The sequence below is a fragment of the Mercenaria mercenaria genome, chromosome 3 (assembly GCF_021730395.1).
Source record: "Mercenaria mercenaria strain notata chromosome 3, MADL_Memer_1, whole genome shotgun sequence".
In the NCBI taxonomy this organism is placed as follows: Eukaryota; Metazoa; Mollusca; class Bivalvia; order Venerida; family Veneridae; genus Mercenaria; species Mercenaria mercenaria.
Genome location: NC_069363.1, coordinates 84645093 through 84789271, shown reverse-complemented (window position 1 = coordinate 84789271; position 144179 = coordinate 84645093). Strand labels below are relative to the sequence as shown.

Sequence of the window (144179 nt, the reverse complement as noted above, 5' to 3'; positions counted from 1 at the left end):
TATGGACAATCGGTTGTGGAATATCTAAATAGTAATACATGATAAAAACATTTTATCATTTACCTGGCGGCGCCCACGCCACCGACGTGACAAAAGCATCGCCAGGCAAATCAAACTCAACAGCATCAAGACTTTCCATTGACATAACAACAATCCTTCCATATAGGGAAATAAAAGTTTTCTATCTGTAAGGTTAAGAGGGACTGATTGTCTGATAAGCAAGGACAAAGTAAAATAAAATTATCATAAAACTTTAAGTACCGGTATCTTTTACTCGGTCTACATGTACTTATGTTAGGGTTATCTGTTATTGCTGACACAATACCTTTGTCTTTACATTATTTTAAAAAAAGAATTGGACGAATTTTCCTCTACAAAATCAAAAGCGTACATAACCAGTGATATGTCAAAGACCCTTTCGATAAAGGTTACGCATCTGATGATAATGTGATTAAAGGTGTTAAAACAATGTTCGCTAATCTTACAAGTACACGCAGAGAGCACATTGTAACCTTTATCTGCAAGGTCAACCCGCATACTTTCCAGGCATTTATACTGTTACGGCATTTGCCAAAATGTAGTTTTATTAGACTAGCTCCTAGACTATGACATATTTTTTTTAATTTCTTTTTTTAAATTGTGAATGTAGCCAGTCTATACTTGTAATCTGTATCCAGTGACATATTACAAGCAGAATTCGGACAATTAAACAGCATTGTAGTGAACACTCGTCCTATGTCAATGATCTTGTGTCTGAATTCACAAGAATCACGTCAGACATTGTTTAGAAACATACCCCTCTAAAAGAAAGAACAATTCTCTGTAGACCGACAGTTCCTTGGTATTCGGGATACCTAAAACAGCTGAAACAGTACAAACGATCAATAGAGAAAATCTTTATGAATGACAAATCTGACCTGTCAAAGAAAGTATAAAGTGGTGTAAGAAACATATATAGTGCTGAACTTTCTAGGGCCAAGGATGAGTGCTACCAGAACAAGATTGGAGAAGCCGAGAAGGAAACATCAAAAAGCTATATGCTGTTACATCAGATTTACTGGGAAGGTAGAAGGACAATCCGCTCCCATTATACACAAGTGCAGTATCTTTGCCAAATGACTTCCTACGACACTTTGCCGATAAAATAATCAAGTTGAGAAATGATCTTGACTATATACCAATTGAAACACCTAGCAATGGTAATTCTTCCTACTCGAATCCACCTGTGATTATGAATACATTTACTGCGTTCAAACCACTTTCCGAGAATGATAATTTGAAACTTGTATATGCATCAAAATCTACAACATGTGAACTTGATGTGAATCCAACTAAAAATTTAAGGTGCATTTTTCACAACTTAATTGCTCCCGTTGTGACAGAAATTGTAAATCAATCACTGCTATCTGGTGTGTTCCCTGAGGAGTGGAAAAGTGCTGTGATAAAACCTTTGTTGAAGAAGAAAGGTCTCCCACTTGAACTGCAAAACTATCGCCCAGTGTCAAATTTAACATTCCTCTCCAAAATACTTGAAAAAGCTGCACTAAACCAAATCAATAAGAATATTGAAGCTAACAATCTCCTCCCAGCTTACCAAAGTGCCTATAGAAAATATCACAGGGTTGAAACAGTAATGGTCAAAATGTATAATGATCTTTTGGAAACCATAGATAAAATCAAATAACAATCGTGGTCATGATCAACTTGAGTGCAGCGTTCGATACCATCAATATCCCGATACTGATTCAAATCTGGTATACATGGCACTCCCTTGAAATGGATAGAATCTTATCTCACGAACAAAACAATGAAAGTCTTAGTCGAGCAGTCAGCATCTGACATGGAGCCACTGAGGTTTGGTGTCCCGCAGGGTTCTTGTGCCGGACCGGTGATCTTTACCTGTATATATCGGTTCTCAACCGAGTGGTGCAGAAATATCCAGCCGATCTCTGTGGATACGCGGATGACCACAAGATTGCGTTAAAAATTCAAGCGGAAAATTCTGAAAATGAGACAACTGTTCTTCAACAATTTGACAGTTGTCTCAATGAAATCATAAAATGGATGACAACCTTCAAACTGAAAATGAATCAGTCTAAAACTATAAACATATAATTATGTATGGAACCAGACAACAGTTAGCGAAATTGGTGGGTGTGACGTAAAATGCGTCGATCATGTCAGAGACCTGGGTGTAACCATGACCAATACACTCAACTTTGACCATCACATCCATAAAAAGTGTCAGATAGCTCATGTGCAGTTACGAAACCTTATACCCCCTTCGCATCTACGATTTTTTCTTACGATTTGCCAACTCGTAGGCAGTCGCACGCAATCGTAAATAGCTCGTCGGTAGTCGTAAATAGCTCGGCACTACTCGCAGACGATCGCAAGCAATCGTGAACGTTGAGGTAATATTTTTGACATGTCAAAAATTTCTAACGATCGTCCGCGATTTGAATTATCGGTGAATAGCTCGTAAAGAGCTCGTAACAAGTCGTAAGTATCGTAAACAACACGTAAACCACTCGCAAGCGCTCGTAAATGTATCGTAAAGACTTTGTTTTACGATTAAATACGATGTGTTTACGAGTTCTTACGAGTTCTTAAGATTTCTTTCACGATGCGGTATGAGGGGTTTACGATTTGTTACGGGCACTTTACGAGTACTTTACGAGTACGTACGTATGCTTTACGATTTATGAGAGGTATAAAAGCTGCCAAATCGAACAGTGCCTTTCAGTTGCTGTCAATACGTCAAAGGAGTGAGAACTCAATCATATCTGCAACAATGCCACCTAAAAAGAAGTTAGTCAGCAAGAAGAGGAGAGCACGCTCGCCTTCGTGCAAATTTAAATTGCAAAAACATGATATTCGTAAATACTCGTATCTAACACGCAACTACTCGTACTAACTCGTAAACAAATCGTAATGTACTCGTAAAGCCTTTGGTGAATCATGATATTCCGTAATTCACTCGCAACAGCTCGTAAATAACTCGTAACTAGCTCATAAAACGATCGTATTGATCCGTAATTACTCGGAACAAATCGGTAATTTTAGCCGTAAATGCATCGTAATACTGTGAAATCATTTAATTTCGTGGGCATGAAATTTCGTGGTTTTGGTCAAAACAGCAATTTCGTAGGGACGAAAATTCGTGGATTTCAACTTCTGAACATAAAATGAGTGGGAATTTTATGTGTTCGTTGGGATTAAATTTCGTGGATTGACTCAACCACGAAATCCACGAAAATTAGTCCCCCACGAACATTAATGATTTCACAGTAACTCGGAATAAATCGCAATTTGATCGTAAACAGCTCTTAAATAGCTCGTAAATGTGGGGAATCGGTGAACTTTTACGATTTTGTGCAATCCGTCACAAATCGTAAGAAAAATCGTAGATGTGAAGGGGGTATTAGAGCTATACAAAAACATCTCACACAAAAGTCAACTGAATCATTAGTGCATGGATTGGTTCATTCTCACATTGACTTCTGCAACAGTTTATTTACCGAAATTCCAGCCTACCAAATCAACAAACTACATCGAGTCCAAAATCATGCCGCTAGAGTAGTCATGAATGCTTCCTATGAACAACCAAGTGCTGGACTTCTGAAAGAATTACACTGGCTTCCAGTTAAGGCTAGAGTCATGTTCAAAGTCCTAGTAATAGTCATCCGTGTCAACAATGGTACAGCTCCAGTATATCTGAGGGAAATGTTTGTACCTACTCGACAACGGTACAGACTACGCTCACAAAGTGACACTAACTTTAACATCCCTAGACGGCGAACAAAATTAGCAGACAGATCTATGGCCGTCGTTGGTCCCAAATGGTGGAACGATCTACCTAGCTATCTGAAAGACATTCAGTCTGAAGCCAGCTTTAGATCAAAACTGAAAACACATTTGTTTAGTCAGTTTCATGAACAATAAGTGTACTTTTGTTAAAATACAAAATATCAATAGTGGTATAAAATAGTATTTATATATGTCTAAATCTAAGTTCTAGAATCCTGTTCATATTTTAAATGTATATGTTTTAAATGTGTGTTATGTAATTGTAAAGCGCAATAGAATATTTTATCATTTTTGCGCTATATAAATGCCATGTATTTGTATTTACCCGCTAGTCTAATATTACAGCTTGTTCTCTACAAAAATCTCTAAAATAGACTTGCACTTGTCGATCACTATCACGTAAAATAAGAGAAAAAATACAAAAGTTGAAATAACAAAAGTTGAAATTTTGAGACAAATTCTTTATTATCAGTCTAGTGGCTAGTCTATAGTTTTATCTATCAACTGAAAAATGATTGCATTGTGCATGCTGTAATATATAAAATACGAATCTTTCACACTAAGGGAACCGATTGATATATCTGTGTTGGTTATAACTTGGGAATGGGGCGGGGGTGTAATGAGTATAATGAGAATAATGTATGAATCAAATTTAGTTTTGAACACGTCTTATGCCAGAATAGCTTGAATTCATGTTTTTTTACCAGTAACAGCATCTGCAGAACCCCCCTGGGTATGTTTGTGCCTCGCCCTAACCAAAGAACCATAACCCCTCATGATTTGCAGATGCTATATACAAAAAACATGCATTATCCCTACATACATGTACATGCACATGAAGGCAAATAACGAAGAAGGGATAGAGAAACCACATGAGGGAGGAAATTTACCAAAGTCTCCACAATAACCACTTTAGAAAATTTCATATTTTCTTATAAATTGACATTTGTGAAAGAAGATCAATAGTCTCGTGTTGTATAGTACTTGATGAAAATTAATTCTTCTCATTCAAATTTTCAGGGCACTACAACCTCAAGTGCATGGTTTCTTTGCAGCCACGGGGCAGGTCACTCTACGATATAGCCCGGGAGCAGCTGGAGTACCTGGTGGAAGCTGGATTTACTAGACTAGCAATTGCAAGCCTCCTGCTAGCCTGTGTTCAAACCCTGTGTTTTGTTAACAGGAGATAACTCCTGAGGTTATTCACATTTTGTATAATTATGTCCCTTGTCTTCTCAAAACACACTAGATAATCAGAGCCAAGACTGGTGAAGTCAGAATATATAACATAATTATTCTTTCTAAAAAAAACCATACTTTATAGATTGAAATGATATAAAGTTGTTTATATTTGCCTTTTAGCTACTAATTTTTACATGTGTCCATAATAGCAGTGCATAGGGGTCTTATCACGTTATTGTTGTTACTTATCCTTTTCGGACCTTTTCCCCCTTTCATTATCTTTAGCCTCGTTTTGAGCGGAAAACATCGGAAAAAATACAGAGAAGTTTTTCTTATTTTATTTTGTTTTTTCAGCTACATATTCTTCCGATAATCGATAATTTTAGCAGTTTTTTCTTAATCATATATCTAACTTTGATTTGACTGAGTAATTTACGTACGAACTACGGATAAACTTAAAATTCGGATAGAACAAAGAAGGAACAAAGAAACACGTTTTTGACCTACTTTATAGCGTGGGTTGTAGCCACATTCCATTGTTCTTTCTACTGCCAATACTTTACGATTGTCACTTTAAATATTAACTATGCCATTTCCCATTAACATTCTTATACTAGGTCATTCATTCACTCGAAGGCTACAGAGATGGTGTGTTGAAAATCAACAGATAAATATGAATCTAGATTCCAACAGGTTGCAGATATTCTGGCATGGAATAAGTGGAGGGAATGTCATTGACACTTGTCATCAGAAGTCCATCTGGCCCGAAACGTATTTGGCATCTGCTTTAAATATTCAAATAACACTTTTAGATATTGGCAGCAACGACCTGTGTGATCCAGCTGTGGAACCATCCAAATTGGTACAGAGCATGACTGAATTGGCGTACAAGCTACTTGAGTATGGGTGTAGAATTATTGTTTTTTCAGAAATACTGCCAAGAAAAAATGCTGAAAATTTCAACTGCAAGGTGTCTCAGACTAATGCCCTGCTCCAGGAAGTATGTTCTGGAGATCCCTCTTTAATTTTTTGGTCACATTCCGGGAACAACTACAATAGACGTTTTCTTGCAGAATATGTGGCTCAAGATGGCATCCACGTAGACAGTGTTCGTGGTATGCCACGATATTACAGCTCAGTTAGGGGTGCACTCTTGTTTGCTGAAAACCACCTGTAAGAGTGTTGTATTATTCAATACCTTGTATATTCATGTACATTATGTCAATATATGTTATTTTTATATGTTTGATTATTCATGTTTACTGTACATTTCAGATATTTTGTATCAAACTACAAACTCGAACTACAAATCTGGTAATCTACATTGGGGAAACAGGAAGAATACAGTTGTTTAGTCCTGGTTCTTTAGAAATACAAAGAAATATTTTGGAAAGATAAGAAAAAGGTTGTATGATGTTTGACTATATACACTTATTGCCTTTGTGCAGTTAATTTACTACTTACGCATTTGTGCGGCTTGCGCCTTTGTGTGCTTTTTATACAGTTACGCCTTTGTGCGGCTTGCGCAATTATGCGCTTTTTATACAGTTACGCCTTTGTGCGGCTTGCGCAATTATGCGTTTTTTATACACTTACGCCTTTGTGCGGCTTGCACAATTATGTGCTTTTAAAAACACTTACGCCTTTGTGCGGCTTGCACCTTTGTGCACCTTATACACATATATATATGTCTTTGTGCGTTCCTTTGTGCGGCTTGCGCCTTTGTACATTTTTACACTTGAAGTTATACCTGTATTAAAACGACATCCTTTTAGTAGAAGTTGTGCGGATACCAGTTTAACGCATTTTCGCACTTGAACTTGTACTGTTTTGCTTCACCAAAGCCTATATCAAAGCAATAGCTAAACCCTTGAGGTTTTTACTCCATTGGGTTGCTTTTATGGACATGTTTTTTGAAGAGTTCAATAACTCCTTATGATGCGCCTCATATGGCGTCAGTTTACTTGAAATTTCATAATTTAATTTCTATATGACACTTTTATTTAACTTTATTTCCTAACAGTTGTTGATATTGGGTGTATCAATAATATCTGTTCTATATATCTTCAAAATTATATTCAATTTGAATTCCTTGGCATAGCACCTTGCTATATATTCATTGTAAACATTACAGGATGCCTAAAATAAGGCCCTCAGAGGCAAAAGGTGGAAAACGCCGGAAACCAAAAGACGCAGATAGCCGTATGGCTAGACTTATAGCAACTGCCCTTGCAAAAGACAAAAACACAATGCAGGAACTAAAAGATCTTATAAACAAGCAGGAGACTGATGACGAGGATGTGCAAACACAAAGAGAAGATGGTACATATGTAGATCAAGACGACAATACAAATGTAAATCTGTCAGGTGAGGATACTGCCTCTAGCTCGGGTGAGTCATCGGAGGGGTCTGACTCGGAGTTGGAGGATGACTTCACAGGTCCTTGCGCTCCGGGTGGCCACTCCGGGGAGTCCGTAGACCTAGGAACTTTCTCGGCAGTACACTCCCCTGTGGATAAAAAATTAAAGGAAAAAATTTTTAACATGCAATATATTGATCTATCCCACTTATATTACAAAAATTCCATTTCTGAAACAACTACCATTAAGAAAACAAAATCAGAAATGGTTACATCTGTGCAGAAATCCGCACCTAAACAAATCTCAAATATTCTAACGTGGTGTAGGGCCTTTCAGATTTACGCAGATGTATACTGCACTAAGTACCAAGATGAAAGCTCCCAACTGTTCCAGTATATGACCTTGATTCAAAATCTGGCCAACCACACTAGACATTGGCAGCTATATGATGAAAAATTTCGTCAGCTGCGTGCTGTGTCTCCAGTCCCATGGGGTAAAATACATACAGAAACATACTTGTATTGCTGTATAGCCCAGACCTCTTCCTTTCGTTCCTACAACAACAACAACAACCAAAACAACAACTTGTATGGCTCCGCCTTCAAGCTTCCACCACATATCATGTTCCGCAAAGGTTACTGCTGGGACTACCAGCGTCTCAGTTCCTGCCCTAAACAAAAGTGTAATGTCCTCCATCAATGTGCCAACTGTGAAGGACCAACCCATGGTGCCTCCAAATGTAACAGACCAGCTAGCCAGCGTAAGCCAACAGAATCTTCGAAACATCCCTCCAAAAACTGACTTTCTGCTACCTACCCCAATATCTGCTAAGCGTTTGGCTTGGTATCTTTCAGGTTACGACAGAGGTAAAACCTCTAAACTGGTAACAGGTTTCACTGCTGGTTTCCCATTGGGCACTGTAGGTTCCATCCCACCAAGAACTGCATCAAATCACCGTTCTACTTTAGAACACATTTCCTTTGTTCAAGATAAGCTAAGCAAAGAAATTACTGATAAACGTATCAAAGGGCCATACCTGTCCCCTCCCTTACCAAATTTTGTCTGTAGTCCTCTTGGTGTTGTACCAAAAAAGACACCGAACAGTTACCGTCTCATTCATGACCTATCCTTCTCAAGAAGCTTACCTTCCGTAAACTCTATGATACCGAAGGAAAATTCTACAGTAACATTAGAAACCTTTGATCACGTTTCTGCATTGGTCCTGCAATCTGGGAGAAATTCCCTGGTCTCTAAGGTTGATATTGAAGAAGCTTTTCGTATTGTCCCTATCACACCTTTAGATTACAATAAGCTTGGATTTACCTTCCAAGGCCGTTACTACTTTGACACAGTTTTACCTATGGGAGCTTCCTCTTCGGTAGCTATATTTGAATCCTTAGCACAAAGTATTCAATGGATCTTACAGAACAAATGCAATGTTTCCAAAGTCTCGCATATCATAGATGACTTCATTTTTGTAGGGGCTCCGGACTCGTCAGAATGCAAAATAGCCCTTGATGCCTTTATAAGCTTAGCAAGTGATATTGGTATTCCTATCAAACACGATAAGACTGTGATGCCGACTACTCAAATAGTAGTACATGGTATACACATTGATACCTCCACTCTTATGGCAAGTCTCCCTGACGAAAAAGTTACTACACTGCAACAGATCCTTTTCAGTTGTAAAAAGAAACGAAAAGTTACCTTAAAGCAGTTGCAGTCTGTTATAGGCCATCTTAATTTTGCGTGCAAGGTAATCAAGCCTGGTCGATGTTTCCTTCGTAGACTACATGACCTCACTGTTGGCAAAACCAAGGGTTACCACTACATTAAGCTAACTAAAGACAGTCGTGCAGACCTAGATCTCTGGTATACATTCCTGCAAAAATACAATGGCTGCACACTTTTAACAAATGACAGATTTGTCTCTTCGGTCACTTTGAAACTTCACTCAGATGCCGCAAGTACAAAAGGTTTTGCTTGCACTCATTTAACATCATGGACCTTTGGAGCCTTCCCCAATGAAGTTAAAGGGCACCACATAAACATTTTAGAACTGTACCCAATAGCTCTAGCTGTTTTCCTTTTTGGTCACCAATGGGAGAATAAGAATGTATGTTTTGTGTGTGATAACCTGGCAGTGGTATATTGCCTCAATAAACAGACTTCTAAGGATTCTACTATGATGAAACTGATCCGCATCATAGTTCTAAAGGCTTTAGAATGCAACTTCTGTTTTCAGTCATCCCACATACCTACTTCCAAGAACACTATTTGTGACAAACTTTCCCGCTTTCAGGTAGACGAAGCTTTAAGCCTTGCACCTTTCCTGGACAAGGACCCAACAGCAATACCTCTAGAAATGTCACCATTGATGTTACTAAAGTGAGGGAACAGTTAATAGCCTCTTCCTTAGCCGCCACTACTAGAAAAACTTATGAACGGTTTTGGGAACGCTTCTCGAATTTTGTGAAAAACAATCACAGTTCTTCAAGCTGCTTTCCAGCAACGTCAGACGTTGTATCTTTGTCTATAGCTCACTTACACTCCTTACAGTTTGCCCCTTCGACTATTAGCAGTCATCTTTCTGCGATAACCTACTTTCACCTAGTTTCTGGTTTTGATGACCCTTGTAACACATTCATTATACGCCGCATGATACTTGGCTGTCGTAAATCACGTTACCAGAAAGATTCACGTCTTCCCCTTCTCAAGAAACAGGTAGACCTGTTATTAAACGCAACAAAGCATATTTTTAGGACAAACAGATTTCTACGGGTCCTATACCGGGCCATAATTCTTGTCACTTTCCATGGATTTTTCAGGATGGGAGAACTCCTCCCTTCTAAACTGAGCAACTGTGGGAATGTCGTACAGTTTGGCCATGTTGCAATGGTATCGCCATCAATTAAATTACAACTTCACTGCCATAAAATGAGAAAGTCTGACAAACCTGTTAACATAATTATCCCTCCACAAAAACGTTCTTGCCCAGTAGCTTCCTTGAAATCATACCTGTCCCTGAGAGGTTACTCAGATGGTCCTCTCTTTATCTCCTCAACAAATGAACCAATTACGCTGGCACGTTTTCGCAGTGTTTTCAACGAATTGCTAACATTCTCCAAGTTATCAACTAAACTGTACAAACTCCATAGCTTCAGAATAGGGGGTTGTACCCAGGCAATCGTATCTGGTATCCCTGAGGCCGAAGTTATGAAAATGGGCCGTTGGAAATCTCATGCTTTCAGACGTTATATCAGAATACCAAATTTAAAAATGGCATCTAAGTGTCCTTCTAGGAAGTCAGAATGATATGCATAATAAAAGACATTGGAATATGTTTTCTAGTTCTGCAAATTTTTAAAACAGAATAAGCAAGCCCTGACGTTTTAGATATCCGTTGCTCACAGGAACTTTACCATATATACATAGGAACTGTAAACTGTTTTGATATGTGGCTAATACTTAACATAAAGTAAAACAGTGTAGACATTGGGGTGTGTCTACAATCTATCTTACAAAGTGTAAATATTAGTTTTGGAAATTTAACACTGTTGCCTGTTTAGTTTTGTAAATACTGTTAAACATAAACATTGTAGACATTGGGGTGTGTCTACGTTTTATCTTGCTTAGTGTAAACATTGAACTGTGTAAGCTATAAACGTTGTTTACAACTCATTTTATGTATGTAATATTGAACATAAACCTTGTAGACATTGGGGTGTGTCTACGTTTTATCTTGCTTAGTGTAAACACTGAACTGTGTAAGCTGTAAACGTTGTTTACAACTCATTTTATGTATGTAATATTGAACATAAACAGTGTAGACATTGGGGTGTGTCTACATTCTGACAAGCATAATATAAACCGTGAGATGTTTTTACATTATAACCATCCAACTCAGTGTAAACATTGGGGTGTGTCTACACTTTTACACTTACATGTACATTTATGTGTGTACTATTCTGTCTACCATTTACTCTCTGTTCAGTAGACATTGGGTGTGTGTCTACATTTTTGTTATTTTTATTCATTTTTGTTAGTACTTTTATGATTTCTATTTTACTACACATCAGTTGTCGTAAGATCTTTTAAAAAAGATAATGTGTCAACCATTACATTTATTAGTGCAATATACAGCAGATATGCTCAGCTAATTATCATGCTTTTTTCTGGTCATTTAACTATTTTACATACACTTACTGTCGAAATACTTCGGTCCTTGTATGTTCTTAGATGTGTTTATGTTCCTAATCAACCTTTTTTCCTTTACCTTGTAATCTTAAGCTGACACTGTTATAATATTATTAGCATACTTTTAAACAGGCGTATAATATCATTGTTTACATCACCACTTTTTGGTCGGCATGGGCATGTGGTTGTCGATTTACAAATTTTACGTATAAGGTAGTTCTGCTTTGTAAATATAACAGTTTGTACATACCCACAAAGTTTTTACTAGACTATGTTCATATACCTTATTTTGTTACGCCTTATAAGTTTGCGCTCCACTGCCTCTTTGGTTGGACTGGTTTAGGACTTTGCTTTGTCCTACTTTATGTCACAATTTTATAGCCATATAACTAATTCTGTACTACGTTTTGATAACTAAATAATATTACTTTCTAATAAAACGTCTGACATTGGTTAGATGTCAGACATTTTCAATCCACGTTTATCTTGTGTCTTTATTGTGACATAAATGAACTGCATCGGCAGGGGAGCGTAAATATAAAACCATACTTTATAGATTGAAATGATATAAAGTTGTTTATATTTGCCTTTTAGCTACTAATTTTTACATGTGTCCATAATAGCAGTGCATAGGGGTCTTATCACGTTATTGTTGTTACTTATCCTTTTCGGACCTTTTCCCCCTTTCATTATCTTTAGCCTCGTTTTGAGCGGAAAACATCGGAAAAAATACAGAGAAGTTTTTCTTATTTTATTTTGTTTTTCCACATACCACCCCACCACCCACCTTGCTCTGCTATTACGTTTTGTTTTGAAAATGTCGCTAAACAAGTTTTCTAGTCACAATGTCTTATTATAGTTATGCTTTCTTTTGTTGATCTGTTATATCTAGTCAATGCATTGGACTTTGCTTTGTCCTACTTTATGTCACAATTTTATAGCCATATAACTAATTCTGTACTACGTTTTGATAACTAAATAATATTACTTTCTAATAAAACGTCTGACATTGGTTAGATGTCAGACATTTTCAATCCACGTTTATCTTGTGTCTTTATTGTGACATAAATGAACTGCATCGGCAGGGGAGCGTAAATATAAAAAAGATTATCTAGTCGGTAGCCAGACAAGCCTCCTGCATGTCTCTGATTCAGTAGTGAAACGTAGACTGAGGTTTGTTACCGTTTTTCTCTGCTTAGATATACAATAAAACATGTCTGAAACACTCGGTGGTACATTTATATTTTTATTTATTAAGTGATATAATATGATTTATCTATTAAAAATCTGTGAAGCATTATTCATTTCTGGCTAAGAATCCAGACTGCTTCATTCTACAAATCCATCTATAACGGTTGGCAGTTTTATTTATGTTAAAAATCGCACATATAATTCAGTTTACATCAAACCAATAAAACTCATACTGACATTTCCTCTAAAACTTTGGATGACCGCGTAATTATTATTACACATTCATTACAGATGGTCGGAAAAAAAACAACCCTGACTAAATTTATAGCCCGGCTGTTCTTATGGTTAAGGCATGTCAGATGCTGAAAATTCATCAAATAAAGGTTTTTTAGTTGAATTTTCTTTCTCTTTTCTTGGCAGTACATTGAATTTATGTAAAACAAAACAAAACTATTAATATATGCCAATTCACCTTTTTATATGTCCTTAACAAAATCAAATTACGAAGAAACATATTTCTCAATATTTTGTTAGCCCAATTTACCTTAAATATCAGAAACTGCCTACCATGGTATACTGGTTCACTCAGGCGGACTGGTCTCAATACTTCGACGAAGCTTTTTTTAACAATTACTAAAATAGATGAATAATTATATTGATTTGATAATTTTAGTATTATTTGGTAAATTGTTATTATTGTCGTGCATAGTGAATCTCAATGAAGTTGCAAAATACCATCTATTTGTTTTTGTTGGGTTTAACGTCGCACCGACACAATTATATGTCATATAGCGACTTTCCAGCTTTGATGGTGGAGGAAGACCCCAGGTGCCTCTCCGTACATTATTTTATCACGGGCGGGTACCTGGGTAGAACCACTGACCTTCCGTAAGCCAGCTGGATAGCTTCCTCACATGAAGAATTCAACGCTCCGAGTGAGGCTCGAACCTACATCAATGAGGGGCAAGTGATATGAAGTCAGATGCCTTAACCACTCGGCCACGGAGGCCCCCATGTACCATCTATGATGCTTATCAGCTGTGTCAGTGAATTTCTGGAGCCATAGTCCCCAATTACAATGACAAGCACAATTGTTTTAGGCAAAGCATTAGATGCAATTATTACTTATTTTGTTTACATGTATATACAACATTCTGTTGTGTATTCTATACAATATTTATATAAGATATTTGAAAAATATATTGATATACGCAACAGACTTTCATACAATTTCATTATATGTATATCTTTTATAAGAATGAATGAATTCACATAACACAGTGTTAAATATTAAAACTCATACAATAGAATACAAAACTATACTTCGACGCTGTTTGATTTTGAACTGGCACCCCAAAAATAAAAATACTTACCTGTACTGACGATACATTTTTCCGTGGATAGAATTAATCATTATCCCACATAAGTTATATTGAATTAAACTCTTTTGTTAACATTAGCGTTCCATTATAAAGGTAAGAAACCTAATAAGGGCTATTGGTAACATTTTTATTTAGGTTGTATGGCATCAGTTTGAGAGACACGTATTCTGTTATACCCAATGTTAATTCGTAATTTAAATAGACCTTCCATATTTTCATGATTTATGACGTAGACGATGTTTTAACCGGACAAAATGATGAAATATGGTGTTGTGAAAATATCGAAGTGATATCTCATACGTGAGCACACGTTCAAGACAAGACAAGAAGAGCAGAAATAAGGGGTTTGGCTGGCTTACGGAAAGTCGATGGTTCTACCAAGATGCCAGCCCGTGATGAAATAATGCCCAGGGGGATGTCTGGGTATTTTTCTCTACCATTGAAAGCCGGAAAGCCGCCACATGACTTATAAATGTGTTGATGTGACGTTAAACCCAACAAAAGAGTAACTAACAACTCCATATGACTCGAATGTTGGGGACTCTGTCACGTGTTCAGGAGAATACAGCAATCATGAGTATTGAAGTCGTGACCTCTTGATGCAAATTTTTGTGCTCTACTTTCTAAGCTAAGCAAGTGCACTTACATTAAAGAAATAAACCAATGTGGCCTTTACAAGAACTACAAAAAGAGAAGTAAATTTTCAACACTTTTTTTCGTCAATGTTCCTCTGTATTAACACCATTTTCTCTACTTATTTGTCGTTTGAAAAAAGAAAAATTATGAAAAGAATGAAAAGAATGTTTCAGCGTACTTATCGAGGTAATTGCTTGGAAGAAAAAAAATGATTGTGTATACATGTATTGTGTGTAAGTCGCTTGCAAAGCATGAGCGCAGGTTGGTATTTCACGATTTCTCGCTTTCACTATTTCACGATTTTACTTCACAATTTCACGACTTCCCAATTTCACGATTTTTCGATTTTACTTCACAATTTCACGATTTCTCTATTTTACTTGACAATTTCACGTTTTCTCGATTTTATTTCACGACTTCACAATTTCTCTATTTTCCGTGAAATCGTGAAATTGTGAATTAAAATTGTGAAATCAAGAAATCGTGAAATTGCGGATTAAAATCGTGAAATCGTAAAATTGCGAAGTAAAATCGAGAAATCGTGAAACTGTGAAGTGAAATCGTGAAATTCAGAAGTAAAATCGTGAAATTGTGAAATTGCGAAGTAAAATCGATAAATCGAGAAATTGTGAAATCATGAAGTAAAACCGAGAAATCGTGAAACTGTGAAGAAAATCGAGAAAGAAATCGCGTAATCGTGAATTTGAAATGTCACTACCGGTCTTTCGAAAGTCAGGTTAGTACTTGGTTACCAACCTACTGCGCTTGTGCGCTCTAACTATATCATAGCACAGGAGCCATGCGGTAAGAGGCTTATATCATCGACCAAAAATATTTTAGACCAGAACTTATAGTCTGTACAAAAGAGTAACAATTTACTACATGGTTTTTCAGTGACATACAAGAAATGTTTCTGGTTTATAATATGAGAAATATCAAATATCCTGTTAATCATAGCATCGGAAATGACAAAGCAAATAGAAAGGTTGAATAACACAATTCCAGTGTTTGGCGACTGCAACAAAGCACGTAATCAGCTAAACAAATAAAATGCAAACTGAAAACCAGGAAAGTCTAGAATTCAATTTAAAAGGGACCATCACGTTGAATTAATACGTCTGTTTTGTTTATTTTTCTAAGCCTATTATAATTACTCACTCTTCACAGTTCATGCTTTTTTTTCTAAATACAAAATATGCCAATATTTCTAATAGTCCACAGATCACGTTTTTCAGTCCGTCGTTTCTTATTACTTTAATATAAGATAAAAAATATGGAGATTCGAGAAGGCTGCACCGTGTCACTCCTGTAGTAAGATAGGGCTTTATAGGGTCTATACGACATGCAACATTTTCATTTTTGTCGTGTTTAGCGGCCTGACGGTTTCCACGTTTTCTATTTTGATAACATAGTGCTTTGTAATGGTGGCTGATTTGTGCCCTTTCGTAAATTCGTTCTGTCGCAGCGTCACAACATCAAACGTCGTCCCACAGAAATACGTTATTGCGCCCCGCCAAACGTCGCCCCACCGAACGTCTCCTCAAGAAACGATACCCCGCCGAACGTCTCCCCGGCGTTTGTCGCACAAATGAATGTCGCCCCAATGAACGACGCCCTTTCGAACGTCGCATCGCCGAAGGAAAAGTCGCCTCGACCAATGTCGCCCCGCTGAACGTTGCCCCGCCAAAGGTCGCTTCGCAAAAACGTCGTTATGACGCACCGCCGAACGTCACCCCGCCAAACGTCGCCCCGCCGAACATCGCCCCTCGAAACGTCTTCTTTTCGCCAGAATGATATAATAATATTAACAAAATTGAAGATTAAAGGTTAGTAAGATTTTATTTAGGAATGAGGTGATATTCTATTTCTTTCCAGAAAAAATGTACAGTGAATATTAATATTATTTTTGCTCCCTCTTACCACACTCCCCAGCCCCACCGTCATCCACCCCAACCCCCGACCTTCAGTCCGCGAGGCCGTCGGTGATACGATGTGTAGATTTAAAATAACGAGAAATCTGTTCATACATGCAAAATAGATGATTGCATTGCTTGATGAGATGTTTGCCTGAGCAAAAATGGGTACTTATGGTCACCAAGCAGGGACAAGTGCCATAGAAACTCAAACTCCAGGTTCAAGGTGATGATAGTTCCTCTATCGTGCATAAACCAGACAAGTCCCGTGAAAAGTGGTTCGATTCAAACTTAAAGGAATTCCGAACATGTAAAGAGCCAACTTTAAAATGGATAGAAACGCATAGATTAGAATGGAATACACGGCAAGGTCAAGACATGGCTGTTCCAACAAGAGCTGTTTCTAAGACTGCTCTGGCTCCTTCATGCTATACGAAATAATTACTAAAACAATGGCAGGGTTAGAGAGGGCCTTCAACAGGCACTTGCGCTGATTGCTTGGGATCTCTTCAAAATGGCCGCCCTCTCCAACACTGACACATTGCCGGGCTTACATTTACAGTGCACACTTAGCTGGCTTTCTACGACAGGTAAATCACTGCAATACTGACGGACTGTCCACTTCTGTGCACAACTGCCAAGTCGACGTACACCCACCGGACTGTCCACCTCTATAAAACTGTCACAACTACCAAATTTCTTGGGTTTCCACAACTGCCAAATAATGCGACTATCCAACACCGTTAAATTACTTTGTTGTCCAAAAATGCCAAATTGACGAGAACCTTTGCACTGCCAAACGCCGTGCGTGTTGTCCAACGCCTTTGACAAAGAAACAGGAAACCTTGAAAGCTCAAACAAACACATAAAACAGGAGCTTTTAAGTCTGAAGTTATTGTGATTGGATATCAGTATTGTTTATATTTCCGCTACTGCAACTAGAAAAAAAGCACATCAAAGGAGATTACTGACCTAATTAAAACAGTCGATATTCCTGTGTCTTGTCTCACGCGACTTTATTCCTTTTAGCATGCAGCAGACGACAATTATTCGTCACCAAGGTGATCAATAAAGCAGGTGAAATATAAATTTGAATATGAGACACAAATGATTTAATTCTGTGTTTGTTTGGGATGAGGTTTTGTTGTTGATGCTATTGCTTTCGTTGCGGCGTTTTGTTTTGGTAAATGTCTCATGGATGTTGCAACTTTCATTATCAGTGGTGATGAAATAGAATCCTCAAAGTTATTGTACCGTGTCAAGATTACGTAGGACCAAAGACCTTCTGCATGCCAGGTGGGAAAAACGCATATTGAGCGATGTCTTGAAACTATAACGGAAGATTATAAACGGCTTTTTCGCTTAATCGTCAATTCAGAAAAATTTAATAGGAAAAAAGTATTTGACAGTATTATCCCCAGAGGTATAGATTTCAATCAAGATCGAGGACACATGTTCGCCTTGGGGACGTGAAGTCCCATTAACGGCGTAAGAGTCTGCTACCTCGTCAGGACGAACCTGTTTAAGTCAATGAAGTGCAGATATGATATAAATGCTTTTAAAACAATGACAGATTTCAAGTGATCGGATATTGATAATAGGCCGATCCCAACCTATGTTTGCATTTATCAATTTTTCATTTGAAACACAACAGCGACAATTCCCAGCAGTAGTAATTGGTTGTACTATCTAATCTAGTTATAGAGACTGAGTGCAATTTCTTAGGCTGAATATATGTCTGTCGACCTTAATCATATTCATTTATTTTACTGCAATGGAAAAGTAATCCAAGTTCAAAATCACCATTTTCAAAGGAACTGCTTGATACATTTGAAATCATGTCCTGAAATGTCACATTACTAGGTTTAATCTAGTTTTCATCTGTTGTTTATTTTTATTTCTTAACCAATGGAATTTTAAAGGGACAACTTTTGGGAAATATTTTAAGTATCAGGTCGCTACAAAATTGTATTTGACAGGTGGATTGTTGGTAAATATGTTGTTCGTTTACCAAATATTTTACTGTAATTTAGTGCTTAACTGCTAAGCATATTTCACCTTTTTGAATTATGTTGGATTCAACGTTTTTTAATCGTTTCTTGATAGATTTCACTTCAGAAACACCACCCATCCGCCCATCAATCCCACATACAGTTTATTGTGCTTATTGATAATGCCTCTTTGTATCTCGACATCCCACTCCCACGTCATCCCCACCACCCTACCACATTCCCCAACTTTGAATTACTGTTAGTTTCTTGTGTTTGTTGATATTGTTATACTCCATACTTTGATAATTTTTATTTTAACATTTAAAATGTTTCTCAGCATTATCTCTTATTTAACCAACACCATCAACCAAACACTCCACACTAAAAAGTAACCCCATTTTCAGAGTCATTGAGAATGTGCTTTTCTTTGTCACCGTTTCTGATACTCGTGGAAAGCAAACCACTTATATTTATAGCACTGGTAACCGTAAAATGTAAATATAAGAATTGAATGCTATTTTTGTACGTTTATACAGGTTTAAACCACAGTGTGACTTCTTGCAAATTATCCTTTAATCGCTAGCGCGATTCATTGATTTGCAGGAAGTCCCAATGTGGTTTATACCTGTATAAACACAGAAAAAAGCATTTAACGCTAATCAAAAAACTTTCATTTATTTTAGCTGTATTACATATCTTTTGCTTAAATATGATAGTGTTAACGCATAATTATTGTTTCTTGAGGCATTTGCAGAATCCCTTGAGATACTAGTGTCCTCGCTCTTACGGCCTCAGTCCCAACTTATCCCTCGGGATTCTGCAAATTTTATAGCACAAATAAACATGTGTTATATCTATGTGATAACATTTCATTATAACATTGGACATTTAACTAGAGTAATTTTTACATTACCTCCTTTATATATGAACATATCTTAAAAAATTCTTTGATAAAACAAAACCTAGCTGTGTGTAAAATAGACGTTTTTTTTTGTCCAAATGAATGTTTCTTAGTAATAAAATGATTAGTTAATGCATTAACCCATTTGCCGTCTTAACCCTTAGCCTGCTGGCGGCAGTTGATTCTGCCTTTGCGACCAGTGCAGACCAAGATCAGCCTGCACATCCGTGCAGTCTGATCATGGTCTGCACTGTTCGCTATTCAGTCAGTAAATTTTCAGTGAAAACCCCTTTGAGTAATAAGTGGTACTGTCCAAATTGAAAGATGGACCGGTCCATTATAGAAATATAGCAGGTTAAGGATTAAACATGGCACTTGAAGCATTTACTCTTCCGGCAACAACCTGAAATTTATGCACGTTTTTGAAAGACTTGGGCTAGGAAATGACTTCTTTCGTTCACTTTGATGAAATACAGCCGGATATTGCATATTTTATAATGAAATGGACGAATTTAATGAACAATTAATTGACAATAAACAGAGCATAAATAATTACAGACTGACAAATGTGCACAGAAAACGATCTTTCCTTTCGTATGGCAAATTATTTACAGCGTATGACTTTGATCTAATAACATAGACGCAATTTTATTTACTAATAACTCAAATCTCATGAGAGCATTGGTGATTATTGGTTATTAAATTATTTATTAACCTTTCAGGCAATAGACCTTGACCCATTAATTACCATAATCATCGTCCTACATTGGTGGAACAGCCTCCCAAATATTATTAATAGGATGACTTTTGAAACTTTGGCAACAGAAGATTTGTTACATGAATCGGACAAAATTGAATTAAACCGTTTGCGGAGGGGTCTATGATGAATACTTATTGTTATTGGGGACAATGAAAAAATTCGTGGATGGGACCTCATTACCAAAGTTGAGATTGGCTGATGAAGGTGCCCAACCTTGCCCGCACACTCTTATCTGAAGCCCCGTGGAACTATTCCTATGTTTTGATCTCGCAAGCTGTTTCAACTACATCATGAATATAACATTAATTGTGAAGATTTTGGACGAAGCGATGTAAACCACATTTTATTAGAAGCATTTAATAATATCAAAATTCATAGTATATTTTAACTACGATGAATGGATTAATTGACCTTGCAAATTAATTCCACCCGATAGCACCATGACAAATATGAGGTGCAAAGATTAAAGAGCCTATGAAGAAACAAAAAAAAAACATGTTTAAGTTATTTTTCAGTAAAGTCATTTTAAACGGTTTCTGAATATTCAAATATAGATGATGTTTAGTTAGTGGTACCAATAATCTGTCGCATATATGACATAGAAAATACTCGCCATACACGACGACGTCATACTGCTTTCATGACGTTCTAAACGCCACGTCTCTAAATGCAATCGGTGACTTACTAAAAAGCATTGTAAGTCTTAAAATAGTGAAGATAATTTCTTCAAATTTTCAGATTTGTAAGGTAAAATAATATTCTTTATGAAAATTTTGTTATATTAATTTTTATTTTTTGTCACTAACACAGGTTTTGTCTGATTGAAATGGCGCCTATAATTTAGTATTCAGTTAGAAAACTTTCCTTTGTCGTTAGTAGTACTACAAATGCTTGAATAATAGGGATATACTTCAGACTCAATAATAATCTCTACTGTTAAACATTAGCTAAATGTGATACTTAATTCTATTTAGTAAAATCTATGAATTTGTTATAAATTTGCACTAACACATTGTTGGACAGTTATATCGTAAAATGATGTCGTCAGACACGGCTGCAATCGTCATCTCACTTAATCTGGACTACATTAAGTTACTCAATGCCGAAGATAAGTTAGTAGCTAAGACAAGTTCCGTTCCCCGAAAAAAGAGTAGATGTGTGTCCATAAGACACAGGTGCAACCCCCACCCCCCCCCCCGCCCACCCGATCCCCACATTTTGACATACATGTGGCACACACTTCTACTTTTTGACGAAGTAAAGGGCCATTATTCTGGTCTTGCAAACTGAAGAAAAAACTCAGGTGCACAAACACACATGCTGGATAATATTTCTACGTGGTTTCATGACTAGATGATTTTTGAGACATATGCAACACAAGCACTTTACATGTATTTTTTACTAAGTCAAGGACCATAACTCTAATCTGGCTTAGTGCAATCCCAAATAGAACACCAGGTACGCAACATCACATGCTATGTAACAATTCTCTAATGTTTTATGACTCTAAGTCAAATACTTTCTGACTCACAAACTTGTATCGTATATATTTTGACATTCAAGGGCCATCACCCTGGTCTGGCTGATAAAGATCCGGAACAAAATCCCAGGTGCACAACTTCTCATGCTGAATAATATTCATACGATGTTTCATGACCCTAGACCTTATACTTTTTGAGATATATGCGACACAACTTTTATGCCTTTTTATGCATATTTATTTACTAAGTCAAGGGCCATAACTCTGGTCTGACAGAGTGATATCTCTAACAAAACCCCAGATGCACAACTTCACATGCTGAATAATATTCGTGTAATGTTTCATTATACTGGCCCGTTTAAATACTTTTTGAGATACATGCGACACAAAATTATGCCCTTTTTTATAAGTAATTTACTAAGTCAAGGGCCATAACTCTGGTCTGACTGTGTGAGACCCAAATTAAACCCAAGGTGCACAGCTTCCCATGCTAAATAACAATCCTGTGAGGTTTGATGACTGGGTCAAATACCTTTTGAGATATGAATGCCACAAATTCGGACGGACGGACGGACGTTCCTACATACGAGTATTTATGTGGCTACTCTTGTTCTCTCTATTGTCCTTTTAGCCACGAAAAAAAAATAGCCACATAAAAGCTTACGTAATGCATGCCATCAAACAAAAAGTACAGTTACCTATTGTTTCTATAGCCACCTACGTAAAGAAGGACGGACGGACAGACAGACGGGCGGACAAGGGCAACTCTAAGTGCCTCCCCCACCCCAACCTAAAAAAGAAATGGGAGTGGGCACAAAAAATATTTTAAGTTGAATTTCGAATATCTCGTTCAATCCATTGGAATTGGAAATACTTCATTTCAACATTAGTTTTTTTGTTGCTTTTTTCTCCATAAATTAGCTGACAAAAGCATCTAAAGCAGTGCAGCAAGGGTAAATCATACACATACAAATATATCGTAATGTCTTTGTTGTGCAAAAAGTTATCATATTGCATGTAAACCAGTTTTCGTGTGCAAGTACAAGGGAAGTAAACTAATAGGTATCTTTTCTTCTAAGTACTTGCTAGGGGCAAGAGTTGTCTTTCCTTCTTGTTAACACGTATAAAATAAATCTCAGAACTTCAGTTATTGTTCATAAAATTCACATTTGTAATATATTTTGTTGTTAGGTTTTTTTTTGTGTACGACTTAAAAGATCAGTTTCTAGGCTTTTTTTAATGCGTGTCTGTCAATGAACATTTCAGGCTCTATTATTCTTATGTGCACAGTTTCCGAATAAACAGAATTCATAAGTTGTTATGTTATTAGTTATACTAGCGTATCAGTAGTTTCATGATCAGGGGCACGTGGCTAGATCCACAAGAGTTTACTCTCAACATTTCTTTGGCTATGGCGATGATTTCCATTTGGTTGAGGGTACCACAGAAATACTGGTAAAAGTTCTTTTAGCTCGTGCCACTACAATCAGTCAAGCATTGAGAGGATCTTATGTGATGCTTTAACCAGGTAGTCCTCAGGTTTTTTTTTTATTTACCTGAACCAGTCAAGAAATCCATTTTAACAATCGAGAGTGACCTTCTAGGATATTCGGACCAAGCTGTGATGATCAAAAGTGTTCAGAGAGAAGTCATTTAAAGCTTTTTTCTATTTAAGCTATTATAGCGCCCCTAAAACCTGTCAGGCTGAACCACATGTACAAATCTGAGAGAGAACCTTTCTTGGATGTAAAACTTTGATGTTCAGACATTTCTGCCGAGCGTTACAAAATCTCATGGCGACTATCCAATATTTTCATGAAAAGCATTTTATTAATATATTTATCTCATCCCTGTTTAGTAAACAAATTTTACTTTTTCTATCATAATGGCAAACACTTTAGAGCCAATAAAGTTGTACAAACTTCTCAGGACTGATGAATTACAAGCAAACATGCAGAATGTTTTTGAAATATTTTATTTATTGTTTCATTCCTACCTTGTTAAAATGTCAACAAAGTGTATTAGTACAAACACCTGCAAAACATACATCACTGACAAATGTTAAAATGCTTTGTAAGCTATATACTCCTACTCATTTGCTCAGAAAAGTCAAATATTATGCTCTTCACCATTTATTCAAATAAGTATGCTCATATCAATCATTTACTCAGGAAAAATAAGATATACACTCTTAACCATTTACTCGAGGTAAGAATGCCTAAACAATTATCGGAAAATATATATCATGCTTACTATTGCTTAGTAATTGAATATGCTAAGTATATTTTATCAACAGAAGTAGCTCTTTAATCATATAGGAAAGAAAATATTCAGATATATTATGCTTACTTACAGTAAGTAGCCTAAAAATTTACTTGGAAGTAGGTATTTCTCAGGTACTATTTACTTTAAAGTTAAAATGCTCAAAACAAGAAAGATCTATGCTCTTTACTCAAGTATTCAGGAAAAGAAAAATATCCAGATATATGCTCTGACTAATTTCCTTAGTAAAAGTAAGATATATGCTCGTATATATTTATTCAAGAAAAGAATGACACATGCTCAAAATAATTTACTCTATATAAAGATAAACATTGCTCTTGCGTCTTTTATTGTTTGTGTATGGTAAAATTGTTTTTCCAAATCAAAATGGTGGATAGTATACTAGTACTGATTCCAAAACGAACATTTTAGTCACAAACTTGTTTATCGGGTGGCTATGTAAATACAACTGTATAAATGAACCTTTTTTTTGAAACTTTTACATGAGCAATTATTATTTACCTGACAAAACCGTAACAGATCTGCAATACACTTATCGAAAGTTTTTTTCACATTTTCTTTTACAGCTTCAAAATGGAAAAATAATGTTTGAATATTCAAAGTTTCTACAAAAGTTCTAAGGCTAAGATTCTAGAATATCATATGAGCCGTGCCATGAGAAAACCAACATAGTGGGTATGCGACCAGCATGGATCGCAGTCTGGTCAGGCTCCATGCTGTTCGCTTTTAAAGCCTATTGGAATTGGAGAAACTGTTAGCGAACAGCATGGAGCCTGACCAGACTGCGCGGATGCGCAGGCTGGTCTGGATCCATGCTGGTCGCATACCTACTATGCTGGTTTTCCCATGGCACGGCTCATATAATCTAAGTCCTTATAAAAACAGTGACAGTCTTAAAAGAATTTTTGTTTTGATTTTTTTTTATCTTTGTTTCAAAATAGATATATCCAATAAGAAAGTTCTGTTTTCCGATGAGAAAAACTTCAAAAGACCTACTTTCCCCTCACAGTAATAACCTCCCCTTGTGATACATCAATCACTTCTGTCACAAATATCATTTAATGATGAAAATAACATGGTTGTTGCAAAGAAATTCAAATACAATTTTATATTCTATTTGTTTTGTTTTTCATATAAACACCAAAATCAGTCTTTTCTCTTTTGAAAATTTTCAAAAAATTTTCAATAACCAATGTCTAAATAAAACAACAGTTTCATCAAAATTCTATTAAAAATGTGAACGATGACGGCAAGTGGTTTTGCCTTTGCGACCAGTGCAGACCCAAGATTAGCCTGTATGTCCATGCAGGCTGATCACAAGTCTGCACTGTTCGCTATTCAGTCAGTAAATTTTCAGTGAACACTGAACAATGGACCAGTCCATTTTAGAAATTTAACAGGGTAATACTATAAGGGGAGGAAACTGCGAAGTAGTCTAACTTTCTAAATCTAATACAACTCATGGTTATAATGACTGAGATCAAACTATGTTCAAAATGAAAACTAGTGAGTGTTAAATACATACAAACACAAAATGAGCCGTGCCATGAGAAAACCAACATAGTGGGTTTGCGACCAGCATGGATCCAGACCAGCCTGCGCATCCGCGCAGTCTGCTCAGGCTCCATGCAGTTCACTTTTAAAGCCTACTACAATTAGAGAAACCGTTAGCGAACAGCATGGATTCTGACCAGACTGCGCGGATGCGCAGCCTGGTCTGGATCTATGCTGGTCGCAAAGCCACTATGTTGGTTTTCCCATGGCGCGGCTCAAATGGTATAACAATAAAAATCTAAGAAACTAAAGCACCTTAAATAATGTATACATGTGCGATTAATTTGGCACCAGTAAGTTTTACATGGAATTAAACTCTTCATTTTTAGAGATTACAGTGTTTCAGACACCAGCCAAAACTGCTGCCATAAAAATTCTTACTAGCCCAAAAGAAATTTTTATAAGTTTTTAAGAATCCAGTTTACTTTTACTAGTTCTTATGCTAATTTTGATCACTATTTACAGGCAGTGTGAAAAATGACAGCACTATAAAAATCTGTTTTAAGTAACCACTGCTTCACTAAAAAAGTTTCTCAATTGTCACAAGAACTGAAGGGTTAACTTTCAGCTTTCCCCTCATCAAAGTTTGAGGTCAGCTGCCTAGCCTGAATTATAATATCCCAATATAAATATTTTAAAGAACATTTCAAACAAAGTAGAAATGAAAAACATATTAAGGAAAAACGGAGTTTTGCTATTTATATGCTTTTGAAATGATAAGAATAGACAATGAAACCCTGAGTCTGAAGAAACACACACAAAATAGTGTGCTGAAGATGATAACTTCATGAACTTAAAATGTAAAATCTTTGCATGGTAACTAAAGCTAATCTCCAATCAGGTATTTCATATTTTGTGCTCCTTCACAAGTTTTAAAGTCGTGAAATTCTTTTTGCTTCATCTTACATTGTCTATTTTACACACATAAGATTCATTAATTTTGTTAACAGTGTTTTTTTGTCTTCAAATTTTCTTCACTATAGTGCACTGCCAGATATGGTGTACACATAATCAAAAAGGCCAGCCAAAATAATTTAAAACATCTTTCTGAATTACGATATTATCTTGTGTCAATGCTTTCTAATGGCTAAAAATGTGTCTCTCAAATGAAAATCTGTGCAATTGCTTTTAAATGTTTCCCATTATCACTCCCATAAGATTGAGTATACATGTCAGTGGAATAAACTGGTATCTATAAAGAAATTTAAAGGATTTTTATCCTGCTTTTATTCCTTACAAATAATCTTTACCTACCTAACATCTACAAAATTCTTCAAAAAAATACAAAACTTCTCATCAATCGGATCTTTTTATTTAATTTAGTGGGGCACATTAAAAATAACGTCATTATCTCAAATTAAAATATCTATGTACAATGTCCTAAAAACAATATTATTGCTGTATATATGAAATTGATTAAAATAATGAGCAATAAAAAACAAGCTTCAGTCTTCTATACAAAATACAGAAATCAAATAAAATACTATGTGGTAATATACAAAAGTTGTTACATGGAAACTTTTAAGTAAATAAATGACAAATTGAATTAATGAATTGCCTGTTTTCTTTCTGTTTTTCTTTAAAATTTTAAAATTGATAAGAAGAGGACAACAGTAAGCTGTTGCTTTTTGTCCTATTCCTCGATTACTGTTTTGTAAATATTTTATCAACTGGTGAAGTAAAATATGTTTAAACTAAATAACCAATCAAACAAATCAACAAAAATATAAATCTACCCATGATTTTCATTACAAACGATAACTTCTAAACACATCTGACATGACAAAAGATGCTGTTTTTTTTTTTTTGTCAGCAGTGATTTTGTTTTTATTAGATTCACAAATATGAATTCTCTGTTAACTTTAAATGCAACGCAACGGAAAATATTCAATAAAAATCATCAAGTTTTCTATAGTTTTTATCTGAAGCTGTCATTGTATCATTAGAAGCCTTATTTATATAGGCGAGGTTTATTTCAACTTATTTCTTATCTTACTTAACTGTTAAAGCTTATCTCTAATAATCACTTGAACATAACACTCCTTTCCACAATTGCATGATGTGTTTCATAGATCTCGTCGACAGAAATTCTTATGCAGTACCGACTGGCATACACAAGCTTTGTGTCAAAATTTTTATTTTCACTTTCATCCGATTTGTACACCGTCTCTTTTCTCTCTCCATCTTGGTCAGTTTTCTTACATTATCTTCAAGGTACATGTATATTCTATGGAAGACTGAGTCTGCACTTGAGATAAAAATTGTCATTTACAGTCTAAAATAGTATGCTGATATCATTTATCTACAGCCAGTAACACTGTATGTTGACCTCCTGCTGATACTTGTATAACTTTCCTGAAATGGTAAAAAGAATGATTATTTTTGGAATCAGTTTTCTACAATAAAATTACATAATTCCACTGGCAATTTTATGCGCGAGATTGGGAGGGGTATTTTTGAAATCAATTGCGTGCTACAAAATCATCATTTCAGTGAAAATATTGTATGTGCATGCAATGGATGTTGGGATAGGGAAGGGAGCTAGCTGTACATAACATAATTTTTTGGAAGTGTACATTTAATATGAATTTTTTAATTTGTAAATGTGTAAAACCAATAGGAAATCTGTGATACTTTGAAGTTCTTAAAATTCTATTATTTTCACTTGTAATAAAGTATTATTTAACTCTTGTACAAATTTCATGAATTTTTATGAGTATTTATTTACACTATTTTACTCAGACAAAGGAAGTAGAAAGAGGCTCCTTCATTATATTCAATCTCGCTAGTGCAGTCGCTATTTAACTTTATGCGAAAACATCAAAATATCTTACATAGCCCAAACCTGGCTTATGAAGGTCAGGTTAGCAAAATCAAGAAACTAATGAACCCATGTCACCAAAGTAATAAATACTATTATATATTATATATAATACTATATAAATAATATTATTTAAGCATTTCTATAAAGTAGCCTTACTTTAACAGTAGGTGGTTCACAATTCCACCTATGCCTGTTCATGAACTGGCCCCGTGTTCACAAAACATTTTTCGTTCTCAGCTGAGTTTGAGTTTGAAATTTTAATATCAGTTTTACGAAAACTTCAAGGTTAAATTCCAACTGAGACTGACCATCAATACCAAATAGCCACTTGAAAATAGTTATAAACTTAAAATTTAGTTTTAAACATGCTATTTGGATACAAATGACAAATAAAGTTTCATTATCAAACTCAGCTGAGACTGAAAATGTTTGTGAACACAGGGCCAGAACAATCCCACTCCAACAACCCTAAAGAAATCCTACAGAGCATACAAAATATTTACCTCTCATTGAGTTGCTTTCCGCCCATTTTGCTTGGTACCCAGGAATCCTCATCTTCTCCATTACCCAGCTGATTACTGGTTCCCATTCCCCAGCATGCTACTGAACCTGCAAAATAAACGATGAAAATTTTGAAATCACTGTCAAAAGTTTTATACACAGTAACTGTCTTAGTCCTCTGTATTGAAGTAACGCATTTTCAAGGCTCTTAAATTTTTGTTTTAGTGATTTGCTCACTGTTCTGTGGTAAAAACATACTAAAATTTGTACCTTTACTATAAAATCTGCTGACATGAGTTTTTGGTAAGTAAAAATCTGCTGACAGTTTGAAACCTTACCATTACAGCTTACATATAAAAACTTTATCAAAAGTTTTCAAAGTTGAAGAAGGGATATAACTTTGTCAAGTGTAAGTAACAAGGAGCATTTATTTCATGACGCTTAAGATTTATGAAGACAAAAACAGCACAAAAGTTTATGAGAAACCTGCTTACAAGCAAAAACTTCTGAAATTTAAGTTAAAAAGGGGCACAATATTGCCAAAATCGAGTTATGAAACTTGCCATGCAAGATAACCTCATAATGTCAAAGATGTGTGTGGTGTTTGGGAACATTTGGTCTAGCAGTTCCAGAGTATCAAGCTTACTTGTGTGTAAGCAAAACTTTCGCAAAATTTCTTCACTAAAAAAAGACACACAAGTTAGACATTAATTTTGTACATTTTATGAAACCTGCTTTTTGTGAAATCATCTCAAAACATCTTAAGCTTTTTTATGACTTTAAAAGCATAGTTTAGATACTAAGTAGTTTCTATGAAACCTGCTTATATGCAAACCTCAAATTTTCTCTGTAAAAAGGGGCATAATCTTCATAAAACAAATGTTATGAGTTCAGTCTTGCCCTGTGATGCCAAAGACATATGAAATTTGAAAGCTTAGGTGCTTCTGACACAGACAAGTGTGTCAACAAAAGCTCAACTATCTGAAATACTTTAAATAGCCAAACTTAATATCCATGTAGATGATAGTACCAGAATATAGTAAGCTGCATAACTATATGCATCCAAATGAACCAACACACAGTTAACCCTACCAATGTTTCTGTATTGGACTTTTTTTTTTTAATATTTGACAACTTCCACACCTAAATCAGAAGTTTAGTTATGGATAACTTAAGACATATAAATCTTCTGTCAAACTGTGTTGGAAAATAAACGCCTATCTCAGAGATCACACCCCTCTAAAAATCTACTGAAAATAGTGAGGCATCTTGAAGTTCAGAAACAATACTTTCTTAATAGTCTAGGTTTTTTATAACTCATAGAAATTCTTACCATCTTCAAGGAGAGCAAATGACACAGACTGTCCTGCAGATATACTGGTACATTTCTTCTCCAATTTAACCAATGATGGTTCTTTCTTCTCTCCGCTATCTTCACCAAGTCCAAGACGGCCATAATCTGCCCTGCCTAGAGTATACACATTTCCTGAAATAAAAGGAAAATGTTAAATTTCAAAATGACACAAGTGTCTATGAGCCGTGCCATGAGAAAACCAACATAGCAGCTTTGCGACCAGCATGGATCCAGACCAGCCTGCGCATCCATGCAGTCTGGTCAGGATCCATGCTGTTCACTTTTAAAGCCTACTGCAATTAGAGATACCATTAGTGAACAGCATGGATCCTGACCAGACTGCGGCTCATTTGTTTCTTTCAATGGAACTGTTTATGGTGGTAGTATTCAAATTCCTTTGAATTTACAGTGATTTAAATTTTACTGACTATTAAGACCGAATATTCCCCAAATCACACAGCTTGATTGGTTTTATATACAGGATAGTCTGGCCTCTACAGGCTTTTAATACACCCATGTCATTCATATGTAAACTGAAACATTAAATCGTTTTTCAATAACCCTAACATAAACCTAGAAATTTAAAGATATGAGTAATATGAATTTATGGTAGTTTGTCTCTCTGTTCTAGACAAAACGTCTCATGTTATTCTTATTGCCCAATGTAACAGATGCTAAATCACTCAGTATTACACCACTATCATTTAATATTCTATAAAGCAAAGTCCCTGACATATCAGTTTTTTACAGGGATATAAATTCATAGATTTAAACTTCTGGAGATATTATATTAAACACAGGAATTTTGTTCTGTTTTTGTGGAATAACACAACCAGGAAATAATATCCCAACCCCAGCCAAAAAAACACAAATGATGAAAATCTATACCTTCATTGTCCTGAGCTACGGTGTGATGTTGTCCTCCTTGTATACACACCCAATTCTTCTTATCAAAAGACTTAATTTTCTCTGGCACAAACCGGTTTGTCATATCACTGAATCCTACAAAAAAATAAATGCAATGCAATTAATTTAAGTGTTTTTTTTTCTTAATTATCCTCACAGCTTTATTATTTTCAAGAAATAATACACATCTATACCAAACAATGATTTGTAGTTTAATAAATCCACTGTCTGGAATTCAGATGCAAAGGAATTTTATCATGAGGACGCAGTCTGTGTGATATAATATGCATCTCAATATTTGCCTGTTTTGCATGTGGTTTTCTTTTCCAGCATGCCCCTACGACTTTTAATGCTCTGACCTAATAACTGTGATGGCAAGCAGTGCAGCATGTTTTGCAAAATAACACAGTTTCAAACTAATAATGTTTAATACGGAAACAAATTGGGTTGTGTTAGAATGTATCTTTTTTAATACAAAGACAAGAGGACCATGATGGTCCTGAATCGCTCACCTCTTCCCACATGACCCAGTTTTGAGTATGACGTCGTTTTTTCTATTATTTGATATAGTGACCTAGTTTTTGAGCTCATGTGACCCAGTTTTGAACTTGACCTAGATATTATCAAGATAAAAATTCTGACCAATTTTCATGAAGATCCATTGAAAAATATGGTCTCTAGGTTTTTCTATTATTTGACCTATTGACCTAGTTTTCGAAGGTACTTGACCCTGTTTTGAACTTGACCTAGATATCATCAAGGTGAACATTCTCACTAATTTTCATGAAGATCTCATGAAAAATATGGCCTCTAGAGAGGTCACAAGGTTTTTCTATTTTTATACCTACTGGCCTAGTTTTTGACTGCACATGACCCAGTTTCGAAACTGACCTAGATATCATCAAGGTGAACATTCAGATCAATTTTCATGAAGTTCCATTGAAAAATATGGCCTCTAGAGAGGTCAAAAGATTTTAATAATTTTAGACCTACTGACCTAGTTTTTGACCACAGTTGACTCAGTTTCAAACTTGACCTAGATATCATCAAGATGAACATTCAGACCAACTTTCATACAGATCCCATGAAGGGTATGGCCTCTAGAGAGGTCACAAGGTTTATTATTATTTGACCTACTGACCTAGTTTTCTAAGGCACGTGACCCAGTTTCAAACTTGACCTAGATATCATCAAGGTGAACATTCTGACCAACTTTTATGGAGATCCATTCACAAGTATGACCTCTAGAGAGGTCACAATGTTTTTCTATTTTTAGACCTACTGACCTAGTTTTTGACCCCACATGACCCTGTTTCGAGCTTGACTTAGATATCATCAAGATGAACACTCAGACCAATTTTCATACAGATCCAATGAAACATATGGCCTTTAGAGAGGTCACAAGGTTTTTCTATTATTTGACCTGCTGACCTAGTTTTTGAAGGCACGTGACCCACTTTCGAACTTGACCTAGATATCATCAAGGTGAACGTTCTGACCAATTTTCATGAAGATGTCATGAAATATATGGCCTCTAGAGAGGTGACAAGGTTTTTTTTATTTTTAGACCTACTGACCTAGTTTTTGATAGCACGTGACCCATTTTCGAACTTGACCTAGATATCATCAAGATGAACATTCAGACCAACTTTCATACAGATCCCATGAAAAATATGGCCTTTAGAGAGGTCACAAGGTTTTTCTAATATTTGACCTACTGACCTAGTTTTTGACGGCACGTGACCGAGTTTCGAACTTGACTTAGATATAATCAAGGTGAACGTTCTGACCAATTTTCATGAAGATCTTGTGAAATATATGGCCTCTAGAGAGGTCACAAGGTTTTTCTATTTTTAGACCTACTGACCTAGTTTTTGAAGGCACGTGACCCAGTTTCGAACTTGACCTAGATATCATCAAGATGAACATTCTGACCAACTTTCATAAAGATCCCATGAAAAATGTGACCTCTAGAGTGGTCACAAGGTTTTTCTATTTTTAGACCTACTGACCTAGTTTTTGACCGCACGTGACCCAGTTTCGAACTTGACCTAGATATCATCAAGATGAACATTTTGATTAACTTTCATGAAGATCCCATGAAAAATGTGACCTCTAGAGTGGTCACAAGGTTTTTCTATTTTTAGACCTACTGACCTAGTTTTTGACCGCACGTGACCCAGTTTCGAACTTGACCTAGATATCATCAAGATGAACATTCTAACCAATTTTCATAAAGATCCCATGAAAAATGTGACCTCTAGAGAGGTCACAAGCAAAAGTTTACGGACGCACGGACTGACGGACGGACGGACGACGGACACCGCGCGATCATAAAAAGCTCACCTTGTCACTTTGTGACAGGTGAGCTAAAAACAGATCTGAGTCAAAAATCATCATACCTAAGGTAGTTCTGCATGGTTGCATGGTTAGAATAAAAGATTCTACAAGGTAGGTTAAACCTCTATATTTAATCAAAGCCTTGAAATGTCTGATGTTTGCAGGTTTTTGGTAGATTTATTTTCTGTTTAAATGCCAGTCTTTGAATATACATGAATGAGAAACAATGTGCCTCATATCTAAGATGAACTCTGCCTGACCCAACTTGTGATGTAACCATGGGCTGGAATACCTTATCACTGACTGATCTTATATAATCTAAATGGTCAGTGCGAGTGGATACACGTTGAATAAGAACTGCTTATTCATGGATAATTCATCCGCATTGTTCATGAATAGGACTATTTTGTGTAGCACATGAACATCCTTTGGATGTGATTCGGAATCAAACAAAAATGCTATTATTGTCAGAAATACACTTAACCAAATAAACCCGCAACCAAAAACCATATTAAGAAAATCAGGAAAATAAAAAGATAGGCATGATTTTTCACTACTGGTATCAACTTGTTTTAAACTTGTCTAATCAGCTCACCTAACTGGAAGTAGTTGTTCAGACCCCAGCCGTAAATTTCTCCTGTGTTTTTCTCCTTGGCAAATGTAATATACTGTCCCGCCCAGATGTCAGAGAAAACTGATTTCTTTTTCCTGAATCTGACAGGTTCTGGTGTTAAAATAGATGCTGAAATACAAAATAATAGCACTGTAATCAGGTTTTACATAATTTTCTTGTCTAATCATTACGCTTCAAACTCAGGACCACTGAGACAAGTTATTTGTTTTATAGCATCTTATGTAACATACTTTCATTTATGTTCTACACAAGTTTTCCACAAGCAGCAAACAACTTCTCAATATACCATATATACCCTTATTAACACCTCTAGGGGCATTACATTTACTGGCATTTAAGGTCCAAGTTCAAATTTTTTTTTCCCCAAAGGTGGGTTCATTTTAAGGTAAATACTTCTAAAGAAAGAAGTTTAACACTTTTGTAGTGCTGGTATTAATTTATGACCTTAATCCAGTTCAGATTTTTCATTGATTAGGGAGAGGCCGTTAATTAAGGATATACGGTAATTAAGAGATAGATGAACAACACACACAGCTTTACTGAAAATTAGCATAGAAAAACTGTGCTCAAGAATCAGAATTTGCAACTTTGATTCATAAATCTATGCTCTACCTACTGAATAATTAAATGAAAGGAAACCATTTCTGATTTCCATTTCTGCATTGAAGTGTCTGTGCACCACAACAAAATTAACTGTAAGTCAAATATCTTGTGTGCCTAATCAACTTTACGCACTTAACAGGTGAATGCATTGCAGCATACATTACTCTAATATCAGTTGCATAATCATTGAAAGGCAGTGAACCATTTCATTTTTAAGTGCACCTACAAGCAAAATTGGCTGGATGCAATTTAAGTAATTAGTTTTCTATATTATATCTGTCAGAATACATTAGTTCACGTTATTAATATTTAAAACTATTTAATAAACAGCAGCCAAATTTAATCAGATGAAGTGTATTAGAAAATACTTGAATATAACAATAAATGTATAAATGAAGTGACTGTATAACATGCTACAGAACCATTAGCAAATATGGGAACGGGTAACACTAATGTATAAATGCAATGACAAGTGTGAAATCATTAATATTTGTGGGGGACTAATTTTCGTGTGTTTCGTGGGTGAGTCAATCCACGAAATATAATAATCCCAACGAACAAGTAAAATTCCCATTAATTTTTTGTTCAAACGTTTAAATCCACAATTTGATCAAAACCACAAAATTACATGCCCACGAAATAAAATGATTTTACAGTATATCAAGAAAAAGACATAGTGGACATATTCAGAAGTATAAATTAAAAGTTTGCATCAATCTGGAAAACGGACTATAAAACACATACTTGAAGCAAAAATCATGCAAAGAATATCTAATCACCTGTCATTTACTGTTTTGATATACCAAATCTGTGATAATGCTTTTTTTCTCCCTTTTTGTAATTTTTGATGGAAAATACCCTTCTGAATGTGTTTTTGATGATTAATTCATAATTGTTCCAGTTATTTAGTTCCTTATACCAGCTTTGAAGTTCTTTTAATTGGTTAATAATATCAACTGTGCTATAATGCACAATTATTTTAGTGACTCATACAATATCGGGTCATATTCTACAGCCAACTAGTCAACAAGTGCTTTTATTCTATGACACTATCATCTTTTTAAATTCAAATTCCTAAATGATAATTACTGACCAACATTTCATATTTTTAATACTGAACATACCTGACTTTATGTCACTTACATAATAAAGGCAATCATGCAACATCTTTTATTGACAATACAAAGCAAAACCATGTATCATATTGATTAGGTTATCATACTGCCAAGCTTAACTACAATAAAATCTGACAACCGTTCAACCTACCTAGTCCTTTCCTTCCCCCTCGTTGTGAGAAACATTCTGCTACTCGTCCAAGCTGTCCTTGTTCAGCACAACCTATAAATACAGAATTTTAAAATGTTAGCTGTCTGGATCATAAGTCATACCAAATACAGAATTAGACCACACACACTTCAGGCAATATCTTGGTAGAAATACCTACTGCCAACCAGCTTAACAATTTCAGGTGGAAACAAACTGCAAGATATACTTAGCAGGTTTACAGCCCACAGTGGCTGTGGGGCAAGCAATTCAATTTCAGGTAAGTAATTATTAGGCGAAGTATGCTAAAACAGAATATTTAACTACTGTTTACTTGAATGCTAAGTTCAATTACATGACACTCAGTCGCCAAAAGGCTACTAAAAAGCTACTGAAACTATTTTATTTCAATGAATTATGTACAGTATACGACATACCACAGGTAAATATTTCGCCTACATCTGACAAACAAACAAGATGATCTCCCCCTGATGTAATTTTGACTATAGTTTCTCCTTCTATCATTGTCATAGGTGTATTCTGTATACCGTTTGTTGTGAAGCCCATAGATCCACTAGCATCCTGAGAAAAAACAACAAAAACATTAATAGGTCTTAAAGAAGGCAATGTACTTGTATACAGTGCAAAATCTCTAATTTTCAAATAATTTCATGGTTTGGAAAGATTTTTTGATAACAGGCAAATGTCCCTCCATCCCTAATATCAATAGTCAGGTTTCAATTACATCGGGCACTTGATGTTTATAACAACCACATTCATACTTCTAACTGTCGTAATCTTTGTCTGAAACAGATATATTGGTTTTAGATAATAAACCATATTAAGTGAACTAACTTTTCTTACAAGTTTTTAAGATTCCTGACACATTCTAGTTACCCTTTTATGAGCAACAGAACAACCTTATTCGTCATGGAGATTTTTTCAACTGACATTTTGCCGATTACATATATTCAGGCACAAGTGACCCCATTTCTTTTCTTTGGTTTAATGTGTATCTGTCAGTTACTTGTCAGTTTTCCCGAATTCTGTAATATTATTTGAGCTACTTTCAGACATTTTCCTAACCCAGAAAGAATAAATTTATAAACAACAACAACAAATACACACCCTGAAGTTTCCCCATGCAAACACACGACCATCTTCCGACAATGCTGCTGTATGACTATCACCTGCAGAGACTTGAACAATCTTGGGTAGTCCATCGACTTTTCCTGGTAGTGTCTCACTACCCTCTTCTGATGTGTCTCGACCAAGTGTTCCTTCATCATTGCATCCAAATGTATACACCTGAAAAATTCATATTAACAAATTTCTCAACCAAATTAACACACATGTACCACATCTATGTTTTGTATTACCCACTTTGATGAACTACACGTAAATACACCAATTCATACCTTCACATGCAATTGGCCCACAATTTTTATTTTCTCAGGGCTTTATAAAATTGTTTTCTTTCTCTGACTGTACTATGTTGCCCCACTACTCTATTCTCATTAAGTTGCAACAGCCAATGCTTAAAAGGTCAACTTAGGTGAAGTATTCAGTTGAAGTATTTTCAAGTGTTTACAGATTTTGAAGAGAAGCATCATAATATTAAATTTTGCAGACTTGTCTGAACTTCTTTTGAGAATTTTCATGCCTATTTCCAAGTATTTCGAACAGATCAATTACAAATATATATGAAAAGGTTGCAAAAAATATTTGTCAGACCTTCTCCACATTGAAGTGTATGTAATTATATATATGTTTTCACTGTTCGTCATATCTGTCTGTATGCTTGTTATGCCATGATGGGCTAATAGCCTTATGGAATAAATAAAATAAAACTGAAACTGAAACTATGAATGTAATATTTACCTCTCCTTTTTCTGTCAGACACACTGTATGCATTCCACCGCCACACACCTGTATCACAGGATCTGGTATATTAACAAGACCTGGGCGTGCCTTCTCAATCACGTCCTCTCCCAGGCCTAGTTGACCAACATCTCCCTCCCCACATACAAGAACTTTCCCAGGAACACTCCCATGACATGGATGGTGCACTGAAAACAAAAAAGCATGCAAAAAGTCACATTTTATACAAAAATTTTCCATTATATTTTGTCTCTTTCAGTCTCTTTTTTAAAAGGGGCATTTGTGATGATCTGACACACAGCAATCTTTATAAACACTAAAATTTAACTGAAAAAAAAAACACAAAAATTCTCCAAGTAACCTACCATCTATCTACAAGTCATGTTATGAAAAAAATTCTTATACTTTCAGTTTGAAAGATAAAAAGCCATTATCTAATGCTACCTTTTTGTCTTTTCTTTGTTTGATTATCATCTGACTCTCTGTTTCTCTTTCTTCCCCTGCCTGCCATCTGAAAGTAGAAATATAAATTACCTGTATAACTATTACTGGTTTAAAATTTGAGCATTCAGAAAATGGTGAAAGTTATCTGAGAAAGAGAAATATTTATGTCACTCTGGATTCTGTGCCCAAACTGAGCCTAGTGTCTAGAAAAGTATGTTTTACTCAGTTCACAACTTCGTTAGACATTACAGTGTGAAACCAGTAGCTTTTTTTTTTTTGGCAGTAGCTTTTTCTGTGCATGCCAGTTGCCAACACATAAGGTAGCTGTACATAAAGATAATGTCTGCTTTTATATTCACAATTATACAACACTTTCAAGTTCTTTTAATGGAAGTGTTCTTCAGTTAATTACGTTTGAAAGAAAATGTACAAAATCAAGTGAATGCTGGTATCTGTGAGCAATTAATTTATTATGCAAGTTCTAGATGAATATTGTTTAAGCTCTATAAATTTGCAGAATTTAACATTAAAATAACATACAATGTCTTGATAAAAACAGGTCTGTACTCCTAGACACTTCTTTTTTAATATTCAGCTGTTATTAAATATTCAATTTATTTACCTCTCTTTCTTATATAAAAGTACATACAATAGTATTGCCACTAAAAATAGTCAAAGTCTACGTCAAAAAGATTATACAAAAAATTCAACACTGTCATTAAATACCTTTGGTTTAGTTGACCCTTTAAAAAGGCTTCCAATATTTGTCCCTGCAGATACTATTGTGTTGTCATTACTTCCAAAAGGTGGCATTTTTTTAAAATTAAAAACAGCTCAGTAAAATATTTAAAACAAACTGTATCTAAACTATATTTAAAATCTAAAATAAATTTTCCCTCCAAAAATTTGTAATCCTCTTTATGTACAGACAAGACTGACAACTGTGAAACCAGAACTAATTCTCTTGTATATATATATAATTTTGTCCCCTAATCTAGGTGACTTATGACACCTTAGGGCAAATCTCACAGTACCAGTCAATTATCTGACCCATGACACCTGAGGGAATTGACAGAAGCAATACTGATTTGTGTCAATTTGAGCACCAGTCAACCAATTTGCTAGACTTTAGCTGTAAAACTGTCAAATCTGATAATTAACTCAAGTAAATCACCAATTAACAGGAAATGATCAGGAAATGGAAAGATGGCATCTAATTAAGCTATTATACAATACTCGCTGACATTTACATCTTGCAAAAAGAAAAAAATATTTTTTAAAATTCTTAAAAACTAAAAACTAAAAAAAAAATCAGTTCAAAATTGTTCACTTAAATTTCCACAGCATTTAATACATTTTAGATTTTCACTTAAACTGATTTTACATGTCTAATATGTAAGCATAAATTTGATAAACCTCTGCAAAAGGAACAATATGAACAGAAGAACTATTTCATCATATTCTTTTTTTTTTTTTTTTTTGGAACTGCCCGTTTATTGACGATTATTACATATAGACATATTTTTAACAGTTTACATCAAGACACAAAAAAGCATTACAAAATACAGCTCATAGCGATACTTTTCTAACATATTCTTCTACTTAAGTTATTTCTTTTCAAGTCAAAAGTGTCTAACAGTACATGTATTTTAGAAAGTCTTTAAGAACATGTGTACATAAATTTTTGTTTTCGAGAAACTTAATAAGTATTAAAATATCAGTATACAAGATATTCCAAATGTTCAAATGTTTCATTCTTCTTTCACTCAAAAAATACGATTTATATATGCAGTATGAAATTGTGTTTAATAGTAAGTTAATGTCATTATACTCCTTAACTTCTATCTTATAACCAACTATTATGCTTTTTAAATTTTTAAAAGATTTATTAATTCCACATTTTCTGAAAGTTTTGTCAATTTTAGACCAGAATGAATCTAAGTATTTGCAATTGAGGAAAAAATAGTCATAATCTTCGAATTCATTGCATAATTTGCAACAAGGATTACTTTCAATATTCCATTTAAACAAGTTTGAATTAGTTGCGAGTATTATGTGTACGGCTTTATATTTGAATTGTTTTATTTTGTTGTCAACATTACATTTATTCAAAATATAGTAGAATGAATTCCAGTTAATTTCACAGGACAGAATATCTTCCCAGTATTTATGTATATATGGTTTTGTAAATTTTGAAGAAACAAAGATATTATATATGTCTTTGTTTGTGGTTTCTTCGAGAAGTTTGCCTTTGATACGAATATCGTAATATGTTTTAACTTTAGTATGCACAGACGTTTCAGATTTCATATTATCTTTCCATGAATTAGGCAAAGATTGTTTAATGATATTAATTTCTGCGATCCAATTTTGCTTTCTGGTTAATTTTTCATAGATAAAATTTGGATCTATTTCACCATTGTTTGAAATAATGTCATTTACAAAAATCAAATTAGAGTCAATCCACGCTTTGAAAAACAGGCACTTCCCTTTGTGTTTAATAAATCTGTTTCCCCAGATAAGTTGCTTGCGAATGTCATAAAAAGTGTGTACTTTCTCTGTTTTATCATCTTTTTGTTTTATTTCTATCCAAGTTTCAATTAAATTTTTATAAAATAATGGAATTTTCAAGTTTACGTTTGGAAGGCTTTTAACTGAATCTATGTTAGTATTGAATATGAGAAGATTTTTACCATACTGGTTTAAGAAAAAAGATGGTATTACTTTCCAATTTGCATTTTCTGTTGTTTTTAAGTTTTTAACCCATTTAACTGTCATGGTTTTATAAAAGGAGTAAATATCTATCATATCTAACCCTCCATCTAATCTGTGACCTAATGTTGTCGTTCGTTTTACTTTATCATTTTTTCCATTCCAGAGAAATTTAAAGAACATTGAGTTGAATTCACTTAATATTGTTTTAGGTGGAACTGTATTCTGTAGTAAATATGTTACTTTTGGTAACAAGATAGACTTAATTATCAGAATTTTACCATACATAGTAAGATTTCGTTTATTCCATGCGTTTATAAGTGATTGACATGTGTTTAATTTTGAATCCCAGTTTAACTTGTCACATTCTTTTGAATCATTTCCGAAATGAACTCCTAAAGATTTAACATATGAATTAGTAAATGGTATTTGTTCAAAAAAGTCAAGACTTTTTGTTTTAGAACGTCCTATCCATAAACCATTTGTTTTACTTTTATTTAATTCTAAACCAGAATATTTTCCAAATTCATCGATAATTAATATGGCTGTTGAAATTTTTTAAGAATAAAGTGGTATCATCGGCTAATTGAGTTAATTTTAGAGTTTGGTTAAATTGACTATCTTTAACGGAAATACCTTGGATATTTTCACATTTTCGTATCTTTAAAGCTAAAATCTCGGCAACGATTATAAATAAGAGGGCTGACAATGGACAGCTTTGACGAATTCCTCTAGATATTTTGAAGGAATCAGATTTCCATCCATTATTTAAAATACAACTTGAAATATTCGTATAAAGCACTTTGACCCAGTGTAAGAATGATGTTTTAAATCCAAATTTTCTTAAAACTGTAAACATGAAATTCCATTCAACCGTGTCAAAAGCTTTTTTAAAATCTAAAAATAGAATAGCCCCGTCAATATTTAAAATATCTGTATAGTCTATAATGTCTTGAATCTGTCGAATGTTATATCCAATGTATCGATTCTTAATGTATCCTTGTTGATCTAAACTTATAATTTAAGGAAGAACTTTTGTAGTCTTTTTGCTAGGACTCTAGCTGCAATTTTATTGTCAATACAAAGCAATGAAATAGGTCTCCAATTCTGCAAATTTTCTGGGTCACCTTTTTTGTAAATTAATGAATAAATACCTTGTTTTTGACTGTTTGAAAGTTGACCCTTTTCGTATCCTTCGTTTAATGAATACGTAACAAGTTCTCCAATCAGATGCCAAAATTTCAAGTAAAATTCAACAGTTAATCCATCTAAGCCCGGGCTTTTGTTAAGCTTCATATCTTTTAAAGAATTGAAACATTCATTTATTGAGAATTTGCCTTCGCATAATTCTGCCTGTTGGTTATTTAGTCTTATGTTTTCTGTAAGCACTTCATTTATATAAGAATCGCAGTCTTTACTATTTATATCTATTTTTGAGTCGTATAATGTTTTATAAAATTCAACTTCTGCTTTTAAAATATCTTCAGTTTGAGTTACTGTTTTGTTATTAACTTTTAATGATGTAATAACTTTTCTCACTTGTCGCGATTTTTCTAAACTATGAAAATATTTAGAATTTTGTTCTCCTTCTTCAAGAAACTGCACCCTAGCTCTTATTTGGGCACCTCGAGTTTTGAAATTATATAATGATTCGATTTCATTTTCAAGTCTATTGATTTGTTTTCTTATCTCATCATTTAGCTGATTCTCGGATAAAGAAAGTAGAGATTTTAGTTCTATTTCTAGCTTTTGGATTCTATTATTCCTTTGTCTAGCTTTTAATTTTGAAAACTTTATAGAATATTCTCTTATATCTAATTTACAGAGTTCCCATTTTGTTTGATAATTTTCGGTATGTACAGATTTTATAGAATTTACTATTTTAGTTATATTTTCTATATATTCATCGTTATTTAATAAGGAGTTATTAAACTTCCAAAACCCTTTTCCTATTTGGTATTTTAAGTTTTAAAGAAATTGCCATGTGATCTGTACACTGAATTAGAGCAGGTCGTATATCACAACTTAACGTCATTGGTATTAAAGTTTCCTCAATCAGCCAAAAATCAATTCTACTTTTTTCGGTACTGTTTTTTCTTCTCCAAGTAAACTGACATTTCTCACTGTTTTTGAATTTCCAAATATCTTTTAAATTATGGGATTTTATGAGACTTTTTAAGTTTGAAACAGGTACTGATTTAGGTTTATCTTTATTGGATTTGTAAATACGATCATTCACTGAAAGAACATCATTATGATCGCCTCCTAGGATTTTTACACCTTGACTAAAATTTATCAAGAGCTCAGATATTTCTTTGTAAAAGGAGTTTCTGTGCTTTTTATCATTTGGCGAATATACGCATAAAAGTGTGAAAACATTTTCATGGAGTTCAATGTTTAACAAAACATATCTGCCATTTGTATCATAAGAATCATCTATTTTACTGTACTGAAGTGATTTCTTTATTAAGATAGAACAACCTCTACTATTTGAATTTCCAAAAGAGTGAAACAAATCCCAATTACGAAACTCATCTTTCAATAGAATTTCTAAGTCACTCGAATAGTGTGTCTCTTGTAAGAAAGCAATATCTGTTTTCTGATAACTCAACCACTGAATTAATCGTTGTCTCTTATTTCTGTCTCTCAGACCTTGCGTATTTATCGAAACAAAATGTAACAAGAGGACCATGATGGTCCTGAATCGCTCACCTCTTCCCACATGACCCAGTTTTGAGTACGACGTCGTTTTTTCTATTATTTGACATAGTGACCTAGTTTTTGAGCCCATGTGACCCAGTTTTGAACTTGACCTAGATATTATCAAGATAAAAATTCTGACCAATTTTCATGACGTTCCATTGAAAAATATGGTCTCTAGAGAGGTCACAAGGTTTTTCTATTATTTGACCTATTGACCTAGTTTTCGAAGGTACGTGACCCTGTTTTGAACTTTACCTAGATATCATCAAGGTGAACATTCTCACTAATTTTCATGAAGATCTCATGAAAAATATGGCCTCTAGAGAGGTCACAAGGTTTCTCTATTTTTATACCTACTGGCCTAGTTTTTGAGCTCATGTGACCCAGTTTCGAAATTGACCTAGATATCATCAAGGTTAACATTCAGATCAATTTTCATGAAGATCCATTGAAAAATATGGCCTCTAGAGAAGTCAAAAGATTTTAATAATTTTAGACCTACTGACCTAGTTTTTGACCGCAGTTGACCCAGTTTCAAACTTGACCTAGATATCATCAAGATGAACATTCAGACCAACTTTCACACAGATCCCATGAAAAGTATGGCCTCTAGAGAGGTCACAAGGTTTTTTTACTATTTGACCTACTGACCTAGTTTTTTAAGGCACGTGACCCAGTTTCAAATCTGACCAAGATATCATTAAGGTGAACATTCTGACCAATTTTTATGGAGATCCATTCACAAGTATGGCCTCTAGAGAGGTAACAAGGTTTTTCTATTTTTAGACCTACTGACCTAGTTTTTGACCGCACATGACCTTGTTTCGAACATGACCTAGATATCATCAAGATGAACATTCAGACCAATTTTCATACAGATCCCATGAAAAATATGGCCTTTAGATAGGTCACAAGGTTTTTCTATTATTTGACCTACTGACCTAGTTTTTGAAGGCATGTGACCCACTTTCGAACATGACCTAGATATCATCAAGATAAACATTCAGACTAACTTTCATACAGATCCCATAAAAAATATGGCCTCTAGAGAGGTCACAAGGTTTTTCTATTATTTGACCTACTGACCTAGTTTTTGATGGCACGTGACCCACTTTCAAACTTGACCTAGATATCATCAAGGTGAACATTCTGACCAATTTTCATGAAGATCTCATGAACTATATGGCCTCTAGAGGGGTCACAAAGTTTTTCTATTTTTAGACCTACTGACCTAGTTTTTGACCCCACGTGACCCAGTTTCGAACTTGACCTAGATATCATCAAGACTAACATTCAGACCAACTTTCATACAGATCCCATGAAAAATATGGCCTTAAGAGAGGTCACAAGGTTTTTCTATTATTTGAGCTACTGACCTAGTTTTTGATGGCACGTGACCCAGTTTCAAACTTGACCTAGATATCATCAAGGTGAACATTCTGACCAATTTACATGAAGATCTTATGAAATATATGGCCTCTAGAGAGGTCACAAGGTTTTTCTATTTTTAGACCTACTGACCTAGTTTTTGAAGGCACGTGACCCAGTTTCGAACTTGACCTAGATATCATCAAGGTGAACATTCTGACCAATTTTTATGAAGATCTTGTGAAATATATGGCCTCTAGAGAGGTCACAAGGTTTTTCTATTTTTAGACCTACTGACCTAGTTTTTGAAGGCACATGACCCAGTTTCGAACTTGACCTAGATATCATCAAGATGAACATTCTGACCAACTTTCATAAAGATCCCATGAAAAATGTGACCTCTAGAGTGGTCACAAGCAAAAGTTTACGGACGGACGGACGACGGACATTGTATTTTGTTAAAATATTCGAAAACCTTTAAAGCAATTTGGTCTTTTGATGTGCAAGTTTCACGAAACAAAAAAGAAAGCTTTTACATCCAACCATTGCTTGTTTTGAATTTGTAAAAAATACACACAACAAGTTTATTCTTTTTTTTTTAAAAAAGAAAGATCATGTTACATGTGCATATGCCTAAAATAAATGTGCATATCTTGATTAATTTTATGATTAACATTCTTAATATTTTCAATAAGAACTCATTTCTAAACATATGTATTTTGTATGTAAAATTCAACGTAATGTTAAAGATATGTGGTAATAACACAGTGCCAAGGTCGGGCAATGTGCAATATAGGATTTTATTACGTATGTATATTCCCATATTTATACTGAATGAATAGTACTTTTTTGTGCAATACTAATTATCAATCGTTTCATATTTCACACATATTTATTTGTCTTTAACCTCTATAGGTTATTTTTATTTATAAATACTGTTCTATAACAACAGTAACCAAGTTTACTGAATTCAGAATCGATTTTCAATTTCATAGTCCGTTGAACAAAGTATAAGTAAGAGAAAAAACAGAGTTATTTGCTTTTTTTCTTCTTTGTTGCAGACGCTGCCTGTTGCTTCTCACATAGCTCTTCGGGGGGTGTTGGGGGAGTTCTATCCGTTACATTCCGCTGTCGACCTTGATTTGGCGTGATAAATTTGTCCATGGACTGCTGCACGCTTTGATTGAATACAATACTAGTACCTCGGCCTGCGCATAACTTAGGCTGAGGGCTTTTTAATGTTTGTTTTTCAGAAACACTTTTCAATGTGGTTCTAGACTTGTCAGATCGGGACGACTCAGCATCGTCATTTTCATCCTGTTCAGCGTCGTCGAAAGATTGACGGTCGGATTCGGTAGATACACTGTCTGAATCAGGATCGATGAACTGACAGTCAAGTTTTTTATGTCCGGATTTAAAACATTTTCCACAAACCCAATCGTTACTACACTCATTGAACACGTGTCCTTCCTGGAAACATTTTGTACACTTTTTTGGCCTATTATTTTCCCGCTTTTTCTGACCAAAATGTAGGACGCGTCCCACAAATTTACTGAATGTCATGAAGTCGGGTAGAGGTTCCTTAAGGGATGAGGCCTTGACATATACTATTCTGTCCCCAGTTTCACAGTTAGTGACTTTATCGCCTATTCTCAGTTTTTCACGGAAATGGGATGTTACCTCCAATCCCTTCAGTATGAATTCATTGGTAATAATCTCATCATTCACTGTAAGTGGAATGTTTTTGACACATACTTTTGTCAAGCGTTCACTTTCTAACCAGTCTGGCGTTCTACTTTGAATGGGAATTACCCTACCGCTTAAAGGTACCCCTTCGGACACTAACTTAACTTTATCTTCTAAGTTGTCTACGTATATACGCCACATACTGCGCACCCTCTGTAGCCCTTTAATGTGACTAGCATCAATTCTTTCTCCGATGGCTTGATATAACTCTGCGTGCGACAGCCATTCGGCTCTTAGTGGGCGTCTCGGACCAAACAGACTTGTCTCGTTCATGTATACCAACGGTACAGGCGTACTAGCCGTGTTTCTATTGTCCATACTATCTGGGTCGACTGACATTTCAAGATTTTCACAATTTTTCTAAACAAAATAAGACAGTACCTTGGCTCAAACTATCCAATATATCAATTTATGTCCAGTTTGTACACTTTTAAACCATGTATTCACAAAATTCACTGTTTTATACACTGTCTATATGGAATTTTACGATCTTTTTGCAGAGCGAGAAAAAAACACCGCCATGGCGATGTCGCTTACAACACTCTGGTCATTCATCATATTCTTTTAATGATTTATATATTGATAATTGTATGTTTATAGCTGGTAAAACAATTATTACCTCCCTTCTGTCTCTTGATCTTGCATGTATATAGAATTAGAATAGGGGAAGAAAAAAGTAAAAATATTGCTTAAAGGAGATTGGCCGGGAACTTAGGATTTAACTGTTAAATACAGATGACTTTATTTTTAAAAAGAACTTGCTCTAGATACAGGAAATTTTTGGCAATATGAAAGTACCAATTTGAATTATATTCACATATTTTATTTAATAAATACCTTTTCATCTGTGTTGAAACAGGCTATATTTTGAAGGTAACCTCAGCTAAGTCAAGTCTGTTTAAAGAACTCATTTCTAAATAAACAGTTAGTTATGAAATTAACATATAAATGATTTAATTGAAAACTATATTAATATATTTGTATGCCTCTGTTTTTTTTTAAAGAAAAAAAATCAACCAAACAAACACAGGATATGTACAAAATCCCCCCTCCCTCCTATGGGGGCCTCCCCTAGAATTAGTTTGGTTTAAATTACTCTTTTGGCAGGTTCTAGTGTAGTTCAAAATGGAAATTTGAATACAAAAACGTAATCTTTGATAAAAATAGTAGTCTTAAATGCCTTCCATTATTCTTTAGCATCTGCCACAGGATTGTATTTCAAATAAAAGGGCTTATATAAAAACAGTCTGATGCTAGATAAGAGTCTAATAGAGACATACATGTTGTATGTGCATTTTGACAATCTTATTTAAATAAATTCAAAATTTTAAATAAAAAATACATTTGCATAGATATGTCTTTCTCTAAATGACCAAAATTAGTCGGAAATTAGGGTTGTGAAAATATATGATAAACAAAAATAATGCACTCAAGGCTAACATTATTTATAAAATTAAACAATTTATAACTTATTTTCTACGACCAGAGTTAATTTTTACCAATGATTTCTGCTTGTTTATAGCAGTTTTATTGGAATTTGTCAAAATCAGTCTACAACCATGATTTCAAAATTCTTGGAAATTATCGCGGATGTCCCGTCAATCTTTCATTCCGAAGTTTTTGCTACAAAATATAACTTAAAATGGCTACTTTGACTCTACTTTCGTGATTCCGCTCATAAAAAACGTGTAAATCAGGTTTATACATGCAAAAGACATTGCCGCAAAATCGGTAACTAATGTGTATTTTTCATGTAATACCTGCCATTGCCTTTAAATTCAGTCTGTGAAACACAATTTTAATTTTTTTGTAAATATCTCGCCTGGATTTGTTTTAATTCTCATGTACATAATTACTTCAGACATATGTCATCAGGCATAAAGGCGGAGCTAAATAATTTTGTCTCACACTTTCTACATCCAAAACTGTCATTGGTTTATCGCATGTTTTAACTGAAGTCAAAGGTCGAGGGACACGTGACATTGGTTTCATTGGTTTACGACTTTGCGGCATTTCCCTTTGAAGTTTTGTGTTTACTAAATTCTGGTATCGCAACGGTTAGCCATGCTCTTAATTCCGTTGCACACAGTTTTAAAGGCACGTGTGTTTTTACTAAAACATATTACAGGATATGTATATTCCAAAAGATCTATGTATGCATAATCCAAACAATAAAAATTATTTTAAGAACCTATTCAAAACCAAAAAAAATAAAATAAAAAAATAAGTACAGTTCAGAAATGTACTTTTCCACAAAAATTAGAAATGGCTACCTGTCTTTAGGCCAAAAAAAAAATATGTGTGGTTCAGGGAACATTGCCCCAAAAAATTAGGAGGGTTGGTAGTTTTTGTTTTTTTGTTTTTTTTAAATCATCTCATTTTCATATATGCTGCTTAACTAAAAGATTGTAAGATTATAACACACTAAATAGTTGTTATTCTTTATTCTATATAAAATTGACCTTTTCCAATGGCCGCAGCACACATCAGGACCCATTTTAAATGTCTGTAAACTACATTTTCTTGAAGAATATTGTCAGTGCTAAATAAAAATCAAAAGAAAAGTGGGGGTCATGTTTGATGCAAGAATAATAATTTTAGTCAAACACACAAACTGCAAAATCAGCTAAAAAATGAGACCCCAAATTATACTGGTGGTGTATGATCTAAGTTTCCATGAAAAATTTTGTCATGTTGTTACTTCATGATCAAAATGCTATCTACATGTCAAGCATAGATCTGTCATGTGATTTTACCAAAAAAATTGCAAAGAAAATAAGAAAAATAGCTCTACACAGCAAAAAAACTGAGGACTATTTGTATCCGCCATTATGCGACTACCATTTTTTTTTGCGCCATTTGTCTATTTAGTGTCTGTATGCCTATAGTGAGTAAGTGATGCTTCAGGCCAGTCACTTTCAACTTAAATTTGGGCCTTATAAAAACATTTTGACAAATTATTTATGTAAACATAACTAGGGTCTTGCATTTTAATTTACAGGGCCCGCTCTGCCATTAGACATTGTAGCCAATGGCTAATAAAATGCCACTTTGGCTACAAATTTTTCAAATTGGCTACAAAATTGATGGTCCATTTTGCAATTTTAAACATATTTTTGTATGATTTAAAAAGCTTTTTCTTTATTTGGCTACAGCCAATTATTGGCCACGGCAGCCCTGCATTTATAATTGATTGATTCATTGAAAACTCGATACGTTTTTATAACTTTATTGCTAATTTATCGGTTATTTTCATACTGATGTATGTTTTCAATTTTCAAGATTGCAGCGACTTTTCATCCGGAAAAGTAGTATGGCTTCGTATTTACAAATCAAGATGCGGGACATTCTCATCCATCAAAGATTCGTCAAAATTCCGTTTTCATCCTGGGAACCATGGTAGACCTCTGGTATGCGAGAATGGATGTGGAAGTGAAGATATTGGTCATTTCGTATGACTCTGCTATCATAAATGTTTCGTACTAAAAAAATTCGTACCCAAAAAAAAATCAGAAAGAAATTGTTGGGGTTTACAGGTAAGATCTGGAGGCATGCCGATTTAAAATAATTCCTCTATTACCTGAAATATTTTATAAAGGAATATTATATTATAGCATAAAAAGACTATTTTGAAATAATTTGAACCAAAAAATCCAAACTTGAAAGAAATTTATCTACCTAAGTTAAAACCTAAAAGCTAACAAACTGATAGCGATTGTGGTTCATCCACGAGTGCGCAAATTTCCCGTGCGCTCAACAAATTTTCAACCTCGTATAAATTGTAAATTAATTATTTATTTTAGATATGATTGAATTCCGTCATAAACCCTAAAAATACGATTTATTAAAGAAATACGGGCGTATTATTATATTAGAGAATTTTAGGACATGGAAATTCACGCAAATTTCCAGTGCGCTCGTCGATTTTCAATTGTGTACAAGACGTAATGCGCAAAAGTATTTTAATTTCCTTTTGAAAATTAATTATTTATGATATATATATGTTTGAATTTAGCGATAAAGTAAAACCACTTCAAAAAACCATTTGTTGAAGAAATACGGGTGTATTTCCATTATAGTAATATCCCACGCTGTCGTCGAACTTCAATCTCTTATAAAAACGTTTTGCTTTAAAGTATTTTATTTTCCTTTTGTAAACTTATTATTTATATTATACACGAATGATTTCTGCAATTAACCCTACAAAAATACCATTTGTTAATAAAATACAGGTGTATTTCGGTTATGAAAATTTCCCGCGCGGTCACCGAACTTCAATCTCTTATAAAATCATTTTGCGTGAACGCATTTTATTTTCCTTTCGTATGTTAATTATTTATGATAAATATGATTGAATTATATCAAAAAACCTTCAAAAATACCTTTAACTTAAAAAATACAGGTGTATTCCGGTTATGGAAAGTATTCCGGTTTTTAGGTGGATTCCGGTTTAATGTGTGACCCAACAATGTTTTTTTCAGTGACCTCTTTACATTTCATCGGCGTAAAAATTGTTTACAAAGCGTCCAAATAACACTGATCAGCTGACTGAATGGTCCTGTGATTTTTCCGATAAATAGCAACCTGTTCAGCAGTAACAAATAACCAGTCAGTTGTCTAGCGTTCAAGTCTCATCAGGACTAGACACTAACTTTTTTCAGTGGTGGTCCAAAGGACCAGCAGCTTTTGCAAACTGCTGATCTGACAGAATTTTAGGTGGTCCTACCAAGATGGATGTTTTTTTTTTTTAAAGTAACATATGAGCCCCCCTCCCCCCTCTTTTTCTATGGAGTACTTTTTACAAACACTGTAAAACATGTGATTTTTTATATTATTATTTTTATAAACATCTGCCATTCAATGAAAAGAATTTTGAAATCCACATTTAAAATAAAGATGTCAATAAAGAAGATTTTTTTAAGCAATTCATATTTTAAGTTGTCTTATTTTGCTCACTGCCTAAAACTTAAGGTTAAAGTGGATGAGTTTGGTGCCTTTGCATGTTTTATTCTCGAAAAATGCTTCAAAATAAGACCCTTGTATTTCATATTTTCTTAAATGCAGACTTTATTGACTTTTTATTAAGATTGCTTTAGAAAATTTTGTTAGAAATGACAGAAATGTCCGAAAATCACGGTCGCGAAAACGGGTTACAAATATGGAAAACGAAAGTAAGCATTACATTCTTGATAAAATACCTGTTTAAAATTCTTTTTTTTTCCATTATACCTATTTATAATTTCTGCTTATTTAAAGCATTTTTTTTGTTTTTACCCAAACAAAGTCTCGGCAGTTATAATAAATCAAATAAAATGGTATAGATCCTAACGGCCTACCGGCTCATATAATCGTATCAAGCACACAAAATGATGATTAAATTAAATTATATATTTTTTAGTCATCAAATTTGTTGTTCAGTAATAAGATGAGCTGTATACGGCTAATTAACAAGTTGTACAAACACAATAATAGGCTGCATTGTTTATCAATTAACTTTTACACATTGATCAATAAACACCTTCTATAATGACGGGCATTGTACTAAATACAAACCACGCGATGACAAAGTGTCAGTTGGCGCATGGCGTGATTTACATCTGTCAGTAGCTAATTAATATACGATGCTCCGCCTACTGCCATAGTATATTACTTCTTATCAAAGAAAATTTCCGCAGGTCAAGCCGACCAAGGGAGCATTTTCTATGCGGGTCAAATACGAGTTTTTTCTCAATTTTCGGGGGTCAAATTCCGGAGAACACCCTGGTATCATACTGTACTGATACCTCAGTAGTTCAGGGTTCGAATTTAAGCTAGCATACTCGCGAAATGCGGGTGCAAATTTCAAACTGCGAGGTGAGATTTCAGACACCAGCATTTTTTTGCGAGTGAATATGTTTGGCCGAATAATGTGCATTTCTAACGGTCGTCTCGATCTTACACTGTTCTTTCTTTAACAACTCGTGGTCATTGCAGTGCATTTCATTTGCAGAACGAATTTCAGAGCACTCTTTCATCCTTCGTCGTAAACGGAAGTTTACACTCAATACATGTCCCGTGCGCATGTCTTTTCAACTGCTGAAAAGTACCTGTGCCAATTTTGATGACGTTTACCGCATCCGGTGGGTTTTTTGGTAATCTATAATAAGTTACTATTTATACAGCGCAAATACGATTGGCTGGACTCGTCACATGGATGTTTGTGTTAATGTTCTAATTAAGTGACAAGTCGCGGAAAATGCAAGTTGTTTTTTCATTTAGCAAGTTAAAAAAAATACCACTTGCGAAAAATGCAAGTAGAAAATCTGGCTAAATTCGAACCCTGTAGTTGCAGACTAAGTATTATTTCCGTGAGGTTATAAATGAATACTCTTCAAGCTGATAGATAAACAAGTTACCGTGTTCAGTTCCCGGGTTTTAGTACCAGCATTACATCCGGGCATTCCGAATGTCAAGGAAAAACACACGGGGAAAACCAAATTCTTTTTTTAAACTGCTGTGAACAATTCAATGTATTTAATTCATTTTAAAAAAGACTCCCTTGTAATTTTCGGTGGTCTGTCGGACCATACAGATTCGAAAAGTTAGTTGTCCTCCCTGAAAACCACTGGTCTCGGACTAGCGTTAGTGTCGAGCCCTGCTCGTACCCGTTCTATAAGAAGGAAAATGCGATACGCAAGCGATTTTTTATGGATTGGGTATTATAGGAATTAAGGTCAGTAATTCGGTCGAAAATATGCTTCCGTGGTGTAGTCGAAAGAAGTCCATAATAAATAGATCCTAATTTTCCCATTTGCTGCGCAAATTCGTGCAGAACGAGTGCTTTAATCACACTTTTTCGCTACTAGAATACATTCTGCATGAAATGAGACGGTTTTCATGTTCATACAACCCACATGGCAAGTTTTGCAGATCGAAACCGGAAGTAGGTGTTTATTGCGCGGAGGAGAGCAAATATGCGCCATTTTTAGGGTAGCAGACCACAACTGACTGGCATTTCACTAGGAACTATTCAACCCCCTATTTTCTTTTCATTTTTGCGTTAATCTGTGATAGAACTTTCATGAAAAATCGGTGTAGGAAAAAGTGATGTTCTCTAAAGATACGTAAAGACGACATGAAGTTGTCGTTTTTTATATGAAACAAAGAAGGATTTGAATTACTGACCTTTAACCTATAAGAGCTGAAATAAGACTATTCTCGAAACACATCGCAATTAGTCTGTATAGCCATAAATCGGTTGTATATGATATAAAAGAGTGTTTCCAATGCAAAATAATAATGAAATTTGAAAATTTTTGAATTTTAACCTTATTTTATGTAGATGCGCCTATTTCAGCAGCGCTTTCTGGGACTTAAAAAGCCAATACGTTGTCTCCAGAGTGTCAGAAAATGCACAAAGTGCATCCTTCTGGGTCCTATTTATGACGGAATGAATGCTATTTCAGAATGCCAGTGAAAAATGATGCAAAATAGTGAAACTTTTACCAAAATATGCAATAAAAGGACCATAGTGCCAAAATTTAGCCCTGTAAATGGGTAGGGGGTGGCTTCTATTAAATGTCTATATTTCTCTAAAATCTCGAAATTTCACAATGAAACTTGGCAGTATGTTTGGTATTACATCTTTCTTGGAAATAGATATGAAAATGGTGTGAAATTTGATAAGAAACATTTCTTATAGGAATAAGGTCAGTAATTCGGTCGAAAATGTGCTTCCGTGGTGTAGTCGAAAGAAGTCCATAATAAATAGATCCTAATTTTCCCATTTGCTGCGCAAATTCGTGTAGAACGAGTGCTTTAATCACACTTCTTCGCTACTAGAATACATTCTGCATGAAATGAGACGGTTTTCATGTTCATACAACCCACATGGCAAGTTTTGCAGATCGAAACCGGAAGTAGGTGTTTATTGCGCGGAGGAGAGCAAATATGCGCCATTTTTAGGGTAGCAGACCACAACTGACTGGCATTTCACTAGGAACTATTCAACCCCCTATTTTCTTTTCATTTTTGCGTTAATCTGTGATAGAACTTTCATGAAAAATCGGTGTAGGAAAAAGTGATGTTCTCTAAAGATACGTAAAGACAACATGAAGTTGTCGTTTTTTATATGAAACAAAGAAGGATTTGAATTACTGACCTTTAACCTATAATAGGAATTTTAATTGCGTTTCAGTACGCATACTGTATGAATTCAATTGGGTTTTCTACAACTTAAATTGCGTAAATACGCAGCTTATCTGGAGCTCTATATTGGTTTTATCTCTTGCGCATGTTGGCGTGTAGACACGGTAAAAGTTAATCGTGTACAGTACATACATAGGTTTAAATCACTAGAAAATTCGTAATTTTGGATATTATTTGTTAATTTTTACATGAATCAATGAATCCCTTTCAATACATGCAAGTTTTATTTGAATTTATGGCCAATTCGTGACAAAATCAGCATTTAAACCTATAGCATGTGAAGCGTCGGCAGCGATGAAAATTTCATCAGAAATTGCTTCCACGATCTTGGTCTTTCGATTGTTTGACACAAGTGGGGATACTGCCCATATGAAAAAATTATCAGGGTCCACGCTTCTAGGCGACGTGAGCGAAGAGGTCTCTTTTTTTCTGATGACTTCGCTCTGTTTGAACAGAAAAGCGAAAAACAAGTCGCCCTAAAATCTGGCGCCCGAGACAGTTATCATACATGTATATATCACATCTATCAGCTTCTAATCTTATCCCGTTACGGGTTGTGAACTTCACCTGTCAACAAAGTATGCTCTGCCTATCACCGAATAACGTTAGGATGATTTTAATTGGTCGAAAACTTTGGAAACACCAATCAAACGAGGCGAAACAAAATTGCCTTTAATTGATTTTGTGCATCACGGATAAAAAGTGTGTGCATCACGTGTGAAAACAAACAACTAAAAACTGTCAAAAGTAGGGTAAATAAAAACAAAAACACAAGTATGTCGGCGCAAGAGCCAGTAGCTGATTATAGGATGATAGCCCATCGCAAATTGACCGATAGGGCCTAAAGAAAATCTCTGAATAATAATCAGAGTTGTTTGTAATGCATGGTTTTAATTGCGGCTGCCAGATGTAAATATCCGTGTTATACACAAATTAAATTGAAATTCAGACAACAGATATTTAATTTAAATCAATAAAAATCAATCACAATCAATTTTAGATAAGAACACATTAGCTTTTATCTTTTTGTAAAAGTTTTTTGAAAACGAAAGTAGGCTGTCAGAATGTCTGCTCGTGGTGACAACTTGCCGGTATTTCATGAACATTTTTCTTAATTTTCTTCAATAAAAGGTATTGTCATTGCAGACTTTAATATCAGATACTGTCCAGTGCTGTTAAATTGTCTTTGCATCATCACAATTTGTCAAATATATTCTTTAGACTGGAGAATTGGGCAATGCTTATGAAGTGTATCAGTATCCGGACATAAAATTTTGGCTAGCTGGATTTTGACCAGCTGGGGTTTGAAACAGGGGTGTGCATGGATAAGAATTGAAAAAATAATTTTCTATTATTAGTTTTGACTGATGGAAGGAAGATGAGCCTGGCAAATCGCACTGTGTTATGTAGACTGGCAAAATTTGATAATGCATATGCAAGGGAAGGGGTCATGACACATGAGCCGAACAACAAATCACACTACACATGCCTGTTTTAATACAGATGGTGATTTAGTATTATTTATGAATGTTTCAAACTACTACATAAATACATGCTCACTGTGTGTGTTTGTATTTGATACTTGGCATTTTGTACTTATAAGTAAAATATGTGTTGTTTTGAAATGTTATTCCTTTGTGTTGTACCATTAAAATTGTAACATTTGGTTTAATTAATGCCTGTTTTGACCCCGCAGCCTCACTTCTCCCTGTTTTGAGAAAACTTCTCCCTATTTTCACTGAAGGGAGAAGTCACTTCTCCCAATTTTTCTGGGCTAGCTTGAACCCTGATTATCTCAATATTTCCTAGGATCGCGTCAAATTTGTTGGACTCGATGGACGACATACAACATGGCCCTGAAAGGATTCCGTACCAAACGGTATAATTTGAAACACTCACACTGTGGATCCGTACAGCTAGACACTTACTATTAAAAAAGTAAAGAAAAATAAAATTGTCAACATCAGCCGATTAAACTTTGAGGTGATGAACTGCAAATTAGCTACACAAAACCAAGGGACTGGCTCAAAAAATGCATATCTCGGGCACAAATGAACCACCTGCTCGCGGAAACAAATGACAACTACATTCACAGATTTACCTTTGCCCTTCTTTCAATGTAGGGAACGTTCTCTATCGTGACTACAACTCGCTAGAGAGACTGGTTTAAAATAAATAGTATTAGCACTGATACTTTCGTAAAAGATTAGTTTTATTTAAAAAATGTGGAAAAAATCTTCGGCGCCAAGTCTGCCTCGAGAAACGCTTGCCCGATATCCGTACCTTACCGTACAATTCTTCGGAGATTGAGGGTGAACACCATTAATATCAAGTATCTTATGTAAAAATAACAATTTATAACACGTTTTTATTAGCATTTCTACTTTTTCACTTCTTTTAAGACTACCCTTGTTTTGAAGGTCTGTCTTTAGGCAATAAAAATTCCATAAAAATATGGGGTTGACCATAATTTAGGTCAGAGGTTGGAATTGAAATGCGGCTTAGGATTGGTTGAAAAAAAATTATATGGAAACCCATAAGAGTCAATAAGTTGACTGGATAAAAAGGTTATGTTTACAATCATTAAATTTGTGTCAAAGTCAGGCAGTAAAATGTTTTCTGTGTAAATTTGAATATTTTACAAGTATAGATCTGGTTGAATCAAAGAGTTTCTTTGGTTGAATGCATGACTTTTCAAATAGTAAAAGTGGAAACTCCACAGGTCGCTCAACACGACAAAAACGAAAAAGTTAAAGTCTCTCTTTAGAATAGTAGGTGTCAGTGGGCATTTTGCCTCTAGATCTAAATGGCATTCAAGAAAGGGGTAGGTTTGTCTGAAGAAAAATTGTAAGAAAATGGATTGGATTATAAGATTCTTTCACTGGTTGTAGGTGCAGATGGGAATTTCCGGCCTCGAGGGTAACTGTTTAGGCGGTAACGAGGTTCCTACCGAGTTACCGCCTAAACAGTTACCCGAGAGCCGGATATTCCCACCTGCACCTATAACCAGTGACAGAATCTTTTTCTTGCATACCGGTATAAAGATATAATAATAAAAATAAAATCAGTTGAAATGCTTTCTTTTTAGAACTATTTCTTATAGCAGCGTATTTAAACAAAGCGCGGGAAATCAACGTCCGTAAACAGGAAAGACGTCATGACGTTTCAAAGACAAATAACACTGTTTAGTTCCGGTTTTGTTTTATCAGTTCCAGCGTAACGTTATGAATTTTTGATAAAATAACGTGTTTTGAATCGAGAAATATACTATCAGGAACAAAGAGGAACATATATGTAGTTCGTAATGCGTCATTTAAAGCACGAGAGTCATCTTACACCCCGGGGTGTAAGATAGATTTTTCCAGCACCGGTAAAAATACCGGAAATCCCCGTCTGGTATGCAAGAAAAGTCTATATAAAATTGCTTTCTTTATGTGTCTGAAATGCTGTTTTACTGAAAATAAAATCTGTAAAAAGATTTAAAAGAATCACATTTTAATGGCCATTTCTGGGGTATGTGAAAGGGTCATTTCTTATAATGGAAGTCTATGGAAAAAACAATAGCAGTACCTGACGTGAATTCAATGAAACCATGGTCACGTGACTGAGACACATGATGAAAATACTAATATTGCGTAGGTAGACATCAGGAAACCAGTTTTCACTTTAATTTTACCAGACAGCTTCCACTCAATTTTTGAAGCATATATCGTAGCTTAAAATCAACCACAGACATTCCTCCATACAATCAAGCAGCTTATACCTGGCATGAAAATGGCCTTTACCAGGCGCAAAAATGGCACTATATATAGATATGAACTACATTCGACCACGGAGACACATCCGGCGAGTTACTACATTCGTACCATTTTGACATTTTGTAGAATATCAGATTTTCATATATTTACATTCCCATAAAGAACTAAAGAAAAAGGGGTGTTTACTTTTATAGGGGCCTAGAAAGGGGATGTGCACAGAGATTTACTGTAGAACTGTGTACGAGATTCAAGTGGAACAGTAAGAGGTTCATATCGAACTTGAGGAGATTCAGACAAACAGGAATCGAGTATTATTTAAGTCTCTTTCCTCTTTTGTATTAAATGTATCACAAAAATTCAACCCTTCGAATTTAAAAATTTAAGCCTCTTTCAATGTCTCTTTTTCGAGACATAAAGTTCTAATGACGTTATTTTTTACCTAGCATGCAATAGGAACAAGACGCTTTTGAGGTAACATATCCTTTCCGCACCTGTAACTAAACGTATTAGCGTCTGATGGTCTATTAACGCTTCCATAGAATCAACATTCATTACACGAAATTAATTTTGAAAATATTTCTGAAATGTCTAGGTCTGCAGCTCTCAAATACGGAAATATCTTACATCCGAGGCATATAGTGACATTTTCAGACAATATCAAAAAGGACCATTTGAGCGATTTGACGAAGTTCCACAAATCTCTGTATACCCTTGCTCCGTTACGGACCCCTGTTGGATTTATGTTTATTCCGAGTTCAAATATGTTTTCATAGATGAAAAGCTGACATGTCGTGCTAAAACCCAGGTATTTTCAAATCGTTAGAAAATGCTGAAAATTGACTCCCCATTACCAAAAATAAAAGTCTACGCGCATATATTTCGACGGCGTGACCCCTGACTATCGACCAATGCAAAGGCGACTTTCGTTTTCAAGTTTAGCATGTCTACTTTCATTTTCTTTACTTCCGGAAATAGCTGAAGGTAGAATGACGTCATTTTCTGTGTTGTCAAAAACATACATATGCCTGGCGAAATTGCTGCATTTGGCCATCTATGCACTGCTGAATATTTCATTTTTAGAAGGACGAGTTCTTGGAACGTGATATTGTCAACCTTTACTTTTCCCCTTTACTTGAAGCTGTTTAAATACCTACCAGGCAGTTAGTCTTTTGCACAACTGTTGAAGTGAAAAGTTTTGCCACCAATTTTACTTTTGTGCCTTGAAACGACTTCACCTAATATTATTCTTTATGCAAACGAACTTTGAAAACTGTAACATGTTTTTTATATGTTTTAAATAGCTGACTTCTCTTAAGTTAACATTTTGTAGATCTTATAGATGCTAAAAAATTGTGAAAAATTTAAACGTATTTGATTTACCGATACTTTGTGAACGAATTAGCACCAACTTTGTAGAGCTCTTGACTTACATTACACGGGGGAGGAAGTGTTACACGAAGGATGGAGTTCTTCTGATAACCTGTCATGTTTTCCTCTGGTAACTGTTACGGAGTTCCTGGAAAACGGTACAGAGTTCTTCTGATATTTGTATGATAAAACAAGGAATCGGCCGACGAAATGGTAATTATCAATCTTTAGAAAGAGAGAATGGGGTGTAAAACTAAAGCTTGATGATCAAAGTTGCCTAACGTTTTGTGCTATGCGTCAGAAAAAAAAACTGTTAAGTCTAATAATCAGCGCCACTTCTTTGAAATCAAGACATTTTGAGTAAAATATCGAAATCGTTTGCTTATTCATACATATTAATCTACTCATTCACGTTCTTCATCCTCACCACACACAATAGCCTAATTTTAGTGCAAAGCTGCAAACATAAACCACTATTCAACAATTTTATGCCCGATTTTTCAAATGTTACGGAGTTCAGGTGATAACTCTGAAGATGTCACAGAGTTCTTATGATAACTTTTATTACTACCAGGGTGTTTCTTGAGCTATGTTTAGATATTTTTAGCTAATTTTATTATTTAGAAAGGGTTTTAATCATATTATAATGTAATATGTTTATCCACGTCACAGTATTGTGGTTATGTAATGTATGATATGAGTCTTTTGTAAAGTTTAAAACTATGTGCAGTATAATGACAAATATATACCGGTCACCGTGGACCAGTGGTTAAGGCATCCGCCTCGGGATCGTGAGGTCGAAGGTTCGAGCCCCATGGGGAGCGTTCGTCCGGGGGATGTTTGTCATAGGACTCGTTCTGAAAAGGCCGGTTCGTGAGCCGCGAGCTAGTTAAATGAATGGTTACCGACTTCTATCCGCCTGGCGCCTGTCATAGCGGTAGGAATTGGGAGGTAATTGGTACACACAATAAAGGTGTCTCATAAGCCAAATTGGCTGGCCCTTTCAATAGGGGGGACACTATAATAAACAAGACCTTTACCTTTACCTTTTATATACAGTAAAATACGAATCGGTAATAAAGGCAGTAAATTGTATTATTCATTCTATAAATGGATGTGCCAATGTTCGGTTTAGTGGATTCCGTTTGGATTTATCACTGAATTAAAATCAAATCCTTTATCTTTAATTTAGGGTACTTCTAAATGCTGAATTTACAACATTGATGCCGTGAGGCATTGATGCAAAATTAAGCCATGCGTGACCATATAATAACAAGAAGGAAATGATTCTAAATTAAAATTGTTATTGTATATTTGTTGATTAGGGACCATAATTTGCCACGCGACAGTAGATTATACTCCATAATCAACAAAAATCGTACATCAACTAATTAATACCGAAATGGCGACAAGAAATTACACAAAAACACACCAAAATTATAGCATCAAATGTACATGACAATATACATATGATTTATCAAGGATAATTGTGTGTATGCGATTTTGTTAATTATCGCATGACCATTTTCATTAAGTTATAGACCCAAAATATTTGACTTTAGTCAGAACGCTTTCGCATACTATGTATACAGTTGTATTCATATCAATAGATTTTCACAAAGAATGTTATAATGATGATAGTAATGCTATATATTATTAGTAACATAATTATAACTTTACCGTCATAATTCTTCTCATCCTTCATATAGTAGAATTTTAAAAGTTGACGCTGAAAGAATACAGTCACAATGCGACTTTACACAGAGGGTGAATTTAAATGTGAATGGCGTAAATTATGCGATAAAACTTGATTGGTATTGTCACAGCATCTTACAAATTGCATATAATTTTCAATACGCTGAATACTGCGTACCAAAAAGGGGCTTTTCATCCTCATACATGCATATACTATTTGTCTTAATGAATATCATAATGCATATTAATGTGAATTATAAAGTGCTATCTATATCAAGCCTTCACCAGAAACGACCTTTGCGTTTGCAAAAATGCTATAAGATGAATAGAAGTGCATTTTGAGTTTAGTTGGAAATATTGTAAAGTAAGAGGAATAGTTAGCTAGATCATCATTATGAGCGTAAGAAGTCTCTTTAAAAGTAACATCTAGTTAAGAATTAAAAATATAACACTAAAACGTTATCATTGGAACTCAAAAACACAAATACCATACATCATATGACCACAATACTGCGCCTTGGATAAATTTTTTACATTAGAACATGATTAACACCCTTTCAAAATAATAAAATTAGCTAAAAAGTATCTTAACATGGCTGAAGAAACACCCTGGCAGTAACAAAAGTTATCATAAGAACTCTGTGACATCTTCGTTATCACCTGAACTCCGTAACATTTGAAAAATCGGGCATAAAATTGTTGAAAAGTGGTTTATGTTTGCAGCTTTACACTAAAATTAGGCTGTTGTGTGTGGTGAGGATGAAGAGCGTGAATGAGTAGATTAATATGTATGAATAAGCAAACGATTTTGATATTTTACTCATAATGTCTTGATTTCAAAGAAGTGGCGCTGATTATTAGACTTAACAGTTTTTTTTTCTGACGCATAGCACAAAACATTAGGCAACCTTGATCATCAAACTTTAGTTTTACACCCCATTCTCTCTTTTAAAAGATTGATAATTACCATTTCGCCGACCGATTACTTGTTTTGTCATACAGATATCAGAAGAACTCTTTAACGTTTTCCAGGAACTCCGTAACAGTTATCAGAAGAAAACATGACAGGTTATCAGAAGAACTCCATCCTTCGTGTAACACTTCCTCCAGCGTGATTGTCTTAACTAATAAAAGCCTTCCAGCAATTTCCTGACACTCATTTACAGCTGGCTCGACTGAGACGATCGTGATAAAGCACCATGCCCAAAGATATAACACTACATGATCATTTACTACGTCACTTGTCATTCCACGCTGGAGTTGCAGATAAGCACTGGTCCATCATCAGGAGCCTTCATTCCGTTTCAAATAGTGTCATAAAGTAAATGAACAAACATTCTGCAACGTTCGATGTAAATCAAGGAATAAAACAAGGCGATGCTGCAAGTGCCGATTTCTATTAGGTCTACGTAAACCCCCTTTTGAAACGGTTAAAAGACTCTAATCTTGGTATTCATATTGGTACAATTTGCTGCTGCACTAGAGCATGTGCCAACGATGTGACAATTAACTCCGAGAACGTGGGTGATACACAAGTAAGATCAACATTGCAGAGGACTTTGCTAACGCCGAACGATACATTTTACAACCTAAAAAAACTGAGGCGCTTTTTTCTAGCAAAAGAAGTACGGCCATCCATGAACCCTGCAAATTCGAAATATATGAAAAAGACATAATAAAACTGATTTTGATCATGCAGCATACTCTGGAATAAAGAGGAGCACCAGCCTGTCTGGTATTGCAGACGCTCAGATAGACAACAACATTGAAAAATCGGGTCCACTTCGTTCTGGTTGAATGCACATCTTATGCTCTGGAGGATGTATGTACCCGTTAGAAGTTTCAGTTTTACAGGGATTCTGTTATGACATCGTGCAGATTTGACGTAGAAGATGAGAGTGTGTGGTTTTGAAACTTCTAACGGGTACATATATCCTCCAGAGCATAAGATGTGCATTGAACAAGAACGAAGTGGACTCGACGTGTAGACTTTGTATGGAAGGTGATGGAAGTTTAGTTCATTTCTTGCTTCAATGTCCAATCTTGGAACCTATCAGGAATGTGTATATGCATGAAATAGTTAACGCAGTAAAAAAAACTGATTGTATTTTACAAACTGTCAGACAAGTTGAAGATAAAACTTATGTTAGACTGTACTAATTTTATATCTTCTGTTTTTGTCAACAAAAATCCCGTGTAGAAGGTACATTCATAATATACATGGTGCTAGATTTAAATCCTTGCCCAATACAACTAGAAAAATCTGGTAGAAAAGCTAGGGGTCCCGTTAACAAATAATTGTTAAGTAGAAACTTAATGAGCCGAATAGGTTATCTGAACTGATATATATGATGTAAATAGCATTACCTGTGTAAATAGAGTCGGTGGTGGTATCGCCAAGTACATACTACAATATTTAGTGATTGGATTATTACTATTCACATGTACGACGGAGCATACGGAGGTCTTGATAATTACAACTAAATCTGTAGCCAGAAAAAGCGTCTTAGTCCTCTCCGCCAATCATAAGTGGAGCAAGAAATTATTTCATCATGAAAATTATCTATAGGGATCATTACTGCGGTGTGACGATAACGGTATAATAATTAATGAGTCGTTCGTGTATTTACAAAACTTTCCGGTTCCGGTTAATTGTTTTGTTTGGAAATTAGAAAAAAATACATTTGAAAACGATCTCCTGACGTTTTGGATAATTAAATAGACCTGTAACAAACATATTTGTAGAGTGTCTTATAATTTACATTATGGGTGATCGTTACAACATACACAGTCAGCTAGAACATTTGCAATCGAAGTATATAGGCACAGGGCACGCTGACACTAGCAAGTGGGAATGGTTGACCAATCAACACAGGGACAGTTCGGCCTCATATATGGGACATTTTGATATGCTGAATTACTTTGCAATTGCTGAGAATGAAGCCAAAGCCAGAATTAAGTTTAATCTTTTAGAAAGAATGGTTCAGCCATGTGGACCACCACCGGAACGGCCAGAAGATTAAAAATCAGTTCAAGAATTTGAGAGAATAAAAGAGAAGCAAATATTTGAAGAAACTAAGAAACAAACAAAAATAGAAGTTGACCAATGCACATACCTATAGCAGATAACCATATGAAATCTCAAATTTCACACAAGAATTAACTTAGGGGGTCTACAACATGAATAAGTGATGAATCTTTTTTCTTTTTTTTTTTGTCAGCACTTGACGTACTCGAGTCATCTTTCAGGAAATGTACTTATAAGATAGCTGTCCCTGTGTCAAGATGTTGGATAAATTAAATAAGTAATGTGGACAGTTTTGCAACACAGATTTACAACCTGGAGTTTGGCAGCATCCTCAAAAAGAAGTTGATATTCTTGGAATTACAAATTTACATAAATGTATAAATTGCTTTAAAATTTGTGTGTGTAACTAAAGCTAATATGATTAATTGACTTTGCTGTACAGTGTAATAAACAAAATGACAGTCACAGTTAATAGTGAGCTAAAGGCTTTTGAAAACTTGACCATTTTCATGAGTTTATGATAGATGGTTTTAGGTGAAAATTGTTCCCTTACTGCCTTGTCCTCAGATACTTCTAATATGAAATAGTAAAATATCAATGATATTTTGATTTTTTAAAATGTACTTTACGGAAAACTTTATCATTTGCACCATAATTTTATCATGCTCATGAATGTATACTAAGATGATTGTATTTACTATGAATCATAAACATCAACTTTATATATTGTGCCTCTTATTTTCTTTCCCTCTTTAATTTAGTTTTTCTGTAATTATTGAAATCAAACATAGTATTTACATACAAAACTTGAGGTTCTAGGACGTTATTCCTGGATCTTTGTAAATAAGTCACTAGCTGAGGCATTGGCAAAAAACTAAAAAAGTATGCTTGTTTTATTTTCAGTACAAAATGAATGTGCCTAAAAGTGCAAGTATCATCATATTTTGAATAGCTTCTGATATAATATGATCAAATTTAATACTGAGCCACAGTGAATTATTTTCTAAGCTGTCGCACAATAAAGGGGTCTTTTTGAGGTTAAAGGTTAACATGGTCTGTTTCTTGTCCAGTCAATAACTCTGCCATTCATCAAGGGATTTTGAAATAATTTGGCATAAATGTTCCCCGTAATGAGACGGCGTGTGATGCACAAGACCCAGACCCCTAGCTCTAAGTTCAAGGTCACACTTAGAAGTCAAATGTTAACATGATCTGTTTCTTGTCCGGTCCATAACTCTGCCATTTATCAATGGATTTGAAAATAATTTGACACAAATGTTAACCATATTCAGAAGATGTGTCGTACTTATGACTCAGGTCTCTCTGGTCAAGGTCACTAAATGATTAGTACCTAAACTATTCTGGCATATTTTCCCCAGACAACTGTAACATTCTTGGGCAAACTAAAGGGCATTTGTCAACTATATTGACAGCTCTTTTCTTGCATTATATAAATTAAAATGAAATTTGTTAATTATAGATATATATCTGTATTTTATGACTTAATGTTGCAAACTACAATGCTTTCTGTCCATCCGGTAGATATTATACAAGGCAATTTAAAATACCTTTTTGGATAGTGCCACATTACAAGAAGTTGACTCTGCTTTGTGGAATTGCTCTTGAAGGCAATACTTAAAGCTCGACTATACATAGAGATGTGGTTCTTGTACTTTGCACTCTCTCTCATTGCTGTTTATCAGTACATCTTTTGTCATGACTTTAATTTTTGTGAGGAGTTTCAGCTCTTACAAGTTGTGGCGTGGACAACTAAATAAAGGGAGATAAAATAACAGGAATGCAAGGTAGAGCTGTGGTTTTGTACACTGCAAATCCTCCCAATGTCCTGTTGTCTTAGTATGAAAGTTACAAGAGTACAAAATCCCTCTGATAATAATGTCTCCCAGTCTCCCACCACACAATGGTGTGGGAGACATACTGACTTACTCCTTACTGTGTATGTGTCAGTCTGTCTGTCACAAATCTTGTCCGCACTCCCAAGTCGAACATTTCTCATTCGATCTTCACCATACTTGAACAAAATATGTTTGCCAATAAGTCCTTGGCCAAGTGTGATAACTAGCCAAATCGGCTCAGGCACTTCGGAATTATGGCCCTTGAACACAACTACCGAAAGGCCGCTTACTCCAACATGTGAATTACCAACAGGCTGCTTACTCCAACACGTAAGCAGTATATAAAGGTAGATTTACTATTCAGGTGATTAGGCAGTTGTGGGAGACATGTGCTTTTCTCAAAAGCACCTCTAGTTTTAGAGTTATTTTCTGCACAAAAGTGTCGAGAGTAAATTTGATAAAGGGAGATAATTCAATAAGAGAGCCATGGTGACCCTAGATCTAGTGAAAATCACAGCTGGACTGAATGGAACAAGGAAATGCTGTGGAAATTAATTTTGAAATTGGGTCAGTTGTGTCAAAGGAAAAGAGTTTCTAAAGTTTTCCAAATAGCCATATAGGGTAAAACTAGCCCTGCCCCCTGGCGGCCGTGTTTTTAGCTCGCCTGAGAAAGTGGGGTAAGCTGTTGTGATCACTAACCATCCAGCGTCTGTCTGTCCATCTGTCCACTCTTCTTCAAACAACATCTCTGAAACCATGTCTTATGTGGTGGAAGTTGATGAAATTTGCCCAGATAATCTCTAGTGGTCTTCTTCCTAAACTATTCAAATTGTTCCGATTTAGTTGCTGTCAGAGCTAAAAGTAAAAAAGCTTCAGACGACATCTCCTCAGGCACCACTTGTCGGATTTTAAAATAATTTCACACAAATGGTCTTTATGTACCTCTCTACCAAGATTGTTCAAATTAATCCACTTCATCAAAATACATGGCCGAGAAGGGTGTGGTCACTTTTCCCTATATCAGTATAATCGTATATCATGAAAACTTCTTTGAAACTGCTGGCCCTATTTTAAAATAATTTCACACAAAATGGTCTGTTTAAGACATGGCTGCCAGGGGTGTGGACCCTCTACCAAAATAATTCAAATTATTTTGCTTTGTCAGAAAACATGGCATGGTCATTTTTCCCTTTATGTCTATATTGGAAATTGTCTTGTCAGAAACAGTAGGCCCAATTTTAAAACAAGAACTTGTGAATATGAAATGCCCCCCACCCCCCACTTAATGCATTCAGTAACTACAAAAGGAACAGAAATTAATTTGTCACTGTGCACTGGACATTAGACGTACGGTACTGACCTAAAATCAATAATTATGGGTCATAAGTAAACTTCATATCAAATGTGATCTTAGACCAAAGCATTCTCTAGTTATTTGGCAAAAAAAGTTCAACTATTCTGGGTCAGTGTGACCTTGGCCTACTGACCTCAAAATCAATAGGAGTCATCTGCTGGTCATATTCAACCTCCCTTTAAGTTATCATCCAGAAATGGTTTTAACTGTTAGGGTCACTGTCACCTTGACCTACTGTCCTCAAAATTCAATAAGGGTCATCTGCTAGTAATGACCTACCTCCCTGTCAAGTTTCATGATCCTAGGCCTAAGCGTTTTCAAGTTATTGTCCGGAAACCATTTAACTGTTCCAGGTCACTGTGACTTTGACCTAATCTCAGTATCAATAGGGGTCATCTGCAGGTCATGGTCAACCTTCCTATCAACTTTTATGATCCTAGGCCCAAGCGTTCTCGAGTTATACGGAAACAGTTTAACTGTTCTGGGTCACTGTGACCTTGACCTTTGACCTCCTGACCTCAGTAGGGGTCATCTGCTGGTTAGAGACCAACCTCTCTAAGTTTTGTGATCCTAGGTCCAAGCGTTCTCAGGTTATCACCAGAAAACGGTCAAACTGTTCTGAGTCACTGTGACTTTGACCTTCTGATCTCAAAATCAAATCTGCTGGTCATGACCAATCTCCCTATCAACTTTCATGATCCTAGGCTCAAACTTTTTAGAGTTATCATCTGGAAACCGTTTAACTGTTCCGGGTCACTGTGACCTTGACCTATTGACCTCAAAATCAATAGGGATCATCTGCTCATGACCAAACTCCCTATCAACTTTCATGATGCTAGACCAAAGCGTTCTTGAGTTATCATCTGGAAACCGTTTAACTGTTCCAGGTCACTGTGACCTTGACCTTTGACCTACTGACCTAAAATTCAATTGGGGTCATCTGCTGGCCATGACCAACTTCCCTATAAACTTTCATGATCCTAGACCGAAATGTTCGAGTTATCATCAGGAAACAGATTGGTCTATGGACCAACAGACATCTGGAAAACAATATACCCTTCCTTCTTCAAAGGGGGACATAATAATTTTACACAAATGTTTACAAACATTGACCTAATTATTCTGTTTCGTCAAAACACATGGCCAGGGAGCGTGGTCCTTTTTTCCTATATTTATATAGTGGAAAATATTAGTCTTTTAGTATTCTATTATGTCCTCATTTCCCCACGCATTATCCAGTATTTATTTTTTAGAAACTTTTAAAATATTCTTGTCAGAAAACACTTAGCACTACTTCAAAATAATTTCACAGATATTTTCCTTACATAACCATCTACCAATACTGTTTAAGCAAGCAGCGTAACTCAGGCGTGCAATCTAGGGTCATTACTTCCCTCTTGCTTTACGAAACATAATGATTTGAAGGAATTTACTAATGGGTAAACCAACAAACATTAATTGCTGTGAAATTATCAAATTGAGCCAGCAGTTTCAGGAGATTTTCAAAGTTTTCCATATAGTCTATAGAGAAAATGAACACTGCCCCTGTGCAGCCATGTTTTTAACAAATCTAGTGAAACAGAAGATAATGATTTTAAAGAATTGAGTAGATCACCAAAAGAACATAGCTGTAAAACTATTTTGAAGTTGGGGGCCAGTAGTTTCAGAGATTTTCAGTTTTCCATATAGCCACATAGTGAAAATTAGTATTGCCCTCTGGTGGCCATGTTTTTTTTTAATGAAACATAATGATTTGAAAGAATCTGGTAGTGTGCCTCCCAAGGAATATTTCTGTGAATACATTTCAAAATATGGTCAGCATTTTCTGATGAGATTCTCAAAGAATTCTGTAAGGATGACCTAGATTTGAAGGAACCTGAAGATCACCCCAGGAACATTCCTGTTTGACTGATACTGGCATGGTGATTTAAAGGAAAGATGGACACTTTGTGCACAGGTCAACTAAAAATCAGCAAGGTTGAATCAGAAATCTTATAGACTGCATTTCCTTTTAGCACCCTCTGTAAATGTATGAAAGTTTAAAGAATCTCTTTAACTACCAGTTTGAAACTTACGACTCAGACAAGGTGTTTGGACACTGCCAGACAAATAGACAAACTTGACTAACATACAGTGATTACTACAGCACTTCCGCCACATGACAGGGTCCTAAATACTTCATCTGAAATTCAAATATCAGTAATAACTTGCCATATAATAATTTCCTGTTTTAGGGGTAGCTGACCTGAGGTGCGTCCAAGCAGAGTTTAATCATTAACAACAATAAACAATGATACATTATCATAACCTTTATTGTATCGTTGAAATGACATCATTAATGAAATAACTGAAAAATGATAACGGAATTCAACAGAAATGCACCAAATAAAATGAATATCAACATTTCCCAATCATCCATTTGAAAGATTCAAAACATTTATAACAATTTACAGAACTAGCTCAACACTACATATATCCCTCAAGGACAACTTATCTTCTTCAGAAAAAGTATTATGTTGGGTCTAAAGTCACACAAATGACTTAGCTGATAAAGCAACTTCTCTGGTATGATGGAAGAGAAAGTATCCGTAGTACTTCCAACATGGGTGGGCACCAGTGTAGAGCCACCAACCATCCCCAACCAGCTGGACTGCTTCCTCACAAAGAATTCAATTCTACTGTCTTTTCTAAAAGTGCTACACCACAACATAAAATCATAATTACAAAATCATGTTTAACCATATTGGTTTCTACAGAAAAAATTACAAGAGTTGCACTTTTCAAATGGCAAATGGAGTTCTATCAAAACAATTCCTTGGTTCTATAATTTCTACTGCTCTTACTTAAGAGTTAAATTATTCTTTTCATCATTTCGAAAACAACCTGTAATAAAGAGAAATTTAATACTAACAGTTAATATTTTCAATTAACAACTGCTAACCACATCAGCTCTGAAGAGCAATTATTTTCCACGCTGTGGCAGATTATTTTCTACTAAAACCAGTTTCTTTGAAAATTTACCTATCATGACCAAAAACTTTTATACAGCATTCAAAATAATTTCAGTCTGCTTTACACAGGTCACTTACTGAAACCAAAACGAACTGTGCACCCTACCCTCCCCTTCTTGGAAAAACCAAAACCTGTATGTGGTACAGAGGTTCTTGCTTTGGACAGGTTAATTTACAACGCATTTTATCTAATGGGAATAAAAAAGATCTACTTTTGTAGGTAGCATTTGCATTCCAGAGGTGTACTTAATTTTAAAGTATCATAAGGCTTTAAACCTTGTGTTAAAAACTGATGAACCATGTGTCTACATAGATGTTATGCATAATTATGTGGTTAGAAAAGCACTACTTTCATTACTGCATATGAACAAATGGCTTAAGAGCCATAAAGGGAGATAATCAAAAACAATTGGTTCAATAAAGGAAAACTTTCTACAATGTCGATCAATATTCAAATCTTTGACATATACTGGAGAAAACAACTATCAAAAATAGGATTTAACAAGTAATTAATATATTACCTGTTCATAACAAAAGCTGTGACAGCCACATTATCACCAAAGGCATTATGAGCCTTTAACAGAGAATATACTGTATTTTTATCTACATTCGCTGCAAGCAAACAATTTTAAGACTGCTTTGAATGTATATTTAAACTGATTAGTAGTATTGAGACATTACTGAACATGGCTTTAAACTGGCATAAAATCATGACAATATAAAAGAAGACTTGACTGAATTTGAATCTGCAACAATCTCAAAAGAATAAACATTTGTCATTTGCAAAGAACTAACACCGCAACTTCAAAATATTTGGCATATAAAATATAACACACAGTTGAACCACGAGTAACCATAGCAATTTTGAAGTCAAATGATATTTGAAATATTTCAGCACCAGTGCAATCATTGACTAGTGCAATCATTAGCTACCTTGCCTTTTAGCTCACTGTTTTCTCCCAGAAGCTGTAAATCAAGTCTGAGACAGCAACTTTCTTACTTAACCATATGGACACATACAACCTTAACTTGGTATTTTGTGAATGTCTAACAACACAGATTCTTTGTTCGAGTTGGAGAGATGTCAAAACAAATTTATTTTGAACACTAAAACTCGGAACAGTTTCTTCAGCAACAAGAACAGCGACTAATAACAAGAGCTATCAGTAAATTGATGTATGCTCCTTGACATATATCATAGAAACAGGAAGTGTGCCAATATTTGCTTATAGGAAATGAATCAATAACACTCCCCACCCTCCACACAAACATGTACTGGTACACACACAAACACATAAAACCTTTTTTTTAATTTTGGTAAATACGGCAGGGGTGCGTTCATTAAGGGGGAGCATTTATATTTTGATTACATGGTAGTATAAATGTATTATGACATTATGTACAAGTAAACTTAATAGCAATGCATTTGTTTGTTAAAAAACTGTTACTCAATGATGCCCATGTAACAAAATGTAGTGCTTCGTAAAGTTTTGAATGACTCCTCAAAACGCAATGGAACAATTATATACATCACAGTAATATATTTCTGTAACTTTGGGTCAGTTGCCTTGAAAACTATAAGAGGACATAAAAAGACAAGCCTTTTACCAGTTTTATGCATTCTGTAAACTTTTAAATGACCGTAACTCCTAAACTGAGCAAGACAAATTCATCAATATGTGTAAGTTCACTTCATAGTGGTACAATTCTGTAACTCTGGGCCAAAAATCGGATCGGTATAAAATAATGTTAAATTATTTCAAATAATTTCCGGTAATGCCCTTGGTGAAATAATGACCATACGTTATAAAAAGCATATAAATATCACAGCATTATGGACTGCAAGCAGGTTCAAACAGAACAATTTCGTGATACAAAATAATGAGAAAATTCTTTATATCATCTGATAAAGAGTGCAACAACTGTAATAGAAACTCAATGCATTTCTTTATATATTTACAAAGGTGTCTAACGTACCCTTTACAACATAAAATAAAGCAAAACAAAATTATTACTGTGAAATCACAAATATTCATGGGGGACTAATTTTTGTGAATTTTGTGGTTTACTCAATCCATGAAATTAAATACTAATAAATAAGTAAAATTCCCTTTCATTTTTTTATTGGAAATTTTAAATCCACAGTTCATATCCCTACGAAATAGCAGTTTCGGCAAAAAAACACGAAATTTCATGCCCATGAAATTAAATGATTTCACAGTATTTCAGAACATTAAACAAAAAACTTAAGTTCTATCTAAAGCCCTGTACATGGTAGCACTATGAATAAGCATAAAATTGATCAATGATCCTCATCACCCCAGTCTAGAACCTTTTATATGAATTTACAGCGTTGGGAGCAAGTTTCATGAAAATTTGTACATTCCATCAAAAAGTTTTCTTTTAAAATAAATAGACATTTGCAAATGAAGACAAAGTAGAGTGTGGACTGCTAGGATGATGGATATTTCAAGGGGCTCATCTCAGCATAATTTAATTAGAGTATGTGCGGTAGCAAAAATATGCTTGTAGCAGTAAAGAGATGTGACTTATGAAGCCACCACTTTGCAGTGGAGGATATAGATGGCCTCCATTTGTCCGTCCGTCTGTCAGAGAAAAATTAGGTTACCATTATCCCCAAAAGTATTTGACCTACTGTCATGAAATTTCATTGGAATGCTAGTGTTAAGGTTTCGATGGAGGACTTGAGAAACAAAAATCAAACAACACCAAATCATAGAAAGAAAGAGTTGTTTGACATGAAAATTGAACAGCATGTAAAACATGTATATTACTTTACGAAACAAGTGTCAGTATACTGATATAAACATTGAATTCCGGAAAAGGGCTGCCTAAAGGGGCTCCACTTCCGGACAGTTAAACGCCATTAAAAACTCACTATTTTCAAAGAACTGTTACACATGTTTGTTTTGATGCATTTGCAATAGCGTGCGAGTGATGACATTTCACGTAACAAGGTGGAACATAGTTTTCAGCAATTGTTTATCTTTTTTTCTTTACAAATGGCATTCATTTTCAAAGGGAAACAACTTTTTCTCAAAGATTACTTAAAATAATCGGAAAAAGTTGTTTCCCTTTGAAAATGAATGCCATTTGTACTTAAAATAATCGGGAACAGTTGTCTCCCTTTGAAAATGAATGCCATTTGTAAAGAAATAAAGATAAACAATTGCTGAAAACTGTGTTCCACCTTGTTATTCGAAATTTCACCACTCGCACGCTATTGCAAATGCATCAAAACGAACATGTGTAACAGTTCTTTGAAAATGGTGAGTTTTTAAAGGCGTTTAACTGTCCGGAAGTGGAGCCCCTTTAGGCAGCCCTTTTCCGGAATTCAATGTTTATATCAGTATACTGACACTTGTTTCGTAAAGTAATATACATGTTTTACATGCTGTTCAATTTTCATGTCAAACAACTCTTTCTTTCTATGATTTGGTGTTGTTTGATTTTTGTTTCTCAATGCCTCCATCGAAACCTTAATCAACATCAGAAGTTGCGCACATGTAATGATGTTTTTTTTTAATTTATAGCTCACCTGAGCACAAAGTGAGCTATTATGTCATTTGTGGTAGCAAAGTGTCCATCACTAATCTTCATAGTCATTTACATTTTCACTGTTAACACTCTAGAGGGTCACTATTTTAACCCAATTGTAATGAAACGTAGTCTTAATGTCCGTCTTAATCTAATCTAGGTCAAGTTTTAAACTGGGTCATCTGGGGTTTAAAGCCTGCTCACTAGGTTAAACACAGGAAAAAATTCTTAACATTCTAGAGGCCATAATTTCTACATGAAACAGGTGAAATATTTGCCTTTATAATTATCATAAATCCAGCAGAATATAATTATGGCCCCTCCAGTGTTAACAAGATTTTTCTGATTATATCTCATGACCCAGTTAACCCATTTTCAACCTTGACCTTGGTGTTATTAAGCAGTTTTCATATAGATCAACTTGAAAACTAGAGTGTTGCCAATATTTTTCTATGATTTGACCTAGTGACTGTTTTTGACCCCAAATTACCCAGTGTTTAACTTGACCTAGATTTTATAAAGACAACATTCAGTACTGAAATCATATCAAGCCATAAGAAAATATTGTCTCTTGAGTATTAACAAGGTTTTTCTATGAATACTTTTTTACACCACATGATCCAGTTCAAGACTTGCCCTACATTTCATAAAAACAAACATTCTGGTCAGATTTTATATAGATCTAGTAGAAAATAAAGCTTCTCCAGTTGACAAAGGTATTCAGTTTCAAGTCATCGGATATTTTGTTAAGACAAACATTCTGACCAAGTCATATTACACATGGGCCAGAATTGAAATTCTACTGTGTTAAAAGACAAAATTTTTGGTCCTGAATTCCACCTGTAAATTAACTTTAACTTAAGTATCAAGCCATCAAGCACCCTTAAATTTTACAGCAATTAAGTAGTTTTTATAGGAGAACATTTTTTTTACAAATATCAAAACAATACTTTCTATGACAATTATACACTGACAAATTTGTCAAGTTTGTCAAGTATTTTACAGATGTTCCAAGCCTGATATTCAGTCTTAAGATAAATCTTCAACATTTCCTTACTTCTTCTTTCTCAACAGATTGATCTATACTGCTGTAACTTTGCACATTATTTTGTTTTATTATGTACCTATATAAATTCTGTAAAAAATTTGGCTTGTATTTCACAAGTAAATATGAACAGGCAGAAAAAAATTCCGCTTGCACCTTTTGCATTGTATGTTACCAAGCTACTTTCATTAATATGCATGACCTGATGCAGTTCTATAAATAGCGCACATAAAAATTTCACTAAGTTCCATTTTAAGATCGATAAACATTGAAAATTTCATTCAATAATATTTTATTTTATTTTGTTGGGTTTAAAATCGCACCGACACAATTTTAGGTCATATGGCGACTTTCCAGCTTTAATGGTGGAGGAAGACCCCATGTGCCCCTCCGTGCACAATTTCATCACGAGCGGGCACCTGGGTAGAACCACCGACCTTCCGTAAGCCAGCTGGATGGCTTCCTCACGTGAAGAATTCTACGCCCCAAATGAGGTTTCGAACCTACATCGATGAGGGGCAAATGGTTTGAAGTCAACGACTCTAACCACTAGGCCACGGAGGCCCCTCATTCAATAATAAAACAACAAAGAAAAAGGTGGAGGTATTTAATAAAAGGGTTATTATAACGGTGGCTAGATCTGGGATTTTGTGTTCAGCTCTCAGTCTCATGGATTTTGCAAGGTCGGATCACACTCGGCACTTGCACGCCTTGTGAGATCCGATCTGGCAAAAATCCACACGAGCCTAATACAGCATCCCAGATCGAGCTACAGTTATAATAACCCTATTGTAGTATGCATTATATATCTGACAAGTTCCTTTTTTAACTTGTGTGCCAGTATTACAAACATACAGAATGAAGTATTTTAGTCAGAAGTCTAAATTTCTGACTTAGTATGTTGATTAATGCAGGTCCTGGTGTATAAAAAAAAACAACATTATTTATCAAAATACTAATATTACCTCAACTATTCTAAGCACATATATTCCCACTGATATTTCAAAAAACTTCCAAATGGAACACAAATTATGGTAATGCAATAAAAAGTACTCTTAACACGCCTCACACTAATATTCTTACTCACGACCTTGCATACTTGTTCCATCAAATCTCGAGACAAAAAAATGTACACAATTATTCCTGACTCATGACAAACTCAAATTCTTCCTTGCAGTTCCATACACAGTCAAAATCTGATGATCACAAATTACGTGGAGAACTAATCCTGACTGACGTCACTGTCAAATTCCTCATCACTATCTTCCATACTGGTTCCGTCAAAATCGGACTCGTCGTCCACAACTTTACGTTCATGGTGCAGTCTTTTGTTCATCATATTGTTCACACTTGAAGAAGTTTTAACAGATCTAGGTCCAGCATTAAAGTCTGCTACTAATGGATATATAAATTCTATTGCCGACTGTACGTTTGCAACACGTGGGGCTGAAAAGGTAGGAGAAGTGATGCTATGAATGATAACTAAAGGTAACATATCAACAGGTGACTTTTATATTTAAGTTAAATACTAAGGATAAAATAGGATAGTGGAACCAGCAACCAACACAGAATAAAATTTATTGTATTATTGTAATTTAAATGAATAGTGGATGGGAGTTTTATAACTGAAATCTCACCATATTACCCTCTCCAAAAAGTATGCTTTCCCCCATTTTTTGAAAAAAAAATCCTATCCAAACAAAAACAAAAAAAACTACCTACTGTTCAATCCAGAACTTAGTACATATACATTATTGTGTAAGCCATACCATTTAAAACACAAGACAATAAGACAAAGTGCTTTTAAGTCAATTTCTCGAGTGTAACATTGACAATGTGCTTTTAAGTCAATTTCTTGAGTGTAACATATTTATTAAATTTTAAGTAATGTGAAATTTATCAAATGTACAAAGGTAAAGAAAAGACAGTACTGTCTCACTGAAAGTAATGTGGTATTTATGTAATGTACAAAGGTAAAGAAAAGATACTTTAACACCAGGCTACCTGTGACAGTAATACTGCCTGTTGAGAATATTTTCAATGTAGCTTTGGGACTTTTTATCCTGTAAGTTACACCTGGATGAAGCTCAGGTTCATAACTGTAATATAAAAACAAGATTTTTATACAACAGTCAAGTGCTAGACAATATATATGAACATAGTTATAGTTCAGATTTTCTAAGTATATAAAGGGCCATAATTTTGACAAAATGCATATCAGAGTTATGGTTCTTGGCCTACACAGTCGTTCCAAAGCTGTATCTCTTATAGCTTCTGAGAAAAGGTGGACCTAAACAAAAAGTTTAACCAAGAAACTCAATTTTCTAAGTACATATTCATAAAGGGCCATAATTCTGACAAAACACATATCAGAGTTATGGTTCTTGGCCTACACAGTCAAGTAATGATGATAAACAAGTGTGCAAAGTTTCAAAGCTGAAGCTCTTATAGTTTTTGAGAAAAGGTGGACCGAAACAATAATTTTAACCAAGAAACTCAAATTTTTTAAGTACAAAAAGGGCCATAATTTTGACAAGATGCATATGAGAGTTATGGATCTTGGCCTACTAAGTTATCTAATGATGATAAACAAGTGTGCAAAGTTTTAGAAGCTGCAGCTCTTACAGGTTTTGAGAAAAGGTGGACCTAACCAAAAAGTTTAACCAACGCAAACACCAACGATCAAGTGACGACAATACCTCATCGATTTTTTCAAAAATCAGACAAGCTAAAAATGCAAGTCATTGCATGTTTTTTCTGAGGATAGTGCAAGATACAGAAAATTTTCCTGCTTCTTAAATGTGGTGTAAAGCACCTTACACATGACCTTGATTTTGTCACAACTGAAAAACTTTTTTTTTTGAAGGCAAGGATCCAACTCTCAACCCCTGATTTTATAGTCCTGCATCTCTCCACCGGACCACTTTATCTTTTGCATTTACTAGAAAAGGCATGAACTACATTTAACCTTTAGCCTGCTGGCAGAAAGTGGTTTTGCCTTTGCGACCAGTGCAGACCAAGATCAGCCTGCACATCCATGCAGGCTGATCATGGTCTGCACTGTTCGCTATTCAATCAGTAAATTTTCAATGAACACCCCTTTGAATAATAAATGGTACTGCCCAAATTGAATGATAGACCAGTCCATTTTAGAAATTTAGCTGGGTAAAGGTTAACATATCAAACAATATAACACTCTTTGATTACAACTTAGACACAAGAGTATTACATGGCTTTGATTCTGGAAGTTTGCTTTTTTGCAAGATCAAGGTGCTAAATGTATTCCTTACCTGGCTTCTTTGTGTTCTCTGGAAAACTTTGTAATATCAAGTGCAAATGGCAGTGAACAGGTGCCGAGGACATTCACTACACGGAAGTTAGTAAACTTTACTTTATATCCCATTTTCTGAATCTTTCTTGCAAACTTTCTAGCTGCTATCTTTGAAAACTCTTCACTGAAAAACAGATTCAAACAGGATTTTGTCAAGAGCACACAATGTCAATAATTGCCAAAAAAAATTACACATACAAAATGTAAAATGTTAACTAAAACAAGAAGCTGCATTCAATAAAGGTTTGTTGCCCCCAGTGGCATCCTTGTCGATAGATTGTGCACCTAAGTCCAAAACGAGGTCAAGGTCAAACTGAGGTCAGGTGATGTTTGAAGATGAGGAATCGTCACAGTTTACATCTGTATTAGTATCAATTCATTCTTGTAAGGGGTACTGATGCTAGACGAAACGGTCCCATTTGGTTAACCAAGAGATGGCCCATATAAAGCAACCTTAGTCCAAAATGAGGTCAAGGTCAAACTGAAGTCAGGTGAGGTCTGAAGATGAGGAATGGTCACAGGTTACATCTGCATAAGTATCAAGTCATTCTAGTAAGGGGTATTGATGCTAGACGTAACGGTCCCATTTGGTTAACCTCGTACGGACGGACGAAAGAACAAACAAACGGACGGACAGGACAATCACTATATGCCTCCCGCATCAGTAGATGCTGGGGGCATAAAAATGCTGTTTTTCAAATTCCAACAGTTTTAACTAAAATACAAATGAATTTTTTACATGTTTTTTTGTTGACACTAACAGACAGTCACGAAAACCCTATTTACATATTCTAGGCATCAACGGTCAACATAGTTAACATTTCATTTAAGGACTAGCTCTTTTAACCCTTACCCTGCAAAATAAAGGGGTGCATACCAAAAACATACAGACTGAATGGCAAACAGTGTAGGTCATGATCAGACTGCACCGATGTGCAAGCTGATCATGATCTGCGCTGGTCGCAAAGGCAGAATCAATCTTGTCAAGCATGATAAGGGTTAAAGACAAAGAATGACAGAATATGTTTAGCAAATCCATGAACTGCACTAGCTATTCAAGGTTAATTTCTATCATATTCAGTCGCACACTTCACAATAAACATATTATATTTCCATTACATTTGATAAGTTTTTTTTTATAAATTGCACATATTTTGTAGTATCAAATATTATAATCAGTTTCCTGGCTGATCAGTTCACCAGACAGAATATCTGCTACATCATCTAAGTTCTCTCTGATTACATGTGGCATTGGGTATCGTCAAAACAGCAGCATGTTATCAGTAAGTGACTTAACTGTGACTTTGGTGCCTTTTCTTTCTGATTCAAGCAAAATGAATGTCACAATTCTCATTGAAACGAATGGGGTGAATATAAATACCTGTTCATATAAATACCTTTTTTTTTTTCAAGAATGTTCGGTACAATAAAAGCTCTCATTTAACTTTCAGCATATTCGGGTAGGAAATTAATAGCATACTGTCTACATGAATAAGTGAATTACCTGAGAGCACCAGTGCACGTGACCTTCCCAGATGACCATATGCTGGCAGTAGTGTAAGGATTTCTTAATCTCATATTCAACATCTGAAAAACAGAAATAAATACCATGACCCCTTGCTTTTATTATCAAACTTAATTAATTTTATCCATTGGTTTACGTAACATTGACCAATAAGAGCAATGCTTCTTGAATGTTATATAACCTCTATGGAAAATATGGCAAAGATTAATTGCAAGGCCATTGAAAGGAAGTAACTGCTAAAACTCATCCGAAGCAAAGCAAAACTCTGTATGTATATCCTCAGTTGACTATGAAATTTCAAAATTGACTCAATATGAGATTGTTCGGTGAAATATTGCAGAGAAGGAAAACCCTCAATTTGGTTAGGACAGACCTGTAAATCCTCGCTATTCACCTTACCATGGTGAACAAGAGCTCTGCCAAGCGGGGCAATATACGCACGAAGGGCTACATCAGTGGATGGGAGCAAAATTTAAAGAACTTGACTGTTGAAGCCCAAAGGACTGAAACAACAAAGGAAAGAACTTCAAAAAAAATAATTTAAGTCCACAAAAAAATCCTTACCAGGTACAGGTATGTCAAAATACACCTAAAAATTGGAGGTACCATCCATGTTGTACCACAGAAAAAAGGTCTTGGTTTTTCCCTACGGCCAATAATAAAAAAGTTTCAGAATAAGCTATTTATTATAGTAAAATGAAATGGAAGTAATTAAAAAAATTTTTATTGTAAGTGAACAAAAAAGGGTCCTGCCAAATAAAAACAAGAGCACTGCAATGCAGAGCAATATACATAAAGCAAAGTCATATATGACCTTTGACCCCCAAGTGTGACACTGACCTTGAAGCGAGTCATCCGAAACGTGCGCTCTGCATGTCGTCTCAGTGTGGTGAACAAGTTTCTTTGAAATCCTTCAAGGAGTTCAAGAGATACAGAGCAGACACGAAATTGCTAACGGACGGACAGACACCAGGGGTATAACATAATACGTCCCTTTGGGCGTATAAAAACGTGGATTTTTTTCAAATAAAAAGACATTACTTTACAAAATGTAACATATATCATATATGTTTTTAAAATGGGCCAATAAAAGGACAGACCTGTAAATCCTCACTATTCACCTTACCATGGTGCAAAATGGGGATTCTTTTTCAAATAAAAAGACATTACTTTACAAAATGTAACATGTTTTTAAAATGGGCCAATTAAAGAAAATAAACAGCTTTTTTAGAATAATTAGTGAATGCTAAAACTGCTAATCTCTATTTAGAATTAAAATAAAACATGTACATCAAGTATACAGTTAACTATTTATTTAACCTTTACACTGCAAAATTTCTAAAATGGTCTAGTCCATCATTCAATTTGGGCAATACCATTTATTATTTGAAGGGGTGTTCACTGAAAATTTACTGACTGAATCACAAAGGCAAAAATCACTTGCATTCAGCAGGCTAAAGGTTAAAGTATTCAATCTATCTTTACCTGTTTTCTTTTACAAAATTTGTAAATGGAATAAAGTATTTGAATCATCTATTAATATAATGTATATTATCATGCCTTTGCGGCCAGTGCAGATCAAGATCATGATCTACACTGTTCGCCATTCAGTCAGTATCTTTTTGGTATGCACCCCTTTTAACAGTTAATGGTACTGTCCAAATTGAAAGATGGACAAGTTCATTATAGAAATTTAGCTGGGGAAGGGTTTGTAGTAATACCCCGTGTTGTCTGTGATATTCCACGTTGCTTCCCTCCATTGCTATCCTCTTCAAATTGAGATGGCATTTTGTGTTGAAACTGCATACTACATTGTTAATACTAATGTCTAACATTGGAACATCCTCCTCTTCTGGTTGCGGTGTTGGATCATAGCCTTCAGGTACAACACTACCACCGTTAGTACTGGTTAACTGATCTACTCCACCAGAGATGACCTGACCATCAGCCATACTGACTCAATTAGTTTCTTCAGTCTTTTAATATTCACTCAAGACAGCTGATATGCAAGTAACATGTTCACCTGTAATTGTTAATATAAACAATAATACAATTATGTTTAATTATAAAAAAGTAACAACGGTTGAAATAATGAAAATAGCAAATGCCTAAACTAAGGTGACCTGAACCAACACAACTCCAGAAAACAGTAGGTAGGAAGATAGTGCAAGATACAGGAGATGCTCCAATTACAGAAGCACCCGGGGTTTTGTTTACCAGGAGGGGCCCAGGCCTTTGATTTGTCGGGGAAAAAACAGCTCGGTATATGAGCAGTACGTAAAGTCAATTTTTGGGAAAAACTGCGTGATTTGAAAGAAATTTTCTGAGTGAAAGAGGCCTGTATTAAAGGCCCCTATTATGAAGGAAAAGAACACCCTGCAACTGTTAGTAAAATTTTGATGAAGGAGTGGGTGCTTAAACTCACGGCCTTTGGTTTCGTAATCAGACTAGTCCAACAAATTTGATGTGATCCTAGGAAATATTGAGTAATTTTTCTTAGGCAGTGGCTACGATTACGGTACCGTAATCCTAACCTCCGGTTCTAGGATTACGGAAGTTCCGTATTCCTAGACAACCCTATGAGAATAGGCTAGGATTTCGGAAGTATTTAAGAAGCATCAAATTTATGTTAGGACATGCATAAATGACATTGTAAACTTACTCATTTCACTTAATTTCACAAATATTTCGTGCTATCGATCGGCCGTTTTGGGTCAGTATAATCTTAATGGCGGTGCGCGGAAATATTATAGAATTATCTATGTTTCGTATATACCTGCATTTTTTTTTCATCAAGTCAACACAAATGGTCTTTAATAACATACAATATGGTTATAAATCATAAAATTCAAAGTATTTTTAAAATCTAACTTTGACACTCATATTTCTAATATATTTCCGCGTGCCGCCATTAAAATTATACTAACCAAAAACGGCGGATAGAAAACATGAAATAATAAGGCAGGCATGAAAAATTAAGTGAAATAAGTAAGTTTACAACATCATTTATGCGTGTCCTAACATACACTTTATGCCTCTTAAAATACTTCCGTAATCCTAGCTTATCCTCATAGGGTTGTCTAGGAATATGGAACTTCCGTAATCCTAGAACCGGAGGCTAGGATTACGGTACCGTAATCGTAGCCACTGCCTTTTTCTTATTGGCAATACCTGCACCGTGTCAAACACTCGAAAGACCAAAATAGTGGAGGAAATTTCTAATGAAATTTTTATCGCTGCCGATGCTTTAATGCTATAAGTTTAAATGTGATCATGTTACGAATTGGCCATAAATTCAAATAAAACTTACATGTATCGAAAGGGGATTCAATTCCTCTTTGTCTTTTTTGTAAAAATTACCAAAATAATTTCTAAAATTATGAATTTTCTGGTGATTTAAACTGATGTATATACTGTACCAGCGTCTACACAGTCTATGAGCAAGCGATAAAACCAGTAACTTTACATGACCGTGTACTGTGATTTATCCTCCGTTATTTGGTCCTTTTTTTTTGACAGTAAGATTGCCTGTCACAAGACCGTCAAACTGTTTGGAGTAGTAATTGGAAAGTTTCACCAGTGGACCACTGTGTCCACACTTCCAACAGTATTTGGCATATTAATCTGCTACAACTGCGGGAGTTGTATATTCTTCTTCCCCAGGGCTCCGGAAATTTTGATAACTCAATCGGTCCGAAACGAAAATCCTGACATCGGCGGTACCTCACCCACCGCATTCCCAATATTACATATTTTGTAAAACGTGATAGGGTAAAGAAATAAGCATGTCATGCATTAAAACTGAGTTACCAGTCACCGCGCGTTACCGTACAATGAAGACAGTTATTCAGTGTTGTGTGTGATCGTTACTTTGTTTAAATTTCGATGTTTTTCCGTGATAATACGAGGCACTGACATCGTGTGTGTAACTAGTCTAAAAGCCAACGCACGTGACTTCGATACCGTATACACGGCAGATACTTTGTGATGTTTCCTCATTCTTTGACGGAATTCTATAAAATACAATGCGTCAAAGTGAGTTACACGACACATATTCTCTGCTAAACAGCCTCAGTTTTTAAAGAATACTCTGCCGCGGACAGAATGTGTACGTTATTTGAACGCTGAGATCGAATTTCCCGCATGTATAGTACCAAAACGTCACGCGGGTTGGCCACGGATATTTCATTTCACTTACGTTGTACTTCAATAAACAACTACATTTTATAAAGATATATGTTATCTTCTGATGTAAACAAAATTTCCTTTTGAAACGTTTTTTAAAAGACCGATTTTGATAAACAGTGCCACTCCGATTTTCTTTATCATTCGTGGTTGCCCGTCCATTTTTTTCTTTTTTGTACAGTCGGGTTGCAAAGACGATTTTCTGCATTTGTTTCAACTGGAGCCCCAACAAATGAATCATGTAATTTTTTCAAATCAAATTATAAAAATTATTTTTATCGGTTTTCCGTGTGATGTCTCATTAAATCAAAGACCTATAATGTACAATTATAGCTCTTTGATTAAATGCAGCGACCATTTGTTTGTTACCGTGATCAACAGCCTTTTGAAATAAACCATCCGTCGGATTCTAAATAAAAGAAGTGGATCCCCGTCGAAATGATTTGGATCCAGTCAGAAACATTAGGAAACCAGTCAAAAATGTTTAATACACCGCAGTCGGCTGTCTGCAAACATTAGATGTGCCGCGCGAGCACTGATTGCGTCACGCGCTAATTACGGACCGATTATCAAAGTGACAATCAGGCCGATTGACACGTTTATTGATTATCTGAAGGTGCGACCAACAATTTCCTACTTGGCAGGTGATCGTGTATTGAGATATCAGACCGAAAATTATACTTTTCTCCATTTTACGGGACCGATTTTTTTCGTTTTTTCACTTCATGAATCGGTCTGAAAAGTCAAAAATCTGTCCAAAACCGACAAACCGGCAAATTTCCGTAGCCCTGTTCTTCCCTATTATTTGCAATTTTTTTAGGAAGTGTCTAGGGATACGGATCCGTACCTCTAGAATCTGATTCTAGAGGTACGGATCCGTACCTCCAGACAAGCCTGTTAGGGGTTTTCTAGGGGTACGGACCTCCTTCTTCTAGAGATTTAGGGTTATTTACATCTTAAATTTTGTTGAAAATGAAATAACAAATAAGGCTTAACCAGTGTTCACTTAAAACTTGGATCTAATTACAGATACCAGCGTTCACTCGATTGTTCACCTTTTCTTTCAAAACCTATATAACCGAGGAACTTCAAATGAATACACTCTTCCGTGCCGATTAGTTTATTGTAAATTAAACTGTTGATAACAGATTAATGACTGCACCTAATGAAGCACCTGTTTATTTTGTTATTTAACAAGATATAATGATAATCGGCACAGAACTGATTGTTTAATGATCATTTAACCGGCATTAAGTGGAAGAAACTGTTTGTGAAAACGTTCCTTGTATCTCGTAACGGCTACCAAATGTGTGGAAAACATAAATACCCTAAGGGTTAATTATTATTAAGAAAAATAGTGTTTTTTTTCACAACATAATTTAATTAACATTATTTTGTTTAATCTTTAATCTTTTTTCTGCCAGTTCGAATCCTCGTGATTTATTTGGTGTTCCTCGGTTATTTACGTTTCGAAAAGAAAATGTAACCAGCCAGGTGACGTTGGTATCTATAAACAATTTAGATCCTAGTTTAAGGTGAATACTGATAAAGTCTTATTTGTTATTTCATTTTCAACAAAATTTGAAATATAAATAACCCTTAATCTGTAGAAAAACGGAGGTCCGTACCCCTAGAAAACCCCTAACTGGCTTGTCTAGAGGTACGGATCCGTACCTCTAGAAGCAGATTCTAGAGGTACGGATCCGTACCCCTAGACACTTCCATTTTTTTATTACCATATCCTGGCATCATGTGTTCTCGACAGTCTAACAAAAACAGGCATATTTAAAAAATAAATAAGATAAACTAATCTTTCAAATCACCATTTCCTCAAAATTTTACCCCTTCTTGATCATCCTGATTTAAAAAATACACAATTCTATTTTCGTTGAGTTCATAGTAGCACATTTTATCAGTGACCTACTTTCTAGTTCCAGGAAGCACCTGTCATATATTCCCAAGCTATATTTAGAAACTGATATTTTTACCATTTCTGTTAAAACCACTGTTGTGAAACTGTAGCACTTTAAAAAGTATTTAATTTAGAAATATCACCTGTTTAATAAATATGGAATTTTACATTATTTTTTTAATATTTCTAAATTAATACAATGGGTATTCACAAATGATATCTTGCCCAGCAACTTATATGACAAGTTAAATAATTTGAAAACCCCAAATTGCTACATATTATTCAAAATCTTCCCATATCAATATCAAAAGGCTATAGCCTGAACTTATTTTAAAAAATAACACTTTTCTTCTAAAATATTTCCCTTACAGATAGCCCTGATTTATATCTGAGAAAATAAATATGTTTTTCAGTTCTTTCACGTAACGCCTATTGCTACTTTACACAGTCCACATCTCTTACAGTGGAAATCAGGCAGACTGATGTCACCAAGGTTTATTTTGATTGACTTCCAGTGCAGAAATTTTGACAGGAGTAATGATGCTTGACGGAAGATTTATGGATATATATCAACTTTTAAACCATGTTAAAAGTTACATTAAGATTTTCTAGCATATTTACTTAATTTGAAATCAGACTAAAACTGTCCTGCTTTGATTCGAGGTAAATTGTTTATTTTTTACATTTTTAAAACAGCAGACACAATGTTTACACTTGTGTGTATTTACTTGTTAGGATTATGTTGCATGCAAAAATTTACAGGTCTTTTCCATAATAGCTCGAGAATACATGTATGTTGAGAACACCACAGGCAATCGGCGTGTGACTTTGACCCCTTATGAATGATGGACCCCCCACCCTGTTCTCTACAACCCAGATCCCAAACATAATAACAGAAAAACGCATTTCCAAAAAAAAAAAAAAAAATGCTATATATAAAAAAAATAAAGGTATGGTACTTTACGGCCAAACATTAAGGAAAAAATGGAATGGCCTCAGTAATGAACTCACTGCGTACACAATTTTCGGTCGATTTTTGAAAATCTGGTCTTAATCAACGCATAAAGCATAAATCTTAACGGTAAATATGCACTTTGGTCTCAAGGCTGCATCATTTTGATGCAGCGAGACGCTATTCTTTGACAAAATCATCTCTTACACGATGTGACCTAACCCGTATATTTCTCGGGCCAATAGACAAGTCAATGGCAGCCACCTATTCCCTTCGTTATTTCAAAGCACAATCGTGGCCAGCCTTTAGAAACATAAATAATTAGTCGCTTACCTATAATTACTTCGTCCAGGTTCCGTCAATAACGATGCATCCAGTCAATTTCCCAACGCTGTATTTCTCTCAAAACATCAGCTGCCATGTTTATACCAGCTCACGTGGAGAACACACCTCCAGAATCGACCAATCGCAAAAAGGCTACGTAGTAAAAACCAGTTCCGGGTCGCCGTATAAACATGGCAGCTGATGTTTTGAAAGAATTTTCTCAACGCTGGATGCATCGTTATTAACGGAAACTGGACGAAGTAATTATAGGTAAGCGGCTAATTATTTATGTTTCTAAAGGCTGGCCACGATTGTGCTTGGAAATAACGAAGGGAATAGGTGGCTGCCATTGACTTGTCTATTGGCCCGAGAAATATACGGGTTAGGTCACATCGTGTACGAGATGATTTTGTCAAAGAATAGCGTCTCGCTGCATCAAAATGATGCAGCCTTGAGACCAAAGTGCATGTTTACCGTTAAGATTTATGCTTTATGCGTTGATTAAGACCAGATTTTCAAAAATCGACCGAAAATTGTGTACGCAGTGAGATCGTTACTGAGGCCATTCCATTTTTTCCTTAATGTTTGGCCGTAAAGTACCATACCTTTATTTTTTTTATATATAGCATTTTTTTTTTTTTGGAAATGCGTTTTTCTGTTATTATGTTTGGGATCTGGGTTGTAGAGAACAGGGTGGGGGGTCCATCATTCATAAGGGGTCAAAGTCACACGCCGATTGCCTGTGGAGAACACATGACGTCGGGATAGTCTATTATCTTGGTTGCAGAAAACCAATATTACGGGGATGTGTACAGAAAACTGATGTTTTATAGATGGATTAGAAATTATTTACCATTATAGACCCTAATATTTTGCTAGCTGTGACACTGGACAGTCAGAAATACAGAAGACATCCACTTTGTCAAACTGCTAATATCGCGAAAACAGATGTCAAAAATTTACTTTGTCTTTAGTTTATTTATTACAACTACTTCAGCCATTCAGACTTTAAAAAAGTTTTATTATTGAAAAGAGTATATAATTATCCTTTATTCAAGCAGAGTATTTTGCATTAATTACCTGAAATAATTCATACAAGTCAATATTTCAAAATGAGAGACGCACGAAATCCTCAACCGCGGCCATTTTGGAGTATAACGCCACCTTCCGGTGATGTATAGGTATAAATTCCGTTCTTCCGATATTTGCACGGACACAATTCAGGATACGGATATAGTCTGCCTGCCCAAGGAGATTTCTAAAAGAATAAATTTTCAGTAACTAGAATGTTCACAACTTTAAGATTAGGTAAAAAGCAAGTTAAGACAGGTAAATGTTCATGCAACACAAAGCACACTTAAACAAAGCAATCAAACATGAAGCAGCAGTAAGAAGTAATTGATAGTAATAATATGCAATATCGAAAGCAAGCACATATAGAGTTAAGCAAAATCTGCAAGTTAGCACATATGAAGTTATAGGTTTCAATCAAATTTCTAATTTATCATAAAACACATTTAACAGGACGACAATACAAGACAAACATAGTGAAACTAATATGAACTTGACTAACAATGATTATGACAAACAATAAACTTGTACACCCTAAGATGAAATAATGTTATCACATTGAATAGAATACAATATATATAAATGAAACAAATATTGTAAAGTGGCAAGGAAAATGCACCCAGAGTGCAGCCATGCCAAGAAGGCGAGGCAATCCTCATCTGCAAGGCACCGACTACCACTGGGGTTCATTCACAAAAAGGTGGTACATACTGATTTTAGTTTTACATATGTGTAACAGAAACAGCAAACACATAAAGCAAACTTATGCACAACGCTAACTTTATAAGCAAACAAAAAGATACTTTCCTGTGCTGTGATAATTTAAATACATACTGATAATTATAAGTTAACATATCATATACTGGATTAGAATTATTAATATTCAGGTTTTTAATTAATCAACTTTTGCAAACTAAGCATTTACAGTCCTGGCCATTCCAGGAGGATATCAGAGTTTTGAATTGGTTAAAGCTGGAGCAATTTCCAAAATTTTCTGGCAGTGAAAAGCACAGGAGCAGCATATCTAAATGAATTCTTGTCAAATTTTGTAGTGTTCACTTGGGGTATCTGTAAAATATTTGAATATCTAAAGTTGTATTTAGAATGTCTTTTTTGAATCAGGTTGGACAAAACTGGGGGAGAAATATCATTCAATAATTTAAAAGTCTCTATAGCAATTGTTCACTCATGACTGGGGGTGGTCACCTACTGTATTTTTCCACTTTGTGTTATTTACATATATATTGAAAAGATATTGTGTATAAGCTTGAAGAGTTACGTTCATTATCATAGACCAAATCCATTAAGTCAATTCCTGCTGTTTTTTACCATTTATGCTAAATTGTGTTCATATCTAGAAGCAGCTTACAACTTGCCACATATCTTGCAGAAATTGAAGACTTCGAGAGTTATTAAAGTTTGAAAATGGTTTGACGGTCTCATTTACTCATAAACTCTCTGCCAAATTTCTTTTCAGGTATAAATAAATTGCCTAGCTGTATATGTTACCTATTGTAATTAAAAACATTCATTGATATGCAAGTATCCTTACTCCTAAGCACGTTTACAACCATTTCACATTTATATTGGTCCACATAATATTACAGAGGATTCTTTGAAGATTGTTTCTACTACTGACATACTGCCTGAATTATCAGGGTTTCTGCATCACAATTAAAATCAAACCATTCGAAGAACTTATTTTTGCTCTAATACATACTTCAGTCATAGAAATTCAGCGAATAGAAAAAAGACCTTTCATCTGCAATTATAAAGTCATCTGAAAAAATAAAAATATCATTGAAATATAACCTTTCAAAAAGAACGAAGGTACTGCAGTAATTCAGAGTCACTGTGGTAACTTCTTCTTTTAATTTTGCTAAAGTACTTAGAAATTGAATTTTAATTGTTTTGATTACATTCTAGTTAAATTTGAACAGAAAATTTGTTGCAAGATTCTGATATTCTTTAGACGCAGTTTTATCGTATGATAAAGGTCTTGTAAGCATTCTATAAGCTTTTATCAAATCACAATCTTAGAAACTGACAATAAATATGTTATTATTGTCTAAGATATTTCCAAAAATTTCATTGAATGAGAGTTTGGTAAAGTGTGGCAGCAAATGAGCTTTCAAGCACACTATAACGTCTGCAAAAACTGTTTTACTATTTAGATGAGCAATTATAAATTTTTTATTTTTTTCTGAGATTATGTATTCTTTAATGTTATTCCGTAGTAATGGTGATCTCAGTTTTTGTATATTGGTAGATACAGTTTTTGTATGGAATGTTGACATATTTTCATCACATTCCGATGAAATTGACAGATCAAACAAGAGTCAATAAAGTGGAAGTTTGTGCAGCTATGGCACGTCCATGGTTCGTCGCTCTTACACATTTCCTTATACATATCATAGCATGGCATCAACAACACTATACTTTCTTACGGATTTTTTTTTTCTTGTAGGAGTTATTCTTGGAGGTGAAAAATCAACTGAAGTAACTACTAAGTATTACATCTGGAGTACCACAGGTGTCCGTACATAGGCCTTTGCTATTTCTACTATATATGACTGACTTCCCCGAAACTCTCAAATCCCAAGTTCGTTTACTTGCTGATGACACTGCTGTTTACCTTACTATTCGTAGCCCTCAAGATAACCAAGTTTTGAAGACCTAATAAGGCTGGAAAATGGGAAGAAATGTGGAAAATGGAGTTCATCTCAAGTAATTGTACTGTATTAAACATTTCTAGAAATAAGGAAAAAAATAAAGTTGTTTACTGTATACTTCATGGACATAATATAAGAAACAGTTCAGGCCGGATGCAAAATACATAGGCTTTGACATTTCTGATGACCTCTCCTGGAATAAACATATAAATAGTATAACATCTAACATCTAACAAAACTCTTGGTTTTCTTCGCAGTAACATCATCACGAAAAATGAGAAGATCAAGCAACTAGCCTATAATACTCTTGTAAGATCGCAGTCGGAATACACTTCATCTGTCTGGCCCCCTTACACCCAGTATAGCATTGACAAACTTGAAATAGTCAAACGTAGAGCCGTCCGCTTGGTTGAAAATAATTATTACTTGCAGTTTGCACACTGGCCTTCCAATCCTGAGGTCGGGGGTTCGATCCCCGGCAGCTACTCGGGAATTTTCAGAAACGCTTTTCAGTGTTTCCCACCTAACTAGAGGTGTACTGGTCAGGAACCCAGGCAATCCTTGCGTGTATCAGTGCTATCACGGGCCGATTAAAATACCAGGCTGTCTTTCGATGACACTCTGAATTAAACATAAATGTATCTATTTACAAATCTCTGTGTGGGTTTTCTCATCATCTCACGATGGTCAGCAACGCCTGTGTTCTGTAAGTGAGGATGAATTCATCTGTTGGCCTGCATTAACATGTATAGCATTGAACTGAAATGTCTAAACGTATGAGTACCTTGGTAAATAATTATTATATCAGGACAGAGTAAGCTCTATATGAAAAGAACTTTGGCGGCAGACCTTAGAAGATAGAGGAACTGAGACAAGACTAATTACTTTTTACAAAATTGTCAATCATTTAGTTGAAATCCGACTGCCGTCAGACATTGAGCACCCAATGAGAATGACTCGCCATACTCATCCCTTATCATATAGACAAGTCCATACCTCTGCCATTTTTTCATCTTTTTTTCCTTATACGGAAGTAATATGGAACAGCCTTCATCATGTTCATATACTGTTTTCCAACCTGATCTTGATAGATGCAAGCAGGCTCTGCACTCCTACCACAATCCCTAGATAGCTGAAGCAGTGTATTTTTTAAAAATCTTTTAATTAACCTTATGACGTGCTGTCGTCGTTTAACTTCTATCACTTTTGACAACTCTTAACTCTTATCAAATATCTTTTACCTTTTTCTCGCAATGACGGGCAGCTGCTAGTACTTAATACCGGAAAGGAGAGTTAAGCAGAATCAACAGATAGATTGTTTTCCCATTAAAAAAAAGAAAACTGTAAAACCTGTGTTATTATGCAACGCTTCACTTTTTGTACGTCACATCACATTAGTATTACAACAAGAGCTGTCACAGGAGACAGCGCGCTCGACTATTTTGATGCTGGATAGTGAAACTGGGTACATCTGAGGAAACTAGAGTTGTCACTGGAGTGTTTAATGACTCCAATTGTGGATGAAGATATTGCACAATAGCCTGAGTCTATGTCAAAAATATCAACTTAAAGTAGTAAGAGAGGTAAAGATAAAATGTATCAAAACACTATATAAGTAAGAGAAATAATTCATTAAATATTGGTGCCAGAGTTATGCACCTTGTGTCATATGGTGTGGGTGATGATGTTGAATAACTATTTTAAGTTTGAATCAAATCCATTCAGTAATAACAGAGACAGAGTGAAAGAGCATCAAAACTTTAACCTAAAATTCTAAGTAAAAAGAGGGAATAATTAATGAAAAATTGGTGCCAGAGTTATGCACCTTGCACCATATGGTGTGGGTGATGATGTTGAACAACTACTTTCAGTTTGAATCAAATCCATTCAATAATAACAGAGACAGAGTGAAAGTGCATCAAAACTTTAACCTAAAATTCTAAGTAAAAAGGGGAAATAATTCATGAAAAATTTGTCCCAGAGTTATGCACCTTGTGTCGTATGATAAGGGTAATGATGTTGAACAATTGTTTAAGTTTGAATCAGATCCATTCAGTAATAACAGAGATAGAGTGAAAGTGCATAAAACTTTAACCTGAAATTCTAAGTAAAAAGGGGAATAATTCATGAAATATTGTGCCAGAGTTATGCATCTTGTGTCATATGATGTGGGTGATGATGCTGAACAACTATTTTAAGTTTGAATCAAATCCATTCAATGATAACAGAGGTAGTGTGAAAGTGCACCAAAACTTTAACCTGAAATTCTAAGTAAAAAGGGGGAATAATTCATGAAAAAATGGTGCCAGAGTTATGCACCTTGTGTCATATGATGTGGGTGATGATGTTGAACAACTATTTTAAATTTGAATCAAATCCATTCAGTAATAACAGAGATAGAGTGAAAGTGCATCAAAACTTTAACCTGAAAATCTATGTGATAAGGGGGGATAATTCATGCAATATTGGTGCCAGAGTTATGGCCCTTATGTCAGATGATGTGGAAGATGATGAGGAATAAGTATTTCAAGTTTGAATCAAATCCATCAAGTAATTACAGAGATAAGTTGAAAAAAGAGAAAGTGCACCAAAACTTTAACCAAGGTGGGGACGCGGAAAGACGCCGACGCCGACGCCGGGGCAAGTAGGATAGCTCTCCTTATACTTCGTATAGTCGAGCTAAAAATGTATTATATCACCAAATGTAATTCCTTCGTACATGAACTCTAGACTACATAGACTACATGAACTCTGGACTACATGAACTCTAGACTACATGAACTCTAGACAATGATTTTATCAACGACAAATCTCTGTTTCGAATATATTGTTTCTTAAATACATTAACGTTAGGCAATGAACTATTTATCGAGAAAAATATGTAAAACAGAGATAACAAAGAGAAAATATATAAACAAGTGACTGGTGTGGAACCCCGGTGGTGCGGTTGCAGCAGTTTGTACAGTAAGATCCAAAACTAACATTACATGTGCTCAATGTTTTACATTTAAGCTTCTATATAGCTATAGGCAGACAAGAACTAAAAATATAAAAAAAGAAAACGCAGAAATAAAAACATAGAAAACGAACAGCACAAAAGGAGGAAAGGAGCAAATAGCAAAAACGCAAATTGTTAAAAGTAGGAAATAAGAAGCAAAAATCAAACAGAAAAAAAACACAATAAGCATGCCGCATCGGAATATCATGGAATATCACTAAGTCTACTGCTTAAATTTAAGATATCTCATTTATTTTAAGTTTTTAAAACTGCAAAAAGCGTTGTTGTCTTTATAGCGATATAAGAAGCATATATGTTATGTACATTTCTTTTTTTTTAAAGCAGAAAACAACATAATAAAAACGCAAAAGGTATATCGCACCGTGACTTCATAGTTTGAGCATATTCATACCAGTCATTACGTTGAATTTAACGACAACGATTCTATCACAGCCCGGTTTATTTCCCTATTAAACCATGGTGACCAACTCACGTGACTTTTCGACACTGTACACACAGAGAAAACGTCAGCCATCAGTTCTCCGAATACTTTTCTCAACCACTTCGCCCAAGTGCTTCAAAGTTGTGGGCTAACTGTGTAGAGAACGTGCACACGCAGTTGGGCGAAGTGTTTGATAAAAGTAAGGGTGTTGGCCACCTTGTAAGCAAAGAAGACTGGAACTTTGTGCTATTATGCAATTTTAACGTCATATAGCGTCAAACGTCATAGCCGGGTGCGCTGGAAAAGAATACCACGCAAGGCAGGTAAATATCTGGCGAATAACTTTAAAAATGTAGAAAACAATGCTTGATAAAGTGTTAGAATCAAAATAATATATCTCAAACATTGATTTGCCTTTCAATAAAATCTTTGGTGACCATTCAGATGTGTAATATCATATCTGCGCCCTCGTGATATAATTATTTCGCATCTGAACCCCAAACAATGATTCTATCCAACGACAAATCACTGAATGAGATCAATTATTTCTTTACTAAACAACAGAAATACCTTAATTCAAGCCAGTTGCTGAACCCATTTACAGCTGGGCATTCTCGATGCATGACTTGCCTAAGGACACACCGCCATGTAAGTAGCCAGAGATCGAATCTGAGGCCGTGATCCACTCTATAGAAAGGTGTTTTATGATCTCGACCAACTCGTACACACTATTAAATGAACAAGAACATTTTTACACTAATACTAGTATATAATTAACTCAATCCAAACGAAGCATACATTAGACTATTAAATGCACATCGAAACCAGGGATCGCGAGTTCGATCACCCGCTCCTCCAGTTAAAAACTGCTAGCATCGAGATAAAGAGTCCCGTGTATGGGTTCTTTATACCTGACCAGGGAAGTTTCTGGAATGAGAGCCTCTTCTGTATCTTGCATTATGCTCACGCACATGCTTAAATTACTTACAGACTTCTGGAGGGTTTCAGGTGGCGACTATATATATATAGAGAGAGATACAATATACGTCACCATTACTTCTTAACAGTCTCTATCGCAATGCAGATTACTTTGATTTCGTATCAGGCAGATAGAGAAGCGAGCGGAGATGTCATTGTTCTATAGATATATAGATTTTCCAGAGTATTTATCAATTTGGAAACATTGTTTCACTGCTGTTACAGGTCACAAACCGGTAAATAATAATCCCTATATATTTTATATAAAACTGACTTCTTTTAAGAGCTGCCAAACATAGCTAGACCCATTTCAGAGAACATATCCTTACCCCATTTTAAAGAATTATGATAAAACTGATATAAAATGAAGAAAAAAGTAGGAGTCATGAGTTGTCATGTATATTCTGAGAGTGATGCTTACTGTAAAATCACACCAAAATCGCATTGCTGTGACCTGGAAGTACTACTCATACTAAAACTGAGTTTCACTTTACCAAATACAACCTCCTCTCCCATTTTTTCCTACCAAAATGTCAAAAATACATCCAAAATGAAATTTGAACAGAAACTAGCTTTAATTTAGACCTCTGTGGCCATGCCAAGTGAAAAATTAAATGCACATCGAAACCAGGGATCGCGAGTTCGATCACCCGCTCCTCCAGTTAAAAACTGCTAGCATCGAGATAGAGTCCCGTGTATGGGTTCTTTATACCTGACCAGGGAAGTTTCTGGAATGAGAGCCTCTTCTGTATCTTGCATTATGCTCACGCACATGCTTAAATTACTTACAGACTTCTGGAGGGTTTCAGGTGGCGACTATATATATATAGAGAGAGATACAATATACGTCACCATTACTTCTTAACAGTCTCTATCGCAATGCAGATTACTTTGATTTCGTATCAGGCAGATAGAGAAGCGAGCGGAGATGTCATTGTTCTATAGATATATAGATTTTCCAGAGTATTTATCAATTTGGAAACATTGTTTCACTGCTGTTACAGGTCACAAACCGGTAAATAATAATCCCTATACATTTTATATAAAACTGACTTCTTTTAAGAGCTGCCAAACATAGCTAGACCCATTTCAGAGAACAAATCCTTACCCCATTTTAAAGAATTATGATAAAACTGATATAAAAATGAGAAAAAGTAGGAGTCATGAGTTGTCAGTATATCGAATGATGCTTACTGAAAATCACACCAAATGCATGCTGTGACCTGGAAGTACTACTCATACTAAAACTGAGTTTCACTTTACCAAATACAACCTCCTCTCCCATTTTTTCCTACCAAAATGTCAAAAATACATCCAAAATGAAATTTAAACAGAAACCAGCTTTAATTTAGACCTCTGTGGCCATGCCAAGTGAAAAATTAGAGTTCAAAAATCTGTCCGCCATTACACGACCAGATGGCTCCCACGCTGGTCCCTTTACTATAGTTAGGCCTACAGGCATCTCACTGGCACTAAAATTGTCATATTTTCAATATGTCACATTTTAAATGAAGTCGCATTATAGAAAGTCACCCCTCTTTGCATGGTTGTTGAGGCAGACCGTGGTATATTTACACACTGTGTATTAATTTTTATACTTATATAAAATGTAATTAAGAGGAATTAACTTTTCAAGAAATGAGCCGCGCCATGAGAAAACCAACATAGTGGCTTTGCGACCAGCATGGATCCAGACCAGCCTGCGCATCCGCGCAGTCTGGTCAGGCTCCATGCTGTTCGCTAACAGTTTCTCCAATTCCAATAGGATTTAAAAGCGAACAGCATGGAGCCTGACCAGACTGCGCGGATGCGCAGGCTGGTCTGGATCCATACTGGTCGCAAACCCACTATGTTGGTTTTCTCATGGCACGGCTCAAATATTGATTGTTTTTGGACAGTTGATCTTAGTAAGGTTCAACATAGATAGCGAGCGAATCTGAAGAGATATGAGCTAGACCTAAGTAGAAAACTGGTTGGTAACACAAACACAACATAGAATACTCTGGTATACCGTTCTTCAAATATCCATTGGGGCGGTGAATGCCGTGACACGTATATCATTACTACACCACTGATTTTATTGACCAATTCTGTAATCGCCGTAAAACAAAGAAACTTGAACAAGCATCATATCGTGCGTTTGAAGTTAAACGTGCAACATTCTAAAACAGTCGCCAGTGAAAATGAAAGAATGTTATTCTGAAGCGAAGACTACAAACCCTATGTGACAAAATTTCTCAAAATCGCTTTTAACATCAGTTCTAAAGTATGATTTAAGTTCAGTTGACAACTTGGTATGATTAATAAATATATCACAGGGTAAGATCACATTTCTGCATTATATTTCACGATATCGTGCCATATCAAATTATGCAATGCTTAAATAGTCTATGATTAATCAAACTGGGATATTGACCTTTATCGTTTGTCTAAACTAACCCCCGTTGTTTTGATAAAGTCAACAAGGTAGCAAACAGTTTTAAATGAAACATCAACACCTAGCATTATACCGGCTTCTGATATACTGGGTTACTATCGATTAGGTTTACAGGCACTAAAAGACAGTTTAATGCTATAACGGATTGTGACTTGTTACTGAAACAACTGGTGTGAGTAGTTTTTTTTTTGTTTTTTTTCATATTATGTCGAATGGTTTAGTTGGAATTGTACAGTCCGTTTGCATGCAGAATTTCTTTTTAACAAGCATGCATGTTTTAGAGGCAGAGGGGACAGTATTTTGGTAAACACATATTATTAAAGAATTTGAAAGAGCTTTGTAATATGTATTTTTCAAAAGATATAATAAGTTGAATACAGTTGTACATACTTTCACTATTTTTCAGATTGCATTAATTTGTAAGCATTAGAATTTATGGAGGGAGGCATAATGTGTTCAGGGGGTATTTTGTGAAATAATTTTATTATATAAAAGTTTTGCCACTGATATAAAAAAAAAGACGATTGTACGCTTGGATCCTCCCATCTTAATAGGTCAATACAGAAAACAAAACCCTTAAATAAGGTTTTGTGACAACATTATTCCATGTATTCTAATCAGAATTATTATCAATACTTTTCAAAACTTTGAATAACGATCTGACGACCACTTAAATACACACATCGTCCTTTCAAGATATATGTTTACAAGTTAGATAGTATTTATTTTTAAAGGGGAATGCTTACAGATAAATGCTATTCTGTAAGTGTTTTTTCTTAAACCATAAAGTCAATAGTTTGGGAGAAAGCTAGACTAGTAATTTTACTGCGTGATTCACGCGGTAGAGAGTTTTTCAATTTTTACCGGGTTTGTGGATGTGCTTTCTATGACTAAATACTTTCTAGAACCTTTTGGATCTACTTTTGGATTGTTTTCTTTAACAAAAGTATTTCTAATTTACGAAAACTTTAACGCAAATCTGTCTGTAAAAAACTAGGATCTGTTCTATGTATACTTATATCCTACTCTTGAATTTTGCAATCATATTTCATATTGTTCTTTACTGACGAAATAATATATTTTGCCATATTCGTAGTAACTGCTACCCTTCCTAGAGAATTACAATTCATCCTAAAAATGTTGTACCCATGCTCTCGTCTCTTAAAATAATGCCATCTTTTTAAGCACCTGTAACATTTCTACAGATAAAACAGCTGTGATTTTTCATTTTTACAGCTATGAGTTTTTTTTTTACAGCTGTATCTCATTTGCATAATTCGAACTGTTTTACAGTTGTAAATCGAAATATACAGAGGTAAAATCAATGTTATTATATAAAATCTAGGTGTAAATTTGAAATAATCCCGACTGTAGTTTTCAACAAGAATACGGGTACACGCGGCGTATTTCTTTAAAATATCGTCCCTACTTTAATCAAGAATTTTTCAAATAAATGAGTACTCGGTTATATCGATTTCACGTGTTGTAAACGGCTTATGATATTAAGCCTCCATAAAAACGGTAGCATCTCAAATATTAAAGGGCGATTTATTTAAGCTTTTCAAAAGTAAAAGTAAATAAGCAGTCAGTGTAAAACCATAAAAATTCTTAATTGATTACAGATAAACTTTGTATGACAGGGATATGATACATGAGTACATTTTTAATTCGATGAAATAAAAAACTGAAGTTTTACTTTGAGAAATGAAGCATAAAAAGTGATGTATAGTTAAAAACTGTTAATTTATGAAGAAATTTGGGGTTTTAATGAATAAAGGTAAGAATAAACATTTTAGCTACTACATCGTATTTTCGAACTTGATTATAGTGTTTATGACAGGTCATGTCTTTAACAAGCTTAATTTCAGTCTGATTTTTTTTGTTGGGTTTAACACAATTATAGGTCATATGTCGACTTTCCACCTTTAATGGTGGAGGAAGACCCCAGGTGCACCTCTGTGCATTATTTCATCTCGAGCGGGCACCTGGGTAGAACCACCGACCTTCCGTAAGCCAGCTGGATGGCTTCCTTACATGAAGAATTCAACGCCCAGACTAAGGCTCGAACCCACATCGGTGAGGGGCAGGGGATTTGAAGTCAGCGACCTTAAAATTTCAGTCTGAATGTCTATGTGTATTGAATATATCCACGAGTATCGTATACTTGTTGTATTCGCTGTTATATTTGTAATATAATTTTTTCAAGTTTTCATATATAAGCCGTGCCATGGGAAAACCAACATAGTGGGTATGCGACCAGCATGGATCCAGACCAGCCTGCGCATCCGCGCAGTCTGGTCAGGATCCATGCTGTTCGCTGATAGTTTCTCCAATTCCAATAGGCTTTAAAAGCGAACAGCATGGATCCTGACCAGACTGCGCGGATGCGCAGGCTGGTCTGGATCCATGCTGGTCGCATACCCACTATGTTGGTTTTCTCATGGCACGGCTCAGATGAACATGTATTGTTTAACACGATCTGAGTAGTTATGAATATTAAATGGCCACTTCCCTTTGTAAAAAAGATTAATCTGTATTCCATACTTACTCTCAATGCTAATATTTTTATTTTTTTTTGCATTCGGATGTATGGAAATTCAATAAAACGTGGTCTAAATAGTTCATGATTCTTTAAAAGCACAAACTATTTAAGAAATTACATTCCGTTTGTAAAAATTAAATATATGAATAGGGGTCTCGTAGGAACTCTTAGAATACTTCTTAATAAACCAAAATGCCACCAATCTATTTTACTCACATAATGTACAATGACGCGTGGGTTATATACATCTTTAAACAATACTTTGATCTACATTTCATACTTATTCCGCTAAGATAAATTTCAATACCCCATTTTGATGGCTAGATGGCGATAGCTTCTGTATTATATTTCTTCACACAATATTCAATCGGATAAAAATAGTGGTTGATTATTCAAAATATACGTTGCCAGTTTTAAGGACAATAGGATATTATGTCTCACAGGTTCAAGTGTTAAATTGTTGATTTGTAGTTCTCTTTGCGCTTGAAAGCCAAAAGTTTAAATTTCGGCAAATATGACGGATAAATATTTTCATAAGGTATCAGCGCTCTTTGTATCTTCAAGTTTGTAAATCTTCAATTTATGCGAACTTCATTTTAACAGATTATACTGTAGTGCGGTTTTGAGGGAACTGTTAATTTTGTTTTTTATCATTAAGTTCTTTTTCATTTTCAATTGCAGTTGAATATCAGATGAACTTATTTTCGAGAAAAGGGATATTGTCAACGGCTGTGTAATAAAAGATGACAGACTATACCACTGTATTGCTGCAGCTTTGGAGGTAACTTTATGATGCTCGCTGAAAGTCCTACCGGGCACGAGTCCCCGCTATTTTTCCAAAGCGAGGGCGCGAGAAACAAGAGGCTTGCTGACGTCAAACGAGGGACTGACTACTATAAAAAGCTTGATAACATAGCCGAAGCGCAATGGAAAACGAACGTTCCAACGTTCCCAGCTGTTCCGCGAAAGATGTCTTTCCTCCCAAAAATAACGACTTCCGTTTTAAGTGAACCGGAATCGGATGCACGTCGTAGTCAGATGTTCAATATGACGTCAACACCACGTCAGAGTATTTCAATGATGTCAGGTACCGCAAGCACTGTGACTGGGTATGCTGGAATTTCGAATAGTCAAATGAGTTTACCGTCACATATTTCCAGAATTATCCAACATAAGCCGTCTGCTATGGATTCTTTGAATGAAACGCCGCGGGAAACTGTTGATCCTAATTTTAATCCATGGGGAACCAGTTATTCCCCTTTGGAGGACCAAACAAAACTCACCGCGGATGATATGAGGCCGCGGGAAATGCCGTTTCAGTACAGAGATAACAGAAAAATCGTGGTGAAACCAATACCGCGGAAATCGATGCCAATGAGCCGCGTTGCAGCTCACGAGCGCCAACGCCATCAACGTACTGTCACGAACTTCCGGTCAAGAAACGGAACCATTCGAATAATTAAACCACTGGAACCATTGCCGGAAATTGAAAAATATCACAAAAATATTAAGCAAGAAACTTTTGATCTAGAAAACATAGAACGAGAAAAAACATTTATGATGTTAGAGAGAATCGACAGAATCTTGCATCCAAATAAGAAATCGCCAAGAACGTTGTTGGGCTCAAGTGAAGAGGAAATCCCAGGTACTTCTGATTCTTCCGTGACTTTAGCAGACGACGGAAAAGACTTTCACGATACTCAAGTAGTTAATATCATAGACAGTTCTAGACGTGCTTCCAAAAGTCCCCCAATGCTAAGTCCGCGGATTACGCCGCGTATGGAACACAGTTCGCGTTCTAAAGGACGCAATTCTCGTTCTGAACGTCCGAAACGACCAAGAATCCGGTTCCACAACGACCCATTCAAACAACGACCACCAAAGACATTCACTGACGTTCTCCAGTCCTTGGAGATATCCCAAGAAGACACTGACCTAAAATGTCAAGCATGGATTGATAAATGTCTGTAAATCCGTCAAATTCAAAAGATGTTCCTTTGGTGACGTACACGTTTTAGCTTAAATACAGGTTCAGTAAATGCAATAGATTTATGGATTTTACATAATAACTTAGCTTTTGACTGCGGATAGTTCATAATTTGTCTAATAGTTTTGAGAATTAGAATGCAGAATAAGTCTGATATGACAGAAATATTGAAGTGCTTGTGGGACAAAATCTGCAACGGTTCCACAAAACCCAAAATAACGGCAAAGGAGATATATTGTGGCAGCGTGTGTTTGCTAAATAATTCTGCCAGTGCAAGGTTTGTGTAAATATTGAAAACAGCCGTTTTCGAGGAAATAAACTGGGTTTTTTTATGACTGAATTCGGTTAAAAAATAATTTGTTTCTGGAAGCACAGCAACTACAACCAGTGACATAAATTGCAAATTAGGCCAACATCCAATAAAAACTTTAGTGAATATATAAAGCAGACTGGTTGTTTGAAATACCCATCAACAAATACATGTCAATTATATGAAAAGATATACAATGGGGAATGGGTAAGGAAATAGGTGGGGTGGGGAGCTGTGTGAAAAGGGGAAACGACCCCGTTTTTTACAGAAATACGCTGATAAATGAAAACAATACGCTTTTTAAATTATTTTTTAAACTATTTATCTGTGATATATTTGTCTGTGATAAAATATTCTCTTCTATAGTGTTTGTGCCATTTCTATTCCATACAAGATTCATTTCCTAAGAATATTTAGGGTATACATATGATAAAGAATATATGTATTCTTCCTTAAACGCCTAATATAGTCGTTTCTTTTTGGAATTTTAGACATAACTGTGCAAACTAATTTGTACATACTAGATTAAATCAAATCAAAGTTACTAACTTAAAGGATATTGCGCTTTTAATTCACGCACACGTTAACATATACTAGTATACGTAACACTTCTCTAGTAAGTCAAGAATGTACTAATACTTTGTTAATGCTTTTTTTGCCGGGATGGTGGGGGAGTTATTGGAGGAAAACTTTGAGAGCTCTAGCAAAGTCCTCTTACAGTTTTTGATGGGAAACTTCAATAGCTCTACCAACGATTTCGAAGTATTTTTTCAGTTTTTGATGGAAAACTTTGATAGATCTATCAAAGTTTTCTTTGTTTTTTTTTTATCGGGAAACTTTGATAGCTCTGTCAGTTTTTGATACGGTTGTGACAACTTGCCTCGATGAATATGGGCCAAGTAGAAAACACATTAATATACTGTAAACCATGATTAAAAATAATCTTTTATTGTGACAAAAGTGATACGTGAGGGCAAGTGGTTGACAACGTGCGAGTTATAGATTTCTATATAATCATTCGTTATCAAAGCTTCAATGATTCCTCAAGGAAGATACAAGCAAACAAAACTAATACCTTTGCAAACATACCAACGAGTGCAGTTTTAGTTGAAACAACTATCATGAATAGGGTATTACAAGCCATTTCGATTTTCATTCTTATCCGCCACATTTCTGTAGATACCCAAAAGTATGTAAGAAACTTTTCACAGACATTCTGTCGGCAAAGGTTTATGGAAAGAGAAAATAAAAGACTGCGTGAAAGCAGTTTGGAATAAACGTATTTACGTGTTTATATCCATCTTCAGGTGTATTTAAACACCCAGGTAGAATGTCTATAAAATATTAGGTGAGATATTGCATTCTTTATATATATGCACTATGTAAAAGTAACGAATGACTGTAAGCCATGCAATCACCGCAAAATCATGAAAACATTATCAACGACTTTTAAATTCGGAGTAAAGTCGGAGAAAGTTTGGTGAAAATTCCTTAGGAAATGTTGCGAGCAGCTTACCACACAATTTTGGTAGGACTAACTTGAATGATGCTAAGGATATTCTAATTTACCATTTTCCTAAAATTTCTCTACTGTATAAAACAGTATATTCACGAGTATTGTGATAATTTTGTGACACAGCTTCGGTATAAATCATACCCATTGAGATACCCGTTCCCTCTTGCCAACTCTGCATAAAAATTGACATCCATATTTACCTCTGCATTTGATGCGAACCGTGAAACATATTTTTTTTTCGAAATTGCTGCCGGAATGGCCTAAAGCGACGTCGCTCAAAATGAATATAAAGCAAAATTTCTCCGACAAAACAAAATATGAGTAATCAACACTTCGTTTGAAATAGATAATCCCAGATGCCAAAAACATTATAATGTTATACTTTTTGTAATTATTCAGAACGAGCACTTTTGTCAATGCTGTACGTGGATAAAGATTTTTTTCTGCCATGACAAAGATCATACTCGACAGCAGTGACAGGCGGGTAAGAGAGGTGCACGTCCATTTTCTTCATCTTAAATGAATGTTTGACTGCCAAGCATCTTGCTACAAGTATGGGAACTTTGGGAAGTGAAAACGCTTGAAAAATTCCAACACCTCAGCTGAGAAGTGCCTGCGTTCGATCTTAACCTTACACAAATTATATTGATACATTTCGATGAACATTTTACTATAAACCTTCGCTATTTCGTAAATATTTGCCTGTATGTTTAGCATTATGTTTTCTGCTTGCAAGACATAATTCAATGATATATAAAAAGCAGTCTGCATTTTATAGTTCCAACTGCTTTACGGAAGGCCATTAAGTATTACCTAGTAACTGATTTAGCCCTTACCCTGCTAAATTACTAGAACAAACTTGTCCACAGAACCATTAACTGTTAAAAGGGATGCTTACCAAAAAGATACTGACTGAATGGGGAACAGAGAAAATCTTGATCAGACTGCACGGATGTGCAAGCTGATCAAGATCTATACTGGCCACAAAGGCAGAATCAATCCTGCCCAGCACGATAAGGGTTAAAACAAAATCGTAAACCTGTTATGTATGTATAATTTTATTGTTATATAATAAACAACAGTCAATGCTGCACTAAAATACACAAATGCTGCATTGTTTTGGGGTTGATATATAATATTGACATAGATAAAAACTCGACCATAAGTCGATCATCATTATCGTTACAAACACAAAACATCTGGCCAGTAGACTTATAGGCAGGTAATCGCTATTCTAACCACTTAATAAAATCATTTTGTTATACAATTTTTTAAACATATAGTATAGACTGAGTACTATATTGTACAAATTTTCACTGTCATATAACTTATAAACCTAAATCTGCTAATAGATCACAAAGCATATCTTTATTCAACAACTTTCTTAGCTGAAATAAAGGCTTAAAATTTATTAACCAATAATTTTTGTAACTTTCCTGTTTCTGCATCTACACAACTGACATACTGCAAGTGATTCAGTTGTCATATTCGTCAACATTTGAAGTTTGAAACTTACACTTTTAAACTGCTGAAGTTTCAACTGAATCTATTTGCATAAAATGCCTAAACTTCTACAAGAAACTCTACCGAAGATATCCCCTGTCATAATAAAAACGTCAGCACAAGTTTAACTTGTTTACCTACATTACCAAAGAATTTTAGACAGTCTGAATTTTATAAACTGAAAGTCTAAATTTTAGACTTTGAATGATGGTGAATATCTACCAAGTTCAGTTTTATCAGATTTGGTATGCTATGAATTTAAGAGAAAACAAAAGACTGACCAGCCCTGTATTTCAGACCGAGGCTGTTGACAGTACAGGCCAGGGTATCTCAATTTTACCTCTAAAGAACATTAATCTAAGTAGTGACAAATAATTGCCCGACAAAAGTGAGCTCACAATTAGAGGGGTGAATGCGAGAGAAAAGCTTTTCTTAAGTACGAGGGGCTATCAAAAAATACGTAGACACATGTAACTGACTACTGAAATGTGGCGTTGTCTATTATTGATTTGTTAATTTGTGTTTATTCATGTATAATTTACCTAATATGAAAAACAAATAATATATTATAACGTTATAAAAATATGTTTCTTCTGTTTAAACGACCATATGTACGCTCCTATGGCGCAAGCCGAAATAATAGCCAAATAGAAAAATACTCCAACTTGTTTATGCATATTGTCCTGGTGATTAAAGTCAAATTGCGTCAAAACATCACGTTTACGTTGTCTGACGTCATTATAATAAGTGTGCAAAATTATGACGTCTTAATATAACACGTTATTGAAATATTCAATGTTTTGTAGTACAGGTGTGAAATCGTAAAACGAAAAAAATGACAACGCCGAAATTGACGGAGCAGCGCGCTGCTATTAAATTCTGTGTGAAACTGAATAAAACGCCCTCGGAAACCATGAATATGTTGTCAGATGCCAATTTGAAACCGCCGGTATGTAGGGCACTTGTGTATAAGTGGCACAAACGTTTTCGAGAAGGAAGGGAATCACTCGAGGACGATTCCGGAAGAGGACGGCCAAAACTTGTGTCTTCTGCAATGATTCAACGAGTTTCAGTGTTTTTCCTGCCTTAAAGTCCGAATTGCGCGGTCACAAATCTGACAATCTTGATTAGTTGCGATACGCCACGAGAACTATACTTTCCCAGAAGTCATGTGATTGGTACAGAGGTATCTATAACACTTGGGTCCGGAGACACACGAAATGTATAGAGAAAAACGGCGAGTACTTTGAAAAAGTTTAAATGACTGACGTCACTGACGTCGTTTTACTTGCACCGTGTGCGCCGTGCTGTAAGCAGTGAGTAATTTTATAATACCATGAAAATGTAACTATTGATTTGTTTACTGTAAAATTTTCAACATTTATTGGGTGAAAATTAAATATTTATGCTGTGTATATTTCGATTATCTATTACAAACCATTTGCTTAATATACCGAATGTCTACGTATTTTTTGATAGCCCCTCGTATATGTACTTAGAGCTCTTTCTCATTCAGCCCAATATATTAATTTACTAAATTTTGAATTTTTATTACAAATATGATAACCTTTACCCATGATATCTGGAATGTGGTACCTTTTAGATTATTTAGAACACAAGTTAAGCAGCAATGCATTGAAGTTAGGTGAACCAGCTAAAGTTAGGCAGTTATGTTTCATGCAAAAGCAGATGAAAATGTTAATTAAAGCTATTACGTTTAACAAAAAAAAAAACAACATTTTTTTCATGGTCACTTATCCAGTTGCATGTAAAATGATACCTGAAAAAACAAAGTTTAATACTTAAATGAAAAGTGATGTATACATGTACAACCAAAATTTCAAATACCCACAGTAGCTTAGTATTACACATAAAAATGTGGTAAGATCATGCTTATTAAAAACCTGTCAGAAAAAAGACTTCAAAAATTGACCATTGAGTTCAAGTTTAACAATATTAAGTTGTTCCTCAATGTACACTCTAAATACTGTTTCTTAATTTCCAGAATCAGCATAGATAGAGATGTTTTACAGATTTAACAATAATCAAATAAAGATCAAAGAAAAAATTAAATGATGAAAATGCAATGAATGATGGTTACTGTACATATTAAAAGCAACAGCTACCAAGCTGCAGAGCATGATACACCTGAAGTAATGTGCCTATCAAGTTTGAGAATCATATACAACCACTAAAGTGCAAACAGAACAGATGGATGACCAGCACCATCACCTAACACATCCATCTGTTCATTTCACATAGAATATGGACCACAGGCCGGCAGTCAATGTTCTTTTTTTAACTAAGGGTCACTGCCATATTAACTTCAGGCCCACTGACCACAAAATCAGTAGATTTACAGTCCAAGAGACATGTGCCTACATGTACCAATTTTGACAGTCCTTAGAGTCGTAGGTCAAGTAGTTCTCAAAACTGTAATGTTGACCTTTGATCCACTGACCTTAAACTATATAAGCATCATGCAATGCCCATGAGCAATGCCCATATCAAGTGTGAAGATAATAGATCAAAGTATTCTTAATGGAAACAAGAGCCATGTTAGACATGGCCAATCCCCCCGCCGGGCATATTATAATTGATGGCTAAAGTTCCTGGCAAGTTAGTGTCTGAAAGTATGTTTTGGGGAAAGCTTTGAAGAACCATTTAGTTGTGGTCCGCATCAGGGGTTTTAAAGATGTGAAAGAAAGAATAAGTCAGTGGTGAGGTGGTTTACTGCTAAATTTTATTAATTTTCATGAACAGTATAGCTATGATGTTTTTCTATATGGCTACTGTAAAAAGAAGGAATGGAAAGCTAACAGGGAACACGAGTGCCAGAATGTCACAATATATGCCCGTCACAGCAAATTTCTTTACTCTAGCAGCTGTATTTGCAAATGGGATTTTAATTTTATGGTTGTTTAGTAATCATTGTAAGTCTTTTGTTTTTCTAAGTCCACAAAAAACTCCTTACCAGGTTGAGATATCTTAAAATATACGTAAAATTGGAAAGTAACATCCATGTTGTACCACAGAAAAGTGGTCTTATTTTTTCCCTACGGTCAATTATAAAAAAGTTACAATATAAGTTATTTATCTTAACAACTAAGGGGAGTTAATCTTAAAAAAAAAAAAAAAAAAAAAAAAAGTGAAAGTCCACAAAAAAATCTTTACCAGGTAGAGATTGGTCAAAATACACCTCAAAATTGGATGTAGCATGCATGTTGTACTACAGAAAAGTTGTCTCGATTTTTCCCTATGACTAGTAATGAAAAAGTTACAATAAAAGCTATTTAAAGTAACAACAAAGGGACGTTATTCTAAAGAAGGGAACTGCACATGACACTTCGTCTCATGATGGTGTATAATTGTGCCAAGTTACATCAAAATTCCTCCATGCATGAAGAAGAAATGCTTCGGACAATGTCATTCTTGTATCTGACCTTTGGCCTCTCAGTGTGACCTTGACCTTAGACCTAGGGACCTGGATCTTGCGCACGACATTCTGTCTCGTGGTGGTGAACATTTGTGCCAAGTTATATCAAAATCCCTCTATGCATGAAGAAGAAATGCTCCGGACAACTTTTTTAAAGAAAATATGATAAAGGGGAATAACTCAAAAAATAGGCAAGGTAGAGTTATTGTTCTTGCACACTGCACTTCCTCCCAATGTGTTCTATCAGTGTATGAAGTTTGAAGAAAATCCCTCCAGTACTTTTGGAGTTATGCTCCGGACAAATTTTTTTAAGAAAATAAGATAAAGGGGAATAACTCAAAAAATAGGCAAGGTAGAGTTATTGTTCTTGCACACTGCACTTCCTCCCAATGTGTTCTATCAGTGTATGAAGTCTGAAGAAAATCCCTCCAGTACTTTTGGAGTTATGCTCCGGACAAAGATCGTTGCGGACGCACGCACGCACGGACGGAGAGCATTTCTAATATCCCCTTCGCCTTTGGCGGGGGGATAAATAAAATTGCTTGAAGACAGACGTACAGAAGTTCTGCTCCATCACATAATACATTCCGGCTTGTTAGTAAACGCAAAATAAACATTTCTCTCTCACTATCAAGAACAATACAGAAACTGTACATTTTGAAAAACAGAAAAAAAAAATCTTCAAATATAATTAAGATCAAAATAATATCAATTTCAAACTCATATACAGAGATAATTATGTACATATAAAAATAAATCTGTAATGAAAAATAATAACACATACATTAAGTTAATAATAACCAACAAAAAAAAATGTTTTTTACGAGTGTAAGTATACGATAATGAAGCAATATATAATAGGACTGAGTGTCATTATTCCACTTGCACCATGCTATTATATATATATATATAATCCATGTGCGAAAACAAACTATTTTTAAAACAAAAAAACACATTATCAATCGTCTGCATTTGCATTTCAAAACTGAAGTTTCTGGTGATTCTGAGGGGTTTTTTTTTCATCATTTAAGCAAAAGAATAAATCTCACAAATGCATGGAAAATGAGGTATTCCTTATCCAAGGAGAAAAACCTGTGATGATGTTCACAATTGCGGGAAGAAAATACGTAAAAAAGCGCTGCGAACCTGCCCTCTTAATTGCAACTAAGCCTTTTAAAAAGTTTCAACCTTGACTGTTTGTACATGTATTATATAAATTGAAAAATAACAAAAAGATTACTGAATACATGTAACTTCAATTTAATGACCCTTTTGTCAAAATTAATATACATTGTCTCAACAAAGATGCTAACCTTTTGTCAGCATTTAATGCCCTTGGATTTATGAATAATCATTTAGTTCATAAAATAGCACCAAATTTTCATCTAATTTAAGAATATGTGCACAACCTTTAGCAAAAACATATTAGAATACATTTTTCCAAAAAAAGTCTGTAGCTTTTAAATTCAGAATTAATTATTATAATTAATTTTAAGTATACCAATGAATTTGATCTCACCTACAAGAATATAAACAAATTTTAAAAAGAAAAAAAATGCTGTTTGTAAAACATATGTCAGTCATTAATGATGTTCCAACTATTCACCTGTTGGGAAAATCTGGATAAGTAATATTCAGTCATTGAACAGGAACTCTTACCAACCTTGAGGTCACTGTGACCTTGACCTTTAATCTACTGACCCGAGTCATCAAGTGACCTCAGGCAATCATCTAATGTAGTATTGAGGACACAACCAAACACTCTTCTGATACTGACTGGCAACCATTTTTATTTTCAAGGTCATTTTAACCTTGACCTTTGACACAGTGAGCAAAAAATGTCAGGGGTTACCTATTGACTTTAGGTTATCATAGTTTGACAGCAACAGAACCAAGCATTCTACAGTTATTGATCGGACAGCATTTTCAGTCTCAAGGTCATTGTGACCTTGACCTTTGACTTACCAGCCCAAAAAACATTAGGGTCGTTTTTGGATCAATGGCAATCACCCTCAGACCTTCAAAGAATGCTGACCCATGTGTTATTAAAAAGTTTAAGAGAAAATGGTTTTCAGTCTCTAGTTAACTGTATCCATGATCTTTGACCTACTGACCCTAAAGAAAATAGGAGTCATCTACTGACCTCATGCAATCAACCTACGAGTTTGAGCATACTAGGTCATTAGCCACTCATTAACCAGAAATCATATGGCCTCCCGACAGAGGTATGGACAAGCAGATAGAAGACATTAGCTGAACAAAATACCCCCTCTTTGATGTAAATGAGATGTGGAACCAAAATTTGTAGTCCTGTTTGGCGCCATATAACCCTAATAAATAAATAAATAAATAAATTCTTGCAAAGAGAGGCATTTAAAATGTTTCTTTACGCTACAGAAAAGTCATAACCTAAGAAAGAGATACCATTTCTAAGAGCAAATAAAGCTTTTGTGTAACACTTCGTAACAATATGTTTGCAGTGAAAAACTACTTCCTTGAGTGTCAATGGCTTGAGCACAAGTGCTGATTCGAGAAATTAAAGATGTGCCTGTCCAAAATACTTATATTCTCTCTCTGTTTAGATCACTCAAAATGTGTGGTAACTCAGGAATTTTGTTTATCTCTATGAAACTTCCAGTGATCAATGTTTTACTTTATTTGTAAACCTTTTACCAGCTGAATTTCTAAAATGGACTGGTCCATCATTCAATTTTGGCAGTACCACTTGTGATTCAAAGGGGTGTTCACTGAAAATTTACTGACTGAATAGCAAACAGTGCAGACCATGAACAGCCATGTCTTGGTCTGCACTAGTAGCAAAGGCAAAATCACTTGCCATCAGCAGGCTAAAGGTTAATTTTATAGAAGTAATGGACAAAAATATATAAATTAACTTAATATATAATGCTCTTCACAATAACAGAATGAACAAAATGATACACAGACAAAAAGTGAGACATACACATAACAAGAGCTGTCTGATGACAGCGCGCTCGACTATTCGATGCATTGATTGAAGAATGGGGTCAAAATATTTCCACGGATATTCAGACAAAAGAAATAAATAGATTAGACAAACAATGTTTCTGTATTTCTTTGATTTCGATAAGTCTTGCACTAAATGGCAATGTATGAGCCAATTTCAAAGTCCAAAAAGGGCCATAATTCAGTCAAAATAGTTATGTACTCTTGCCTACAGATGGAAATCATAATGATAAACAAGTGTTCAAAGTTTAAAAGCCATATGTCAAATAGTTTTGACAAAACATGGACTTGTATGAAAACAGAACCAATTTCAAAGTCCAAAAAGGGCCATAATTCAGCCAAAATAGATGACAGAGTTATGTTCTCTTTCCTACAGATAGAGACTTTTATACTAAACAAGTGATAAAAGTTTCAAAGCCATATGTCAAACACTTTACAAAAAATATGAACTGGTACGAAAAACTTAACCAAGATTTCTAAGTCAAAAGGGGCCATAATTCAGCCAAAATCCTTGATGGAGTTATGTACTCTTGCCTATAACTGGACATGGTAATGGTAAACAGGTGTTGAAAGTTTCAAAGCTTTATCTCAAAAGACTTTGTCAAAATATGAACTGGTACGGAATATTTACCCAGATTTCTAAGTCAAAAAGGGCCATAATTCACCCAAAATCCTTGATGGAGTTATGTACTCTTGCCTATAACTGGACATGGTGATGGTAAACAAGTGTTGAAAGTTTCAAAGCTTTATCTCAAAAGACTTTGTCTAAATATGAACTGGTACGAAAAACTTAACCAAGATTTCTAAGTCAAAAGGGGCCATAATTCACCCAAAATCCTTGATGGAGTTATGTACTCTTGTCTATAACTGGCCATGGTGATGGTAAACAAGTGTTGAAAGTTTCAAAGCTTAATCTTAGAAGACTTTGTCAAAATATGAACTGGTACGAAAAACTTAACCATGATTTCTAAGTCAAAAGGGGCCATAATTCAGCCAAAATCCTTGATGGAGTTATGTGCTCTTGCCTATAACAGGCCATGATGATGGTAAACAAGTGTTGAAAGTTTCAAAGCTTTATCTCAAAAGACTTTGTCAAAATGTGGACTGGTACAAAAAACTTAACCAAGGTGTGACGCCGACGCCGACACCGTGGTGAGTAGGATAGCTCTACTTATTCTTCGAATAGTCAAGCTAAAAATTGTATAACATATTATTACAAGCAAGAACTAATTCATCTCTTTAAATCGTACAATTCTTTGTACAAACAAATAATGCCCACTAATTTGCCTTTAAATGAGGGACTCTCTATTTTACTTAATTTTCTTTAAAGTTTAAAGCAGGAGCTAGACTTCATATTTAAGCAATACATACAAAATTGCCGTTTAACTTTTTTCAAATACACTAGAAGTGGAAAAGAATTACTTCATAACATCCATCAGCAAAACTTTCAAGGGGCACATACTTTCCTATTTTCTTTTCCTTCAGACAAAATCATTTGTAAATTAACCTCTCCAAAGGAATAACCTTTGTACAACAAACATATTTTAGTCTACTCAATGATGAATGCTCTAGAGATTTGATTAATTTTGGTTTTATGGCCCACCAACACAGAACAGGTTACAAGAAGCCAAACAGGTTTAAAAATGTTGATTTCATGTCGCATTGAAATAAAAATATGAGGTATAGAATCAAAACTATTATACCTGCTGGATTCACTGAGATACAGCAAAACCAAGTGTCCAGACCCTATTTATAGCCGCCTCTTACTATCGTGCAAGTGCAAGACAATGGTTCCAATTCTTTTTATAAACAGGTTGTCCCATAGCCACATGACACTAATTCTAAACAGGATGCATTGTATTATAACTTTTCAATTCAATTTACTAAGAAAACAATATTTCACCAACAAAATATTAAGTTTCTTTCACTACCAGGCCCATGTCCCTATTTACATCCTCAGCCCATAGGCATTTTTCATAAAGCACAAGTACAAAAAACCTGAAGAATCACAAAGGAAGAAAATTTAAAAATCATTTTAAAGCTATTTTATAGCTTACAACAAATATACATTTTATTTACATCTTGCTATTTACATGCCCTTTAATATCATTAAAATAACAAAATGTCAGACTGATACTTTATAAAATTTTATCTTGGGGAAAAAATGCTTTTGTTTATACTATCCAAAATATTGAGATGGATTGCATCTGTTTATTGTGTGACAGTTTGTACTCAGTCTGATAGTGTAGGATACTATCAAAATGGTTATTAGATTGTAAAGACCACTATTGATGCATACTACCATGTAACTAACAAAAGCAATCCATTAAAAGTAAGCTTGTAATCCATTGAAAGCACTGAAAGCAAGCTCTCAAACCACTGAAAGTAAGCTCTCAATCCACTGAAAATAAGCTCAAACTCCACTGAAAGTAAGCTCTCAATCCATTGAAAGTAAGCTCTCAATCCACTGAAAGTAAGCTCTCAATCCATCAAAAATAAGCTCTCAATCCATTGAAAGTAAGCTCTCAATCCACTGAAAGTAAGCTCTCAAACTCCACTGAAAATAAGCTCTCAATCCACTGAAAGTAAGCTCTCAATCCACTGAAAATAAGCTCAAACTCCACCGAAAGTAAGCTCTCAATCCACTGAAAGGAAGCTCTCAATCCATTGAAAATAAGCTCTCAATCCACTGAAAGGAAGCTCTCAATCCAATGAAAGTAAGCTCTTAATCCAATGAAAGTAACCTCTTAATCCATTGAAAGTAAGCTCTCAATCGACTGAAAGTGATCTCTCAATCCATTGAAAGTAAGCTCAAAATCCACTGAAAGTAAGCTCAAAATCCACTGAAAGTTAGCTCTCAATCCACTGAAAATCAGCTTTCAATCCATTGAAAGTAAGCTCACAATCCATTGAAAGTAAGCTCTCAATCCACTGAAAGTAAGCTCTCAATCCATTGAAAGTAAGCTCTATAATTACACTTCTTATCAGAATATATTAAAGTTAAATAGAAGAACCTATTTTGGCATTTGTAGTACAATGTGTGTCACACCATTTTCTGAAAAAAGTAACTGGATGATACATTTAGAAACAGTCAAAATCAAGTTCATTAACAGTTATCATTTTCTCTACCCTTACAGGCTATGCAATAATCAATTACAATACTCTATTTAATACAACAATTATAGATATATAATGGATAAATACTAGCTGTTTTACAGGTGTTATATAAACAATAACAAATTTTTAACTAAGCAAACATATATGTTACCACCAGACTTCATAATTTTCACTAATATTTTTTACTTTTCCCTTTTTGTCACTTCTCTTTCATTGATAATGGATAAAAACAAGAGCACCGCCTTGCGGGTGCTGACGCTCATCTGATTTTTTTTGTGTAATAGAAATATTGTCCTACCCATGATTTTCTAAGTCTAAAAAGGGCCATCATTCTTGCAAAAAGCAGGATAGAGTTATGTTTCTTGATGTACAGTGTCCACTTATGATGGTGAAAAACTGTTGCAAGTTTTAAAGCAATAGCTTTGATAGTTTATGAGAAAAGTTGACTTAAACATAATACTCAACCAAGAAAATGATTTTCTAAGTCCAAAAGGGGCAATAATTATTGCAAAAAGCAGGATGGAGTTATGTTGCTTGCTGTACAGGGTCAGCTTATGATGGTGAACAAGTGTTGCAAGTTTCAAAGCAATAGCTTTGATAGTTTAAGAGAAAAAGTTGACCTAAACATAAAACTTAACCAAGAAATCTGATATTTTCTAAGTCCAAAAGGGGCCATAAATCTTGCAAAAAGCAGGACAGAGTTATGTTTCTTGCTGTACAGGGTCAACTTATGATGGTGAACAAGTGTTGCAAGTTTTAAAGCAATAGCTTTGATAGTTTAGGATAAAAGCTGACCTAAACATAAAACTTAACCAGGCAAACTGATTTTCTAAGTCCAAAAGGGGCAATAAATCTTGCAAAAAGGAAGATGGAGTTATGTTTCTTGATGTACAGGGTCTGCTTATGATGGTGAACAAGTATTCCAAGTTTCAAAGCAATAGCTTTGATAGTTTAGGAGAAAAGTTGACCTAAACATAAAACTTAACCAAGAAATCTGATATTTTCTAAGTACAAAAGGGGCCATAAATCTTGCAAAAAGCAAGATGGAGTTATGTTTCTTGCTATACAGGGTCAGCTTATGATGGTGAACAAGTATTCCAAGTTTCAAAGCAATAGCTTTGATAGTTTAGGAGAAAAGCTGACCTAAACATAAAACTTAACCAGGCAACGCCGACGCAGACGCCGACGCCGACGCCGACGCCGACGCCGACAACCGCTCAAGTGATGACAATAACTCATCATTTTTTTTCAAAAAATCAGATGAGCTAAAAAACGCTCTTACTAATATGAATATTACATACAAATTTTAGCATATCTCTGGAGTGTCTTTCTTTTGAAGATAATGGCACATAGGAGTACATTAACATGTACCCATTAAATGCCTCTACATACTGCAAAATCAAAACTTCTTGTAAGCAATCTATTTTCATCTTATTCGTGAACTCAATTGTATTTAAGAAAAGACCTGTCTTACAGACAGCCAATGCTTTACTATTCAATCTATAGAGTTTCAATCCAGTATCTGCATTAGTTTTGGAGATAGTAACTTGCAGGCAAAACTTGAACCAGGATATTGCAAGTCCAAAAGGGGGCATAATTTGGCCAAAATACATGTCAGAGTTATTGGACTTGGCCCAGTGAGTTTGGTAATTGACATAGAAAAGGAAAAAAATGAGTTTTAAAGCTATATGCCTTTAAATGATAGCATGTAAAACTTCAACCATCGTGTGAGCCAGTCACCAGGGTAAGCAGAATAGATCAGACTATTTTTTGAATAGTCGACCTAAAAAATTACTTGTGCAAGTACTAATATTGTTACAAATGATTCTAAATATTTCATAAGTTGGCCATACGTAGCATACATTTCACCACGCTCACTATTTCTATAAATAGCAGTCTTTCAGCCACACGAAAATATCCAATTTTACAGCATGTTTTGTAGTCAAAACAGTACTGTATAAACCTATACTATTTCCATTAACAATACTACATAGATATACAGCTATAATGTTTTAAGACTAGAATCTTCTACAAAAGACTGAAACTAGGGAAGAAAAAAATCAAAATAATGGAAATTAAAGCTGCCCAACTCCAAACTTATGTCATGTTTTGTAAAGAAGCTATGTCATATTTTAGTAATTGTCTTCATCAAAAAAAAAAAAACCACCTACGTTATGAGTAAAATACCTAAAAAATTTATTTTCTCTTAAAAACAATGTCACAGGGTATAATTAATGGTATGAAACAGTAGGATCTAAACTGTATTTTATAGCTCAAGAATGACTTAACTTTATTCAGTAATTATTACTGATTATCTATTCAATTATTACAAACTTTTCTATAAGTTTCAAAAGTTCTGAAATGAAAGAGGTTGCGATTTCATAACTTGCATGTGTATGTGTAGTAAATCCCTAATTCGACTAAAAACTGTCCAGTAAATTTAATAGAATGCAGGCTACAGGTAAAACTACAATCCTAAAACTTTAGAAATTCTGAAAAATGTTATTAGTAAGTAGTTGTAATTGCACATGACTTTCTGATGTAATCAATTATATTAGGATTAAGGGTATTCAAAATCATGACTGATTACTAATTACATTTGATGACTCTAACAACTGTAATCGATTACAGCTGATTATGATTACTGATCAGTAATTACAACTAGAAAATGCTTTTGTAAAAAAGTGCATGTCTCCCCAAATGCAAAGTCCTATAGGCAAGAAGTCGATAGGGGTCAGGAGCGAAAGTCAAAGAGACACTGATGGTTGGCTGCAATAGGGATCATCTACTTGGCATGTCCAGTCATCCCGCTAAATTTCATCACTCTTGGCCTAGTGGTTCTCAAGTCACTGTTCAGGCTCCTGTGACCTTGACCTTTGTTCAAGTGACCTCAAAATAAATAGGGGTCATCTACTCTGCATGTCCAATCATCCTATTAAATTCCAACATTGTAGGTCAAATGGTTCCAAAAAATGATTTTACACGAACAGGCCACTGTGACCTTGACCTTTAATTGACTGAATCCAAAATCAATAGGGGTCATCTACTCTGCATGTTCAATCATCCTATGAAGTTTCAACATTCTGGGTCAAGTGGTTCTCAAGTTATTGATCGGAACTGGTTATCAACGTTCAGGCCCCTGTGACCTTGACCTTAAATGGAGTGACCCCGAAAACAATAGGAGTCATTTACTCTGTATGAACAATCATCCTATGAAGTTTCAACATTCTGGGTCGAGAGGTTCTTAAGTCATTGATTGGAAATGGTTTTCCATGTTCAGGCCCCTGTGGCCTTGACCTTTAACAGAGTGACCCCAAAATCGTTAGGGGTCATCTACTCTGCATGACCAATCATCCTATGAAGTTTCATCATTCTGGGTCAAGTGGTTCTCAAGTTACTGACCGGAAATGGTTTTCAATGTTCAGGACCCTGTGGCCTTGACCTTTCACAGAGTGACCCCAAAATCGTTAGCGGTCATCTACTCTGCATGACCAATCATCCTATTAAGTTTCAACATTCTGGGTCAAGTGGTTCTCAAGTTACTGACCGGAAATGGTTTTCAATGTTCAGGCCCCTGTGACCTTGACCTTTAATGGAGTGACCCCAAAATCGATAGGGGTCATCTACTTTGCATGTACAATCATCCTATGAAGTTTCAACATTCTAGGTGAAGTGGTTCTCCAGTTATTGATCGGAAATGGTTTTCCATGTTCAGGCCCCTGTGACCTTGACCTTTGATGGAGTGACCCCAAAATCAATAAGGGTCGTCTACTCTTCATGATCAATCATCCTATGAAGTTTCAACATTCTGGGTCAAGTGGTTCTCTAGTTATTGATCGGAAATGGTTTTCAATGTTCAGGCCCCTGTGACCTTGACCTTTGACGGAGTGACCCCAAAATCAATAGGGGTCATCTACTCTTCATGACCAATCATCCTATGAAGTTTCAACATTCTGGGTCAAGTGGTTCTCTAGTTATTGATCGGAAATGGTTTTCAATGTGCAGGCCCCTGTGAGCTTGACCTTTGACGGAGTGACCCCAAAATCAACAGGGGTCATCTACTCTTCATGACCAATCATCCTATGAAGTTTCAACATTCTGGGTCAAGTGGTTCTCTAGTTATTGATCGGAAATGGTTTTCAATGTTCAGGCCCCTGTGACCTTGACCTTTGACGGAGTGACCCCAAAATCAATAGGGGTCATCTATTCTTCATGACCAATCATCCTATGAAGTTTCAACATTCTGGGTCAAGTGGTTCTCTGGTTATTGATCGGAAATGGTTTTCAATGTTCAGTCCCCTGTGTCCTTGACCTTTGACGGAGTGACCCCAAAATCAATAGGGGTCGTCTACTCCAGCAGCCCTAAAATCCTATAAAGTTTAAAGGTTCTAGGTCAAATGGTTCTCCAGTTATTGCTCGGAAATGAAGTGTGACGTACGGACGAACGGACGGACGGTGGTTTTCAATGTTCAGGCCCCTGTGACCTTGACCTTTGACGGAGTGACCCCAAAATCAATAGGGGTCATCTACTCTTCATGACCAATCATCCTATGAAGTTTCAACATTCTGGGTCAAGTGGTTCTCTAGTTATTGATCAAAAATGGTTTTCAATGTTCAGGCCCCTGTGACCTTGACCTTTGACGGAGTGACCCCAAAATCAATAGGGGTCATCTACTCTTCATGACCAATCATCCTGTGAAGTTTCAACATTCTGGGTCAAGTGGTTCTCTAGTTATTGATCGGAAATGGTTTTCAATGTTCAGGCCCCTGTGACCTTGACCTTTGACGGAGTGACCCCAAAATCAATAGGGGTCATCTACTCTTCATGACCAATCATCCTATGAAGTTTCAACATTCTGGGTCAAGTGGTTCTCTAGTTATTGATCGGAAATGGTTTTCAATGTTCAGTCCCCTGTGACCTTGACCTTTGACGGAGTGACCCCAAAATCAATAGGGGTCGTCTACTCCAGCAGCCCTACAACCCTAAAAAAGTTTAAAGGTTCTAGGTTCAAATGGTTCTCCAGTTATTGCTCGGAAATGAAGTGTGAGGACGGACGGCGGACAGGGCAAAAAAAAATATGTCTCCTGGGGGAAGACAAAATTTTCATTTGTACCAGGTCTGTTTGATTTAGATTTTAATTTGGGTCAGCAACTTCTGTAAATGACTTGTAATATTCTGAGTTTTAATACCAGATGCCTCCTGGACAAATGTAATCAATTACAGCTGATTACGATTACTGAATACTGTTATTAGAAGAAAGAATAAAATCCTACATGTATGCATACAGTGACTTGTATGGAACTGCAACGTCTTTTTTTGTCACAAATCTCTTTTTTGTCATAAATATGAAGATGAGCAGCGTTAAGACAAATCATTTCAAAAATTGGGAAGCAACATGTACATTTCAACACCTTACAAATATTTCACGCAAATATAAAAAAGACAGTAAAAACCTATGTACAATTTACAAAATTTGGCATCACTTAAAGCTATTGAATAGCTAATAACAAATAACTTATGTACACGAAAAGAACAGAAACAAGAGCTGTCCGTAAGACAGCCAAGCTCGACTATTCGAAATATTGTCACAGAAGCAGGAAATTATTACCCAAAATATTAAATATCAAAAGAGGGTTTTTAAATTCGAATCGGGACATAATTTGACCAAAATGCATATCAGGGTTTGGGACTTGATTTCTAATCAACTAGTTTAATAACCCTAATAACCCCGAAGAAACATGTTAAGTTTCAATTCAATATCTGCATTAGTTTTGGAGATAGTAACTTGAATGTTAAACTTTAACCAGAATTTTCTAAGTCCAAAAGGGGGCATAATTTGCTCAAATACTGTTTTAAAAGGGTTTTGGAACTTGACCCGTGAGGTTGGTAACTGACCTAGAAAAAGAAAAAATAAGTTTCGAAGCTATATGCATTTTGGTATAGCTGTATGTACTTGCACGCAAAAACTTTAACCAGGATTTTCTAAGTCCAAAGAGGGCATAATTTGCCCAAAATACATGTCAGAGTTATGGGACTTGATTCTATCAACTAGTTTTTAAACCTCGAAAACACATGTGAAGTTTCCCAAATTTTAAATTTGCATTAGTTTTGGAGATAGTAAAATTGCATGTAAAACTTTAACCAGGATTTTCTAAGTCCAAAAGGGGGCATTAATTTGCTCAAATACATGTCAGAGTTTTGGGACTTGGCCCGGGAGGTAGGTAATTGATCTGAAAAAGGAAAAATAAGTTTCAAATTCAATATGCCTTTTAGTAATACCGGTAGCTGTATGACTTGCAGCAAAACTTTAACCAGAATTTTCTAAGTCCAAAAGGGGGCATAATTTGGGCAAACTACATGTCAGAGTTATGGGACTTGACCCAGTGAGGTAGGGAATTTTATCTAGAAAAAGAAAAAATAAGTTTCAAATCTATATGCCTTTTAGTAATAGCTGTATGTACTTGCACGCAAAAACTTTAACCAAAATTTTCTAAGACAAAAGGGGGCATAAATTTTGGCCAAAATGAAGGTCAGAGTTATGGGACTTGGTGCTATCAACTAGTTTTATAACCCCGAAGACACATGTGAAGTTTCAATTCAATATCTGCATTAGTTTTGGAGATAGTAACTTGCATGTAAAACTTTAACCAGAATTTTCTTAGTCCAAAAGGGGGCATAATTTGCTCAAAATACATGTTAGAGTTATGGAACTTGACCCAGTGAGGTTGGTAATTGACCTAGAAAAAGAATAAAAAAGTTTCAAAGCTATATGCCTTTAAATGATAGCTGTATGTACTTGCATGCAAAAACTTAACCAAGGTGTGACGCCGACGCCGACGCCAGGGTGAGTAGAATAGCTAGACTATTCTTCGAATAGTCGAGCTAAAAAGCGTAAGGCTCTGATTAATTGTCAGTGCAAAAAATTTTACCTGCTGACTTCCACTTCCGAAAAAAGTATGTGGTATATTTCATATGAGCTACAGAATATTAAACGAGTCGTTTGTAATTATAAATGGGTTGAAAAGCAACCATTTCTGTCACAAAATATAAAATTAGGCAGAATCCTATGAATACTATTTTTCCTCGATAATATTTAAACATTTAAATTAAAGCTGCAGAGTGGAAAAAAAAAGCATAATAAAATTCAAATATATACCAATCTGAATATATGAAAAATATTTTTTATGTAACTGTTGTATAAATCTCATTAACAGTACTGACTACACAGATTCTCTGGAAATTTGTTTATAAAAGTGTTTAAAGTAGCTCAACAAAGCATCAGTATACACAGACAATATACAAGTATGTTTAACATATATAAAATTGACAATCTGTAAAGCACCTAATATTAGCAAAGCTTTAGCACTCAAATTTCCAAATTAAACACAACAGATCTTTGTCTCTAACATGTACACAATATTGAGCCTTCTGACATAATTTAAGGCCAATTATGATTTTATATCTGTTTTCATTTCTGGACAAATTAGGCCAAAATAAAAACAGTTAAGTTTTTACAATTTTACACTCCAAAAATGACATAAGCCAACAGATTGCACCAGATATAAATTGCATTTTGTCAACAGAAAAAAATATTTAAATTATTGTAGAAAAATGTTTTTTTCAAACATTATTCAAAATCTGTATATATTCAAATACTGGTATGCAATATCATGATCTGGTTTAACTGTGGCCGAACTGACACAGATAATTTAATTGAATATAAATATTGTTCTATTTCCGCTGCTGAAAAGTCTAAAGCAAAGAACAACCTTCAAAAGGCCCTTAATCTGCAATAAACATGTTCAGCTCAGTGACAGAGGTAATCATATAAACAACAAATGGAATTATTGAAGCATCTGAGCAAAGTAAAAATTGAAACCATCCTGGCTTAGTCTGACTGCTAAACCATTGCAGACTGGATATCATTCAACATAAAAGGTTATAAAATAAGTTTGGAAACCAGTCTAAAAATGCAGTCTTGCCATTGGTCAATTTCAAAACTCTGCTCAGAAACAACCAATCAGAGGCCACAGTTCTTAGACTGGTCATCGAACTAAGTTTTATAACCTTGGACTCTGGTTTCTGTTGGTTAATGTTTGTAGTGTTAGGTTAGACTGATCAAAAATGACATCATTAAAATTTTGAACCATCTATCAACTGTTTATTACAAAATAATAGCAAAATCATGACTAGTCTCTGATACAAATTCTGATGCCCAAACAGTGCCCTATAATAATCTAAATTTAATGTTATATAACCATTTGGTAGACAGACTTGGATTTGCAATTCTTAGTATTTTTAATTTACAGGTAACCGATTTTTCATCAAATAAAATCTGAACAGTCATGGACATCTTTTTCATGACATCGTAACAATAATTCAAACAAGAGGGCCATGATGGCCCTATATCGCTCACCTGTTATCATTGCACTTAAGGACAAGTCTTCAAGGTCAAAAGATCATAATAGAAATCAATCAAAAGAATTATGAGAAAATATTGTTGAAATTTTCTTTAAGTAACTTTAAAAACAAGATTTGAAAACTTTTTGTAGAGGTCCACTAGGCAATGCTACATGTCAAATATCTAAGCTCTTCTGGTTTATTTTTAGAAAATTTTGAAGATTTTTCTATGTACAATCAAGTAACCCCGTGGGTCAGGGTCAATTTGACCCCAGGGGTCATGATTTGAATAAACTTTGTAAAAGTCTAATAGGCAATGCTACATGTCAAATATCTAAGACTTAGGCCTTCTGGTTTATTTTTAGAAAATTTTTTTTAAGATTTTCCTATGTAAAATCAAGTGACCCCTAGGGCGGAGTCAATTTTGACCCCGGAGGGCAAGGTTTGAACAAATTTTGTAGAGGTCCACTAGGCAATGCTACATGTCAAATATCTAGTATCTAGGCCTTCTAGTTTATTTTTAGAAAATTTTTGAAGATTTTCCTATGTAAAATCAAGTGACCCCTGGGGCGGGGTCAATTTTGACCCAGGGGGTCATGATATGAAAATTTTTTGTAGAGGTCCACTAGGTAATGCTACATGTGAAATATCTAAGCTCTAGGCCTTCTGGTTTATTTTTAGAAAACTTTTGAAGATTTTCCTATGTAAAGTCAAGTGACCCCTAGGGCGGGGTCAATTTTGACCCCCGGGTCATAATTTGAACAACTTTAGTAGAGGTCCACTAGGCAATGCTACATGTCAAATATCTAAGCTCTAGGGCTTCTGGTTTTTGAGAAGAAGATTTTTTAAATATTTTCCTATGTAAAATCAAGTGACCCCTGGGGCAGGGTCAATTTTGACCCCGGGGGCCATGATTTGAACAAATTTTGTAGAGGTCCACTAGGCAATGCTACATGTGAAATATCTAAGCTCTAGGCCTTCTGGTTTATTTTTAGAAATTTTTTAAAGATTTTCCTATGTAAAATCAAGTGCCCCCTGCGGCGGGGTCAATTTTGACCCCGGGGTCATGATTTGAACAATTTTAGTAGAGGTCCACTAGGCAATGCTACATGTCAAATATCTAAGCTCTAAGGCTTCTGGTTTTTGAGAAGATGATTTTTTAAGATTTTCTTATGTAAAATCAAGTGACCCCTGGGGCGGGGTCAATTTTGACCCCGGGGTCATGATTTGAACAAACTTGGTAGAGGTCCACTAGGCAATGCTTCACACCAAATATCTAAGCTCTAGGGCTTCTGGTTTTTGAGAAGAAGATTTTTAAAGTTTTTCCTTTCGGTTGCCATGGCAACCAGTGTTCTGCATAGAATTCAATTCTTTGAATAATTTTGAAAGGGGGCCATCCAAGGAACATCCCTGTGAAGTTTCATCAAAATTGGCCTGTTGGTTTAGGAGGAGATGTTGTTTAAAGGAAAGTGTGGACGGACGGACGGACGGACGGACGGTGAGCGATCACAATACCTCACCCTGAGCACTTTGTGCTCAGGTGAGCTAAAAATCTAAAAAGCTAGTTGTTTTGAGCAATTCTAGCCATGAAAAACATTCCTGACTTTAATCACAATATCTCTTACTTTATGAACAGATTCATTAACTTTTTGGCTGATTTCTGACACTAATAATGAGTAATAATTGCTAATATTTGGCCAATTAATCACTCTAATTTATTTCTCACTATGATATTTAATACTTTCATAAATTATACACAGTAACATTTAGGACTGTTCTGAATTTGGAAACATCCATGGAAATAAACATTAACAGCAATAAAACCATAGGGATATCCACTCTACAGTAAACGAATGCCCATTCTGGCTTCACTGAATGCAAACTCCATGAACAATCATGGACACCACTAATTTTGTATTCACAATGCTAGCTGTCAGTTGATTCTATCAGTCTTTCACTTCCATTCTCCTGTTCCCTGTCCTGCATATTCTCAAAAGGATCTATTAAAGATGACCTGAAATAATAAATACGTCAAAATGTCATTCAAGGCATCCGGTCCACAAATACCGGTAAGCAAGTTCTATATAACAGCGCTACTAAAATATATCAAACATTGATGCCTGGTAAGCTTGTCTACTGAAGAAAGAAATATTAATATCATCGCAAAAAATATTTATAGAATTTTTTTTTTTTACTTTATAGTTTTCAATGATACTTCAACAGAAATCCAGTAAAATACAGTTATCACATTGTTAAATTTACCATTTTGCAGTAAAAAAACAAGACTGTAGTGAATTGTGCATATTATTACGGTCATCTTACATGTATTTACTAATTCTTGTTCAGCAGACACAACTCTTTCAAATGATACAAAGAAAAACAGGGACCACCTGATGCATCAAAATTTATCTATTTGTGGATCGGATTCCTTAAACAAAATAACGCACCACACAAATAATGCTGTCACTTGGGTGAATATCAGAAATAGCTAATTCAGATTCTTTGTTATAAAATTTACAAGTTTCAATTAAACTGAACCAGTAAAAAAGTTTGTTTTTCATTCACTGAAAAGCTAACAACATGTCAAACACTTTAAGCTTTCCTCCCAAGATTTTGGAAATACCATTCCCAATCTTTTAGCTGGGAATTGTACCATATAGCGGGTTATTTCTGCGGGCGCAATATTTCTGCGTTTCTGCGGTCTCTCGGTAGAATCGCAAAAATATTTCCAGCAGAATAATCATCCAGCAAAAATTTAAAACGCAAAGAATCTGCATTTTTTTAATTTCACCAACGTTGTTTTACGCTATGTTATCCGAGGTAATCCGAAGTTCACAACTGCCTGGTCTAATTATTGAAAATTACCGTCGCCATCTTACAATTACCGATAGTGGTATAATCATGATAATTAGGTGTGATGGTCAGTCAAAGTCCTAACTGTTAATCCTTCAGAAAACGTTTTTCTTTTGTGAATGAAATAAACTGAGTGAATTTCACTTGTGTTGTTCTTATTAATCCCTTGTGGCGATCATCTAAACAATTGATACTTTAGTAAACTTTATATAAGTGTAATCGTTATATATATACCGTATTTTGCAAATGCTGTTTGTGCAATGATTTATTGTTGTTGGACTTACATTTTTTCATTTCGCAAATTATTATATCCTACAATGTATTCATTAAATACAAAGATACTTTACTGCAGTTAACAGTAATTTAGCTTATTGTTTTCATACGCTATCATTCTCACAACATCCGATCATGTGAGGAATTACCTTCTCCTTGGCATCGAAAACGTAGAAATTTCTCTTCCATTTTAAGTGAAAACGCAGGAATAAAACACGCAGAAATTTGTTTCACATTTTTTGGGGCCAAAACGCAGAATATTTTGACCGCAGAAATAACCCACTATACGGTATTGCATTTGCCTCAAATGGAAATATTTCTAGTTTATATAAATGCATTCATGTTTTTTTGATCATTAAGAATTCATTTCACAAGAAAAGTTGAATAAACATTAGAAAACAGCAAACTTATATTTATAATAGAAACTCGATTCTTTGTACATGCTAAATACGAAAATGCAACACTTTTAAGTCTATTTTATTATTGACCTTTGTCTGGATTGGGAATTTGTATCAGAATTTATAACAGAACAATACATGTACCTTTTCCAACTGGGAAAATGATCCATTATTAGCTATTATTTATATATTAAAAGGGTTGCCATTTAGTCGAGAAAATGAAATTCCCTGACTTTTCACTGATTTTTCCCTGACTAAACCGTACTTTTCACTGACCATTTCCACCTCCTCCACCCCTACAGCCGTCTAATCCACCCTTTTATATTTATTTTGTTTTAGATATAACAAACTTTCATTAAAAAATGTGTTTCGAAATACTTATAAATACTGCTTGAAGTCTGCCATAGCCTCTGGACATTTTAAAATCGACCCAGAATTTCATTTTTCCCCAACTTTCCCCTGACTTTTCTTAAATTTCATTTTTCACTGACCATTATCAAGATTTCACTAACAAGTCACCATGAAAAAAAAATCATTTTCCCCTGACTTTTCAAGGTAAGTGGCAACCCTGTTAAACCAGGCAAAAAACAGCAATGCAATAATTGTGTTTGTGGGTTACCATTTTTCAGTCATATAAGTGATGGTGTCTACTTGTAGCAGTCAGCACAATGCCCAACTTAATAGCACTGCCTCACTAGAATATCATGCCATAATGATACCCCACCCACTCACATTATGCTGACACTGAGTTGAATGGCCCTAGAACTATCCTCTTAATGCTGAAGAGCACCAAGCGAGGAAGCTACAATTAAGTTCCATGTTTCATGTCTTTGGTATGACACGGCCAGGTAGCAAACCCATGACCTCATGCACTCAAAGTGGACGCTATACCACTATGCTAACGAGGTGGTACAGCAACACAATCACTCACCATCAGGGCATCACAGGCATATATTTGCCCTAGAAAAATTTATTTACCCTAGATATCTACGTATCCTTTCCAATCTCTGTCGCCTCCTGATCTTCCGTACAATGTAGAATGTTGTCACAATAATTATCAGAAGTCCGAAAAGAGCAAATACGATCCCTAATACTGAATCTCTAGTCCCCAACAAGGACGTCTGTTCTTTAAAGACCACTGGCGTGTCTGATGTGGCGCCCTCATTACCTACAGGACAGTCCTTATCTGAAATATAATACAGGTCAGCAATAAAAATCTATGCTGGTAGATTAGTTATATTACCTGCTGTTGACTTACATTAAACTTTTATTTAGCATTTATCCTCTAGTTAGCAATGAACAAAAAGTGTTGTCATTTGAAAAAGAGTTAAACTATTTCACAAGTCAATATTAGGACTAATAAAACTGGTATTTTAACATTTTCATCAATACTTCAATCAAAAAAATTTACTTATTTTCCCAATGTCATTTGTTCGAAATTAACAAACCTTCAATGCTGAATGATAACACATCAGAAGTTGTTTTTCCGCAAACTATTTGTACAGAATAATTCTGTCCGAGCACCAACTCTTTTATCGAGAAAGTACCAGAATTTGGCAACATGGAATATTTTTCAAAATATTTTGAACTGTTCGGAGAAAAGCTTTCAGTGTTGTCATATATGATAGCGCAGTTTGCAAGGCCACTGTCTTCCTCAAATATGAGCCACTCAAATTCAGCTTCAGTTTTGCATGAATCTGTGAGTTCAAGTTTGATTACTGGTGCAACTGTTGAGGCACTCAACTTCCATTGTAGACCTAGAATAATGATAAAAAAACAGAGGTGTAAGTTAAGCAATCAAACTTTTTTTTGCTCAATCTCCGATAATTCAAACAAAACCCTTTGCCTGAACTCATTGTCAGGTCCGTTCAAAATCCCTATATACTTAGTATATTGTTTCATTGGCTTGAACTACCAATAACTCAAAGTTTTTCTGGTCCCGTTCGAGCGTGTTGAGTTCAAGCGAACAAAGTTCGAATGTATGTTAGCATACATGTAGCACTGGAACTGTGTCTGCACGAGAAGGGAGATTTACGGTATTTCTCATCACCCTTTTCACATCCATTCTGGGGAATTTCCATCCTTTTCATGGATTCAAGATACAAGTTAAAATAAACACATTTTGCCTATGCAACCGCTTCATCTTTCAGAAATACAAGATGATCAGGGTTCTTTAAATATATATTTTTTCTTTAAAAACAGTCATCCAAATTATATATCAGGCAGGATTTTGGACTACTTTTAAAGTTAGTAAAAATATATGGTCAAATAAATTTCTTCTTTTGCATGGTTTGGTCTATATTCAATTTATGTTATAATGAACATGGCCTTACAGTAACCAAAAGGATATAAACTTGATTTTCAAAGAGTTGTCTAAAACTGGTCTTGATAAAGACCAAGTAATCAGAAGGCTTGAATCAATGAGAAATTGCCCCATATAACAGAGTATAGACAAGAGCACTGCTCACAGGTGTCATAGCTCATCTGTAAGTGTTGGACAATATGCAAGAAAAAAGTTATGGTTCTTTGCCTTCTTATTCATCTTAATTGATGATGAAGTTTCAAAGCTATGTATTCGAGAAAAGTGGACATAATGGTAAGTGTGATTTATTCACTGGAATTGGTTCCCTAGACAGCAAACTTATTCGTCCGGAACCAGTTCTCTAGCCAAAGTACCATGCATAGGCTAGGGAACCGGAATTTTATTTCTATGCATAAAGCTGCTGAAATTCACTTTGCTTATTTTGGTAAGTATCATGCATCTATAGATTATTATCTTAATTAATTTTACCATGCCCTTGCATTTATCTGCGTTTACTGTTTCTCCAAAAGTGTACTCGCCGCATACCGTGTCCGCCATATTGGAATTATATAAACTAATACGAATGAATGTGTGAAAACTACTTTGCCATTTTTAAATGTTATTTGCTTTAAACATGTACAGTGTTTAAATTATTTAAATGTAAAATTGTATTGTTTTGTATATGCGTCGTTAGATGTTTACAGATGTACAAAATAATCTAATTGCCATTAAAGCTTATCCAGCGGATTCTTTGATCACATTAAATACTGGTTTGTAACACTTCAGCATTTCACATGCATCAGTTTTTTTATTGGATTAAAGTTTGCAAGTGATTAGCAAATTGAAAAAAAAAAAACATGTGATCAATACTAATTAACAGAAATTACTTAATGTGTTTCAATTGTTTCTTTTATTGTATTGTAACTTTTAAGTTTAAATTTCAAGTTTATTTCGGCTTGCTCTGATGCTGAAAACGATTTCCGAATTTACTGTACTGGTTTATATCATTCCAATACAAAAGTATGCGGCGAATACACTTTTGGAGACACAGTAAACGCAAATAATCATAAGTGCAAGGGCATGGCTTGCCGAATGGTGAAATTAATTAAGATAATAAAATGCATGATACTTACCAAAAGAAAAAAAGTGAATTTTGGCAGCTTTTTGCATAGAAATAAAATTCCGTTTCCCTAGCTTATGCACGGTACTTTGGCTGGAGAGCTAGTTCAGGACGAGTAAGTTAGTGGTCTAGGGAACTGATTCTGATTCTCTAGCCACTGCCAATGTTAAATTATCAACCAATGGATCAAGTGTTGTCATTTATATTTTAAACCAAAGTGAGAGAGGACCATGCTAAAGGATGCTATAGACCATTGGTGTAATTCTGACTAGTAGTTTTGTAGAAGATGTTTAATTTAAAATGTTGACAACAGACAATGGAACATCCTTCTACACATATGGCTCCTTGAACAAAGCCTCTGAGAACATACAAAGGCTTTTTAAATGTATGAACAATTCAGAGACTGTTCAGTAAAATTATATTTCTTCTGTCAAATTTTTTTTTTGAGGGGAATTTTTTTCAGAAATAGGGGAAAACAACAGCTGTCAATAATGGTGACAAATGCCCCGCAGCGCCTTGACCTTTGACCTGGTGATCCCAAAGTCAGTAGGGGTTGTGTACTCAATAAGTACTATTAGCATGTAAAGTTTGAAGGTCCTGGGTGCAGTGGTTTGCGAGTAAAGTGCCTTCATCCAAAAAGTTAACATTGGCCCCTGTGACCTTGACCTTTGACCTGGTGACCCTATAGTCAGTAGGGGTCGTTGACTCAATAAGTACTATCAGCATGTGAAGTTTGAAGGTCCAGGGTGCATTGGTTCGCGAGTAAAGTGCCTTCATGCAAAAAGTTAACATAGGCCCCTGTGATCTTGACCTTTGACCTGGTAACCCCAAAGTCAGTTTGGGTTGTGTACTCAATTAGTACTATCAGCATGTGAAGTTTGAAGGTTTTGGGTGCAGTGGTTCGCGAGTAAAGTGCCTTCATGCAAAAAGTTAACATTGTGACGAACGAACAAACGAACTAACGGATGGACAGTTGAAAACTAATAAGCCTCCCTTCGGGGGCATAAAAACATACTTTTCTGACAGAGGAATGGGGTCGAATTTGGCCCCAAAAATGGCCTAAAAAAACACTGATGGTACATGCTATATATTGTTAGAAAAGTTAAAAAGTCATAATGAGTTAAACCTGGTGATTGTCAGCAATTCATCTGTCAAAAGTAGGACAAATCTTATTCGGAAAATTGAAGAGTATTTGTTAAGGGAAGTAATTTGTTTGGAAGTTTTTAAGTACAGCGCACCTGCTGGAACTCCGCAAGAAAGCGCAAGGTTAAACGTATATTTTTATGTTATCAGCTGTTTCTTTAATGATTAAATTCGATAAAAAAATGGGTTCTGGGAGGTCCTGTCAATCAGCAATGCCATAATTCATCACCAAAAAAGACTTATTTTCAATATTTTTTTTAATACTCGGGTAATTTTCCGAAAATAGACAAAAAATCTTCCCCTTCGGAGGCCTCTGATGAATAGAAATTAGCCTCGTTTCGATCGATATATTTTTGTTTTACCATATGACACCATTCAAAACAAAAATGGCGGCCGAATTCTTTGGGCCAATTCGTTTCATTCAACCCGGGGCACGCAGGTCACGTGAGCGGCAAGAAAAAAAATCTCGCCGGTTTATTAATAAAACGAACGTTTCGGCATACGCCGGCCACGTGAGCTGCAAATACAAAAAAAAAAAAATTTCCAATATATTATGATTTTCTCTTGTGGCCTGTTCCAAATAAGTTAGCAAATAGTTCTTGCAGTATGTTTTTACATTTACTGGTACTAACCCAAATTTTCAAATGTTTACCTGATTTTATATCGCGAGAATATATGATTTGCCGCTTTGCCTATCTCACAAGACCGGCGCACATCGGCGTACGCCGGATAGACCCAGGCAGTGCCGGCAAGCCAAACGAACGCCTAGCCGGTTGTACGCGGCAAAACGGCGTACGCCGCAAAAGTGAAACAAATTGGCCCTTTGTAAACTTGAAATGTACCGCTGAAACAAACTGAGACTACATTATCCCAGATTTAAAATTATATGGATATTTTTATATATTTGAAAAGATAAATCTTTCCTTTAAGTAATGAAACTAAACAACTGTAATTTGACTAATGAATAATGAAACTACAGTCGATTGATGCAGGGTATGGTGTATAACGGTGACAGATACTACAGTGCTCCAGCGACCGATCCGTTATCCCTATTACTGATATTTTCCTTAACTTGGTACTTCAGAAACTTACCTAATGAAGTAACCATTAACAGTTGTAAAATGGTAATCCCCTCCATTTTCTACCATATTTTCTTCAACTGAAAGAAAAATTTGGCTCTTTTTTGACGGATTAGACAATGAAAAAAATGAGACTCCAAAGTAGTTTTTACGGCGTCAACATGTTATATGCACTAAACATGATTTATTCTTAAATACAGACGGTAGAATTTTAAATGTCGCTTGTATTCAGAGGGAATAATTCACATTTAATACAAAATCAACACAAATTGCAAATTTTGACAGAATCCGGAAACGGTGCACTGCAAGATTTACACAAAACGAGCATTCTATACATAGAGCGTGACGTCACACATTCCGTCTAACCTCTATACTAGGAACTGATAACTAGCCGATTTTGGATAATTGTAAATACACTAAAACATAGTCCCGCGGAGGACGGTAAATGTTCAGAATCTACTTATTTTTTGCATGTTATTACTAGAAATATGCGTAATTGTGATTACTTAAACTTTTTAAACCGTTATCGTTCTCTGACTCGTGTCATAGAATTATTTTTTGACAAAAAGGAAAATCTACTTTCACTTTCCTATACTATAGTATTGCAACGCAATTATAGTATATTCAATTTTGATCTGGAGACTTAGATACCATAAGATCAATGTCCTAGACGTCTAAATGATGCACAAATAGAGTGCTTAAGTCATGTCATCAAGAAGGAATACTGTGTGGCCTGATATACCAGATGTCAATGTACATGTATATCATAATTCATATTCTGTTCAAAGTGTTAATAACCAAACACTTACTCAAAGTTTACATATTGCAATTCTGATAGTCTAGTCCTTCCCTTGGTGCACCACGGACAGACAAAAGAGAGAATAATTTCTCTGCTATTACTAACTGGAAATGCTAAAAAGTACTTGTTGTTAACGTATGAATCATGGACAATGTAATACTGACAGAATTTCAGTTTTCAACATCACTATCATTGAGTGAAAAACAACCACCTTTGTAAATTCCAGTTTTATTTGTACTTTATTAAAGTTCATACACATTATTTTGCAGTCTATTTTTTTTTTTAATTAACAGGCCTTTTAAACATGGGGAACATATCAAACAAATACACTTAGGTAAACATATAAATTCCTAAGCACAGAACTTCAATACAATAAAATTTATTAATGGAAGTATTTGCTGATCAATAGTAAAAAAGGGCTAAGTCATGGTTTACTGACTGGCAAGCCATTCAATAAGTGGTATATAACATGACTTTGACATTAATATTAACTATTATTCTCAAATATTAGACATGTCATAAAACACAAACTATGGACCAGATATTTATGTAAGAAGTCATTGCATATTACTAATGATTATTAATTTTATTTATGGTACACACATTAAAACATTTTATCAAATCAGTAAGAGGTAAAAGGGTAATAACTCATAACTTAAATGAAAATAATAACTAAAATGTTAACAATGTGTATATATGTACAGTCAATAAAAGATGTTTAAAATGTTTTTTTAGATTCTGTTCAATTTTTTAAATTTGATAGTATTTCACACAAAATTCTATTTCCCAGGTAGTTGTAAATATTTGGTTCATTCTTCTCTCAGAAGTAGGTTTAATTTCCAATATTTGACAAAGATTCTCTCCATCTTTTTTACATCTTCCAACCAAAACTTTTAGTAAATATTATGTCAACCATACCATTTAAAACATAAAGCAATATGTTTAAATCAAGTCCCTTTCTTCGGGAAATGGATTTTATTCATAATTTATTCAGATACAAAAATAAGAATGTCACTTAGTTTCAAAAGATTCCATTATTTCTATCACTACACCTTTCTGACAGTTCATGCAGCAGTTTAGAAATATGCAAGGTTTTTTATAGTGACCTTTACAATATGTAATGTAATATACTGTTACAAGTATCTTGGTCAGTGTTCATCTAGTCAATTTTTACTAAATAAACAAAAATGTCCTAGTTTGTATTACCTATTGACCTGCAGTTATAAAACATGGGACATGCCTGTTTCTCAGTTGAAAAAATGTAAATGTTACATTAGTATATACCTACCATTTAATGTATCTAAACTGTAACATTTATCAAAGTTAATAGGATATTGTATTCAACAACAAAATTTACAACAATAAATTAAAGCATCAGTCTCATAAGTTTTCCATGGCAAAATGCTTGAAACACTTTCTAAATGTGCTGTGTTATGAAAAATATCATAAGATCAAATGTACATACATGAAGAATTGAAGATTTATGTGTTAAAATTTGGAAGTGTAAATTGACATAATTGGAGGTAATAAGGTGGACAAGTGCCAGGTCAGGATTCGAACCTGAGACCTCCCCATGACATTGTACTTCTATGTCTGGGGTGCTCTAACCAACTGAGCTACCTGTCACTGACTGTCCTCACCAGGAAATAAATTCTGAGATTTTTTACAATTTTGAAGCAAACTGAGAAATCTTTATTGAATAAGATTTTTACTATTCCGATATCATATAAACTCGTACTAATTATCAACTGTTTATTCAAATTTGTATAGAAAAAATATCAATTAACAAAACAAGAATACAATACAAGAAAACAAAGTGTGCATCTGGTAATTAGCCTTTTAAGTCTGGACCATTTCTGACTAGACTGTACATTTAGCCTTACTGGACTACATCGAACTGATACTTTGGAAATTAGTCCTGCAAAAAATAAAAAAAAATGTATGATTGACATTATTTCAATTTATAGTTATACTGAATTCGAAAATGGTACGTTCAATACTTTTGTACATTCGTACAATGAATGATGTACATGTACAGCTCAGTAGGTAGCGCGTAGATCTACGGATTGTAAGTTCGATCCTCGGGCGGGGCTAATGTTCTTTGCGGCTATATGATAAACAATATTTGTGTTTGAAAAAATTTGTCCTCCACCTCCGATTCATGTGGAGAAGTTTGCAGTTACTTGCAGAGAACAGGTTTGTACTGGTACAGAAATCAGGAACACTGGTTAGGTTAACTCCCCGACGTAACATGACTGAAATACTGTTGAAAAACGGCTTTAAACCCAAAACAAACAATCAAAAAGCTGTACAGAAATATACATGTACAATTTTGCAGGTAAACAAGCTAAACGATGCCGTTTTCATGTATGAATCGATTTGCACAACTGCAGATAACTTAATTTCATCATTTCAAATGATACTAAAATGGATATGTTGAGCGCAAATAACCAATCTGCGATATTTACCAAACGCGCAGCGCATATAACAAATTTTTGTACGTTGGTTATATGCGCAACGATTTACCAATCGTTGCGCAGGATAAATTTAATCTGCGCGATTTACCAAATGCGCAGCGCAAATAACAAATGTAACTTTATATATCAGAAATTTGCATTTTGTGTTTGATAAATCATGCAGTTGGTCAATTTATTAATAAATATAGATGTCAAATGCTGAATATCTTGGTACTTAAATTATGTGTCATAAATTTGTTTCTACATCAGTAAATTCACGGCAGTCGGTCACCAAGTTTCAATACTCCGATCTTATACAAGATGCAATTAAAACCCAAACATGCGTGAAGGTGTGATTTCCTCCAGTTGCACACGTCGTCCTCTGGTATGTTTTAGGCTATTTTTATAATTTTCTACTTCACCCGAGCTTACACTTAGCAAAATATCGTTTTTATTATATTGAAATATCTTGAAATTTCACAATAATATTCTTTTTACCAACGGGAGCACATCTCTCAACATGTCTAAGATAAAAGATGAAATAAAAAGTCACAGAATTAAAAGAAAATTCTTACAGATCGTATCTATATTATTATTATTATTTTATAGTATAAAATCGATTGAATAAAGAGTAGGCCTAATTTCATCAAAACGTAAACGAAATTTTATATTTTGTAGCTGCACAAGATATGTGTTCGGTACCCTGCGCTAAATGAAAATCTGGAAATTACTCTGATAACTTGAATATCTTTTATAAATCATATTAACTTTTACTTAGATTTACGATTACAGACTAAAACTATAGTTTTTTTACAAATCTAAATGGATCTATGATGTTACACCTGTAACTTGCGTGGGAGGTCGGTCCTGCGCTAATAGCAAAGTTTGAAATTACACTGTATTTCAAATATATTTCATTCATAAAACATACTATTTATGTAACTTTTAAATGAATACTGTAAAAGAATGATTAGAAAAAGAGTGATTTCTGTCATAACGAGAACGAAATATTACATTTTTTATCTGCGCAAGATGTGTGTCTGCGCTAATAATAAATCTGGAAATTACACTGATAACTTGAATATCTTTTATAAATCATATTAACTTTTACTTTGATTTACGATTACAGACTAAAACTATAGTTTTTTTTTTACAATTCTTAATGGATCTATAATGTTACACCTGTAACTTGCGTGGGAGGTCGGTTCTGCGCTAATAGCAAAGTTTGAAATTACACTGTATTTCAAATATATTTCATTCATAAAACATACTATTTATGTAACTTTCAAATGAATACTGTAAAAAAATGATTGGAAAAGAGTGATTTCTGTCATAACGAGAACGAAATATTACATTGTTTATCTGCGCAAGATGTGTGTCTGCGCTAATAATAAATCTGGAAATTACTCTGATAACTTGAATATCTTTTATAAATCATATTAACTTTTACTTAGATTTACGATTACAGACTAAAACTATAGTTTTTTACAAATCTAAATGGATTTATACTTTCAACTGAATACTGTAAAAAAAATGAACAGAAAAAGAGTGATTTCTGTCATAACCGCGCGGGTTACAGAATTAAAATTACATTTGACTTTGCAAAAGCTACAACTTTAGTCTGTAACCATAAAACAAAATTAAATTTAGCATGGTTTATGAAAGATATCCAAGTTATCAGGATTATTTCCAGATTTTTTTTATTAACGCAGGGCCGATATCCCGCGCAGGATACAGACGTAACAAAATATTCATTTGGCAAAAGCTACAATTTCAGCCTGTAATCACAAAACAATGATAAAGTTAGCATGGTTTATGAAAGATATCCAAGTTATCAGGATTATTTCCAGATTTTTTATTAGCGCAGGGCAAACACATCTTGTGCAGATAACAAATGTAATATTTCGTTCTCGTTATGACGGAAATCACGCTTCTTTCTATTTTTTTTCTACTCCCAAAACATTTTTATGAATTTACATAAATAGTATCTTTTAGAAATTGAAATATGTTTGAAATATCGGCGTCAGTTCATAATTTGCTTATTAGCGCAGGAACAACATCCCGCGCAGGCTACGGATAAAAACATTATATTCAGATTTTCAAAAGCTACATTTTTAGATTGTAATCGAAAAACGAAGTAAAAGTTTAAAATGGTTTATAAAAGAATTCAAGTTATTGGAGTTTAAATTTTTAGAGTTCTATTAACACAGGACACACATCTTGCGCACCTACAAAATGTAAAATTTCGTCCACATTTTGACGAAACTTATTAGTTATTCTACCTGTCTCACTATAAAACATTAAATAATGATATAAGTGTAAAAGATCTGTAAGAATCGTCTTTTAATTCTACCCTTTTTTTTGTTTTGTTTTTAATCTTGGCCATGTCAAGAGATACGCTCACGTTGGTAAAAAGAATTGCGCTTTTTCAATTGATGAAAAAAGCGATTAGTGAATTGTGGTAAGTGTGTGGCAATTCAGTCTTTTATGTAAGTCTCCTTTATGTTCTATATCCGGTATAAAATGACAGCGTGTGATAGAATGAAATAAAAATACTTTAGTTATAAAAAGAATAGAGAGGACGATGTGGCTATCTGAAGGAAATCACAGCTTCACGCATGTTTGAGCTTTATTGCATATTGTATCATACTGCAGATATTGAAACCTGGTGACCGACTCCCATGAATTTACTGATGTTGAAATAAATTTATGACACATTTTTAAAACCTAGATTTGCAGTATCAGTCTGTAATTGTTAAACAATGTAAAAGTTAGCATGGTTTATGGCAGTTATTCATATTATCAGAGTAATTTCCAGATTTTCTATTAGCGCAGGACACATCTCGCAGCAACAAAATTTCGTTCACGTTCTGGCGAAAATTACTCTTTTGTACTACAAAACATTAAAAAATATCAATACGATCTGTAAGAAATGATCAATATATATTTGAAATATCGGTGTCATTTCAGGATTTGATATTAGCGCTGGATCGACATCCCGCACAGGCTACGGCGTTTAAAAGTTAAAATAAATAAATAAAAAAAAAAACTGAAAAAACTTGTGTTATTAAATATACTTTGGATATTTTGTATCATTTTAAAGTTTTTTAACATCTATGGCAAATGACAAATGACTCTTAATACCGTCGTCAACAGAAATTTTTAGTCCATAAACTACCAGGGACGTGAGCATCTCATTGAAATTACCGCATAAATACGCTCATTTACTTTAAAAAAATGTTTTTCTTGTTCTTTACAAATTAAGCACAGTCAATTCACACCTTTACGCGTGCCTGATCACCGTCAGTTTTAAAATTAAACTGTTTTATGTAGGCCTACAAGTCTAACCCCCTAATGATATTCAATTTTATCGGGAGATATCATCCATATGTTAAAAGCGCAGACTCATTTACCAAACGCGCAAGACAGTTACCCTGCGCATATAAGAAATATATAAGGTTGCCCGATTTACAAATCGTTGCGCAGATAACAAATTGATTATTTGCGCTGCGCGATTTACCAAATGCGCAGATTGGCTATATGCGCGTAACAGATACACTAGAATTAATCATACTCTGGAAACAACAATGGTGAATATTCAACTAAAAATGCAAAGCACACTTTCACTTCCTTGTTTACGACTCCATGTTGAAAATAGTTCTTACCCATAATGCCCCGAGCGAAAGTACACAGGTCAGTGCGACAGTATGAAAGCGCTACCGTAGTGTACACAATGCAAAACGAGTGTCCATAATTCCCGTTCCATACCGTATACATTGCATTTTTTTTCACCCAATGGTAGTTTTATTTATAGTCGTCATAAATAGTAACATTAAAGCATTAGCTTACGTATATGATTAAGACATGATTTAACAAAATTCACCAAGACATATATAACACATCTATATGCAAAGAGTTTAAATTTAACATCTAGTTAATTAAGTGACAAACAGAGAAGAAAAGACTTTTAAAAGACACTATATTGATAAAAAATAAACAAATACTACAGTGCTTTGTATAGCGGATTTCAGGGTACAGAGGATAGGATGACAATTTTTGTATTTAGACTTAGATTATTAAATAAATATTCATCTCATTATTTTACTAGCTTGCAGACAGACATTCTGACATATATACATTTCAGATATTTCTTGTTGTCTTATTTTTCTCATGACAGCGTTTGAAGATCAAAGCTATTCTGTACTGACTGAATCAGTGTGTTTTGTGAAAAGCATCAGCGAATGAAAAATATTTATAGAAATTTAAAAAGCTAAATGTTTTTAAATAAGAGTAAACATTATGGAAAGTTTTATCCTAGGTATGGTTTTTATAACAAATAATTGAAAAAAAATGACCAAAACTATCCTCTAGGCACTGAATCAATGCGTATGCATGCAATGGCAAGGAAAGAGAGAAAAAACACATGCACTTTTATTAACAGCTGAATATTTTGAAAAGAGAAGATATTTTCCTTATGATACACAAGAAAAAAGTACTAAATTTATTTTCTATGCATTGGACTGCAGGAAAAGTTTGTTAGCTATCGTCTTTACCCTAAAGTAGGCCTACTGTATTTGGAGACAGTAAGATAGATTATGTGTATCACATTTAGTTGGCTAATTTACATAACATCATAATCAGCATTCTGCTGAAATAAAGTGTGCTATTTCGCATTTTTATACATTGTTTTCTGTTTTTTTTTCTACTCAAAACTAACTATTCAATAAAGTAAATGCATTTTTAGAAATACTCCAAGATTTTACCTTACACAGCAAAAGGCCACAGAGAGACCCCTCAGAATAGCCGCAACGTATATTTGGTTTCCTTCCAGTCTTCTGTAATTCTCAGACGAGCAACCATTAAAACCGATCTAAATGCCCATAAGAATGACCATTAAACACTTCTATTAGCTGAGCATTGTTGCATCTTTCAGAAAAGTTTAGATTTATTAGTACTGCTTTTTCCATAAAATACTAGGATGTCCTTCTACACTACCCATTGAATCCTTACCAATAAGCTGGTCAACATTTATACAAAGCTGCTAAAGAAATTACACACTACTTGAACATTAATTAGAGTATCATTTTTTTCACATAAATTGCGTCATTTTAATGAAACAGCCTTTCTTTGTTAAATATGGATATTCTGTTGACCAAATTGTTGGATTTACACCCACTTATAGATCCATCAATAAAATATTTTAATGGGTTTTTTTCGAAACTTTGCTTTGTTATTATTTTTCTCATTTTTGTTGCACATTTCATTACCTAACGCGAAGAGACTCAGTCAAACCGAGTCTGCTATTGTAATGCTTAATTGCATTTTATGCTTCCAAAAGATCCTTTCACAGATTTTATTAGTGAACACAAGGATGTACTTTGGTGCATACATTGCTTAATGTGCAAAGTAAACATAATGAATAAAACGTGTTTAAGCATTTAGACATTTTAATTGTTTTCATGTAATAAATATTGAGTAAATCAAGAAACTTAAACGCAACTTCTTTGATTCATGAGTAGCTTTTGATTATCTTGAAAGACAGTCTTCTTTACTTTGTCTCAGCCGCTATTGTCGATGTGTTTTGTTTCTTTCCTTTCCATGTCCATTAAACACGATGCTTCTTGTAAAGCCAATTTCAATTATCACTCTCTTAATATATATCTGTTCGAACATTCTCTTGGTGATTTAGATTTGACTGCTGTATATTCAATATCGCCTGCATACTCATCGCAAGGATATGTCATATTTGTCTTCAAAACTGGAAGCACAAGACCGCTGCCTAATTACTACAACTGGCCGAAATATTCAGAGCATTTTTCCCACAAGCTACGAACAGTACATGTATATTGAACTTAACGGACTGAGTTGTCAAATAGTATCTGATAACGAGATGAGCTCGATTGTGTAGCCCGATTTCGCCTGGTTCTCCGATTTCGCCCTGTTTGTACTTGTTTCAGTCGTGTTACTTGCGCGCACATCAATTCGGTATACCTGCGAGAAATACCGAATAGCCATATCAAATCATCACAGCGTATTCGGTGTACCGATCATGTGATGGGGATAGCCCGTTTTGGTATGAATAGAACTCGCCTAATGTTAGCGTTTCAGTAGTGTTCAGTTTTTTTGCCCCTAAAGCAGTGCAAATTGCAATTTAGGCATTGCAATTAATCGCAATTTTGTACCACATATTTTTTTTTCAGTATGTAAAACTCCGCTTGTCTACAAGAAAAATGGACAACAGGACCTTTTATCAGTCTTTCGTTAAAGTTATCAATTATGACATTAAAATATTACAGAAATCGTTTGGTGGTAAAGTTATATTTTGCCGGAAAAAATACTGACCATGACAGTATTGTTTCAGAGCACATGGTCTTGTTTTACCTTTTGTTTTCACATGGTTTGTCAAAGTAATTAAGATCTTTTGGCAAATGGATAGAAACGGATATTCTGCAACAATGGCTGTATCTCTTATTCTATATGACATCTTTGACAATAATTTTATAGATATATTAAATGATGGAAATTTTCTAATCGGAAATTCTTTTTTACTAATCCAACTTAACTGAGAAATGAATTGACAAGGTAATAACTGCTTTGTCACAATAAAAACTGCACACGATTGAAACGATTCCATTCACACCACATAATTTAACGAGGTCTGAATTAATACAGAATTAAATTCCAGCACACTTGCCACGAATTCTTCCAGTTCTAACTGCTAGAATGTCAAACCGAACGTCACCTAAATATTGGTCACTGGATAACAAAAGAACAGTGGTATATTGTCACCTAGTTTCAGTGAACAAGGCTATATTAATAACAATCGTCTGAGTTATGTTCAGTAAGTAACACTCCGTTAGAAATAGTGTGAAGTATTTTTATTCAGTTGGCACAATTTTATTGTTTGAGCAAAATGGCTATTTCGTGGGAGAAAGAATTCCTTGATAATCAAGTAAATGACAATTTATAATCATGTTTTTTTAGGTTTAATGTCTTGGATTGACACAACCAATAAATTCAAGAAATTTAATCCCCGTTGAATAATCATTTCACAGTGTTCATTACAAGATTAGCTATTTGTAAAAGCGGCCCGTCAACGGCCCGTCGGTCAACGGCCCGTCCGTCAACGGCCCGCTTGTTATGGTAATGTTCAACATACCCGAGACTGGAAGATATGTGAAGTACATATACTGGTTTTTCACCGAACAGTTACATAAAATGGAAACAACTTTCATTTAGAATCAGTCGTTTTGAGTTTACATTGCAACAGCTGGTTCTCAGCTTGACAATGCATTTGCAATTACTCGCACAGAAAGCAATGTAAAAAAGTCTCCATGGGATTTGATAGCTTCG

At 34.9% G+C, this 144179-nt stretch overlaps 5 protein-coding genes across 9 annotated transcripts; 2 read left to right on the top strand and 3 right to left on the bottom strand.

Annotated features, from left to right (window-relative positions):
• Nucleotides 1-5117: 5117 nt before the first annotated feature.
• Nucleotides 5118-12587, top strand: LOC123524041 (uncharacterized). 2 transcript variants are annotated; one of them, XM_053539103.1, is made up of 3 exons: nucleotides 5118-5317; nucleotides 6268-6397; nucleotides 7127-12587. In XM_053539103.1, exon 3 carries the CDS (start codon nucleotides 7942-7944, stop codon nucleotides 9742-9744), a length of 1803 nt encoding a protein of 600 aa, XP_053395078.1. In that variant the 5' UTR covers nucleotides 5118-5317; nucleotides 6268-6397; nucleotides 7127-7941; the 3' UTR covers nucleotides 9745-12587. The 2 variants fall into 2 exon arrangements, with proteins under 2 accessions (XP_053395078.1, XP_045157850.2); XM_045301915.2 differs by lacking the exon at nucleotides 5118-5317 and having other exon boundaries at nucleotides 7127-7314; nucleotides 9655-12587.
• Nucleotides 12588-25206: 12619 nt separating this feature from the next.
• Nucleotides 25207-57380, bottom strand: LOC123525638 (regulator of chromosome condensation-like). Of its 2 annotated transcripts, none has more exons than XM_053539102.1 (11): nucleotides 57208-57380; nucleotides 38391-38457; nucleotides 37947-38134; nucleotides 37194-37373; nucleotides 36503-36647; nucleotides 36069-36140; nucleotides 34161-34307; nucleotides 31208-31321; nucleotides 30299-30451; nucleotides 28968-29073; nucleotides 25207-27995 (listed from the first exon to the last, which is right to left on the bottom strand). In XM_053539102.1, the coding sequence occupies exons 2-11, from the start codon at nucleotides 38455-38457 to the stop codon at nucleotides 27935-27937; spliced, it is 1233 nt and encodes a 410-aa protein (XP_053395077.1). In that variant the 5' UTR covers nucleotides 57208-57380; the 3' UTR covers nucleotides 25207-27934. The 2 variants fall into 2 exon arrangements, with proteins under 2 accessions (XP_053395077.1, XP_053395076.1); XM_053539101.1 differs by lacking the exon at nucleotides 57208-57380 and adding an exon at nucleotides 39117-39253.
• A 16851-nt stretch (nucleotides 57381-74231) lies between these two features.
• LOC123524207 (TATA box-binding protein-like 1) lies at nucleotides 74232-89177 on the bottom strand. Its single transcript, XM_045302247.2, has 6 exons — nucleotides 89089-89177; nucleotides 82357-82658; nucleotides 80615-80697; nucleotides 79070-79234; nucleotides 77784-77878; nucleotides 74232-77225 (listed from the first exon to the last, which is right to left on the bottom strand). Exons 2-6 carry the CDS (start codon nucleotides 82585-82587, stop codon nucleotides 77002-77004), a joined length of 798 nt encoding a protein of 265 aa, XP_045158182.1. The 5' UTR covers nucleotides 82588-82658; nucleotides 89089-89177; the 3' UTR covers nucleotides 74232-77001.
• Nucleotides 89178-98626: 9449 nt separating this feature from the next.
• On the top strand, nucleotides 98627-103808 carry LOC123523377 (uncharacterized). Of its 3 annotated transcripts, none has more exons than XM_045301059.2 (2): nucleotides 98627-98778; nucleotides 101830-103808. In XM_045301059.2, the coding sequence occupies exon 2, from the start codon at nucleotides 101938-101940 to the stop codon at nucleotides 103117-103119; it is 1182 nt and encodes a 393-aa protein (XP_045156994.2). In that variant the 5' UTR covers nucleotides 98627-98778; nucleotides 101830-101937; the 3' UTR covers nucleotides 103120-103808. The 3 variants fall into 3 exon arrangements, with proteins under 3 accessions (XP_045156994.2, XP_045156995.2, XP_045156993.2); XM_045301060.2 differs by lacking the exon at nucleotides 98627-98778 and adding an exon at nucleotides 100272-100383; XM_045301058.2 differs by lacking the exon at nucleotides 98627-98778 and adding an exon at nucleotides 101533-101686.
• A 22148-nt stretch (nucleotides 103809-125956) lies between these two features.
• Nucleotides 125957-133863, bottom strand: LOC123524208 (uncharacterized). Its single transcript, XM_045302248.2, has 4 exons — nucleotides 133585-133863; nucleotides 129376-129684; nucleotides 128906-129113; nucleotides 125957-126417 (listed from the first exon to the last, which is right to left on the bottom strand). Exons 1-4 carry the CDS (start codon nucleotides 133628-133630, stop codon nucleotides 126330-126332), a joined length of 651 nt encoding a protein of 216 aa, XP_045158183.2. The 5' UTR covers nucleotides 133631-133863; the 3' UTR covers nucleotides 125957-126329.
• Between the last annotated feature and the right edge of the window lie 10316 nt (nucleotides 133864-144179).

Bases quoted from the DNA above. Each gene is read 5' to 3' on its own strand.
- LOC123524041 (XM_053539103.1), top strand. From the start codon at position 7,942: ATGGCTCCGCCTTCAAGCTTCCACCACATATCATGTTCCGCAAAGGTT.
- LOC123525638 (XM_053539101.1), bottom strand. From the start codon at position 39,203: ATGCCACCTTTTGGAAGTAATGACAACACAATAGTATCTGCAGGGACA. The intron at 36,141-36,502 runs GTATGTCGTATA...CTGTATTTATAG, and splicing joins AGGCGAAATATTTACCTGTG to GTTGTGCTGAACAAGGACAG. The intron at 30,452-31,207 runs GTATAGATTTTC...CTTTTATTTCAG, and splicing joins CGTAGCTCAGGACAATGAAG to GAAATGTGTATACTCTAGGC.
- LOC123524207 (XM_045302247.2), bottom strand. From the start codon at position 82,587: ATGGCTGATGGTCAGGTCATCTCTGGTGGAGTAGATCAGTTAACCAGT. The intron at 79,235-80,614 runs GTAATTCACTTA...TCTGTTTTTCAG, and splicing joins ACGTGCACTGGTGCTCTCAG to TGAAGAGTTTTCAAAGATAG. The intron at 77,226-77,783 runs GTAGCCTGGTGT...CTACCTTTTCAG, and splicing joins AGGCAGTATTACTGTCACAG to CCCCACGTGTTGCAAACGTA.
- LOC123523377 (XM_045301059.2), top strand. From the start codon at position 101,938: ATGATGCTCGCTGAAAGTCCTACCGGGCACGAGTCCCCGCTATTTTTC.
- LOC123524208 (XM_045302248.2), bottom strand. From the start codon at position 133,630: ATGGAGGGGATTACCATTTTACAACTGTTAATGGTTACTTCATTAG. The intron at 129,114-129,375 runs GTTTGTTAATTT...ATTATATTTCAG, and splicing joins GTTATCATTCAGCATTGAAG to ATAAGGACTGTCCTGTAGGT. The intron at 126,418-128,905 runs GTAAATAAATTT...TTATTATTTCAG, and splicing joins AGGATACGTAGATATCTAGG to GTCATCTTTAATAGATCCTT.